Raw genomic sequence first — 135,097 nt, 5'->3', positions numbered from 1 at the left:
TGGCAATGGGTTTCACAATTTATCCGGTCTAATTTGAGTTAGTATATGACACGTGTACTATTTCCAAATGTATGCGTATCAAGCGTCGTAGGCTGCCAGAGTATCAAATGACTCCTTTAGAGGAAACATTAGATACTTTGGCAGAGTGTGATGGATGATACGCTACGTACTTACGAATTACATATAAATTGCGTAAATGCTATACAATTAAATAAAGATAAACCGTCCAAATTATGGTTTACATTTAGATGTAGAACGAACCAAAGGTTAAGACCATTTGATTATCTGACAATCAGATTGGTAAATGTTTTATTGAACGGTTAGAAATGTAAAAATCCAGTGGTCCTATTTCAGTAAAAAAGCGTCCAAGGATCAGAGGTTAGGATTGCTCAACCAACCTGATTTTGGGACCGTGACTTAAGGACGGTAGGTTCTACAATTTAGTCCGCTTAACTTGAGTTAATGTATGCCCAGTGTTCAATCTCTGAGTGCCGGTGTATCAAGCGTCATTCACTGCCCGAGTATCATATAACTGTAGCTTTTAGCGCGGTACCCTGGTTGAGTCGGTGCAGTCGGGCGCAATGGCTCTGGCTGTATAGTCGTTTGGAAAAGTGCGCCTGGGGTTTATACGGATGCACTGTTTGAGTGGGGTTTTAGGTGTCGTGACACGAGCATGGATGGTGATAATTGTCTAGATCGCTGAGCATAGACACGAAGCCATTGATTCCACTGTAACGAAGAATCGCTTGTAATAATTTTATAAAGTGTGCTTTATTGATAAACAGTCTAAATTGTCCTAAGAATGGGATAATATGCGCAAACATACCAATGGACTCCATTAAGTTGTGATTCATTTAAAATTGTGTTAAGGAGTAGTGTGTTACAAATGTATCACACGACACTATTCTATTCAAACTAGGATACTTAGATCACGTGGAGCCGATAAAGAGAGGAGTTTCAGTGGGTTCCAAAATCATCAACCTTCTGTACAATATAAATAAAGTTGGTATTTCGATGGGTTCCAAAATCATCAACCCTTGATACTACATAAATAAAGTTGGTCTTCAAGCCTATATATGATTGGAGCTTTCATTCTCATTCTATTACTTCTTTTGAAGGGTGTAAGGTGTAGATGGCTATGACATCAAGTTTATAAAAAATCGCATCCCAATCAAATATGAATTCTAGATTTTTGTAAAGGATGTAAGGTACGAAAGACTATGGCGTCAAGTTTACATAAATGTCGTCCCAATCAGGTACAAAACATAGATTTTTCGATCCCTATATCCAATGCACTGAACATCCTCTGTCCAATGAAAATTGATATTGATCCAATGAGGTGTTGTTTTAAGACTTCAACGAAGCTAATTTGATTCGTCCAAGTATACTTGAATTCAATACAAGCTCAATCCATTTTGATATTACAATTTACCATAGGGAACTTAGCGAGTTGGGCCGATTTAACCCCAATTCAGGCCAGACAAGTCCAAGCCAGCCAAAATTTCTTTTAATTGATGATATCGATCTCCCATTAAATTAATCTAATTGCACTTCATGCTTAGAATTATTAATGGTCCAATCAATCTTTCTTAGGCAAAAGAGAAGATATTTTAATTAGAGGAGAGAACGTATATATCTCATATGACCCAATATGTCTGATAAGTTACACTATGTGTCAACTCAAAAAACATCTTCCTCTCCAAGACTTCGAAAATGTACTTTTGGAACATCAATGGACATTTAATAAAAGAAAAAGCTTAATTACTATGCTTCACTAGTATTGAATCAAACTTCTATTGTTACGAAACAACCTTTAGGCCGAAGTAACCTTGCCAATAATGTAAATTATGGACAAAAAATCATGTATTATGACTGCCCAAGTGGTTGTCCATGGATACTGTTTGTGTCTGAACAACACCTCATGGACAGCTATATGTTGAAAAGCATGTTGCAAAAGAAAACACTGAATAAGTGCACTGGTCGCATGAAATAAGATGGTACACATGCATGAGACATGTGCTATTAAGTGACCAAATAGGATTAGGCCTAGTGGACCAGCGTATCTTTCTCTTAAGTGACTTGTTCATGCATACAATTAATGTGTTGAAACTAAAGTGGTGTCCCCTTGCATACGGAGCATGTGCAGACCGAATCATCATGGGCTACATATGAGGTGAGCTCTCCAAGCCTATTCAAAGAAAAAGGTGGAATATTAAAGTTAAGATAGATTTTATTGATCATGGTTGCATGATGGGATTGTGATTGCATGGATTCATGAGATTATATCATTTGATAGCAACAAAAGTTGTGTCATTGACATATCTAAACTCATCTATCTTAGACAAAATTTGTTTGGACAACATCTGACACATCTACACATTGGAACACTAGCATAGTTAGCACATGTAAGTGTTTATAAAATTTATGGATTTATAGCGGTATATGTGGCACATGTCAAGTACTTGAAGATTGATGGTAGCATGTGTGGTACATTTGAAGTTTGTAAAGATGAACTTAGGCATGTGTGAGGCTACTGAAGGTTGGTAATGGCACATATGATGTGCTTAAATATGGACATTTGCACATGGGACATGTGTGGTACATGTACAATAAAAAGACCATAGTCTAATGTGTAGGTATGATGCAGGTAGACAAACTTTTGAACTTTATCCCTAGAGTTTATATATCATGGGACAAAACCATCTTAAATTTCAATGGCATCCATGTTACAAAACGCTTGACAAAAAAATGACATTTCTCATTTCCTATAGAGTTAGCAAGACAACTTCATTTGCTACTAAACAAGGAACCTTCCTACAAGCACTTGTATGTCCAGGGAATACAACCATGTGCAAGGTCATACTTTCATCTAGTTGGGCCTACCATGATATAGGTCAATTTAAAAACAAGGCAGCTCAATTCAGAGTTAGCAAGACAACTTCATTTGCTACTCAACAAGGAACCTTCCTACAAGCATTTGTATGTCTGGGGAATACAGCTATGTGCAAGGTCATACTTTCATCTAGTTGGGCCTACCATGATATAGGTCAATTTAAGAACAAGGCAGCTCAATTCGTATGTGACTTGGAAAAGTCAGCTCATTAATTCAATACTTCAAACCCAAACTCCAACCCCTAAAAGTTGTTGCCAAATATAAATGGGGTCCAAAAACAGGGCCTATTAAATGGATAGTCAATGATAGAGAATCCTTGATTCAACTGCATAAGAAACGTGCCACATGAATGTACATGATAGTAAAATACATAGACCAACATCAAACTAGACTTCACCGCCACGGAAGGCTCGGAACACATTCATATACCCTTTAAATAATAGTGACAGTAGAAGTTAAATTATTTTTTTTTTTTTTAAATTATAAAAAATAAAAAATAAAAAAAAATAAAAAAAAGGAAAGAAAGAAAGAAAGAAAAGAAAGAGACAAAAACCTTTGGTTAGGAGAGGTTAAATCATCATAAAATTGTAAACCTTTGGCAGAAAACCATTAATATTTTACCACATAAGATGGCTTAGATTCAACCTGCTTCCTTTACTCATTTTAATATGAGAAACTTGTGCCAACTTCTTCACTTTAGTACATATAGCTTGGATAAAGAGGAGAATCCGCACCTTGTTGAACATGCAATATTCACTCCATTCATCAAGTGAGAACCATTATTTGAACGGTACAAAAGGTAAGCCTGATTGAAAAACTCATATGTGCCCCCATTAATGGGACAGCATAAAATTTCATACAAAACCAATTTAATTTTTGTATCTTATCTTCAACCTAGTGATTTAGGCATGATTAACTGGTGTGATGAAAGATACACCACATAGTGGCCCCCACAAAAACCTATGGTCGACATCCCATTCCCAATGTTCCACATGGTTTGCCATATTGGAGCTGTGAATCTACCTGATCCTATGATGGAGTAAAGAACTTGATGGAAGGGGGGGTTTTTACATTCAAAACATTGTGGGCCCACAAACTTGGGTGTTTTATGTTGTGCATAAAACAAGTGTTATAGAGGACTTCAATCCCTCCAAATCTCTCCACGTGCCCTTGCTCCATGTGTGCGGCAAGTGTCACATTCCTAGTTATTTCTAATGAAAATCAAGTCGAATTATACCAAATAACTAATAACACTCCTTGGAGACTAGAGAGTATAGACAATAGTATGTCCCCTGGAACCAAAGATTTTACATCAATGCAAAAATGAATAGATGGAAAAATATTTATCATGGTTTGGGTGTGGGTGTATCTGTACCACAATTTGAAAGACTCAAGAACGTCCAACCCTGGCAATGTACGGGGCCTTAGCCTAGATTTTGAACTAGTTGGGATAGGCCTTGAAGTTGGCCTGATTTAAAAAATAAAAAATAAATAAATTATGTTGTTGAGCCTGAGCCCAGCCCATTGCTAGCCTTAAGAAAGCCCCTTGGAATCAGAAAACCTCTTCAATCCCTCAATTATAAATGTGTGCATATGGGAGGAAAGCCAATGTGACATTTGACGTGTGGAACATAAGACATACTTGTAAGCATTCCTGCCCAATAAGTGTCCAATATTTTTAAGAGCAGAAGTGAAGGCAAAAACTCACAAGGCATGAAAAAAATATGTTATAAGATGAACGTGGCTGCAGGTAATTAGTTCTCATCATAAAAATAGTTTGTACATCCACATTTTCAAGTAATGTCTCTCCTTGTAAATAGAAAATGCAGTATATGGCTATGGTGGAAGGCTTGTGCAGTATATTGAAATGTTTAGCTTGTACATGGAAGCCGGATGTTTCAGTGATTCAAAACATTGATGTGATGGGACTATGTTGATGGACCATGAATTAAAAAAAATCTTCTTAAATTGGAAGATCTTGACAATACAATATTTGGCTTTTTATTGATTGAATGGTAATAGTTATCGTATTCCTTTTTTAAGAGAGACTAATATAGTGCTCCACCACCCTACACATTTTGGTAATGTCCTATTACATCTAAATTATATATTTATACCTAACCATATATCTAAATTGACTTCATCTCTCAACTGAACATTGTCATCCATCTTCAATCTAATTCTCGTGCAAAAAAAGGGATGGACTGAAGGATCTCAGCCATTAGAATTACCACCGAGTATGATAAAATATCTTATGTTAAAACAAAAAATTAAGAGTTAAAAACAAGTATAAAAACATTTAAAACTTTTGGGGTACCAATACTAGTGAAAAACTACTTCATTGACGACCCAATCCACCATATCTCAGCCATAAGGATGTTCTTATGAGACTAGTGGATCCCTTGTTGTATCATATGCATCTGAATTGTATTCTAATGCATGAACCTAGCAACACTTATATACAAGACACTATAATTGACTTCGTAAAGCAGGTCAAAGCACATTGCATTACAAACTTGAACTTCCAATATGTCATCAGGTCTAAGTACTAGTTAAAGTTAGTACATATACCAATCAATTTGAACCAAGCATGATAAATCTTTTGATTTAAAGACTTGAAGTAATCCTCCAATGTAAGTATCCAACAAATCCATAATCCTATTCCCATAAATACTAACGTTCTTATATACGATAGGACATGGGCACATTAACTTATCGTCAAATCCAAAAGTGGGTCCTTACTCGTGCCTCAAAAGTAGACTCATAAGAGTTTCAACAAGAGGTCTTGGGTTCAAGTACCCATTGTGGTGAAATCTCACTGTGGTGTGATTGTGTAGGTACAACTTCTTACTTGATCACAGGACAATAGTATGCTAATGATTTATAGAACACAACTCTCTCTTGACCAATGGTAGTTATGCTCAATTTTAAATTCTGGAAAACAACAATAGGAATCCCTCTCTCCTAGATCAGTTATAGCATCATTAACATGTTCACAGAGGACCCCTGGTCATCATAGTATATGGACAATATCATCAAATCAATAATTAAGATTAACACATTTAGTTTATGGGGCACACAACACTAACATCACTGTTAGAGGGTCTAGGATTTTTCCATCTGGAAAAAAAAATATTTTCCAAATGGACTGTAAGGCCAATAACATTAATCATATGGACAATTGAACAATGGTCCTACTTATGCATATTAAACCTAAAATGGTTGTACAACTACTAGGCCAAAGCATTTTTAAATACCTTAAGTAATTTCAGAGTTTAGAAGAAGTACAATACTACGATCATTCAAGCAAATCACCCCTGAGCGATCCATGCTCATACGATAACACACACGGGCTCGCTTTTTGAAAGAAAGCCAGGACTAGACTACTTCATCACTGGAGCACCATGCTGAAAATGGTAGCCACATCGTCCTTATGTGGCACCAGTTTATAGTTATCCAGACCATCTAAATTGTGGGTCCTATTTTGGATGGAGCACATCTTTAACAAAACATTGAATCGATCAATATCATTCTTAGAAAAATAATATAGTCTAATGCAGATTGACCTTTGACCAGATGGATGAAAATCATCCACATACCACTTTTGTGGGAGTTGATGTTTAGGTGATCGAAATGATTCATTCATGGTCTATCATGGGACACAAAATCTCTTCCACTATATATTCATCTCTCATGTATGACTATCCAGGCCATCCAAATTGTGGAGCGGAACGAGGATGTGCCATGCATAAAAAAATAGCACAGCCTACATCTAATGATTGTTATCAAATGGATGATTGAGAGCAAAACAGTGAATGGTTCAAACTCCATAGGTGAACGCTATTATTGTTATATATATATATATATATATATATATATATATATATATATATATACTGGCTCAACATTTTGGATGGTCTGGATTGCTTAAAAACTATTCCATCTTAAGCTGGAGGGTTTGAAATAGTGATGAACTATCCAAAGAGTAGAGAAAGGTGTTATGGGTAAATTGGACCAACCAAACAACTAAAATGGGGTAGAAACAACAAGGCAAAAGCTTGGATGGAAAGGTCGGGCGAGAGGTTGGCTTCGGATGCTGAACACGACCTCCGCAATCAACCCGACCACCAACCGTGAGCGGTGACCTTGGTCACTTGGCTGACATCCCACTATTCAGACCAATGAACGACCAGGAACACCAACCTGGCCTTGACCAAAGGCCCTAACCTCAAAACTCGACCCCAACCTCGGCTATCAACCTCAACCGTTGACCTTGGTCAGTAGGACCTCGACCATATGCCATAAAGGTCGGCCTCGAATTCTGACCACTAAGGAAGACCGTTAGTGTAACAACCCATTTTTTTTATAAACGGTGGGACTTAAATCCCAACACTTCCTATGGTGTGGCCCACTAGAGCACCGAATCTATCTCATTTTTTGGCACATGCCCCAACTTTGACGAGCAAAACTGATGAACAGTGTGGATTTGTCATGTCATTCTTGTGGAGCCCACTCCAAAAAAAACAAAAACAAAAACAAGAGTGACATGCTGATGCACGTCACACACAAACCAATCCACTTCCTCTCCACGACTCTCTCTCTCTCTCTCTCTCTCTCTCTCTCTCTCTGAGATGGGAATGCAGCTGCTGGCGCTAGCCAAACTCAAGCTATTGGGATCGATGGCCCATTGGTCAGGGCTCATACTCAATTCAATATTGAAGCTCTTCATCATCAAGATCCCTTTGGGTTCGACCATCTCCAGATCTTATGCCGACGTGGCATCATCCTCCACATTTTTTTTTTCCTTCCGACTGAGTTAGATCATCTTCCAAGGCCACGACCTCAGTAATGGCCGCAGGTGGGAGAGATTGATGAGGCTTGTCTGTGAGAGGGCCACCCACGAAATTTGATGGTCCTCCATCGATCGGTCAGATGAGGCTAGCCTGTATGAAGTCTCCATGATCGCTCTTTAGTCCATCGTAAATCTTATCCAATCAGACCAATTCTATCATACAAATTTATTTTTGTTCGTGATCATTAACTGTTATCTTGAGAATAATCCTACGAAAATTTATATCTATATCAGAGTGTTTTATCATCACACTAGGTAGGTGATCTTCCCTGTTGGAAATTTTAGGTTAATATATAAATTGATTTGATTATTTGTTATATGTTCAATTTATTTGATTATTATCATTAGTTGCAAATTATTTTATTTGATTCTTAATTGCATAGTATAAAGGTAATTTATTTGAGTTATTAATTGATTTCAATTAATTATCGTTATGTGCTCAAATTGTAATTAATTCCTTATTATTACATGATGAATAATGTATTTGAATTTATGGGTGCTCTGCCCTAAAAGGATCATTATATTTTTATGGGTGCTCTGCCCAGGGTCATTCCCGAAATGATCAGCATGGTATGGGTGCTCTGCCCAGGGTCATTCCCGAAAGGATCGGCACGGGTGCTCTGCCCTGGGCGATTCCCTAAAAGGATCAACACACACGGGTGCTTTGCCCTGGGTATTTACCCTAAAAGTTTATTCATCAGGTGCTCTACCGAGGGTCACTTCCCAAAAGGATCAACATTGGTGCTCTGCCGATGGTCATTCCCTAAAAGGATTAACACACACGAGTGCTCCGCCTTGGATTGAACCAAAAAGGATTCTAGATGACTGCATTGTCTTATTTTGTTGTTATTAAAAAAAAAAAAATTGTTATTTTTGTCATGTAAAATGCTGATTCAATACACGTAATTGTTCCTATTTATTTTATTGAGTTTTATTTGTGTTAACACAGAATTTTCAATTTTGGGAAAGATGTGACCCTACGAGCTGTTGAGCTCACACCCGTATAGACTGTTTTGCAGGGTTTGTATATGAAGAACCGGTTGGGCAAGATTGATGATTTTTCCTATTGTTCTATTTGAATATTTCTTAAAATTCAATACATTTTGTTATTATTATTACTATTATTTTTATGTAATTAAATGTTCAAGATTTGATTAGTGAACGTTATTTAATAACAATGATTATTATCCTTTTATTTGCTCTGATTGCTTTGAAAATGTATGAAATAATGTGGGTTGCGATATATATTTTATTTAAATACAACTCACAGTCCTGGAATTCGGGTTCGGGCCTGGCCAACTCGGGTACCAAATTTTGGGACGTGACAGATTGGTATTAAAGCCTAAGTTTTAGATTCTCACGAGGACCTTTAATATATGTTACACTAATGGTTAGATTAAGCCTAGGCTAGAATCAATTTGAGGACCTATGATAAAGATTGAATTAGAGATCCAAATATAAGATTTTTTACTTTTGTGATAAATATATATATATGAACTTAAAAATTAAAAAACTTATATATCTGTATGACATCAAATATGATATTAATTAGGTTTGAAATTGAACTAACAGCCCAAAACTGGACCCTAAGAAACTTTTAAGAATTTTTAACCTAGTATGGTGAGTTGGACAGCAATAGTAAGTATAAAACACCTGAATTATAAAAATCATAACTAATTAATTATAATTCCGTTTAAGGCGATTCAAAATCTCAATTGTAGATTAACAAGTGTAGTTTTATGTAAAAATAATATAAAAATATAAATCTAGATTTCTCCTATATCGATTTTAATTTATATGTATACTAGTTAGAAATCATTTACTTTTGGGCAGACCTAATTATCCGAATTTTAGGATTTTTTATAAACTTTGGATTCAGTTGAAATTTTACAGAAGTATAATAGACTAATAGATGCATCGTTTTAAAAAGTTTTAGACTAATTCGATACTTGTAAATACCATAAACATTAGCAAGAACAATATCCTCATAATCTGAATTTTTTACACTACAACCTTAGTACATATTACAGCTCTTATTCTCTTGATCTTCATGTGTAAGTCTTTTAGACCATCTAATCTTCCTTGCAATCCTAAAAATAAAATAAAAAATCGTTAACATACTTATAATTTTTTTTTAAAAAATAAATAAATAATCCTTGTCTAATCAATGGTAGATTATATCTGAGTGATACGAGTCACAACACTCTATCATGAATGCTTCACCCGATGCCTTTAGAGTGAATCACTTGTAAATAGAGCAGCTAGGACGTAAAGTATTTTTAGGTTGCTTTAGTTATACCGACCATGATCACACTTCTACATCACTACTATTAAAATCCTGCTACAACTGTGGATATGAAGACCATGTTGTATGTCTATGCACAACCCCTTCCTCTTTGCCAACTGTAAAATCAGGGACTACCTAAGCAAGTTTATATACCACCTCCACAGAATGAGCTGCCATCCATGTACCAACAATCTCCACTACAATCTTCATACGTAACCATCATCTCAAGATCACTTTCACCATATTTTCAAAAGTGTCATGGTCATAACCGAGGTCACAACAGTAAGGTCATCCACAAGACATTTTAGGGCCACCTCAACAACCATATTGACAAATTAGACCACTCAACATCAACATACAAGCCCAAGGAGCCATGCGCCATGACCTCATACTCATAGATACACCCAACCACGACACCACTCTTAGACAATATAATTCAACTTTACAGGGACACACCTCGACAATACGACGATCCATCTCAAGGTTATGATGATTCAGCACCACCATAGAACAACGTGATGCAAGAGTGTGATGCCACTATACTACAATGCAAGGACTCAATGCACCAATAATAAATAAAAACAAATATTAATAATTTTCACAACTAGGCACCGAGATTCAATCTAGAGCAAGATCACACTAACCGCCATACAACAGATCAAGTGAATAGGCAGTGGACATCAACGACCCCGCACTAAGAGCCACAACATTCAAAGTTAGACGCAACATTCATAATCACAACCATAACACTTGAAGACTCAACTGCAGGAATAGTTTCTCCACAGCCATACCGAGTATCTCAGCAACGACCTTCATTGTACATGTCACATTGAATCCATACCAAGGACCACGTCGACAATCTCAACAACTACTTGAATCATATCAATAATGACAACAATGACAACATCATAGGTCTTCATGACGCTCACATCAGCATAAGGATAAACTACCACACCACCAGAGACTAAGAAAATTTCAACACACGGGTATGTTAGCCGCCGTTTGAGGGAATGTCATTGCTAGAGGACACGCCAACACCAACCGCGCCATCTACAATGAGATTCGAGTGTTGTCGATAGTGTAGTAAATTTCGAGGACAAAATTTTGTTAAGGGGAGTAGAATGTAACAACCCATTTTTTTTTATAAATGGTGGGACTTAAATCCCAGCACTTCCTATGGTGTGGCCCACTAGAGCACCGGATCTATCTCATTTTTTGGCATATGCCTCAACTTTGATGGGTAAAACTGATGAACGGTGTGGATTTGTCACGTCATTCCTGTGGAGCCCACTCCAAAAAAAAAACAAAAACAAGAGTGACGTGCTAATGCACGTCAACCAATTCACTTCCTCTCGATAACTTTCTCTCTCTTTCTCTCTCTCTATGAGATGGGAATGCAGCTGCTGGCGCTAACCAAACTCAAGCTACTGGGATCGGTGGCCCATTAGCCAGGGCTCATACTCAGTTCAATATTAGGGCTCTTCATCATCAAGATCCCTTTGGGTTCGACCATCTCCAGATCTTATGCCGACGTGGCATTATCCTCCACGTTTTTTTTTTTTCCTTCCGACTGAGTTAGATCATCTTCCAAGGCCACGATCTCAGCAATGGCCGTAGGTGGGAGAGATTGATGAGGCTTGTCCGTGAGAGGGTCACCCACAAAATTTGACTGTCCTCCATCGATCGGTCAGCTGAGGCTAGCCTGCATGAAGTCTCCATGATCGCTCTTTAGTCCATCGTAAATCTTATCCGATTGGAGCAATTCTATCATACAAATTCTTTTTTGTTCGTGATCATTACATTGAATCAGAGTTGTAGCAGACTTTGTTATCTTAAGAATAATCCTATGAAAATTTATATCTATATCAGAGTGTTTTATCATCACACCAGGTAGGTGATCTTCCCTGTTAGAAATTTTAGGTTAATATATAGATTGATTTGATTATTTGTTATGTGTTCAATTTATTTGATTATTAATTACATAGTATAAAGGTAATTTATTTGAGTTATTAATTGATTTCAATTAATTATTGTTATGTGCTCAAATTGTAATTAATTCCTTATTATTACATGATGAATAATGTATTTGAATTTATGGGTACTCTGCCCTAAAAGGATCATTACATTTTTATGGGTGCTCTACCTAGGGTCATTCCCGAAATGATCAGCACGGTACGGGTGCTTTGTCTAGGGTTATTCCCGAAAGGATCGACATGAGTGCTTTGCCCTGGGCGATTCCCTAAAAGGATCAATACACACGGGTGCTCTGCCTTGAGTATTTACCTTAAAAGTTAATTCACTAGGTCTTTTGCCGAGGGTCATTCCCTAAAAGGATCAACACTGGTGCTCTGCCGAGAGTCATTCCCTAAAAGAATCAACACACACGAGTGCTCTGCCCTGTATTGAATCAAAAAGGATTTTAGATGACTGCATTATCTTATTTTGTTGTTATGAAAAAAATAAATTGTTATTGTTGTCATGTAAAATGCCGATTCAATACATGTAATTGTTCCTATTTATTTTATTGAGTTTTATTTGTGTTAACGTAGAATTTTTAATTTTGGGAAGGATGTGACTCTACGAGCCGTCGCGCTCACACCCGTATAGACTGTTTTGCAGGGTTTGTATATGAAGAACCGGTTGGGCAAGATTGATGATTTTTCCTATTATTCTATTTGAAGATTTCTTAAAATTCAATACATTTTGTTATTAATAATATTATTATTTTTTTAATGTAATTAAAGGTTCAAGATTTGATTAGTGAACGTTATTTAATAACAATGATTATTATCCTTTTATTTGCTCTGATTGCTTTGAAAATGGATGAAATACTGTAGGTTGCGATGTATATTTTATTTAAATACAACTCACATTCTTGGAATTCGGGTTCGGGGCCTGGCCAACTCGGGTACCGAATTTTGGGGCGTGACAGTTAGGGAACATCCCCTTCATACATAGAGAGGATTCTCTTCCCGAGATCTTTGTCAAGGATCACGCTGAGATAAGTGCCATATATCTGGAAGGAGATTTCTTCTATAACACATATCTATATGGTGGATTCATTACCATATGCGGAAGTGGGGTCAAAATATTATAAAATAAGGACCCTACTTACAGAAAGAGGTAATGACTAATACCCTCGACTAGCCCACTGTGTAATTGTGTTAACTTAGGCATCGGAGGGTTTCCGGTTACAACCGATGCCCCCATTATCATTTGGTTTTGCAGGTACATAACAAGCTAGATGAGAAGACTATATCACAACATCAACCAAAGGTATTCAAAATTGATTATGTAATGGTAACTGTCATAACCGTTGTGTTACGGGATCTAAACGGTCGTAATGACCGTTATAGAAAAAAGGTTGCAAAGGCCCTGAATGGCCCTATAACGATTTTTTCAAAAAGGGGTTTTAACTGCCGAAACGGCCCGCATCAGAACAGTAATGGTGATAGCAATTACGGCTACTGTTACCATTTTAGAACACCTTAGAGTAGAGATTGAATGCTCACCACTGTGGAACCCATGATGGGGGCATTAGGGTTGGGTCAGACTTAAGCTGACACAGTTCAACCGTTGATGATCCAATTTGGGGCTGTCAATGGACCAGAGGTGACCCAGCCAGGTGCGTCCAAGCCTGGCCAAGAAGTAAGCATCTGCCAGAGCTCCACCCCATCCATGCAAAAAAGACGGGTCCAACCCCATTCACCCAGTTTGGTGGCATCAGGTCTGTTCATTAAGTGTCCCCACCATGCATGTTGTAGCCCAAAACCAAACAACTCTGATAATCAAGCTTTGAGATATAGCCCGAGCCTCGCCCTTTTAATTTATGGGCTTACATCTGAGCATGGATCTCGCCCATGGCCCTGGTATGATAGCCCAAGACCATCTTAGAGCGGCCCAAACCTTAAAGCGAAATGGGCCAGTCTTCAGATTTGATCATCCCAGTGGTTCAGAATACAGGACCGTCTGTTTCTTGAATGCCAACCATTGCTGTATTTTCTATCTTAGCCACATATTTGTTGGTCCCCCTATTGAACGATGGAGATTTTCCCGCAATATCAACAGTCTAGATCTATGAAATATGGACCGTAGCTTTTACAAGATGAAGCCCTATAGCCCCAACAATACCGTGAAATCTCCTAATATTCGAGTGATTGCTTATGGACCGGAATCCTCTACCATGCCCGTTTCACCCAGAGCCCACAAGCAACAATAACGCTCTGCGCACCCACCACGTTGTTCTCTGTGTAATTATCCAATCCGTTCATCAGGTGAGATCCTTGATGTTAGGCCTTGGGGCAAAAAAGAGAGTCAGATCCACAGCTCAGATGGGCCACACCAAAGTGAACAATAGAGATGAGACGCCAACCATAGGTTTGCTTGTGGTGCCGTCATGGTGTTCATCTTTCATGAATCCCGTTCACTAGGTGTGACTTACAAGGACGGAGGCAAAATATAAAAGCAGCATCATCCAAAACTTAGGTGGGCCACATCACATGAAAGGTGTATATTTACATTGGTGTGGCCTGTATGAATTCTTTTATCAGGCTGATTGTTTATATCTATGGAGCAGCACAGAGCTTGGGTGTTTTACGCTCTGGCTAAACCGTATGCTGTAGAAGATCTTGGTCTATTTTGTATTTCTGAATCCTGATGATGGGGCTGTCGAAATGGTAGGCTACCATGCAGAAGGGCTTTCAACCGAAAATCGGGGTGATGGGACTACTCTGGCCAATGTGCACAAGTAATTCTGAGTTTTGCTAGTTGAATGCAGTCCTTGCTCCGAATCGGTATCATTACCAATTCCCCTTTAGAAAATGACCTTAGGAGTTGCAATGCGCCAGGTTAGGCCGTGCCAGAATAGGCCCGTCCCAGACCCACCCAAGACCAGACTCTAGCTCAAGTTTGGCATGGGCTAGCACACAGGCCCAACCCCCGAACATGAAGAAAATTAGTTGGGCCTGGGCTGAACGCAACCCAACCTGAAAACTGATGAAATCCCCAGTTCCTTTTTCAAAATTCCTCATCTAGCCGTTTATCAAGTGCCTCACCTTGTGTAGAGCGGGTCGTGGACACTTTCATGCCTAAGATGGATCAGAGAAGGCCCAATCAGAGGTATAAGTGATCAGGACCGTCAGAACCCTAAAACAAACATATTTCGTAAATTGGAATGAGTTATTCGACATATCATATATGATTTTGGGGCAAGAGAAGCTACTTTAGCGACTCAACCCTGCCGTGCCGGGTTGCCCATGCCAAATTTGTGAGATTCCATCACATCAACAATCTAAAATTCTTTTTAATTTTGTTTGTTTGATCATAACTCTTTATCCTTTGAGCTTTAAGAGTAGTGTCCAACATGAAAATGGTTTAGAAAATTTCGGAGAATAATATGGTTAGGTCAAATTGGACACTTATATTTTTTGGCCAAAAACCATGACTTCTAGTAGAAATCATGACCGTTATTTAAGTTTCATGATTCGGAGTATTTATCCCCTTGAGGAAGATGGTGATTGACCTTATCACGTCCGTCCCTACGTCACCACCCATGCATAAAAAATAGATATTTTAGAAGAATGAAACTAAGGGCCTGTTTGGCCAGGTAGATTGGAAGGGATTGGATGGTGTTGGAAGGGATTGGAAGTTAAATCCTGGGATTAGCTGGGCGTGCCAAACAGACTGGGTGATCTGATCCCAGGATACAGCAATCCCATGGATCTTAAGACCATCCACTGACAACACCATCATTACCTTTAAATCCCATCCAATCTACCCTAATCTTTTCAAATTTGCCTGGGACATGTTTGGTTCGAGGGATTGAAAGAGATAGGAAGGTTTAATCCCGCGATTGGCCGGGCGTGCCAAACAGACTCAATACAGCAATCCCGGGCAATCCCATGGATCTTAAGACAATCCACTGACAACACCATCATTACCTTGAAATCCATGCCATCCACCCTAATACCATTCAATCCCTTCCAATCCACCCGGCCAAACGTGCTAACAATTTACATGGATGGATTACTTGATAGAAGATTAGAATGACACAGACGTCAGGAGGAGCCTGGGGTTTATGTATAGTAAAATGGTGAAATAAGTTTATAGTAGTTGGGCCCATGTCACAGTGACCCAGACCTACCGATCAGTTAGGATCCATCATGGATGGGCCACGTCCCAACAAAATCTCGTCCGTCAGACTGCTATCCTTCGAATTTGTTGCCTGCAAAATGGACCGCGATTAAGGAGAGAAATGAAGCATCGGTCCAAATTCAACTGAAGGAAGAAAAGGACTAAAAGATTGGTTCATTATCAAGCCAACCTGCTATGGCTTATTGCTTAATTATCAATGAAAATCATGACAATAATTTCACATTTCTTTGAATAATAATTTCAAAACAAAACATGATTCTTTTTCTCCATCGTAGAAATAGTATGATCCTAACCATTTAATTCTCAATGAGCAAATATACAGTTTGGAAGTAAAATGGATGAAAGTGCCCCAGACACTCATCAATCGCAAGGTTTAGATAATCTAATTAGTGGAAATTTATTTGTAACGAAGAGTGGGTTGCAGATGCATTCTTGACCTGAACACTGGACTAAAAGAAGCTTGAATAGAAACAGTAGTAGTTTGTTGGATACGGCCTAATTCCATACAGGCAAGATGTATTTGGTCCCAGGCATGTCTAAATAGAAGAAATTCATTTAAGGTAAGGAAAAGTTGTCATTTAAAGTGTGTATTTTAAATTAGTTAAAACTTTTGATTCAAAAAGCGTCACGAAAAGCACTACCTATTAATGTTTGTGTAACGACACTCATGGGTCATCTGACCCACTATGTTAGCTGAATTCATCAGTTTCGCTAGAAAATGCATTCCTCCAATTCAACATTGGAAAAATTTATCTTTTTAAAAAGTTCCAATTTTATCGTATCTTATTTTTACAGTTATATAATTATCATTTTTAAAAGAAGTTGTTCGTAAGTAGGCCATGAATATTTCAAGTAATTTCTTTTTTATTTGAATCAGGACTTTTAACTGTTTGTTCATCTCGTGGGCCCCCATGTTTACGTGCTCTTACCCAAAAATCAGGCTCACCCGGTCATCACGTGCGCCACACTTGTACGAAAAGAAAATTAAAAAAATGGACGTTATAAAAAATGACCAGGACTCCACATTAACTCACAGTGATACTTAGTTCCTGCAACACAAAGCCCTGTGGGGCCACCATACGTGTGAAATCCACTCCGTCCATCAATTTTTCCAGAATAAAAACCAATAAATAAGCAGATACAGGACCAAATTGGGCCACTCACAGGAAAGACTGAGGATTGAAACGGCCACCGTTGAAATCTTCCAGAGGTTAGCGGTGATGTTTATATATCATCCGATCCGTTCATAAGATGATTCTCACTAGGATGAAAGGAAAACAAAAATATCAGCCTGATCTAAAACTTCCTTGAGCCCCAATAAGGTTCAATGGTGGGCGTTGAGTTGCTGCAGTTTCTTGTGGTGTGGCCCACTTGAGTCTTGTATCTAATTCATTTTTGGGTTCTCATTCTCAAATAACCTGCCACAATCACGCGTGGGTAAAGAGCACGAAAACATGAGGGCCCATGAGATGAACAAACAGTTCGTAATTAGTGTTGAAAAGGCTAAAATACACAACAATTCACATGAATTACATCATTTCAAACAGTCTTTTATCAAAACTTCAAAAGGCAATGGTCAAACAGCAAAATGTCTCTCATGACCATAGAAATGGTGATTTAGCACTTTTTTTTTTTTTAAAGGACATTGAATTCCATAAAATTAATAATGAAAATTGATTTTCGTAGTTACTTTTGTTTCAAGAAGAGTTAAAAAGTAAACTGATGTGAAAATGGATTTCATTTGATGTTTTAAACATTCCAAACAGTCCTAAAGTTACTCTACAAAAGTGTAAAAAGTTATTAACAATGTGGAGAAGCTATTCAACTGACCGTATTGGGTGAATCATATCGTTTTTATGCCAACCCCCATATGAGCCCCACCATGATGATGAAATGTCTCCAAAAATGCAACCTATCCCATCATCTAGTGGGCCACATCATGGAAAATAATAGACCACCACCCAAAACCTCAAAAAATTCAAGTGGCAGCCCACATGATAGTTAGCTTCACTGAACTTTGGGCACCCCACTGTCATGGTGTCATGACCTGTAGGACGGGTTGCATGGCCTACATACTGCACACACCACATGATGGTTGGAAAACCAAGATTCACTATCACGTGGCAGCCCACATGAGAGGGGCCTCCTTATGAGCGGCTCAGATCTCATGCACATTTGCAGAACACTATATGACGTGATCATTGTTTACATGACTCAAAATCATGGGCCAGAGCATTATCAAATATGTGCCATATCAAGTAGGTCCCACCTCATGCTTATTTATGCTTGGAAACTATGCCTTTATTAACTTTAACAAACCTAATTTATAAATCCATTAGGCATGAAAGATGATGATGGGACCACATCCAACCAGTCCCAATCTCACCATTATTTGGCTTCAAGGCGCTTTGGGCTAAAAAACTAGTCTAAGAACTAACTATACAGGCCCATATCTCAGGGCCAACCAAATGAAAATCATTTGCACCAGTGGAAAAAAAAAAAACAAACAAACAAAAAAAAAAAACTTATTATTAAAGCTGGGTTATTTGATCATCGCTATACAATTTTGATCGGTATCAATTGCTATTACCTGGATCTTTGTAATGGCAAATGGTATTGTGAAGATAATCAACAGTACAATGAGGTCGACGTCCTGGAGCTTCCCATGAGGGCAAGCTCTATGGGTCCCACTGCATCCATACCAAGCATTTGGTGGGTCCCCTCTAGATTATGGGATATCCTAAAAATCAACTGTATCTAGAATTCATGGTGGGCCATACTATCCGAAACTATCTTAAATTGTGTTAAAAATGTGTAAAACCACTTGGTGGGGCTCACCTGAGTTTTTGATCCAGTTAAAACTCGGTGTGACCCCTAATCACTGTAGGGCTCACAGAGCTTGCCCCTGTGAAGTCAACCTCACGTGAACAACTCCCATGAGGTTGAGCTTTGTGGGCCCCATTGTAACGTGTGTTGAACATCCCCACAATCAATTAGATTTTTTCCATGGTGGGCCATGGGCTTAAAGATGAAGTCAATCCATGACATAAGTGGGCCACATCATAAACAACAGTTGTCATTGTATGTGTCTCACTTGGATGAGGGGTTATACCAAATTTTAGGCCATTCTAAGACTTAAGTATTCCCACCAAGTGCTTTTAGATGTTTTAAGCATGATTTTACATGGTTTTAGATCATGTGGCCCACCTAAGTTTTATATGCGATTGATTTTTGGAACATCCCGTAACCTAAAGGGGACTTACAAAATGCACTGCATGATGTCCAACTCAATCTATGGGGACCTCACCCTGTCCTGTGACCAACATCCATCCCATCAGTCAAATGCACCCTTCTGTGGTGGGCCATGGGGCTAAATTAACCCAATCAATGACTTAGGTGGGCCACACCAAAGATAACAATGGAGAGTAGATACTCACCCATTGAAACCTTCATGATAACTCATCCATTGTGTGTGTCCCACTTGGATGAGTGGATGAGGGGTCACCCTAAGTTTCAACTATATAAAAAACTCAGGTGGGCACCACTAGCTGGTTTTAGATGTTTTAGTCACAATTTCACGTGGTTTCAAATGGTATAGCCCACTTGAGTCTTGAATATGGCTGATTTTTGGGATAATCGATAACCTAGAGGGACCCACCAAATGCACGGTGTGGATGTCCATCACACATCACAGTGGGCCCCATAGAGCTCGACCTCATGGAAAGGTCCCATAAGATTGGCCTCATAGTACCATTTAGCTTCCCGTGATGTTGCTCATGAAGAGAGTTGTCTGTATAGGGTACTAGTCAACAACACCATCTGTATAGGCTACTAGGCACTGAGTCGACAATCTGAACCGTCTAAATCCACTATCCTGACACAAGTGACACATGTGGCCCACCATAATGAAATTGCAAACCGCACCAATATGGAAAACTTGAGATATCCGGGCCAATTATTGCTGGGCCCACCAGGAATATGCCCTGGCCTAAAAATCAAGCCTCTCCACTCACAAGGTAGGCACTACGTGCATTAGGAAATTGGATATTCTAAAAGAAAATACCAAGGGTGTCCTTTTGATTCACCTGATGAGTGGACCAGCTAGATATTTAATGCCGCGGTGGGCCTCTCCAATGAATGGTCTCAATCCCGCACACGTGCAGCATCAACAGGTATGTCAGAATGGCCTCTCTAACCTCTCTCCTGGCACGAATAGCAAGCTTGATTTCTTTGCCATTCTTTAATAGTGCAGGACCAGAAGCTTCTTCTCACGATACCTACTGCGTAGGATAAGAAATCGGGAAAAACTTAGATACTCTGGCGGAGAGGAGTACTCCATGCTCATGCATACAGAAATTGCATTCAGGACACACTTACGCCACAAATTAACCGCCTAAAATCATGGGCCGCACTATAGCCGGGTCATAACAAAAAAATATTCCTTGAACATATGATCTTAGCTGGCTGATGGGTCCATTTTAAGAATGGTTAAAACGAAAAAATATCAACGGTTCAAATCTTACAAAAGAGTGTCCATCAATCAAAGGCCAAGATTGTCCTACGAATCTGAGTGTGGTCCCATTTATAATGGTTATCACTATTTGATTAGTTAAATCTGAGCAATACATGTGCCACATGTTAGTATTCAGTTAGTTTGTTTTCTATCACATCACATGTAGGTGTTTGTGACATGCTAAAATTGAAATAGTGATACCAATCAACTTTGACCCCAAGCGTTTATTCTTATAAGAACATATATGATGAGATTCAATAAAAATTGACCAACTACTCAACCACTTACAAAATTTTTATAATGATCAGGTAATAATAAAAAATTGGAGTTCTGCCTCCAAACATGGGTTGCGCTTTGCCTTTTACAAGAAATGGCTTTTTAAAGTATTTAGGCAATCAAATAAAAGAAAAATTCACAATCAATTACTACGAGCAACTGCAATAACGCATTTTTTGAAAGAACTATATGATATTGGATAAAGGATAAATCTATAACGTAGATTTAGATTACAGCTAAAAACTATAGTTATGAATTATAGTTATTGGATTATCCTAACTCTTAGGATAAACCGAGATAAAAGATAAATTTATTTTGATTTGATCATGTGTTGGATTGTATGGGAGATGTTTGCTCAGCTATTTATAGATTTCTACTATGTAGCTTATTTTTCTAAATATTTCTCTAATTGCTCCAACGATTACAATAGTTGAAGAGTCTCTCTCTAGATCATTCTCTCGTCACATTTCTTTTCTATGATTATTTCTTTTCTGTCGGCCAAGTTCTATATATCTTGATTACCTTTCATATTTTTGATTGCTCGACTACATTTCTTTCTCTGCTTGTTAAACTTTTGAACGACTCAATTGTGTTAATTCGTCAATTATCCAATGACATGTAGCATTGAATATATGCCAACTATAATTCTGCGAAAGGTGTTCCAAGTGTTTTGAAGATCTTTTCATTCATCTCCAACCTGTTATGCAATGCCACATATCGCTCTACTATTGTCTTTTTCCGTAATGTCCAAAAATAAGGTACAACACCACCCGTAAATTTTTGGTGCATGAGTATGGAGTCTTCTACTCTGCCAGAGTATGAAATGAGCCCCAAGGGTTTATAAAAATTCATAAAGTTTAAGGCTATCTAAACATAATTAAAAGCAGTCACGGGTGGTCTAAGTAGACCAAACTTAACGTGCACCTTTTTTGACAACATGCATCAATAGCGCATGCCACTACAATGGAGCAACCCCGCCATTGGTTTTTTAACTTTTGATGACATGCGCCAACAGGCACTCGCACTGAAGTGAGCCATGAGAGCGTCGATGGGGGACCGCTTTCATCGGAGAACATCCAACAGCATCTCTTGCTCATAGGTAAGTTGATGCTCCGAAGCAGTGTTCTGCCTTTCACACCCCATTACATTGGTGGGCCACTTGGTGGTAAATCCCTCCGGTTCGTTGATGAGCGGTGGCCACGGCGTTTGCTTTTTAGTGGGTGGATTGTATTACCGTAGATATAAAATATTAGTTTTATCTAAAATTGAAAAATTAGATTTTGGGGTTAAACTCTTAAAAACTAGGACATACTTTGGAAAGTTGTTTTATGCTTTTTCAAAAGATTTTTCTATTAAAAAAATGGAACATTTTCTACCTAAAGTTTGAAAGTGGCAGGTTGGTTAGGAGTGGAGGTCTTGCTCGTGTGGCAATAGTGCATGCATGCAACATGATGCGTGGTTGGTGGATTGTAGGGTTGTTTGGGTAACTTTGTGCATTTTGCACAGTTACTTGATTTGAAGGGGTGCAATGGGATTGTCCACAAGAGGCAGGCGACTTGCCATTGCTTGAATCTTTAAGGCCATGAGGCAATTTTCATTGTCTTTCATGTTGTTATGCCGTCCACATAAAAAAAATATATTAGTCTCTATATATTTTTCTAATTATAATATCATCAGTTGTTAAGATGTTTGGGTTTAATAGGCTAACTCTGTTTATTGAAAATCCAGGACAATTATGCAAGCTTCATTGTTTACTCCAAATGGATTGTCGTGGATCACGTTATGCATTAGGATTTTAAATAGATTGGCTCTTTTCTTGACTTTTCCGATCATTACGGCATTACATAGATATGCATGAGGGAGCTTCCCATGAGGTTGAGATATGTGGCCCCACCATGATGTGTGATAGACATCTACCTCATGCATTTGGTAGGTGTTTTTTAAGCCAGGATATGACAAAAATCAGTTGCGTCTAAAACATGGGAAGGCCATACCATTTGAAACCATAGAAAATCATGCTTAAAATATCTAAAAACATTTGGTGGGGATAACTTTAAGTTTGGAATGACATGAAATTTGGTGTGACTCATCATCCAAAGGGGACACATAATGGATGGGGTGGATGTCTAAACCAGAACCCTATATACAATCAAGAAAGTTTCAATGGGTGGGCATCTACTCTCAGCCATTGGGTCTGTAACGGGGCAATGGAACACAAGGTACTATGAGGGCAACCTCACCAGAAGCTTTCCATGAAGTTGAGGTCTGTGGGCTCTACCATGACGTGTGAGGGACATCCATCCCATTAAGCAGATGCACCTTTCTATGGTAAACCATGGGCTTAAAAATTAGGCATTCATGACTTTAGTGGGCTACACCACAGGCAATAATTCCGAGTGGATGGGCTCAATGAGATGTGGTTTATACATTTAGCCTGCCTATCGATTGTGCATGTTTCACTTGATGAAGAGTCGCACCAAATTTTAGGCCATTTCAGAACTTAGATGAGCCCCACGGCCCCCACCAAGTGCTTTCAAATGTTTTAGGCATGATTTTTCATGATTTTAGATGGTATGGCCCACCTAAGTTTGGGATACAACTGATTTTTGGCACATCACATAGCATTGAGGAACCTACCAAATGCACTAATGGATGCCCATCACACATCACAATGGGGCCCACAGATTTGACCTCATGGGAAGCTTCCCATGAGGTTGACATTATATTACTATTTCCCCCTCTCATTGTGTGTGCAATGTTATTTAACCCCATTAAGCACTTTCAAATAACAATACTTTGACAGTCAACAACACCAAAAACGATGAAAAGAAGAAAGAAGCCCTGTAGTTGCTTTATTTTTCCAATAAATCAACTCCATCTCACACAATTCAAATGACCATAGACCAACATCAAAATTTAACCATCTCTATCTGATAAGAACTTCAATGCATTTGTATTTTGGACAAAGCATATTGTGATCAATGCATACATGGTGCAGACCATTGGTTATATATATATATATATATATATATATATATATATAGTACGTACGAACTGGTTTGCAGGTGAGCGTTTTTGTGTGTGTGTGTATATGCGCTACCAACCTTATTAATGGACTGTCTGGATTTTTGAACTAATAACCATTGACCATGGGACCACCCCATGCATCACACAGGTGCAAGACCAGGGCTACTGACGAAAGTGGGGGCCACTGGCTCATGGTGAGCATACCCTCCCCCAAGAAAAAAGAGCTGGTGCATTTACCAAGTGAGTCGCACGTCATTAGACATTGATTATTCGATCATCTTTTCCTGACTCTCTGTTCTCATAAATGTGGGGCCCACATCATTAGTGGACAGTCTCCGAGTCGGGTCCACGGCATGTTGGCTGTGGGCCTCACCTGATGAATGGATTTCTGAGCAGTTTACCCTGATTTTTGTATCTTTTAATCTCCCCAGGCCCAGACCGCGTTTGGCGCTTTCTCTCGCATGAAGTGAACCGTCCTACCTTACGCTGTGCAATATCCTTATTCTTCCAAAAGGTTGCATGGTTACTAGTCACCGGGACCCATAGATGGTCTAGAAGCCTCTCTCTCTCTCTCTCTCTCCAAATAATTACATGACCGGCAACCCATATCTTTGCACCGAACGCGCGCGTTATTAATTATGACAAGTGGCGCCCACGTCTGAGGAATCCAGACCATTGGACTGTTGTGTCCTGATGCTTCTTAAATCATCCAGATAAGAAGATACCATTAACCGTCTTAGAACGTCAGTCAGATATGGACAGTTGTTGCATCTGTTTGTTATCCGTTTATCTTTGGGTGATACGAATATAAAGCACGATATTGTCCTCTTGGGCTTCTTGTATGAAATATCTATCTACAGTGGCAAGCAACAGGTCAATGGTCTGGATCATTGGATCACGGGCGCCACTTGCCAAAAAATTGAAATCCCACTTATGATTTTCAAACACGTATCCCGCGTACCTTGTAATTTCTTTTTGGTGGATGGTTGTCGGTGAGGTGGTAGTTCTGTCGGGCCCACCATCATAAGGTCGGGTCCTCCCTTCTGTCTTCGCACCCACTGAAGAATAAATGGGAACACGTTTCCTTCTATGATTTGTTTAAAAGATAAAAAAATTGTAGTTTCCATTGAGGCTGACTCTCATAGCGAGCGAAAACAGAGAATAAAAACAATCATGGAATCATAGAATAAGAATATGTCACGTAATAAGGACTGCGCTAGTAGGTGTTACCCGGGTAACACGTTAGTGAGTGTTAAACTGACTTTTTAGGGCTCACCTTGATCAATTTTTTGCATATCCACACCGTCCATCTGTTTTTTCAACTAATTTTAGTATTATATATAAAAAATTAAGAATATCTAAATCTCAGGTAGACCACACCAATGGAAATAGTGGTGATTGACCATTAAAAACCTCCTGTAGATCACAAAGTTTTGGATCAGGATTATCTTTGTATTTTATATTCATCTAGGTCCTTTTCACCTTATAAACAGGTTAGATAGCAAATAAACATTAAGGTGGGCAATAGAAATTTATTTATTTTAATTGTGGTTGTTCAATCACTAGTGTTTCCTACGTTGAGGTCCACCTAAATTTGCATCTACGTAAGTTTTTGAACCATGTACTGAAATTAACTGCAAATACCAGTGGACAGCGTGGATTTACAACACATCATCTAGTGGGCCTCACTATCAGGGTAGCATCCACTAACTTGATACCCAGATAACACCAAATCCGCCCCCTAGAGAGAGAGAGAGTGCGCTAATTGAGTCTGCATGGGAGGGACATGTATCAGATCCATCCGTACATCCGGTGCGCCGCTACCAAACTGCCAATACACACACCGCGCACTCACACCACAATGGGCACTCGAGCTTATGGGTTCGTGTTGAAACTCTTGCGACTGAGGCATGAGTAAAAGAACGCCAGTCGGTGCTCCGAGACGTACTGAGTAAAGTCGGTGGGGTCTACCATGATCTAGATATGCTATCTACTATGATCCAATCATTTTAAGAGATAATTTGAGGGCTCTGGCTTAAAAACGAAGTATTTCTATGTTGGTGGAGAAGAGATATTTATGGTAGATTTTTTTCTATCTATAGATTGATTTGATTCTCTAACTGTTATATTTTTGCTAAAATAGGTTGCTTCATTATTAGCATCCTATATCCATTGTCACTATATATTATGGCTGTAATCTCCATTGTCATTATGAATTAGAATATCTCCCATCCTCTTTTCCCGTGCACGTAGAATCGCTACACTGGCGGGCAAAGTACGTAAATCCGTGTGTATTTTTTTCTTGCTATATTATTTCTTCTTCGCTATATCGTATCAGAGCGAAAAATTTTGTGCAGTTGTGATCTAATTCATCATTAAGAAAGAAGGAAACGTGCTGCCTCCTTTTTTCATTTTCTGCAGAATTTTTTTGCAGTTGTGATCTAATTGATGATCGATATTGTGCTACATGGTTATACTTGCTAAAATCAAAAACTGAGGTGTTATCTGTTTTCAAAGATTTTCATAATATGGTGATTACTCAATTCAATGCCAAAGTTAAAGTTTTTAGGTCTGATAATGGTACGGAATATACCAAAGGACCTTTTTCTGAAAATATTCGCAATCAAGGTATTATTCACTAAACTAGTTGCATGAGAATACCACAATAAAATGGGGTGGCTGAGAGAAAAAACCGGTACATTTTAGAGACTGCAAGAGCTCTCATGTTTCAAAAAGATCTTGGTCCCATAGAGTTTTGACTGCAACATATTTGATTAATCGATTTCCTAGTCGAGTAATCAATTTTCAGTCACCAATGGAAGTCTTGAAGAATCGGAAGCCGGACATATCTCATTTGCGGGTATTTGGTTGTGTCTGTTATGTGCACCAACAAGCTATCTATCGTGATAAGTTGAATGCTCAATCAAATCAGTGTGCATTTTTTGGGTATTTTTCCATAAAGAAATGGTACATATGTTATGACTTGGCATCTACAAAGATTTTTATTTCTCGTGATGTACGCTTTGTTGAATCTGAATCTTATTTCCAAGCGCAAAGTGATTACATGAATGGGTCCCAGAGGAGAGTACTTGTATGATTTGGTACCGCTTCCAACAGTAACTGATGATGTCATTGCCCGAGCTATACGTCCAGAAAATGAAGCAACTCCTACAGTTGAAACAACAGTACCTCATAGCAGCACTTCCAACTCAACGGAGATCAAGTAGAGAGACTCATCTTCCAGAAAGAATGAAAGATTTTTTTACTTATCATGCTGTCTCTTATCCTATGCAGGTTTATTTGACATATGATAATGTTACTCAGTCTCATTCTGCTTTCTTGAGTGCAGTATCTAGTGATCAAGAACCAAAGACTTTTCGAGAAGTTAATTCCAATCCAGTTTGGAAAAATACTATGAAAGAAGAATTGCATGTACTTGATGAGAATAAAACATGGGACATTGTTAAATTGCCTCCAGGAAAGAAAACAGTGTTGTTGGATATATAAAATAAAATATAAGAGTGATGGAACTGTGGAACGACATAAGACGAAACTGGTTGCTAAAGGATTTACTCAAACTCATGGAGAAGATTATAAAGAGACAATTGCACCCACTACAAAGATGAACACATTTCGAGTTCTTATATCCCTGGCAGTTAATCAAGATTGGAAATTATTCCAAATGGATGTAAAATCCTGCATGGTGACATAGAAGAAAAAATTTATATGAGTGTACCACCTGGTCATCCACAAGAATTTAAACTTGGTTTAGTGTGCAAACTAAAAAAGGCTATATATGGGCTTAAACAGTCACCACGAGCTTGGTGTGCTAAGCTCATTTCTGTTCTCATGATTAATGGCCTACAAAGGAGTGCTGCAGATCCTTCTCTATTTGTTAAAAAAGGTATTTCAGGTACCATTATTGTTCTGATGTATGTTGATGATATAGTGATTACATGCGATAATCAAGATGAAATATCAAAGCTCAAGACTCTCTTACGCAAGCAATTTGCTATCAAATATTTGAGAGTTTTAAAGTATTTTCTTGGATTAGAAATTGCCTACTCAAAAAAGGGCATATTTCTTAATCAACGAAAATATGTGTTGGACCTGTTACAAGAAACTGAAAAATTGGGAGTAAGACTGTTAGACACTCCTATAAGACCGTCAGACACTTCTACTGACAGTGGCGGTAAGCTTGGTGATGATGGTGAATTATTTTCTGATATTGGTCCATTTCAAAGATTAGTTGGTAGACTAATTTATTTAACTATTACTCAGCTAGATATCTCATATGCAGTTAATTTGGTCAGTAGATTTATGCATGCACCGAGAGTTGATCACATGAATGCTGTTAATAGAATTTTGCAGTATTTGAAGGGTTCTCGAGGAAGAGGTATATGGATGCATAAAAATGGACACAGTTCTATTACTGCTTATACTGATGCTGATTGGGCTGGGTGTCCAGTTGATCGAAGATCTACAACAGGATATTGTACATTTGTTGGAGGTAACCTGGTAACATGGAAGAGTAAGAAACAGAATGTCGTTGCGCGATCAAGTGCAGAAGCAGAATATCGAGCAATGACTTCAACCACTAGTGAAGTTATTTGGCTCCGGGCCTTATTGCAGGATTTGGGTTTTGGTTCATCCTAACCAACAAAAATGTTCCGTGACAATCAGGCTGTAATCGCATGGCTTCAAATCCAGTTTATCACGAGCGAACTAAACATATTGAGGTGGATTGTCACTTTATTCGAGAAAATGTACAAGACAATGTTATTCGTCCTCTTTTTGTTCGTGGCAACCAACAGTTAGCGGATATTTTCACTAAGGGACTACCTGCTCCCAAGTTTCAAGAGATATTATCCAAGTTGGGCTCTATCAATATTTTCGCACCAATTTGAGGGGGAGTGTTGGTGGAGAAGAGAGATTTATGGTGGATTTTTTTCTATTTATATATTGATTTGATTCTCTGTAGTTATATTTTTGCTAAAATAGGTTGCTCCATTATTAGCATCCTATATCCATGGTCATTATATATTGTGGTTGTAATCTCCATTGTCACCATGAATTAGAATATCTCTCATCCTCTTCTCCCGTGCATGTAGGATTGCTACATTGGTGGGCGAAGCATGTAAATCCGTGTGTATTTTCTCCTTGCTATATTATTTCTTCTTTGCTATAATCCAGATCTCAAGTAGACCTCACCACGGGAATCAGTGTGAATTGAAATTCTACTGTTGAAAATTTCTTGGGGGCTACAGAAGTTTTGGTTCGATATGTAATTTGTGTTTTCCTTTCCTCCATGACCATGTGATCTTATGAACATGTTGGATGACAAATAAACATCACTGTGGCCCTAGCAAGGTTTCACCTGTGGAAGTCATTATTCCTACTGTTTCGTGTGGTGTGATCCAATTGAGCTTTGGGCATATTTCAATTTCCGGCTCGACCACTAAAATGAACTAGAAAAACGGATGGACGGCTTGGCTAACCCACACACATTCACTGTAGGCCCAACTGAGTTTACTCGGTATGATAAAAGTTCCATGCAATCCACTCTGTCCATTAGTGCCGCCAGCTCATGTTACCAAATAATGAATCGCATCCAGTACTTAAGTGGGGCTACACTGTAGGAAAGAGCAGGAAGATGTGCTCTTGGGTCAGGCTCATTTTTGTTTTTATCTTTCATCTGGGTGGGAATCACTTTTTGAACGGGTTGGATGGTATATAAGCAACATCTTTCATCTGGGTGGGAATCACTATTTCACCGGGTTGGATGGTATATAAGCAACATGGTTATCTCTACTAAGGTTTCAACGGTGGGTGTTTCCATCTGCACTGTTTTCTGTGGTTTGGCCCACCTGGATTTTACATCTGCACTATTTTTTGGATAAATGCCCAGAAATGATCCGGAAAAACGGATGGACAACGTAAATACAAAATACATATATCAAGGTGAGCCCCACGGTAAGGGCCGCACCTTCTTAAGTGAAGCCGGGTTCTCACCTAATCCGCTCTCCTCCCGTTTGCAGGTGGTTTATCAATGACGCGGTGGTTTAGATCTTGGGCCGGAAAAATCCGGGGAACGAGATCTCTATTATATCCTTGATTTAAGAGAAAAGAAAAAAATATAGAAAAAGAAGGAGAAGAAGAAGATTTTTTGTAGAGTTGCTTATCATACAAAATATAGTAATAAGAACTTTTGAACAAGGATTTCCCAATATTTCATACTTCAGGAATGTCATACTATATTAGAACAAATGCATTGCTAGCAAAAAATGTTTTAACCGTCAATTTACTTTGTACTTAGTGGGCCACCTGAACTGTGAAACTGTCTGAATTTTTTAAGGCAGAATGTCTAAGCAATATTCCTAACATTATTGAAAGATCAGATCTTACGTACGTCTTTCATACTTACACATTTGCCACGTGTGGATATTTACGGCTTTCCCCCGCAGGTGAAATTAGCCAACCTCTCCTGTAGCAAGGCTGCTTTTCTCTCTCTTTCCTCGTTTTAACGGCTCATCATACCTTTACACGGGGAACACGTGCCAAGTGGGCATATCCGTGGTACTGGTACATCTAAGCTTTGCATACGGTGGGACGCACGTAGACAGGCTGGAGGGTGGTCCATTCATTAGGCGAGCCACCTATATGTGGAAGCTACTCTTCGCAAATGCTTTTAAAAACCGTCGGCCTACACGTGTGGTCTGCCTGATTGTTTTGCATTGCATCTTGGCGGTGAGGGCCACGTCACATACGACTTAGATATCCCATAGGAAATCGGATTGCGCACTGAGTTACTCAGTAGGCTTTTAACGTGGGCCTACCGTGAATGTATGTGGGTTATCCACACCGTCCATACGTTTTTCCAGCTCCTTTTAGTGGTTGAGACGAAAATTGAAGCATTCCCAAAGCTTAAGTAGGCCACACCACATGAAACAGAACCTTGGTATGGCCCACAGTGATGTTTACTTGTCATCCAACCTGTTAATAAATCACACAGACATGGATGAAGGTAAAGAAAAAAAATAACAGATTGATCCAAAACTTCTGTTGCCCCAAGAAATTTTCGACAGTAGAATTTCAATTCACACTTTCCCATGGTGAGGTACACTTGAGATTTAGATATACTTAGTTTTTTGGCTAGAGCCTAAAATTATCATTTAAAATGGATGGACGGAGTGGATAAAATAGATAAATCATGGTGGACCCCACGGAGTTTACTCAGTACGCAATCCGCGTCCATCCCATAGACGTGCTAGGTTGTATCGGGCGATTTCAAAGGTACGTGTCATGGTTAAAAGACTCGGTGACAAGTACCAACTAGTCAAGCTGGTCAACTCATCTGAGACCACATTGCTGGTTTTGCATGCATGTAATTTTAACAGTAAGGACTGGCCAGTCAGATCTTACACAGCCATAACTCGTTCTCCCTCTAAGTTCTGTACTCTTTCAAAGTTTGCTGGATGGACGGCAATTGTCTTTTGTCATGTGTTAGATTTCCATGTGCGTCTTTCAACATTTTTTAAATGATGGTGAACCAACACCCTGTACAGTGTACATGAAGTGGAATTGTGGGCTTCACCTGGGGAAGCCTGCCATAAAATCACACGTTAGGGATGACCTTAACCATCCGATTGCTGGTTACTGGAATGGATGGTTAAAATTTAAATCATCCGCGGACCAACTGCATCAGCATACATCACCCTTGGGATGTGGTCCATCTACATAATCGAACGCTTTGGATCGACTTTCTCTATGCCACGTGGACAAAAACTGAGGAAGCGGTGAGAAAGGTTAATGACTTGGCACGTGAACTTAATAATAGCTGAGGCATAGCTGAGACTCTGATACAGGCTACATGGGTAGATCCTGAAAAGAGCCTGTCTCAGGTGAGACCCCAGATCCACGCAGGTGAGTGGGACCCCTGACGGTGGGGCTCACAGTGATGCATGTGCATTAAATCCACACCGTCCAACCGTTTTGAAAAGCTCATTTCAGGGCATAAGCCAGAAACAGTGATAATCGACTATTAAAAATTTCTCCTGGGCCTCACAAGTTTTGGATCAAGCTTATATTCATGTGGTCTCTTCATCCAGATCTTTCGGACCTTATCAACAGGTTGGATGGAAAATAAACATTCCGCTGGCTACATGAATTTTTTAATGGTGGGGATTCAATCACCACTGTTTCCTGTGGTATGGCCCAAATAAGATTTTGATCTGCTTCATTTTTGGGATCATCCCTTAAAATGAGCTTTCAAAACGGTTGGACGGTGTAGATTTAATCCCCTCCCCTCACGCCTCTTGAAATGTGAAAATGCTTGTCACCTTCATTTAATCTTTCTAAAAAAATAAAAAACAGATGAGTGCGGATCCTCTGTTTGGTGGTAACAGTGAGCGGCTGAATCCAGCTTTATTATTGGCGCACGTCGCTGTAATTGCCACGGCATCATTTTTATTAAGTGCATTAAAAAATTTACATTCGACAGAAAGTCTAACGGAAACGGTAGACGGTTTCATCGGGAAATCGGATTGCCTACTGTGTACACATTACGCTCTTATTGTCCCGAGTAAACTCAGTTGTGCCCACCTTGTATGTACTTAGTCTATCCACGCCGTCTATCCGTTTTTCCATCGAATTCAAGGGGTTGAGCCCAAAATTAAAGTATATCCAAATATCAAGTGGATCATACTACAGTAAACAGCGGGGAAAATGATTTCCACCATTGAAAGCCTGCTAGGCTCCACAGTGATGTTTATTTGTCATCCAACCCGTTCATGAGTTCATACAGACATGGATGAAAAGGAAACACAAATATAAGATTGATCCAAAACTTTTGTAGCCCCCAAAAATTTTTCAATGGTAAATGTTCAATTCAACTGTTTCCTATAGTGTGGCCCATTTGAACATTGTATACGCTTCATTTTTTGTCTCAAGCCCTAAAATTATCTGGTAAAATTGATTAATAGAGCGGATAAAATACATAGATTATGGTGGACCCCACAAAGTTTACTTGGTACTCAGCTTCCAATGGGCCGAGTAGCGAGACTCGCAACTAAAGTGATGTCACCTAGTTCTGTAGGTCCCACCATGGTGTATGTTTTGTATACACACCATCCATCCATATGGAGAGATCATTTTTGGGCATGAGCCAAAGAATGAATCAGATCCAAACTCGAGTGGACCCCACCATAGAAAACAGTGGAGAGAGTCACGCCCACCATTAAAAACTTCTCAGGGTCACAAAAGTTTTCGATAAAGTTGATATTTGTGTTTTCCCTTCTTTAATGTTTATGTTAACTTAAGGTCCACCATGATTTTTTTTTAAGTTTCAATTTGGGGATTCAATGCCCAAGTTGAGGAGTCGAGATTTGCTACTAAAGTGATGTCACCTAGTTATGTCGGTCCCACCATGACGTTTGTTTTGTATCCACATCCTTCCATTTGTAGAGATTATTTTAGGGCATGAGCCAAAGAATGAATCAAATCCAAAACTCGAGTGGACCCTACCATAGAAAACAGTTAAGAGAGTACGCTCACCATTAAAAACTTCTAAGGGCCACAAAAGTTTTCAATCAAGCTGATATTGTGTTTCCACTTCTTTAATGTCATGAATAGGTTGGATCTTAAATAAAAATCATGATGGACCTTAGGAAGGCTTCAACGGTGCACGTTACTCTACTCACTGTTTTCTACGGTCCACTCCAGCTTTTGACCTGCCTCATTCTTTGGATCATACCCTAAAATGATCTCTCTAAATGGATGGACAATGTGGATACAACACATACATCATGGTGGGCCCCATAGAACTTGGTGGCGTCACTTCAGTGGCGAGTCTAGCTACTTAACTTGTCGGTAGCTAATCCGCCACCAATTTCTTTCTTTTAAAATTTAATTAGGCCATGTCATCTCACGGCAATTTTATAAGATAAAAATAAAAATAAAAAATTTACAAAATCCGCTTGATTAGCAAGGAATATTGTCGCAACCCAAGATAAGTGATGTCTGTAGGATCCTCACCGTGGGCTCACCTTGATCTATGCGTTGTATATCTACTTCATCCATCCATTTTCTCATATTATTTTAAGACTCGACTCAAATCGGTACTTGTGATCGGGTCAGACTCAGTCTGAATTAGTCCAGGCCAGACCCGGACTCAGATCGGGTTAGGCATGCTGGACTCGGTATCGAGTCAAGTTGAGTTTGGGTCAAGCCTATTTCAAAACTGAATCGAGTCAGGTAAGCTCTAACTCGGTTTGAATTGACTCAATGCCCATCTAACCGTGATGATTATTTTTTTATCCACACTATTTATCCATTTTGCTCACTTACGTTAGGGCACGAGTCTAAAAATAGATAGATCGATATCTCAATATCTCAAGTGGACCATACCATAGGAAAAGTGGTGATTAAACACATACCATTATAAACTTCATAGAGCCCAATGTAATGTTTATTTTCCATCCAGCCAACTAATAACGTCACAAAGACATAGATGAAGAGAAAACACAAATATCAGCTTGATCCAAAACTTTTGTAGCCTCCAATAAGTTTTTAATCTTCTAATCATCCATGTTTCTTGTGGTGTGGTCTGCTTGAGATTTAGATCTTCCTCAATTTTGTGCTTATAAACTAGAATGATCTGTAAAAATGAATGGACAGCGTGGATAAAATACATACATCATGGTGGAGCCAATAGAACTTTTCCAGGATCGTTACTCTTACTCCAGTGGTAAACTCTCTAGAGTTTTAACACCTAGTCAAGGGTTCAAGTATCCATAGGTGGTGAAATCCCACTACGGCGTGAGTGTGTGGGGTGTGTACGTGTGTAAAAAAATAATAATAGAGCTTTTCCAATAACACATAGTATTGTAGTCGGTGGTATATGTTACTAGTGTCCCCTTTGTCAAAGCCACTTATATGAACAAATAGTCGGTGGATCAAGTGGGTCATACTATGATGTTTTCTGGAAAATCAACTTGGACCACAAGATGCCTCACCCCATTTTAGGCCACAGGCCGAAAAAAATCAGTTTTATCTATAATTCAGGTTGACCGTATGATTGTAGATAGTGTATAAACAATCCCCGCCTTCCAAATTGTTTCCATGATCTGGCCCAAGTGATTCACGCATCAGTATGATTTTTGGCAAAATGCTTTAAAAAAAAATAAAAATAAAATAATCTAATTGTTGAAGTGGATTTTGATGTAAGTATAATGTTTGACCCTTTAAAATAAATGGTGGACATCTCTCTCCTAACTATTTCCTTTAGTGCGTATCTCTAGGCTTAATATGGGACTTAATAGCCAATGGTTATAGTGGATATTACATAAACATCGCAGTGGGCCCAAGAAAAATCAAGAGTCACTCCCCATACACACACACACACACACACACACACACACAAAAATTCTCTTTACAATTGGAGAAGTACGGGGGATTAAATTTTTTGCGGGGGCCCACCATGTTATGTATGCAAAATCCATTCTGATAATTACATATGTAATCATTTAGGCTCGAATCCAAAAAAATTAGGTTAACACGGGATTCATGTGAGCCATACCAGAGAAAATATTTGGAAGAGAGACATTCACCCTTGAAATTTATAGGACCCACCATGATGATTATATAAAATAGAAACATTAGTTTCCTAATGGAACCTCATCATTTTGTCAAATGGAACCTTATTAATTTGTTAAATGAATCTGTTACTTTGTCTATTGAAACTCTCTCATTTTATTTGACAAGTCACTACTTTATCTAGTGAAATCCTGTAACAACCCTGAATTTTGACGCATTGAAAAAAACTAAAATAAATATTTAAATATTTTATTTTTAAATAAAAATAAAAATAACTTAATAGTTGAGTTGGTAGAGACATTCTTAGTTAGGAGAGATGTCTAGAAATTGATTTTTGAAGTAGTAATAATAAATTTTTTTATCAAATGTTATAAAAAATTTAAATTCAGGATAAGGGAGAATGTGCTCATCCTATGAGAAGTTTCTTTAAAAATGGATACGAAAAGATTTCTGCATAAGAAAAAAAGAGATAGGAAGCCCTAAAGAAAAAGAAAGGAAATCTACGAAGGCTTGATCAGGTAAGTTCCAACCCTTAAATCTTTTTAATTTTTTTATTATGTTAGTAATTTCTTCTTAATCTATACAATGGATGGTGTGGATCATCCACATGATCATTGTATAGGTGTGTAGAGACAATTTTAACAAAGTGATACTTTATAATTTTAGATCTATTTAGTAATATTTTAAGAATAAATTTAATACGTGCAATCTAATTGTGTTAAGATATATCTAAACGAGTCATTTGATCCTAAGCACCAAAAGATAATTGTGCCTTGAATTTCAGATCGATATGACCATCAGATGGGCTACATTAGTCAAATCTATAAATGTTTAATAAGGAAAGTTTAGATTTCTGTGCAACTGATTGATATCACTTAGCGTAGAAACTCGAGATGGGTCATTGGTGTACATATTGTTAGATTTATACTATTCATCCAATGTGTAGAGGCAAAATATGCCAAGACCTCAAAAATTCGTATGATCCAATCATCTAGTGGGCTACCCCGATTAACCATTTGATATTCAATTTCAGGACCTTAAAAAGAAAATCTAAATTTTGATAATTAAATTTAATAAACATATAATTTTAATTATTTGATTATTTAGGGTTTGGCCACCTAGGATGTAACAAAGGTGCGCCTCATTTTATAATATAACCAGATGAATAATAATATTGTTCATATAACTGATAGGAGCTCTAAATTCAAACCAACCCAATTACCTTGTGGATTCTACACTATCAGACTCAGGTGAGTAACCCAACTTGTCTCATGATTCATTAAAATTAAAATAAATCATTTGTGAATGTTTAATTGATTGATCTTGATTTGAGTTTTTTGTTATGATAATTGTATGCTAAATTCATATGTAAATATTCCGATCAAGACAACTATGCTAAATATGAAAAATATGCATTTACATATCATCCATCATTCATTACATTTGCATAATGCATGTTCGATCTTAGGGGCCCTCCCTGGAAGAAATGTCGATCTTGGTAGAGCATTATCAGATGCGAGCTATGGCCAAGCCTTTCGAAATGTGGAAGTCTACCTAACGGGTGGATGCGGGTTGCGACCTCCAACCAAGCAGAAGGACGATCATCCCATCTGATGCATTCATATACCATTTGCATCTATATTATTATATATATATTTTTTGTATTATTTTAATTACCATGATTATGAACCATGCTAAGTTATTTCACTAAGTCTGGCCAACTTACCCTTTTATTGATGAAAAAACCATACAGAGGAGCCATTAACAGATGACGTGGCGCAAGAATCGCATGGATCTACCGTATTTAAATACGACTTATGTGAAACGTGGTCATACTTATCTAAATTGAAGTCACGGTATTAGATCATTTCTGATTATGTGATTTATTTGCTAAAAAAGTTTGATTAACGTATAATGCATATTGGTATTGATTTTGAGATTTTAAGAAATTATCTTATTGAAATAATATTAGTCTGGAATAAACATATTTATAGTATGATAATATAATAAATAAATGATTTTTAAGATTTATATTATTTTAAGGGTCGTCAAGATTTATATAGGTCTGGTTGATTGGTGCTAAGTGTTATGTATGTGTGATTGGAGTTGGGGTAGAACTTAGACTGAATGTAATTATCACCTCTGATTAAACTGATTAAGGAATTGAGTTAGTACATTTTATGTACGAGTTACGACTCGAAACTCGGATTTGAGGGTGCACATTCTGTACTCGAATTTCAGAGCGTGACAAATCCTGTCACTTTGTACAGTAACATCATCACTTTGTCTAGTGGAACCAAGTCACTTTATTCGAAAACTCGTCATTTTATTAAACAAAACTTTATCAATTTGTGTGACAAACCCATCACTTTATCTAGTGGAACATCGTCACTTTATCTAATGGAATCCCGTTACTTTATCCAATAATCCCATCACGTTGTCGAGTAGAACCTTGTCACTCTGTCTAGCACCCATTTCACTTTATCTAGTGAAATTCCGTCACTTTGTCCAGCAACCTCGTCACTCTCTGTCTAGTAGAACCTCGTCATTTGATATAGTAGAACTTTGTCACTCTATCCTACTATATAGTCTCTTTATCTAGTAGAACCTCATCACTTTGTCCAGCAACCCAATCACTTTGTCTAGTAAACCTTGTCACTTCATCCAATAGGCTTGTCACTTTGTCCAGCAACCTCATCACTTTGTCTAGTGGAACCAGTCACCGTCTTCCAGCTTCGTTTAGTAGAAGCGGGTCACTTTGTTCGGCAACTCATCACTTTTTCCGATAATCTGTAACTTCGTCCAATGGAACCCTATTTGCTTTGTCTCGTTTAATCTTATTACTTTGTTTAGTGGAATCATGTTACTTTGTCGGGCAACCTTGTCACTTTGTTTAGTATAATTCTATCACTTCGTCTACTAACCCCGTCGCTTTGTCTAATGACTAAGAAAAAAATTATCCGTAATGGATGGTCCATATTGTCGGTGGCTCCAAGCCCACGTTGAATTGTGCCTTATATAATGTAGGGTCCACATCAAAGGTTGCCCTCACATAAATAGAGGATAAGGCTCCAAATCATGGACATTGTATTGCTAACTAGTATAATGTGTTGATTAAACTTTACGGGGAAGTAGATTACATCTCGCTTCCACATATACCATATTCTCTCTAGGCATGGGCTATGTTAGGCCCACCGTAATGTATGGGTTTTATCCATGCCGCCCACCAATTTTTTCAAATCATTTTAGGTTTTTAGCCTAAAAATAGGTAAATCTAAAGCTCAAATGGGCCACACTAAAAGAAATAATGGTAATAATGATTTAAAACCCTAAGATGGGTGTCATTATCACCACAATTTCTTCTAGTGTGGCCTAAGGAGTTTGGAAGAAGAATAAAGAAAAAAAAAGAGAGAGAAAAGAGGAGAGGAGAGAAGATGAAAGGGATTTTCAATCTACCAAGTCGAGTCAATCATCCATTTTGGTGCCGAATTTCCAGCATTGTTGTTGGATTATTTAGGCTAAAGCGTTTTAATCTGGAAGAGGAAGGAAAAAAATGAAGAAGGAGAGATGTCGATCTTAAAGTGAGAATATCCAACTCTAACAACATTGAGAGATAATTCAACTCTAAGGTGAGGATTACCCTTCAAGCTTTTCTACATCTTGATAGCTATCTTTCTTTATTCATCTTCGTTCATTACCTCATTGATTGCTTAATATGGTTGATTTCTCTTATTGATTTTGATTCTTTATAAATGATTGATGGATTGGATTTAAATTCAAATATTTAAACATACGATGAAATTAATACTTATTTTCTGGTTTTAAATAAACGCTTTAGATATGCACGTGCTATCGATATTATACGTAATCTAATTTGTCAAAGTAACGGGGTACCATTAGACAAAGTGACGATATTCCACTAGATAAAGTGATGGGGTTGCCAGACAGATTGATAGAGTTTTGTTTGATGAAATGATTTGTTTTCGAATAAAGTGACTTAGTTCCACTAGACAAAGTGACGATGTTATTCCACAATGTGACAAGATTTCACTGGATAAAGTAGTGGCTTATCAAATAAAATGACGGGGTTTCAATAGACAAAGTGACGGGTTCATTTGACAAAGTGATATGATTCCATTAGACAAAATGATAAGGTTTCATTAGATAAACTAATGTGTCCATTTTATATAATCATCATGGTGGGTCCTATATGTTTCAAGTATTAATGTCTCTCTTCTAAATATTTTCTTTGGTGTGGCTTACATAAATCTCGTGTTAACCTATTTTTTTGAATTCGAGCCTAAATGATTATGCATCTAATTGCTAGAGTGGATTTTGCATATACATCATGGTGGGCCCCGGCAAAAAATTCAATCCCCCGTACTTCTCCAATTGTAAAGATAATTTATATATAAATGGGAAAAGGTTCTATGCGGTCGAGCTCATGGGAACTTCCCATGAGATCGAGCTGTGTGGGCCACATTGTGATGCATGTTGAACATCTACCCCATCAATCAGATGCACCATTCCATGGTGGGCCTCAGGATTAAAATTCAAGTCAATCCGTGACTTGTGTGGGCCACACCACATATGAAAGTTGAGAGGGGTTACCCTTCCATTAAAACATTCATAATCATTTGTTGGGCCCATTGAGATGTGGTTCACAAATCCAGCCCATCCATTATGTGTGTCCCACTTGTATGATGGGTCAGACCAAGTTTCAGACGCATCCAAATTTCAGGTGGGCCCCGCCAAGTGCTTTTATATGTTTTAGGCATGTCTTCACATGATTTTAGATGGTATGGCCCACCTGAGTTCTGTATACGACTAATTTTTGGGAAACCCTGTAATTTAAAGGGGACCCATCAAATGTACTGTGTTGATGTTCGACATGCATCACGGTGGGGCCCACACAGCTCGACCACATAGAACCTTTTCCCTATATATATATATGTATGTATGGGGCATGACTCATGATTTTTTCGGGGCCCATTATGATGTTTATGTAATATTCATTATAATCATTAGCTATTAAGTCCCATATTGGGCTTAGAGATACCCACTAAAGGAAATAGTTAGGAGAAAGATGTCCACCCTTTATTTTAAATGGTTAAATATTATACTCTCTTTTATTCAGATTTTAGATTTCGATCTTGTTCTAGTTCTACTTCTAGTTTTTTTCATAATACGTATAAGTTTAATCCTTGTGGATTTGACCTCAGTCTCACCGTGTTATTACTACATCGCAACCCTACACTTGGGGTTGTGAACATTGAGTCGACTTACTAGGTTACTCAAACTCAACTCGTTTTGATTTTGGATTGGTTGAAGTCAACTTGATTAGGATTGACTCACCCACTCCGTTCGTATTGAGTCAGACGAGTCAAGTTTACTGAGTCGTCGCTTGCTTAGCTATAATCATTGTAAAGCCTAAAAAGGTTTTTTTTTTTTTTTTTTTTAATTTTTTTTTAAATTTTTAGTAGCACATAATAGCAACATTGGTGTTGTGTACTATGCCATGTGATCCGAGTGTAAAAGAAAGAACTCGACAACTCCGAATCCCCCAATGTGAGTGAGACCCATCTAATTGTATACATTGAATATTTATGCCATCTATCCATTTTACGAGCTCATTTTACAGAGTAGGCCAAAAAGTGAAGCCTATCCAAATCTCAAGTTGACCACACTACCAGAAACCATAATAATTGTATTAAAACCTTTTTGTGGGCCACAAATGGTTTTGGATCAAGCTGATATTTGTATTTTTCCTTCGTCCGGGCAATGTGACCTTATCAACAATAGATTGGACAGCAAATAAACATTGAAGTGGACAATGAAGTTTTCAATGGTTGGCATTCAATGACCAATGTTTCTTGTGGTGTGGTCCACTTAAGAGTTGTATCTGCTTCATTTTTTGTATAATTCTCTAAAATAATATGAGAAAATGGATGAATGGGGTAGATATACAACGTATAGATCAAGGCGGGCTCATCGTGAGGATTCTACGGACATCACTCATCATAGGTCGCAACTAATATTCTTTGCTAATCAGGTAAATTTTGTAATTTTTTTTATCTTATAAAATTGACGTGAGATGACGTAACCTAATTAAATTTTAGAAGAAAGAAATTGGATGCGAATTAGCTATCGAAAGGAGGTTGAGTAGCTAGACTCACTACTAAAGTGACGTCACCAGGTTACGTGGGGCCCACCATGATGTATGTGTTGTATCCACACTGTCCATCTATTTGGAGAGATCATTTTAGGTCATGATCAAAATAATGAGGTGGATCCAAAGCTGGAGTGGACCCCATCATAGAAAATAGTGAGGAGAGTGACGTCCACCGTTGAAGCCTTCCTAAGGTCCACTGTGATTTTTATTTGAGATACAGCTTGTTCATAAGTTAACACAGGCATTAAAGAAGGGAAAACACAAATATAGCCTTGGTCGAAGACATTTGTAACCCTTGGAAGTTTTTAATGGTGGGCATGACTCTCTCCACTGTTTTATGTGGTAGGGTCCACTTGTGTTTTGGATCTGATTGGACTCACGTAACTAGGTGACGTCACTTTAGTAGCAAGTCTCGCTGCTCAACCTGTTGCGCTGAGCCATTGAAAGGAAGCGGATTGCGTGGCGAGTAACTTAGTGTATTGAGTACCCTCTGTGGGGTTCATATGATTTATATATTTTATCCGCTCTGTTCATCAATTTTACTTGATAATTTTAGAGCTCGAGGCCAAAATGAAGCATATACAATATTCAAATGGACCACACCATAGGAAATAGTTGAATTGATCGTTTACCATTGAAATTTTTTTAGGGGCTACAAAAGTTTTGGATGAATCTTATATTTGTGTTTTCCCTTCATCCATGTCTGTATGAACTCATGAACCGGTTGGATGACAAATAAACATCACTGAAGGGCCTAGCAAGGTTTCAATGGTGGAAATCATTATCCCCACTGTTTACTGTGTTATGATCCCCTTGATATTTGGATATACTTCAATTTGGGGCTCAACCCCTTAAATTAGATGGAAAAACGGATGGACGGTGTGGATAGGCCACATACATAAAAGGTGGGCCCAACTGAGTTTACTCAGTACGATAAGAGCGTAATTTACACGTCACGCAATCCGATTTCCAAATGGAAACCGTATAACGTTTCTGTATAGACTTTCCGTGAAATATAGTTTTATTTTTAATATATGTAATAAAACGGGTGACATGGCAGGGATGAATGATAAAGCTAGATTCAGCCGCTCACCGTTTCCACGAAACGAACAGAGAATCCGCACTCAAAAAAAAGATTGCTTTTCCAAAAATAGCCTGAAAATCATAATAGCAGAAGCAGGGGACATTTAATTATCGTACGCAAGGGTCGTAATTAAGCTCTGAACCAACCACGAGGCTTGCTATAATATATCCAGGCGTAGCGTACGGCAACATGAGAAGTCAGGATTGTAGCCGTTAAATCTGGGTCCGTGTCAATAATCCAAACTGTTTATTTGATGGACCCAACCGTGCAATGAGAAAATTATTAGATTGAAATATTTAACCTTTTAATTATTCAAAGGTTAAGAAGACCATCGATGTTCAAATGATCAAAGGTTTTAAATTACCATATTTAAAGTATTTATTTTCTAAATATACCCCATCGAAGGTGAGGCCCATCATATAAACGGTTTTGATCATTAAAAGACGACCTGGGGTCGAAAGGGCATAGTCATGAGTCATACGTCAGGATGTACAAGGAGCAAACCTCATCAGCCAGCTCCGAAGTTCGTGAATCGTGACCTCCAACGTCGATTCGGACACGCGACCTGCTCTCATTCTTTATCCGTGAGACGAAAATGCCCTCTAAAAATGACAAAATTATCCTCGCTAACTTGGACAACTATCATGATAACCGTACAGTGGTGGTCAAACAAAACGGCAAAAGATAGGGATGTTCGGTCACGCACCAGGCGCATGGTAGAGCGTTCCCCAGCTTGAGAGCGGCGTAGGCTTGCTGCCTTGCCTGACGTTCAAAGTGAGTGATAAAGACTTCACATGAATGGGAGAAAGGCATAGTACTTTCGTAAATTCTCAACAAAGAAAAGGGTATATTGGTAATTGCGGTTTGACAGAACGGGGAGTTTATGAAAAGCACTCATTAGCGGAGGAGAAAAAAGAACGAATCCCTGTGCGCTGGAGAACTCCCCTGAAAGTCGTAAGGAACAGTCTAATACTCTGGGTGAGCCTGATAGATGATACTCGGGCACTGCGAAATTGTACAGGTAACATGTAACTCATTCAATTAAACACGAAAAATCCGTTTAGATGTATCATACACTTGTTTTGATAATCTAACGGTCAGATTTGTGGACATTTATTGCACGGTCCAAATGGAGAATATCCAACGGTCTCATTTCAGCAAACAAGCGTCCACTAATCAGAAATTATACTTATTCAACGAATCTACTTTTAGGATAGTCAGTTTGTTAATCTGTGTTCCACAATTTAGACGGTTTACATTAAGTTAATATATCCCAACACGTATACAATATTCAAATGCCGCCTATCAACCAGCATCCGCAGCAAGAGTATTAAATAGCTCCCCCAAGGTGTACAAGCCATCTCTCTCACTCTCTCTCTCTCTCCATACTGATGCTTTTATAAGCAGCTTGTACTAGCTCCCCCAAGGTGTGCAAACCCTCTCTCTCTCTCTCTTTCTCTCTCCAGACTGATGCTTTTATCAGCAGCTTTTACTGCAATTATTTGGTAGGCATTTATTTCGAAGCAGCGGGACTTCGTAGAAGAACAGCAGGACCTGCTTTTTTTTATTTTCGCAGTCGTGCAGTCTTCAAATTGCATGCCAGAGAGAGAGAGAGAGAGAGAGAGAGAGAGGAGAGAGAGATTGAAGACTGTTGGAAGATGCGTCCGAAGATCGTTCTGTTTGGAGACTCCATCACAGAAGGGTCATTTGCTGATGGGGGTTGGGGCGCCTCTCTCGCTAACCATTTCTCTCGCACGGTATATTCATTGTATTATTATTATTATTATTATTTTGGGAGATTGGTTTCTGGTTTTGCTGGTTCTGCATGTCTTCTTCTTCTTCTTTTTTTTTCCCCTGAAACTTTGGCGAGGGTTTTGGTGATGGTGGGAGTATGTAGGCGGACGTGGTTCTGCGGGGTTACAGCGGGTATAACACTCGATGGGCGCTGGAAGTGGTGGAGAGGGTTTTCCAATTTGGTAGTCCCGCGGAAGAAGCAGCGCCTCTGGCGGTGACCGTGTTCTTTGGCGCGAACGACGCTTCCCTTCCCGATAGGAGTAGCGCCTTCCAGCACGTGCCCCTCCATGAATACAAGCAGAATCTCCACGCCATCATCTCCTTTATCAAGGTCTCTCTCTCCCTCTCTCTCTCTCTCTCTCTATGCATGTGCGTTACGCGCACCCATGTGTATTGTAGAGTTACCCCCCTTGAAAACGTCATCTAATGACGAATCGTAAAACAAGGGAAACCGTTGATGCTCCTGTTCAATCCAGTAACCGTACCGTGGGGCTCACCTTTAAACAATCGAAGCCGTTCACTGGTGGACCCCACCATGGGATGCGCGATTCCTCCTTAGCCCCCTATCGGGTGATCCTATCCGTCCCGCTTCAAAATATATAATTTCAGCCAATGGTACGTATTTAACAGGGACGCCCAACTGGTCATCTGATGCTGGGTACTTTTGGGATATCTCCCATCCATAGGTCCCACCATATCAACTGATTGGATCACCACAATAAGGTGGGCCGAACATTTCTGGTTTATTTCTCGATCAAACAGTGTTTTTTCCATCAAATACACAGGTGCGTTGTGCGCATGCTTTTTCCGTTCTTTACACGTTGGCACGTGACTCTCTCTCTCGGAGCAGAAGAATTATATGATATTTGGCCCGCACATTTACACCCTATACACGTGTTTTCAATCTCGACAAGTAAGACCAATGGTTCAGTAATCAAGACCATTGATATGCTCAGTTCTATCGTGGATAGAGGATTCCCAAAAATTCTCGCTGATTAGGGGATCACAGCGATCCCTATCAAGGCCTTTACACAGACCGTTGCTGCATTTCTTTTCTTCGCCGTCGAATGATGACATCCTTTTACGATATTTTGTGAGGGTTTGTTTATCCAGCTGGTGCACAACAGACCAATGGTCTGGATTACTGATTGATAGGCCCCACTTATCACCGTAAGCCATGGATGCTGTTCAAAGATGTGGGGCACGTGTATGATGTAAATTCCCTTTTTGCATGAGATAGGCGTCACTATGCGTATCGGCGTCACTATGCGTATCGTCCCTACGAAAGGGCCATTTAACAACTACATGGGTGCGTAGTGCGCCAACCCCTTTTCCTGCGTGTACGTTAGCACACGTGCGAAATGGAGATGCTTTTCCGCGGAAATAGAAAACAAGAAAATGCTATGGGGTCGCGTCTTTTTCTGCTTTCTAATTCTACTACTTTATTATTCGTAATAATATGATTTGTTGGTTTCCGTTGGATTTTTCTTGATATTTGATTTGATAATTGGATATGGTGAAATGAATTTGGTGTTGAGAAATGATCAGATACAGCGGATATACCAAGACTTATGACATATGGACAATATTGTATCCGTACAAAATGTGGCCACACTGGTGAGAAAATAGGTTGATCCAATCTTGGTGGGCCACACCAGTACGTTAACTCAGGGCTTGGATTAGGTGTTACCTGGGTAACAGCTCAGTGGGTGTTACCCTTAGCATAGGGCCCACTTTGATGATATGTTGTATATCCACTCTGTCCATCCGTTTTTCCAGGCTATTTTAGGACACCTTCCCAAACATTAAAGATATCCAAATCTCAGGTGGACCACATGACGAGAAATAGTGATGATTGAACGCGCACCATTAAAAACTCTCCAAGGCCCACTGCAAGCATATCCGTAATGTTTATTTTCCATCCAACCCCTTAATAAGGTCAAATAGAACCGGATGAAGGGAAAATATAAAGATTATCTTGATCCAAAACTTTTGTGGCCTACAAAAAGCTTTTAATAGTTATTCACCACTTTTTCTAGTGGTGTGGTTCTAAAGAGATTTGGATTTGCTTAAGTTTTGGGATAACGTCCTTAAATGAACTGAAGAAATGTATGGACGGCATGGATATGAAACAAATTCATCAAGGTGGGCCCCACACAATAAGGATAACGCCCACTAAGTTGTTACTTGGGTAACAACTAATCCACTCCCATTAAGTCATACCATCTGCTATCCATTGATATTGACACTGTGTCCGGCTCCTATATGCATGGATCTCCTAGATTGTCATATCTTGTCATCATTTTGGTATGGCCACCTTTGTTGGTAGGAGAAAAATGGTTGCATCATAACTTACCATACAAGCACTTTATATAAGCATTTTTGTTTATGGTTTTTGTATGATGTTTTTCTAATTAATTTATTAATTTCTTAATACTTAATTTATATAGGAATATTCCTCATCAATCTTAAATTTACCAAAGGATTTCTTTACTTATCAAATTACCAAATGTAGTGCTTTTTGAGAAGGAAAATTACGAAAGTACCCTTGTATAGTGGCCCACGTGGGATCTGTATGACATGAAGACTATCAAACATATGCACCCAACCATAATAATCACATGGACCATTATTTTTTTTCTTTCCTTATTGAATCACCTAATGGGCTACACATTCATTTTTGTGTTTTTAAGTGGTGTATATTATTTTATATGGTTTAGCTCACCTTATATTTAGATTGACCAATTTTTTTTTTTTTTCCTTCTAAACATTGATTACATCTATTGAATGGTTGAATATTATAAAAATACCACATGGGCCTCACAATTCTCTACTTCACCACTTTCTAAAGAAAAAAGTGCACAATGGGTATTATAGCAATTTCATTATTCCAAAGCACTTCCCCAAGCTTTCCATTTGTAGATGCATTATTTGGTAAAATCCTAATTTATGGGGATTTTTTTTTTGGCTAAAAATCCCATTTATATAATATATAATTATACGACTCTGCTTGGTTTGGTTGTTGAGTTTGTCTATGTAGTCCAACCTACTCTTTAGGGGTTGAGGAGAAAGAAAAAAGGTCATTGTGTGGGAAAAACATCTTACACAATAACAAAAAATATAAAGGAAAAAATAAACAACAATTTTTTTTAGATCATACCTCTTTAGGGATCTTGCAATCTAGTGCAGTTGTTGGAGAATAATTCACCAAGTGTAGCCTAACTCAGCATGCTCCTGGCAGGATCCATAAGTGTATAGTTCATACATAACTCTGTTTTGTTATGGAGTACTAGGGATTGTGCAATGCATCTCAATGTCATTCTCATTGCAAAAGCCTTGAATTCTTTTCATGGTGTAATCTCCTCCATTATTGGTTCTTAGATGCTTAATCTTCATTTCCTTTCAGTTTTCAACTAATGTTTAAACTTGATGAAACACTTCTTTTTTGAGCATGTAAACCAATATATTTTTGGAAAAATCATCAATAAAAAATCCTTTGAACCTTTTAAGAATTCGATTGGCGTCTCCCAAGTGTTAGAATGAATTAGATAAAAAATATCTTTCTACAAGTGGACGAGGTAAATGAGCTCTACGGGATTTAAGAAATCCTAAAAAAACATCTAAATTAATAGATTTCTAATTAGAAAGTAGATTTTGATCAAGTACCTTTAGGTCTCATTTGGCACTGTAGATTCAGAATACCCTGGATTGGAAATCCCTTGGATTTGGAATACCTTGGATTTGGAAATCTCCAATTGTGTTTGGCACCTAGATTCAGAATCCCCTATAATTGAAAAATAGCTATGCACTTAAATTATGTAGTATATTTACAAGAATTTGAATTTAATTACCAAATCAACTTTAATATCCCTAATTAGTGTACATATCGATGTTTGACAGAATGATTGTAATAAGCCCATTGAAATATATACTTTGACAAAAAATGATGAAATTCCAAGCCTCGGATGGTCCCCAAGCATAGGATCACAACCAAGGTATCCCAAATCGGTTACGTATCGGCCGTAACGGCCGATACGTAACGGTAACGGTGGGGCCAGTTACGTGATACGGGGGCGTAACGGGTGATGGACTGATTTTGTAACCGTAACGGCTGTTACGGACCCGTAACAGCTGTTACGGGCCTTGAAAAAAAGAAAAGAAAAGAACTTACCTTTCTTCTTCTCTTTCTTCTTCTTCTTCTTCTTCTTCTCGGACAGCTGCGGCCCTATTGCGGCTGCGGCTGCAGTTTTCTTCTTCTTCTTCTCTCTCTCTCTCTCTCTCTCTCTCTCTGTTCTTTCCCTCGTTCCCTCTTTTTTCTTCTATCTTTTTTCCCTCTTTTTTCTTTTCGGTTTCCCTCTCTCCTCTTTTTTTTTTTTTTTTTTTTTTTTTGTTGCAGGTGTACCACACACCAGCTTAGCTGCTGTGTACGTGTCACGCTAAGACGAGCGCTGACACTCCTCGAGCTCCGAGTTGTACGAACGGTTCAAAGGAGATCAAAGTTATATGGGCTCGACAGTGATGTATTTATTATATCTACACCGTTCATCTATTTTTAAATGTCATTTTAGAGCATTACCCAAAAAATGAATCGTGTCCAAAGATCGTCTGTACCACACCAAAAATAGCAGCGGAGATGATGATTTTCACCGTTAAACAATTCGTAGGCCTACCATAACATTTATTTTCCATCCAATCTGTTCATAAGGTCAAAAAGACCTGAATGAAGAGGAAAAACAAATTTCATATTGATCCAAAAGTTCTGTGATCCCAAAAAAGGTTTCAATGGTAGACGTTCAATCCCCCATTGCTTTTTACAGTGTGGTCCACTTGATAATTAGATCTGTATTATTTTTTGTGTCAAGCCTTAAGACGATCTCGTCAAATGAATGGATGGTTTAGATATAACACATTCATCACGGGTGGGGCCTAGAAAACTTTGACACGTGTGTTACACTTCACAATCTGAGTCCTGCCTAATTCGGGCCCCTAAAAAATTGTACACGAGACATATATTAACTTAAAATTTACCAATTAAATTATGAATTGCAATTGCTAACTCACAATGCCAAAATCAAATTATTTGAATAGTTTTAATTGTTATTTTGTGGACTTTTATTTTTTAAAATAGGGCCTTTTGATTTTTTTCATGATTCCCGATCCAATAAATGTCCACCAATACATAAGTGAGATAATGACAATAAATTGCATGAATTTGAGGCTAATTTGGGGCATAGATTGGTCCTCCAAGTCTGCCCGAAATTGGCAACGCTATCTACCTGAATTTAATTTCATTTTTTTTAAAGAACTATTGGGAGAAAGATATTAAATTGTTAAGTATATAAATTAAATATTTAGAAAATTAAATATATGAATTTTGTAGTCAAATTCAGGTTACCTGGTTCAAAAATCTGACAGTCTAATATAGCTTCTCACCAAAGAGTGGACCGTTACACCACCATAAACATGTTCCAATTTATAAATGAATGCATATTTGGAATGTTTAGAATATTCCGGATTTAATCCATATTTTTTCATTTTTTTTGGCAAAAAAAAAAATAAAATTGCGCCGTTATGGGCCGTTACACCCCCGTATCGCCGTTACGCCCTCGTATCCGTATCGGTTTTGGAGGGCACCGTTACGCTAACCAATATCGATACGGGATACCTTGATCACAACCGAGCGACTAAACAATGTTTTGTAATCGTTGATTTACGTGGCTAATGTTTGGATTGCTCAGATCATTCTATTGATGTAATTTTAGTGATGTAGTTAATATTTGGATTGTTTTGGAATATCATCAATGAGTCGTGTGTACATAGATTAGTAGCTTAGTCGGCTATATGTTACACATGTGACTCTCTTGCCTTTAAAAATGAGAAAAAAAGGGAGAGGATTGGTAATCCAAGCAAAAAGGGAGGGATTGCAAAACTTACTAAAAGTGAGGATTTGAAATCCCTGGGATTTGGAATACCCTTGAATCCACCTTGCCAAACGACCGATGGATTTGAAATACCCTCAAATCCTCCCCCCCACCCAAAAGAAAAATAAAAAAATAAAATCCGCAATGCCAAACGACCCCTTAGTCATTGCGTGCTCATATGGCTAACTGCTCGTTTTACAATCTAAATTATAGCAGAGTTTGTCATGCCAACCACAGTAATTCCAATAAACCAATATAAACCACCCATCAACTCTCCCTTAGCAACTATCATCGTCCCTTTTATAATTCCCAATTGACTCTTTTCCTTAGAAAATTTGAAGCCGTCTTTATCAAACTTTCCAATAACATGAGACTCTTTCACAGGTTTGGTATGTGCGGTACATCCAAAATTATACGTGTGATACAATTAGACATTCTAATCTTGATATCTCTAATACCCACAATTTTACGTGTTATTATCTCCCTTGTAAGCTGTGCCACTGTCACCATCACATAATCGATGTGTAGAAATAATCTTATATGGTGTCATATAGAACGGATCGCCCGAATCTAAAATATATTATTATCATTATTTTTTTATGAAACCACATACGACAATTCTTCCTCGTTCTCGGAAAAATTGTCTTTATTAACTACGTTTCCCTTGAAACCCTTTGAATATAATGCTTGATTATGCTATAATCAGCTTTGTAATTTTTTCTATTGGCTTTCAGGAGTCATAGTTTATGTGCACGTGGTCCATTCGGCAGTTCCAACACTTTCTCGTTTGGTGCTCTTTCTTATTTTATAGAGCTGCCATTAGAGAAAGATTTCTTTGATATTGATTTTCCTTTGTACAAGTTCTGCAACTTGTCCTACAAACTTTTGGTAGTGGTTTAATTGGACATGTTGAAAAAAAAACCCCAAATCATCTAGTGCAAAAAGAAGATTCGCCATGGTTGATTGATTTTTTTTTTTCCTCTAAAAAACTTCATCTTTCGTGTCCACGGGCTTCTTTGTTTCCCTTCATTCACAATTGCTTAACTTTCTTTCACTAGCACCACGTTCAACTTCAACTTCCATGATGCGTAATTGGATCTATCGAACTTGTGTTGTGTGTGTTAGTCTATTGGCTAACTCACAGACACACATACATATTAACTTGAAAGAGATATACAATGCTCCACTAGAGTACAAAACACACACACACACAAACACAGTTACATGTATTTCCACACTCCCCCTCAAGTTGGAGCATGGATATCGATCGTGCCCAGGTTGAAATACATACAAAGAAGATGATGATGATCAACATGGATGGTTGCTCCCCCTCAAACATAACATAGCAGGATGAACTTTGATTGTTGGTTGTTTATAGTGTAGCTTGAATTTTCTTCGTTCGCTAAATCTTCTTTTCAAATAGGAGGCCATAACTAAACCTGGCAACCATCGAGTTATAGACTCATCATCCACATGCAAAATCTTCTCACAAACACGTGCAACGTTGCACAATAAATGATTGAAATACACTCACAACACTTGAGAGAATAGACACACAATAGCTTGTGAAGACATGTGCAACACGTGTAATACTATGTAAACAACTAACAACAATGGCCTAATAAAGGAAGAGATGATGAATGGAAAAGGAAAGCTCCATTACTTATAACAATCCTTCATGTCAAGTTGATTCAAGCATTACGTCGAATGGTTTGTGTCGCAACACCTCTAAAGCACATAACGAGAATGTTAACTTCACAATCACCATCAACATGATTCTACATCGCATTTTACAACCCCATAACATCAGAACATGAAGGAATAAAAAAATTTCAGCAAAAAAAAAAAGGGCTAATGACTCCCATTTCTAAAAAAAAACGTCATAACACATCTAAATCTCGATGAAACTACACGATTCTTGTTTTTGGTGATTGCGAATAATCAACTGTATGTGGTAAATGTGGAAAATTTGCCTAAAAATCGCTAAGAAAAACAGCACAGCGAAAAAATCGAAATCTGGATGTTTTTCGATTTTCTCTATTTTCGCTAAAACACCCCAAAAAACTTATCCAATAATTCCAAAAAAAAAAACACCATCATTTTTCTTCTAAAAATATTATCTTTCAGATCCCATATTTTTCTACTTCAAAAGGACTACCTGGTTGTACCCTATTGACGTCATCTGACGCACGAATGACGTCAGCTGTAGGCCCCACTATCCTATGCTACTATCAGGTCCAAAAACCGCTCTAATACCAAGTGGGAGTGGATTAAAGAAGAAATACCTAAAAGAAAATAGGAGAGAGAGAGAGAGAGAGAGAGAGAGAGAGAGAGAGAGAGAGAGAGGACGAGGACTTGTGTTGTATGTTTTAGTCTCTAACTTGAAAGAGACGACTAACTCTCTCTCTTCTTTCACACACACACTTATATTAACTTGAAATAGACATGTAATGCTCTACAGGAGTATAAAACACACACACACACATACACACACACACACAGACAAAAAACACAGTTACATGTATTTCCATACCTTCAATTTGTAGAACTCAATCTAATTGTCTGGATCAATTGTAACATGGATGCCAACACTGATCTTATGCTTAACGGCTCAACCCGTGGCTTTAATACCAATTGTTGTTGAAAAATACTTGCACACAGTTGATATAAGTGGAGTAAAACCACAAAAGAAAAGGCCCAAGCCAAAACCCAAAAGCCAAAGAGAAACCAGAGGCACAAATATTTGCATGGTTTGGCATTATGCCTACGTCAACGAGACAACAATTGGAGCTTTCTTCTTTACTTAAACAAGAGCAATGAAGAGTATAAGGCTTACCTCTCTCTTCTATTCTTCCACAATACGAAGAATCTCTCACCAAAAAATCCACAGAAGATAACCCTCTCTGCTTTTGTTCACCTTTCATAAACAACACACCAATGTAGGGAGGGAGAGAGGGAGAATTGTTTAAAGCCTAAGAAATGAGGCTTCACAACATTAACAAGAATGGACAATTCCTATTTAGGAAATGTCCAATGTTCTCTGTGCATAGGAATGCATTTCACACATAACCAACATCCACCACCTCAACACATTTGGGCAGTTCTAACCAATTGATCATTGATAATAGGTTATACCATCAAGATATGTTATCGAAAAATAGGCCTGTTCAACAATTCGAGCCTTTTGTCCATTTTGGACTGCTTATGGTCTGAGGAATCACTTTTATCATATGGTCCTCAGTGGGCCATTCATCACATTAAGATGGATGATTAAGAATAAGATGGACATCTTTACGATGTATGGGATCATCCAATCAGTTTAATTTCACAAGATGACACATGACATGTGGGCCGGACCTTAAGAAGTCTTGATCAATTGAATAGATTTCCTGTGTTCATATACAACTTGGGAGTAGCACCTGTTGCCGTGCCTCAGTGGTAGACTCTCTGGAGTCTCAACACAAAGTCACGGTTTCGAGCACCCGTTGTGGTGCGAGTTCACGAGAGTGTGTGGGGGAGGGGTGAGTGTGTGTGTAAAAATTTATAGTGTTCTAGTGCAAGGATCCTATCTCTGGAATGTTACCATTAGACACAGGATGTGGAACACACATGGATCCAGACACAAGTGATTAGCGAGAATAGGGAAAGAGAAGGAGTAGCAGTTGCAAAGGGGAGTTATTTAATATGGTTTAGAAATGTATGATGGTTGATATTGAGTCACACCTGAAACTCCACACTTTAACATTCAATTAAATCAATTAAACCATTTCAGGACATGCTCACTTCAGATTGATAAGATATTCCTTACCTTTGATTAGTGAGCTTGAATTCAGACCGTGGACTTATCTTCATTTTGACCATTGATTGAATCTTCACCGATCAGCCATGTGGAAATTTAAATCAATACATTCTCTTTTTAAGATTCATCTAATTTAGATCAAAGGTTTGGATGTTTTACAAAAGTTAATTACATGTTTTGTTGTTTTTCTGTTGCTGTTTCTATTTTGTTTATTCTTCAATAAAATTTTTGTTTTCTCAGAAAAAGTGTTTATATATATATATATATATATAGACACACACACGCACACAACTAGTTGGATGTCCAACTAGCTTGGATTAATTAATGCTAATTAATGTTTGGAGAGATGGTTGTTTTCTAAAATGGTCTTGGTAAAGGATCGGCTGCTCAGGTGGGCCCCACCATGGTGTTAACGCCAAAATTTATGCCGACCATCATGTGCATCACCCCATGTTAGACTCAGAGACTGAAAATATGCCCCATCCATTGTCCAAGTGGACTGCACAATTGGAAACAGTGTATAGAAAAAGCTCTCCCTCCAAACCGATTTCCTTGATGGGGCCCACTTGAATCACGTATGGGCCTGATTTATTGGGTCCCACGCCTTGCTTTGGGTTTGGCATCTAATGATTGGAGTGGATTTCACATGCTCATAACTGTGGGCCTTGCAAAAATCAAGGGTGGATGTCTCTCTCTCAACGGTTCCATTGGTGTGTCCCACCTGAATCACATGTCATTGTGATTTTTTGGCTTTGGACTTAGAATGAGATTAAACATTTGATGATCGAAGTGGATCTTACAAACACATCATGGTGGGCCTTATAAAAAATCAAGGTTCGACCTCCCTCTGCACCTGTTACGCTTCTTCCTGTCCTGAGAAGAGTTCCTAAAATAGACGGAGTGAATAGGTGGGCCCGGGCCTCATGCAACATGGTGTGGCCCTGACCATGGGACCCACCTTGATGTATGTATTGTATATCCATGCCGTCCATCCGTTTTTCTAGATCATTTCAGGGCATGAGCCCAAAAACGAAGCAGATCCAAATCTCAGGCAGATCACACAATAGGAAATAGTGGATATTGAATGCTTACCATTAAAAACCGCCTAATGCCCACCGAAATGTTTATTTGCCACCCAACTTGTTGATAATGTCACATAGACCTGGATGAAGGGAAGAAAAAACAAATTTCAGATTGATCCAAAGCTTTTGTGGCCCACAAAACTTTTCAATGGGCAATCACCAAGGTTTCCTCCTGTGGTGTGGTCCACCTGAGATTTGTATCTACTTCAGTTTTGGAATCATGCTCTAAAAGAGCTGAAAAAAATGGATGTTCGGAGTGGATATACAACACATACATAAAGGTGAGCCCCATGGTCAGGGCCACACCGTGTTGCATGAGGCCACGGCGCACCTAATCCACTCCCTTTTTCTTGTGAACATAGGGCGCACACATACAATACCTATGCAATAGTGTGAACCCTTAGTTTTACCGTCTCTTCAGGTCAAAACTATATTAAACCCGAACTTTTCATCGTTTATTTGTACCTGTTCTTTTGTTTTGTTTTTTGTTTTTTGTTTTTTTTTTTTTTATAAATTTTTTTTCTTATGTATTTGTTTGGACTGAAAGTTTGAACACTGCTTAAAAGATTAAAACTGGATTAAATCCTAACTAATCCAGTACTGTTTTTTGCTAGGTCAAAACTTAGTAGGGTTGTGACAAGTATGGTGCCATTTTATTTGGATGTTTTGATGGAAGAACTATAAAGGGAATTTAATTGTGTTGTTGCATATGTTTATTTGATTCAGAAGCAGTGGGCTACTACTTTCATACTACTCATCACTCCACCTCCCATTGATGAAGAAGGGCGACTCCAGTAATTCATCTTTCTTTTATCTCTCATATCTTTTTCATAGTGTTTTCTAATATGTTTGATTGTTTAAAAAAATTCTCAGGAAGTGCTTCAAAGGTTTGGATGGGTTTTGATTGTTTTCATGGTGTTTAGCATGATGTGTAAGTCATCAAAATACCCCTCCTTTTAAAAGGGAGATGGGTTGGTAAATTGGACATCCACCATTGTTGGGGCTCCCTTTTTTTTTTAAATTTAAATTTTTATTAGAATTGTTCTGCCTCACTTTGGATGGCCCATGTAATGAAAATCTGACTGACAATCCTTCACACCCAGTATTATTGGATGGTTAGGATTGTCCAATTAGCATGATTTTGCACCACAAGCCATTATGAGTGGATTCCCGAAAGAGAAACCATATAAACCCCCATTGGTTTCTCATAGTTTTATTATGAAGGTCTCGTTCTCCATGCATTGCTATGACATTTCCCTGCTTAAATCTATGTATGTGGGCTGCCTGTTGTCATGGTTGGATGAACTGGAACAACCAATCTATATTGGGTTCTGCCGCTAGCAGTCTAAGGTCGAAAGAGCATCCTCACCAGATATTCTGGACCACCAACTGGTGGCATATAATCAACTGATGAAAATAAACACTGAAAAGCTCGTCATTGAATGGGAAAAGGTAGGGGTCCACCCCGCCACTCCATTCATAGGCTTATCTGGTTAGTGTGATTTTGGACCCTAACCCATTCACTATTGTGCCTAGCTGATGAACGGGTCCAATCATCCAACCATGGCTGCATGTGGTGTCCATCCAGCGATTAATGCTGGAGGACCCCCGGCAGCACTAAGAATGTACAGTGAATTCATTCCTAAGATGACAAAAGGATCCTATTATGTAGTTGGTGACATGATCGGCTGTAGAAATGCACTATTCATCAACATTCAATCTCAGCCAGTGAAGATGGGAGAACGTCTTAGCAGGTGCCCAATCTGCTGCAGTCTTCAACCATGTTGGAACTGTGAGAAGATGCACCCATTTGAAATTTCCACCAAAAGGTGTCACCTTGGATCATTCCCTTATGTTTGTTTGGGGATTGAAACTGACATGCCAGACTTAAATGGGCTATTCAGCCTCTTCAATTTTATGTTCTCAGTGAAGTTTTCAAACCTCTTACAATTTCATTTCAATGCAGGCATCCTTATGGAGAGAGCCCTGACGGTCTTCCCGAAAGGACGAATGAGGCTGCTGGCGCTTATGCAAAGGCCTGCATCTCTGTTGCTAATGAATCCAGTTTACCAGTGGTGGATATTTGGTCCAAGATGCAACAATTTCCTGGCTGGGAGAAAGCTTGCCTCAGGTATTACTCTTAACTGGATCAACTGCTATTTGTGCCATTTCTTAAATGGTGACGACTGTGGGCTGTTATAACCTCTGGGAAAAAAGGTGGTCTGGAATGTGTTTGTGCCACATGTTTGCTCTTGATTGGGACCCACAATTTGGTCTGTGTAGATTGATGCTTGTGAATGTCAGTTAGTGTATCATCCACCATCAATTGCAGAATGGTGGGAAAGCACATAGTATGCAGTCTAGCCCCTTAGCAGAAGTATTTGTGAAAGACACCCTTGAAGTGGGTGATAGCTGACATTCTTCCGAGTGGCTGAAAGAAACCCGTCACTTGCTGCCATTTCTTTAGCAGCTGAAAAATCCAGTTAATCACTGCCCTTTTTACTAGCGGCAATATGGGTAAAATGTCACAACAGGAAATAAGTGAGAGGAAGGTTTTTATCATATGTGGGCACTTAGAAATACTTGTAAATTTGTAATTGCATACATCGCATACAAGTAATTCAAATTAAACTGTCCAAATTGTGGTTCCCTGTTTAGATGTATAATAATCCAAAAATTATGCTCAGCGATAGTAGGTTCCACAATTCAGTTGTTTTTTTGTGGAGTTAATGCATGCGATGTGTACAAGTTCTGGTGCCTGCGGATCAAGCGTCACATGCTGCCAGAGAGTATCCTCTGTTTCCTTTTAACTTTCAGTGTTGGAATAGTAGCTAAAATGGGCTTCTAGCACTAAAAGTAGAAAAGAAAGATGCGTGCATCAATGAGACCTAGTATTTTGCACAAATAAAATTGTTGGGGGAACTTTTGGGTTCAAGATATATATATATTTTTTTGAAAATTTTTATCGCTTCCTTTGAGTATTTGCAGTTCTATTCACTTTTTCATCCAAATGTGTACCTAGTTAATGTTGTTTCTAATGGAATTGCAGCGACGGTTTGCACCTTACTGCAAGTGGGAACAGAATTGTATTTGAGGAGGTGGTGGAAGCGCTTAAAAAGGATGGCCTGAGGCTTGAAACCTTGCCTGCCGATCTCCCGCTACTGAGTGAGATCGATCCTCAGGACCCACTCAAATCTTTCAGGAACTGAGACAGTTAGTTGGACTTCAATCCTGTTGGGGATTCATGGGTTTCATCTGTAATTCAGGGAGAAGAAAAAAAACGTCAAGTAGTGCCATTGATGGGCTCCCTTTAACATGGTTTTTCTTTTCATTTATTTTCTGTTTTCTTCTTTTTTTGGACTCATAACAGGGGAATGATGGTAACTGGGGCCTCTCCCGTGGCGAAGTGGCATGTACCTTAAATCAGAACCGTCCAAATAGTAGGGAATTATAGATTGGCCATTATCCAAACTAAGTGCAGTCGGCTACGTTAATCCTGCTCTACCATTCCATGAACTCTGGTTGCCAACTTGATTCAATCTTCCTTTATCTGGGCTTTTGACAGGCAATGAGAATGCAAAATTCATGATAGATTGCTCCTATCCCTATAACCGGATTGATTAGACAACGCTAACCCTATTTTAAACTTATCTATGATGGGTCCCACTATTTCGGTGGTCCGGAATTGAGGAACATGCCATGTGGACAGTAGGAGAGAACGTGGTTGGGTTTTGATGCGCAACTACGTATCATTCCCCTGAAAATTATCATGGTAGATGATGTTGCTGTAAGTTAGCTGTCTGTGTACGTTTTAACTACTTATGTTGTAGACGGAGACACTGAAAGTCACATTGTTGAAGGATCCTAACCATCCAATTGGTGGATATCAATGGATTGTAAAAAATGTTATGGCCAACCGTCCAGATTCAACGGTGGGCGATGTCCAAAATCGCCCCATGATTTGGACAGAGTCAGGGTGAATGTTTCAGTGACCATTGACTGATAATTCGACCGAAGGTAGGCTGGGCTGAGTTAAAATGAAGGAAAGCCCATGATCGGTCCATGGGCCAAAGGTCGTTGGGTTTGGCGGGCTAACCGGCCCGTTCTCTCCCTTCAATGTATATGAAAGCTCACGTACCATGATTCTATCCAATGAATTTGTTGGGGCCCACGGTAGGCTACCCATGCTTTTAAATAATCAACTACATCAGATCACCCTAAACATCTTAGGAAACGGATTGAGTACTGAGTAAACTCTGTCAGGTTCACCTCTATTTTATCCCCTCCGACCATCCATATTACCATATAATTTTAGTACTTGAGCCCAAAAATGAAGCATATCCAAAGCTTAAATGGACCACACCACAGGAAACGGTGTGAATTGAATATCTACTGTTGAAAAATTATTGGGGGCCACATAAGTTTTGTATCAAGCTTATATTTTGTGTTTTCCCTTCATTCATATCTGTATGATCTTATGAACAGGTTGGATGACAAGTAAACATCACTGCGGGGCCAGAGAGGTTTCAACGGTGGAAATCACTATTCCTACTGTTTCCTGTGGTATGATCCACTTGAGCTCTGGATATGATTAAATTTTGGGTTCAACCACTTAAATGAGCTTAAAAAACGGATGGACGGCGTGGATAAATTACATAAATTCACGGTGGGCCCAACTGAGTTTACTCACTACGATCCTTATCCAGAGCTCGGAAAATGGATGGCCATAAAGAAAGGCCAACTTTCAGATGGGTAAGATCAACTTGTAATTATAATATTTTAATGGTAGCCTAGAAAATGCCTTCTTGACCTAATAGGTAGTCCACGCTGATTGATTGGACCGTCCAAAATATACGGATCCTATAAGGAGCACCATAACTTGCTTTGCTATTGGAGCACTGGATCATTTCTCAAAGTCAAACAGTTATCCTGATGATCTGTACGGAAAGTTACAAGAGTAAACTAGGGCCAACCGTTCATTTTAGTATACATGGAGGCCTTGCCTGATGAGCGTCCCACCTGATTTTTCCCAGGTTATCTTCAGGTGGAGCCCATCTTAAGTACAGCTCATGTTTCTCACACAATTGACAAGTTGGCACGTGTACCACACGCAACGTCTCATATTTTTAATTCTAACTTACATACTGAGTTATATCCATGAAAACGTAAAACTAGCTAGGATACGTTAAAGATGCCTCGTTCAACACAGGGATCTTGGTTTCGATTCCTAGTGGGGGAGGCTAACAATGAAGTGTGAACTGACGGTGGGCGTGTACTACCAAGCTAACATAACAAAAAAAAAGAAAAAAAGAACAAAAAAGGATACGTTAAAAAAAAAAAAAAAGGTTGATACACGTAAATTCAGTGCAATGCAGGTGTGTTTTCGTGATGTTGAGGATCGGGTCCACCGGGAACGGCCTTCTTACTGTCCTTATACATCATCATGGCCCTAACACGTCTTCTACGATCAAACACGACGCCATTATCAAAGCTATCCGCCGCTGACTGCATGGTTGAAAGCTCACGACTCCCACGTGCTTCCGACATTGCCATGCAGCGTAAGAAAATGATCACTAATAACATTGCTGCGACTCTCTCTCTCTCTCTCTCTCTCTCTCTCTCTTCCTTAAAAGGTGGAAGAGGGAGTTTGGAATGTTTTAACAAGCTAGGATATATAGACAGGAAGATGTTAGTGGGAGATCAGAAACGTTGAAGTTGTTTTGGACAATTACATTTTAAATATGGTAGTGGAATTCGTTTTCTGTCTTCATGTGATTGACGGAATCCGATGTGTAATCTGTTGTCCGATCTCCCTCGAATGGCCCTTCACACCAATGCTTTTTCTTATGCGGTTTCCATTACCTTAGTACACAACCATATTGGGGTCGAAGCCATGTCAGTATTCAATATCTCAATCGACATAAATCGTCCTTTAATTAGCTACATCTTTGTTTATGGGGGACTTTACTTAGGCTTGGTGTTAATGTGCCAATGTGGCATGTGTATGATCTGGTGGTGGGCCCCAAAATCACATGAGTCACTCGACTCATGAATCACGAGTAAGGGTTTTTATTTAAAATAATCAAGTTGGGGATTTTTTATTTTATTTTTGGATCATCCAATATCAACTAAGTGAAGAATGTGGTTTTGTGTAACATTTTATATTTACTTCTATTAGATCTAACTAATTTAAATATCTAGTACTCACACTAATATTGTCAATTTATAATAATTAACTATCGAGTCAAGTCGGGTCTAGCTTTCAGGTCAACCTAACTTGGTTGAACATAATTGCGTAGTTGTTTTTTTTTTTTTTTTTTTTTTTTTAAGTTTTAAACTTTGTCCCATATGTGAAAATGTGGATGATTAAAAAGAAAATTGACAGTGGTCTGCATTTAGGTGTGTTTGGGAAGGATGAATCCTAAATTTGGACATGAGAAAGCTTTGGAAACTAATCAATGTGGAAAATAATGAAAATGTTAGAAAGTAAATGGCAAGAAATTTGCGACTGTGGACCCCACCTTTTAGCCAACGGTTTTTATGAAACAATACAAACTTACTTTGCGAACTTAGACTTGCACGTGCGGAGACCGAATTTCAGGATGAAAATACCCCTCCTTTTCACTGCTATGGCTTTTCCTCTCCCTTTTCATTGCTACTTTCACTGCCGTTGCTTTCCCCCCCTTTCCTCACTCCGTTTCCAGGAAAAAGACCAAAAAAACCCATTTTGTGGGCCCCCCTTATTAGCATTTTGTCTTTTTCTGAAAATGGTCGGTCCAGTGAAGAAAGCATGCACCACAGGTATATTTTAAACTCGGTTGGGCCCACATTGAATGCATGTAGTATAGGAAACGGATTGGCTACTCCCCCTGACACCATCCCCGTGGCTGGTGGTCGGTGCTTTGTGGGCCCCACCATGATGTATGTGTTTCATCCATTTCATTCATCCATTTTTAAAGATCATTTTAGGGCTTTATCCAAAAAATAAGAGGGATATAAATCTTAGATGTACTACACTGCAGGAAAACAATAGTGATTGGATATCCATCATTTAAATCCTCTTGAGGCCCAATGTACTGTTTATCTGAAATCTAATCTGTTTATTAGGTCATAAAGACCCAGATGAAGGCTAAAAACAAAGATCATCTTAATCCAATGCTTTTATGGCCCCCAAAAAGTTTTTAATGGTCGATGTTCATTAAACACTGTTTCCTGTAATGTGGTCCAATTGAGATCAGGATATACCTCATTTTTTGTATAATATCATAAAATGATCTATAAAAATAGATCGACGGCATGGATGAAACACATACATCATGATGGGGCCCAGAGAGCACCGAACACCAGCCATTGGCTGGTAGCAGGGGGAGTAGCCAATTCATTTCCTGTAGCATATCCACGCTGTCCATCCATTTTTCCATCTAATTTAAGGGGTTGAGCCCCAAATTGAAGCATATCAAAATATCAAGTGGATCATACCATGGGAAACAGTGGGCGTAATGATTTTCTAGTTTGCCTGACTGATTTTCTAGTTTTCCCCGCTAATTTTCTAGTTTGCCTCACTGATTTCATGTTTCCCCCGCTCAATTTCATGTTTGCCCCACTGATTTTCTAGTTTGCCTCGCTGAATTCATAGTTTGCCCTGCTAAATTCATGTTTGCCCCACTGAATTTCATGTTTGCCCCGCTCATTTTTCAGTTTTTTCCGCTGAATTTTCTGTTTTCCTCACTGAATTTGTAGTTTTTTTCTGCTGAATTTCATGTTTCCCCTGTTGAATTTCATGATTTGCCCTGTTGAATTTCATGTTTCCCTCGCTGAAAATCAAGTTTGCCCAGATCAATTTCATGTTTTCCTCGCTGAATTTAATGTTTCCCCCGTTGAATTTCATGTTTGCCCCATTCAATTTCATGTTTGCCCCATTCAATGTCTAGGTTCCCTCCCACATATGGGGTTTTGGTGTATACATAATCCGATGAAAACGGAGGGATATTACATAATCCGATGAACATGATGTATTACAAATAAAACATCATTGTGGGGTGTAGCAAGCATAATCGGATTGCGTACTGAGTTAGTCAGTACACTTCCATTGTACTAAGTAAACTCAGATGGGCCCACATTAAATGTATGTAGTATATCCATGCCGTCCATCCGTTCTTCCAACTAATTTTAGCGGATTAGCCCCAAATTGGAGCATATCAAAAGATCAAGTGGATCATACCACGGGAAATAGTGGGCATAATGATTTCCATCGTTGAAACCATAGTGGGCCCAACAGTGATGTTTGTTTGTTATCAAACCTATTCATAAGATCAAATAGACATGGATTAATAGAAAACACAATTATAAGCTTGATCCAAAACTTCTGTGGCCCCTAAGAAATGATCAACATGAGAAGTTCAATTCAAAATTTTCATGTGGTGTGGTCCATTTGAACATTGCATATGTTTAGATTTTTGGGCTCAAGCCATAAAATTATCTGTTAAGTTTGCCCCGCTGAATTTCATGTTTCCCCCACTCAATTTCATGTCTGCCTCACTGATTTCCTAGTTTGCCTCGCTGATTTTCTAGTTTGCCCCACTCAATTTAATGTTTGCCCCAGTCAATTTCATGTTTGCCTCGCTGATTTTTAAGTTTGCCCTGTTGAATTTCTAGTTTGCCCCGCTGAATTTCTAGCTCGTCCCGCTCAATTTCATGCTTCCCCCGCTAAAATTCAAGTTTGCCCTGCTCAATTTCATGTTTTCCCGCTGAATTTCATGTTTTTCCCACTGAATTGCATGTTTCCCCTGTTAAATTTCATGTTTCCCTCGATCAATTTTCTTGTTTGCCTTGCTCAATGTTTTCTTAAAGTGATTGTTTTTTATATATCGCAATGGACAATTCCATTGTTTATAGTTGAAAAGAAGAGTCAGAAGAGGTTTTTCAATCCAGAAGAGGTCTCTATCCTCTTTAAGTATTTCCAACTTCTAATTTTCTTGAAACCCTTAATTCCCATATAGTTTATCTGGATCTATATTTTCTTCCGAACAAAGGGAAGGGTCTTCTTTTGTGGATGCCTCTTGTTCCTGTTTAGTCCCCATCGTTTCGGAAGTTGTTTCTATTTTTACGTCTGTTTCTTTTGCACTTTACCCCCTTTCTTCCGTTTTTGAGGTTTGTTTCAGATTCTTAGTGACAATAGGTGACGATATTCTGCCTAAATAGTAGACACAGGTGATAAATAAAAGAATACTAAAGATTCGAGGGATAGACTTTCTCAATTCTGACACAAGGTACTTATTAGTTCGAATAAGTACATTACATCTAATAGAATTATTTTGCTGTATCCAAAATAATACGAATCCAACCCATTTCATGAAGAAAATGTGATTTATTAACCAACCAACAATAACATCTTCTTATTGCATCGAAACATATAAATGTTCACTAATCTGGCTAATGTTGAACTTGGTAAAATGCTATGGTTGAATAATTGAAAAATGAGATTAATCAGGAATACACGTTAAATGCTGAGATTACACATTGAATTTTTGGTAGTTTGCCCCATTGAATATCTAGATTGCCTTGCTCAATGTCCAGTTTGACCAGCTCAATTTCATGTTTTTCCCGATCAAATTATAGTTTGTCTCGCTTATGTTGATAGCTTGTCTTGCACAATTTTCGGTATTTCCCCGCTCAATTTCTATCTCTATTTCATATGAAGCTTGTTCAAATTAATGAAATGCTACATTGTTTTCAATTATGTCTGATTTTGTCCACTACATTTATCTTGTGAATTTTATGTTTGATATATTTTTTAATTAATCTCTGCAGGCGCCGAATATTTTGCCATAATCTCCAACCCAACATTTAGGTGTACATTGATATGGTGGTTTGACAAGGTGAAGGGTGGAGTGGAGAAGCATGATACTCAGCTAAATTTGTTTAGGCGATCTCCTTTCTCGTTTCTATTGTATGTTGCATCCTTTAGATTTATAGGGGCTCTATTTCACCTTCTTTTTGTAAGATACAAAGGTGATCTATTATTTGAGATCAAGGAGAGGCGATTGCAGTTTATCGAGATGGACTTCGCCCTCATTACCGGTCTGAAGACTGGAGATCCTACTGTACCAAAGAATTATTGCACTACGAGTACATTAAGAGACAAATACTTCAAAGAATATCCAGTATTAAAGAAGTACCTAATGGACATGTTTGAGAGATTAGTTGACACCAATAAGCACGAGGACTTCGTGAAGGTTGCCATACTTCTAGTTGTGGAGTACTTTTTGAGGAAAACCGAACCGAAAACCATGTACAACATAGATTATATTCACCTGGTAGACTCGCTAGATGATTTCTATAGGTATCCCTAGGGTAGTTTAGGATACTACACAATGTCGCAAGAAATCGAATCTGCCGTTGCCGCATCAAGTTCCCCTCGGTACACTGTATGTGGTTGCGTCCTTCCTTTACAAGTAAGAACAGCTTTTATTTTCTATATGTTTTCCCTCTATAATTAATTTTAGATTTTTAACATGGTGCAATTTCATTCTAACAGGTATGGGCAGTAGAGATATTATCGGCCCTATAAGAGTGTGTTGTTTCTTATGTTCCTCATCAAATTCCACGCTTCATTCAATATCGAGGCTGGAAGAGTTGTAAGTACAACAGAATACATGCTATTTTCGAGAGTAAAGTTATAAGTTTATATATATCTCCAGCATTTACTTTGCTTAACTTGACGTATACGCTTTTTTATTTAATATTACTCTTTGTTCTTTTGCGGGCATCAATAGTAATGAAATTAGAACCAACACTACAAGAATGGGAAACGGATACCATTCGCTCGGTGTGTGACAGTTTCCAAGTGAGATGTCATGAAAAATGAACTATAATTTTTTTTACCATTGTAAAGTTATCCTTACTCTTACATATCCATCTATACATTTTGTAGCTCACTGTGACCCAAGAAGATGATGAGGAGGGTAATGAGATTGATCATGAGGAGGATGATGAGTCAGATGATAACAACGAGAAAGGCGTGGAGGGAGATGAACCGAGGGAGGGTATTATGAAGAATGTTGTTTTTACGGAGGAATTTCGGATTGAGAGGGAAGAGTTGAGGAAGGAGAGAGAGGAATTGAAGAAGGAGAGGGACGAATTGAGAAAAGAGAGGGAAGAGATGAGAAAGAAAGAAGCAATGTTTGATGAGAGGGAGACGTTACTAAAAGAGAAAGACCAATTGAAGAGGGAGAAGGATTTATTTTTTGAGGACAAGGAAAGATTAGCGATTGAGAGGGAGGAGTTTAATAAGGAGAAGGAAGGTAGTCATACATAGACGAGACGTTTTGTGATGGAGGAGGAGGGTGAGGAGTTGAGGAAGAGAGGGGATGTAAATGATATTGAAGATAAAGAACTTGGACATGGGGGTCTGGATGTGCAATCGTATAGTAATGTACATCCACTTCTCATCCTGTTTATGAAAGGAGAACTAAAAGGATATCGAAGCCGTCATATTACAAGATTTCTCCGTACTTGTCCCTCTCTGCATTCGATACAACCCCTGGGGCGGTTTCCGAACCCGAGCAAGTAACAGCTTTTGCTACTTCTCCAATACCATTTCCTCTACAGATGGATCCTTTCAGGATACTATTCGCGCATGAGGTGAAAGAGGCAGAGGATTGGTATGAAGTAAATAAGGACATGGCAATGGGGAAATGGTTTAGTGCGATATGAATGAAGGATATATAGGTTGATAGCGAGGTAAGCATAACTAATTTATTCTCTATATGCATTGATTGACATATAATTAATTGTTATATTAATCTATGACTAAATCGTACTATCCTATTGATTAGGCTATCGACACATACATCGAGTTCCTTGAGAAAAGGCATAACGACCTTTCAATAGCATATCCTCAGGATTACAAGTTTTGTCCTACGTATTTTATGGTAACTGTTTATTTCGGCAATCCTTAAACTGTTTAAAAATTTATTTTTCTTACATGTATTGAACTTTGATCATGTTTGTAATAGCAAAGCCTTGAGGGGTGTTTGCCGATTTTAATCGCATACCGGGCCTCCAAATCGGCATCAGAACGGGCCTCGCTAATAGGCCAGCTGAACATGGCCTACGCAATTGCCAAGCAAGGATATAAACCATATGCCAAAATGATTAATTTGGTGTTATGAACGGGTAATGCACTCGTCACAGAACATCATCTCTTACTTTTATGTGTTCCATCATATTTTGACTAATATATTATTTTGTAAATCATGGATAGGTCTATGTGCCCATAAATCATGAAAATTCACATTGGTTTTTACTGGTCATCTATCCTAGAGTAAAAGAAATCATTATTGTGGATAACTTATGCACAAATCTAATGCTGAAGTACAAGCAGAAGATGAAGAAGATGACTGATGCAATCCCCATTCTCTTCCATGCCACTGGAGATAGCACTACGCTTGAAGGGAAGAAGTGGACCATCAAAGTCGATGAATCTGCGCCAAAGTAGGATAATGATTATGACTATGGCATATTCGTAATGGAATTCATTGACATTTTGTGTAGCGGTCTCACCTTGGAGGAAATAGACATGTAAAAATTCACTGTCGATTGGAGGAAGTCAATAACATATGATTGCTTGTCTCTAGTCTGTAGGTGATATTTGTCCAGCGCATGTGAGGAATTTTGGAAAAATGTATTATATGGAGTATTAAATTCATAGTTGAATATACATTGTACATTGTTGTCCCACTCATGTACCATTTCATGTTATATACATTGTACGCGGTTTACAGTAATCTTGGAGTGCAGAAAATTTTCAAGTATGTGCATTTTAGTCCGAGTTCCTTCTCTAATCATGATAGCCTTGGGGGGGTTGATTCGAGGGATGAGTTAACTGCAAAAGGGCTGATTAAAACTATATTGAGTTATCTTGCTGGTTCTGAAATCATTATGCTAGCCAGCAAGATAACCTAATATAGTTTATCTTGCTGGTCCTGAAATCATTATACCGCTCATTTTCATGTTTGCCCCGCTCAATTCCTAGTTTGACCCGCTCAATTGCATGCTTGCCTCACTCATTTTCATGCTTGCCCCACTCATTTTCTAGTTTGTCCTGCTCATTTTCATGCTTGCCCTGCTCAATATCTAGTTTGCCCCGCTCATTTTCATGTTTGCTTCGCTAAATTCCTAGTTTGCCGTGCTCATTTTCATGCGTGCCCCACTTAATTTCTAGTTTACCCTGCTCATTTTCATGCTTGCCTCGCTCAATTCCTAGTTTGCCCCGCTCATTTTCATGCTTGCCCCGCTTAATTTCTAGTTTGCCCCGCTCATTTTCATGTTTGTCCCGCTCAATTCCTAGTTTGCCTTGCTCATTTTCATGCTTGCCCCACTCAATTTCTAGTTTGCCCCGCTCATTTTCATGTTTGCCCCACTCAATTCCTAGTTTGCCCCGCTCATTTTCATGCTTGCCCCGCTCAATTCCTAGTTTGCCCCGCTTAATTTCATGCTTGCCCCGCTCAATTTCTAGTTTGCCCCGCTCATTTTCATGCTTGCCCTGCTCAATTTCTAGTTTGCCCCGCTCCATTTTATGCTTGTCCCCTTAATATCTAATTTGCCCCGCTTATTTTCATGTTTGCCCCGCTTAATTTCTAGTTTGCCTCCGCTCATTTTCATGTTTGCCCCGCTCAATTTCACACTTGGAATAACTAAATAAATAAGATCAGCTGAAGCTCAATAAAATCAGAGCATGAAGTAAAATACTGTAACTGAGATATGAAAAACATTAATGTGTGGAACTCATGCAAAGGAGGCAAGAAGGGTATTTTAGTGACCCTCTAGGTTTAATACTTTCCGAAATTCCTCCATGCTTCCTTTTCGAGTTTAAAATGTTTCCAAAAGTATAAAATGGTAGGAATCTCCCTTTTGGAAGTCCAAATCAACACCAGTTGAGTGCAATGAAAGGGGTATTCTCAAGTATGGCTATAACCACAGTGTTTGAGTACAAAGATAACCTCAGAGGGAACTTTACATTCCCATTTGCACTGTATTTAAAAGGGTCCTATGAACAACATAAATTGCACCAGAAGGAGCACTTATGGCTCACTGGTACATTATGATAAACTGAAACATAATGCTCGGCAACTGCTACAAGTTCTCAAGATGCAAACAACTGAAAAATGATAAAAACATGTCATTTGACATAAATCACTATGCATACTTTAAGACATTAGTGTCAACAATTAATTTGACATAAATCACTATGCAATCGAGTAACATGAGTACCTCTTGAATGTCCCCTGAACCATTAAACCTTGCCACAAGCTGGGATGCAAGATTGAGATCCTCCTCTTGAAATGAATCCCAGATGGTTTTGGGATTTTTCTTGACCTTTGCATCACCAATTGTAGAATTTCATGAGTGTGAGGCCAACAAAAACAATCTACATTAATTGTGGGGCCCACCAAAATTGTATTTTAGAGTATGGGGCCCCACTAAATTAAAAAAAAAAAGAAAAGGTCGGGCGGCACTACCGCCCGGACCACCAGATGGCGGCGGCATCGCCGCCCCGAACTCGAAAGAGTCTGGGCAGTAGTGTCGCCGGATCGACGGTACTACCTCCACCGTCTGGTGGTCCGGTTGGTAGTGCCGCTCGACCCCCTTTTTTTTTTTTAAAAAATTGGTGGGTCTCATTGTGGGCCCCACATGAAGAGCTTATATAATCTCCCCCACACGCCCAAACCCTCATTTTCCAGACCCTTCTTCATCTCCCTTCCCCTTTCTTCATATTCCTTCACAAAAACCCTCTCTTTTTCTAATCTCTCAACTTCCAAACCCTCTATCTACATCTTTTACAACCATCATTTCCATCTTTTAAACCCTCATTTTCCTAACCATTTCTTCATCTCCCTTCCCCTTTCTTCATCTTCCTTCATAAAATACTCTCTATTTCTAATCCTTCTACCATCTCCTCAAGTTCCAAATCCTCTCTCTTTATCTTCCACAACCATCTTTTCATCTTTCAAATACATTTCTCTTCATATTCTAAACCTTGCTCACATAACCATATTCCCATCTTCCAAACCCATCATCCTCATGGGTATTATTACGTTCTTTTCCTTGATATTTTCCATCCCCATGACTATCTCGGTAATGGGGAAGAAGAGGGTGGTTCAAGCGGGTCCATCATCTCCCCGGATCTTAAGAAGCACGAGGCGGCCTGTTGCGGATGATGCGAGTCCATCATCACCACCTATTCAAAGAAATGTGAGGATGGATAATGTTGGTGCAACGAGTTCTTCACAACCACCTCGTGAGAGGAGGTCGAAGAGGGCCCACGATCAAAATGCACGGACATTCGATGTGGGTTGATATCGCGATCGAGAAGTAGTTTTTGAAGTCACGGTGGGGGACCGACTGTTTGTCGAAAATGACGTGCTAGATCAACTCTTGCATCACAGTTGAGGACCTATTTTTGAAGATAATTTTCAAGCCAATGAGCATGATGTACGGTTTTTCTACTCTCGAATTGTTAATGCAAGACTCAACCCACTCGGATTTGATATTTCATATGGAGACGCGGTGCGTCCCATCGGCGTAGAACACATCGTGAACATACTTGGGCTGCCATTAGGAACAGTCTATATCCCCGTAGACACAAAGAACTTGAACACATCGCAGCACAGGAGTGAGCTGAGCAGGAGTTTGTGTGGCCACCTCGTGAAGTGGAGGAGAGAGTAGTTTCAAAAACAAAGAAATGATTTCAATTTACAGACTGTTGCATTACATCTTCACACATAATTTATATCCGAGATGGGGAAACAACACAGAGGTTTTTGTCTACCATACAGAGATAATGTACCAGATAGGGCATGGGGAGAATGTGTGCCTACCCTCCATTATCCTTTACCATATAGTGAAGGCCGTAAGGACAAGAAGAGAATCTCTCCCTCCTATTTGGCCGCTTAATTTACAATCCAGCTTGAGATAATGGGTTTAGGGCATCCATCGACCCCTCGATCACATCCAGAAAGAGTGATAACCGAAGACACCTTAAATTGCATGCAATGTGGCCTTAGACAAGAAGTAAGGTGGTTGGAAGAAGTTGGAGATGAGGTAGCTGAAGATGAAGAAGAAGAGGAAGAAGGCAGCGAAGAGGATGAGGCTGAAGAAGAAGAAGAGGGTGATGATATAGGTGAGGTACTCGATGCACGTTTGGGTTTAGATGAGCGTTTAGGGGCGATCGAATCTAGTGGATCTGAGCTTAAGAAGGACCAAGAATATCTGAAGCGTAAGATGAAAAGTATGCATCGAACAATAAAGGCAGTTTTGTTTTGTGTATAGAAGGAGGGAGTGCCCCCTCTCTCGCCGGACTCGGTATCATAGTAGGGAGTTGTGATGCATATATATGGACTCCTTCACTTATGTTCAGCCATGTTAGTATTTATGTGCTTTGTGTTTACTGTGTAGTAAGAAGTGGATCATTTCCACTTAATAGTGTAATAGTTATTAGTTGGGTTATTTATGTTTTTCACTTGGTTAGGTATGTATGGGAACAATGTACTAACTCAGATTATAAATGAAATTATTTTCACTTTGGTTTTATCACCATATGCAGTAGTGTATGGATGTTCTCATTTTATCACTCTTAATCCCCTTCATCATGTATCTTAGATTGATCATGGGGCCTTCACAATTAGAGATGATTTTGTCATGCCTCATCCCAAGCATGAAAATGAGTGAGGCAAACATGAAAATGAGCGGGCCAAACATGAAATTCAGCGGGTCAAACATGAAATTGAGCGGGGCAAACATTAAATTGAGCGGGGCAAAATAGGAATTCAGCGGGGCGAACATGAAATTAAGCCGGGGAAACATGAAATTAAGTGGGTCAAACTAGGAATTCAGTGGGGGAAACATGAAAATGAGCGGGGAAAACTGGGAATTCAGTAGGGGAAACATGAAAATGAGCGAGCCAAACTAGAAATGTAGCAGGGCAAACTAGGAATTGAGCAGATGGGGATTTGTCATTGTACATGTTGGTTGGTTCCAAGCATGTCAAGTAGGTATCATCTCAAACATCCCTGAATCCAAGGGGTTTCTCTTCTATGTATGTGAAGTTCATGTCTATCAGGCATGTTTTTGCTTTTGCTCATTCTAGTATCTACGCAATTGCCAAGCATTGAATTCCATGTGTATTTTTCTTTTCAATGAGTATAATGGGACAAACTGAAAATACAGTGGGACAAAGTAGAAAGTTCATTTCATCATCCACCAAGATTACAAAGTGGGGCAAGCATGAAATTCATCGGGGGAAACTAGAAATTCAGTGGGGCAAACATGAAATTCAGCGGGGCAAGCATGATATTCAGCGGGGGAAACTAGGAATTCAGCGAAGCAAACATGGAAATGAGCGGGACAAACTAGAAATTCAATGGGGCAAATATGAAATTCAGCGGGGCAAACATGAAATTCAATGGGGGAAACTAGGAATTCAGCGGGGCAAACATGGAAATGAGCGGGACAAACATGAAATTCAGCGGGGCAAACATGAAATTCACCTTGAAAAATCTTTGAATTTTGAATAAGAAACAAAAAATCAGAACATGATGGGACCCACAACAACAACACATCATTTTGGGCTATTGTGCTAAGCTCATATTATTTTTATAATACATCAAAGATAGTGCTTTTGTTGAATTTGTTAAACGAGAGCTGTTTATAATAGTTCATTCTTTTATATGCTTTTTCACCTCATTCCTCTCTTTTGGTAGATACCTGCTTTATTTGCTACTCGTTGGACAACTTCTATTGCTTTATCGAGTGGGCTGCCATTTCTACAAGTACTTTGGTACGCAGGTCGTTAGAAATTACTTATAAATTGAACATGTGACATAACTACAAACTATGTATCATACAAAGAACATAAATTACAAAAATTACACGATATGCTATACATCGGGTATGGGAAACTTGCACGACCGGTGATTATGCCTTGTTCGTTTGCATCGCCCACACTTTACTGTTTTTGATTCCTCTCCATGAGATGAAATTCTAAGCTTTTTGGGTCTTCCAGCTGACCTCCTCTGTCTTGGGGGTTTAATCTGCGCACAATACTCCTTCATCCCCACTGAAATTTTTTACTCGCAATTGTCGTGTACTGGATACACTGATTCGCTATACGTGGCCAGGTAATTATGCACCGTGTAGAATGGGGCGCAATATGAGTAGTGAGGAAGATTGTAGTTTATACATGTTGACAGAACATGCATACAAGGGTACCCCTTCATGCCAAACTCACGACATGTACATGAAAACTCACTGAGCTTCACTGTATCATTATAATCTCCAACAACATACTACTCATCTCGAGAAATAGCGTGACAGCGAACATCTCGCGCCTTCTGCACGAGATCCTTTAACTGTTTCTCTGCCCATGGTGTCAATGGACCCACAAATGATGCCGCAGAGACTCTTCTCTTATAAAACAATTCCTGTATCTTGAATATTACAGCCTTTATCAATTTTGTAATGGTGTATTCGCGTGCTTCTTTGAAAAGGGCATTAATGCACTTAGATATGTTTGTCGTGACCAAGTTGAATCTTCTTCCTTAAAAGTGCGAAGATGCTCATCTCTCATACCCGATTTCTGTCAGCCATGCATGTACTAGGGGATTGGCCATTTCGATATCATGCATTAATTTTTCCAATTCGGCCCTCCTGCAAGTCTTCATAACCCTCCAGTAATACATCTCCAACAACTTGTCCTTAAAAGTGTCCACCAATTTCTGTAGATGTGGTACGGGCAATACCCATGGATTGCACGCGGGAAGACTTGGGGAACCTTTTTCATTAGACCTTTATGTCGGTCGGATATAATTACAAGACCCTCCACAGATCCTAACACATCGTTAAGGTAGGTAAGGAACCAATTCTAACTATTGCTGTTCTCTGATTCTCCGATGGCAAACACAACTGGAAATATATGATTGTCTCCATCTAAGGCCGTTGCGATGAATAGAACACCCTTTTATTTGCCCTTTAAGTGTGTCCCGTCAATGGCCAATACCCTCCACAATGATTTTTGAAAACTTCAAATGCATTGTCCGAGAGCTATAAAACGTCTCTTGAACCTGTAAGTCTGTTGGTTAACAAGTACGACAATAATTGTCCCTGGGTTGGCCGTCCTCAACTCATGCAAATACATAGGGAGTTGATTATAGGATTCTTTGTAAGACCCCATCATGTGATTAATTGCAAGCTCCCTAGCTCTCCATGCCTTGGTATAACTGATACGAATATTATATTTCTCTTGCATGGTGAAGATAATATCACGTGGCCTCAACCCTAGGCGTTGTTCAATACAACTAATAACCAGATCACACGCTAACTTATTGCTGGCTTGCCGGTGATCGCTCTTCATCCATGCCATGCCATACGTGTGTTTTGACGTATAAGTCAGTATTTTGAATATCCCCGTATCATTCACCCGAGATGCATGAACCCTCCATTTGCATGCATCTTCGAAGCACCCCATGGTAAATCTCCTAGAATTTGAGTATACTACTCTATACTGGAAATTATTGCGAATTGCAAATTGGCTCCAAACATACTGGCACCAACTCTTGTCCTTAAACGTTTGCCCAACGGCTATATTGATCGGTTCACATAATGAATCAGTATATGTCAGCATTTTTACATTGGTAAATGCAGCATCATTAAACGGCGTGAGAACTTGACGAGTGTTGAGGTTGGATGTTCCGGGAAGGTATCGAAGCAGAATGTCGCTTACACGCCCAGATGGGATGGTGGATGATGATGGCAGATCTGCTGTTGATGCTAAAGCCGGTGCCATGTACTCATAATTACCATTAATGTCAAGTGCACCACTGACTTGGCTAGTCACGACGTTTGATGTTTGCGGCGGGTCAGGCAATTGATCATTGCTTACTACCACTTATAATGGAGAAGGATTGTATTTGCATTCCACGCCATACTCCTCAACTACACTGTCCACATATGTTGTAGTATTAATGTGTTGTATTGTCTCGATGACTAACAGGATGAATTTATCCGAATGCTCAAACTGGTAACACAGGAACTCTCTGACGTTATCGTCGTCTTCGATTTCAATTGGAGGCATTGATTTGTTAGTGCAAGAATTCAATACTTTCATCCTAATATTACAATCTTCTGGTTTGCTCTTAATAATTTTGTAAATTCTAGATCGAAACTCCTTGTACGTAGTCTCGAGACGTAGCGTAATTTGTTTTGAATTTCCACCCATGTACGAGTATCGCTTGTTTTCAAATTCTAACTCCCCGCCAAAAGAGCACATGATTCTTGCAGCCATTATTTGAAAACCAATACAATGACACATTATTAGTGAATTGTAAATCAATGGAACCTTTCCATAAGACAAAACTTGATTAAATAATGAAGGACCGACAACTGAGTTTCTATTATAGATGAGCATGATAAAGAGCTTAAGGAAATAAACCGTAAGCTACGCGTTTATATTTTAAATAAACAACCAGATCTTATACGAATTATGCCTTCGTCGTTAACGAATGCTTTCAAGTGGTGCTAGTTTAATCTTGTGACGCTATCTATCATGCCATTGAGCGAGGGAAGCATTATCAGTTTGAGCGGGGCACACATGAAATTCTGCAGGGCAAACTAAAAATTGAGCGGGGCAAACTAGAAATTGAGCGGGAGAAACCTGAAATTGAATGGGGAAACATGAAATTGAGCGGGGCAAACATGAAATTCAGCGGGGTAAACATGAAAATTGAGTGGGGCAAACATGAAATTGAGCGGGGCAAACTAGAAAATTCAGCCGGAAAATCTGAAACATCAGTGGGGCAAGCATGAAATTAAATGGTGCAAACTGAAAATTGAGCGGGGCAAACTATAAATTCAGCTATGCAAACAAACATTAAATCGAGAGAGCATAGCATGATATTGAGCTGGGCAAATGATAAATTGAGCTAGCATATCATGAAATTGATGTGCGCAAACGATATTTCGAGCGAGCATAACGTGATATTGAGCTGGGCAAATATTTCTTCCAGCGAGCATAACATGATATTGAGCGGGGCAAACATCAAATAGAGTGAGCATTGCATGGATATTGAATGGGTGAACTGTAAATTAAGCGAGCATAGGATAATATTGAGCTAGGCAAACATTAAATTGAGCGATTCTAACATGAAATTTATCGAGGCAAACATTAAATTGACCTTATCTACCATAAAATTGAGCTGGGCAAACATTAAATTGAGCGATCCTAGCATGAAATTGAGCAGGGTAAACATGAAATTCAGCGAGCCTAACATGAGATCAAGTGAGCCCTAACATAGAATTGAATGAGCTTCAAATTGAATTGAGCGAGTTTGACATGGATTTGATCGATCAACGCATAAAATTAACTAAGCCTAACGTATGAAAGTGACTAAGCCTAACACATAGAATTGATCGAACTTCGCATGCAATGCAATTGTACGAGTGTAGCGTTTTTTTTTTCAAGATCTGTACCTCCAACTGCTGCAATACCGGTCAAATGCAGGTTGAAGAGAGGTGCTTTGGAGTGAGGGAATATTTTGAACCTTTTCAAGGAGATGCAACCAGTTCATGGGATTTCACGTAACCTTAGCCAATATGAAAAATGACAAATGTACAATGATGATATCTAGATGGATATCTATATGATTCACAGAGATTTTGGTCAAAAAAATGAGAAGAAAACCCTTCGTACTTTAGTTCTTTGTTCCAAGAGAGTGTAGGGCTGGAAGCACATGTCTTTTCGTTAAGGGGAGTGAAAGCAATGCAGTGAAAAAAGTATGGAAAAAGGAGGGGTATTTTCATCCTGAAATTTGGTCTCCGTGCGTGCAGGTCTACGTTCGCAAAGTTTGTATTGTTTCATAAAAACCGCTGGATAAAAGGTGGGGTCCACAGTTGCAAATTTCTCGTAAATGGCTATTATATGGGTTGTTTATTTTTTAGTTAATTTTTATAAAAATGTTAAAAGGTCAATGGTCAAGAGTGTAGGCATCTCACATCATCTTAAAAATGCTTAGAGAAAAATATCCATTTACTCTTTTTTCAAGAAAATGATTAATCTCAATGTCCATATTTCATTTTTTACAATACAAATAATGAAAAATTCAATATTTGTTGAAATGAAATTGATTTGAATGTGTGGAGGAATCTACACAAAAATGTTCACCTTGCGTGCAAGTGTCAATGTGTGTCAACTTCATCTAACATCTCAACTGTCCAAAGTGGACGATCCTCCCTTAAGAAACCTATGCATTCACCTTGAGTGCAAGTTTCAATTCGTCACCTTTATCTAACATCCCAACCGTACAAATTGGACGATCTCTCTTAAGAAAACTATGCACAAAAATAATACGATGCACTGGTCGGTATTTATGGATGGGCAATACCTTATGAAAACGATAAAGGTTAATGGGCGAGAACAACCCAATTATAATTAAATGCGTTAGGTCAGGTTAGGCTTGGGCTCTATGAATTTCAAATGGTCATGTTGGGTCATAAGGTAATTGGTTACATGTCAATTTCAATCACAATTCTTGATCCATTTAGTACATAGGTAGAGCTGGCATTGTGGTAATTAACCCTAATCAGACCCTCATAAGGTAATTGGTTACATGTCAATTTCAGTCACATTTCTCTATAAATTTCAAATGGGTCATGTTGGGTCATAAAGAGTAGAAACATGTGTTTTGCTTGGACAACTCTCACACGCATTTTTGTGAGGAGTCCATAATATTTATAGAGCTTCGTGTACAAGTTTTCTAAAATTAATAAGTATGCAATGCTTAGTGTGTAAGTTTTCTAAATACTACAGGTAACATGAATGACAAGGAGCTAATCTACTAAAAATAAAAGGTTTCCAGTGAAAGTAAACTTCCATATAAGTTTTAGTGTTGGACATGCAAGTTTTCTTAATATATAGACCTGAACCCAATGACACATTGCCACCCCCATTGTAATGTATGCTTGGTGGTAACTAGTTAGATTTCTTTCAATGTGCAGAACTAGTAATTCAATGCCATATCTAGTGTAATTGGCATCAATCAAATAACCGGTGTTTGGAAGCTTAGAAAATAAAAGAAGAGGGTAACATTTTCTTTGAAAATTAGAAAAAATAAAAACAGGCCCGAAGGTTATTAAAATTTTTAGGACTTTCTATAAAACCACATTCTTAGAAAAATGTTTCTCACTAGAAAAGTAAAGTCCCAGTCACGGGAAAAAAAAATCATTTCCGTGACAAGCCTTTTTTCTGGTAACCGTTCATTTCAAGGCCAGAAATACAAAGGCTAATAATCAAGTCAACCATTTTTTTATAGTTACAGCTCTTCTTGTAGTAGTCACCCTGGATCAAAGGTTCTGGCAGCTGTCCTGGAAATTGCCACGCGTGCGGTTGAGATGATGAAAATGGTTGAACCTCCTTCCTCACGTTCTTATCAAATCAAAAAACAGCTTTCCTTTTATATGTTTCTAGCTGCTGAATGCGGATTGGGTACTACCCCGTCTGTCCCTAGCTAGGAACGGACAAGGGTTCTGAGGGGCCACCATGATGTATGGGTTTTATCTACACTGTCCGTTCATTTTTCCATATCGTTTTAGAGTACAGGCTCAAAAATGAGGCAGATCCAAGGCTCGAGTGGACCACACCACAGGAACCAACGGTGATAATAACACCCACTGTTGAAACCTTCGTAGGGCCCTGATGGTTATTGCCATTCAACCTGTCAATAAGGTCATATAGACCTGAGTGAAGGGAAAACACAAATACCAGTTTGATCCAAAACTTCTGTGGGCCCCAAAAAAGTCTTCAATGGTAGGTGTTTATTCCCCACTGTGTGGTCCACTTGAACTATGGACAAAAACATCCATGAATTGTGTTTGGACATGCGGTTGTCCATGGAAGTGAATTGTGTTTGAAAAACACCTCCTGTGGTGTTTGTGGGTGTGAGTGTGTAAAAAAAGAAAACAGAAAAAAGGGTTCTTGGCGCATGTATTAATATGCACGGTACACATGCACGCCACATTTACCCTATAATATATAAGTGAGTTCTGAATTGTGAACAAAGCCTCTCATGAAATTGGTTCCTAGCAATGTTGGGTTGAATGCAGTGGAGTAAGGGATCTAGAGTGGAGAATGGTTACAATACCTACTCTCCAATCATGTGGGTTCTGAATCATCAAGGGCTAAAAATGAGGTGAGGTAAATAAAATGGTGAAAGAAAGGTAAAATAGATTTTATAGATCATATTTGAATGATGGGATTGTGATTGCATGGATTCATGAGATTATGTTGTTTAGTAGCAACAAAAGTTCTGTCATTGATACGCATATCTGAACTCGTTTATCCTCGGCAAAACTTGGTTGGACAACATCAAATTTGGGTACACTATATTATTCTCAATGTTGTTTGTGAAACATCCTAAAAGAAGGATCATTTGGCATGTGGCACATCTGTACATTGGAATTGGTGTAGTGATGTACAGTGGGTCGTGGACACTTTTATGTCCAAGATGGACTAGAGAAGGCTAAATTTGAGGTGGAGGTGATCCAGACCATCGGAACCTTACAATAGGTGTATCTCGCAAATTGGAATGAGTTACTTGACATACCATATATGATTTTTAAATAGGAGAAGATACTTTAGCCAACAAACCTGGCTATGCTGGGTTGCCCATGCCGAATTTGTGAGATTCCATTAGATTGAGGGTCGAAAATTCATTTTATTTTCGTTTTTACTATTTATAGTAAGTTTTAGTTTGATTATTACTCTTCATCCTTTGAGCTTCAAGAGTTGTGTCCACCATGAAAGTGTTTAGAAAAATTAGGAGAATAAAATGGTTAAGCCACATAGGACACTTACTATATAAATAATAAATTTGCTATGTAAGTTACGAATTTTAGACAGTTTTAGTTGTAGTTTAATTTTGAAACTTATTCCAAGGCTTGGTATCTCTATTTAAAGTATTGTAGACTCGCTTATTTCAATTATCAATTATTTTATAAATTTCTAAAAATTATTTCTATTCTTTCTTCTTTTCTTCATAGATTTGAGGTATCTCTGTGAAGAGTCTAGAGAAGCTTCGTGGATTAAGAGTAGTTATTCCCTCAAGGAAGACGGTGATCGACCTCGTCACGCCCATCCCTACACCACATGTAAGCGCTTAAAGCTTGTTTAGATTGATGGCAATACATGTGGCATATGTCGAGCACTTAAAGACAGATGATAGCATATGTGGCACATTGATGTAGAGCGGGTCGCAGACAGTTTCATGGCCAAGATGGATTAGAAAAGGCCTGGTTGACGACAGAAGTGATCTGGACCGTCAGACCTTAGATCGGGCGTATCTCGCAATCTGGAATGAGTTACCTAACGTAAAATATATGTTTTTGGGGTAGAACGAGCTACTTTAGCCAACCAACCCCGCTACGCTGGGTTACGCAGCCCGGAATTGCAAAAAACCCCTGTATCGATGGTTGTTTCCTTGCTTTAATTTCGTTTTTACTATAAATAACAAGTTTGAGTTTGATTATAACTCTTCATCCGTCGGGCTTTTGGAGATGTGTCCAATGTAAAAAGAGCTTAGAATAATTAGGGGAACAGTTTGGTGAAGCCAAATAGGACACTTACTATTTTTGGTCGAAAACCTTGCGCACTAGTAGACATCACGACCGTCTATAAATAGTAAGTTTACTATTTATAGTAAGTCGCGGATTCTAGGAGTTTTAGTTGTAGTTTGATTCTGATTTCTTTCCCATTGCTTAGTACCCCTATTTAAAGGGTTGTGAACTCGTTTTTAATCATCAATTAATCAATTTCGAATTTCTTAGAATTTATTTCTATTTTTCTGCTTTCTTTCCTCGTGGATTTGAGAAGTCTCTATGAGGAGTACTCCAGAGAAGCTCTGTGGATTCGGAGTAGTTATCCTCATCACGTTCATCCCTGCGTCACACATGTGAGATATGTTAAGATGGACTTTAGCACATGTGAAGCTATTAAAGATTGGTGGTGGCACATGTGATGTGCTTGAATATATATAGAAGTTGGTGCATGGACACATGTGGTGCATGTATAATAAAAGACGACCATGGTCTAACAAGTAGGTACTGTGTCAATAGACAAACTTTTAAACTTCTACGCTTATAGTTTATGTCATGGGACATAATCATCTCAAAATTTCATGGCATCCATGTCACAAATTAAATGCTTGAAAGGAAATGACATTTTTTATTTTTATTTTACAAAGTTGTAACAAGACAACTTCATTTGCTACTAAACCAGGAACCCTCCTACAAGCATTAGAATGTATGAGAAATATACCTGTGTGCCAGATCATACTTTCATCAAGCTAGGCGTTCGATGATATAGGTCATCTTAAAGAACAAGGCAATCCAATCAGCATGTGACTTTAAAAAGTCAGCGTACTCATTCAATACTTCAAATCCTGAAAATTGTTACCAAACAAGTGATATACATGGGGTCCAAAAATAGGGCCCATTTAATGGCTAATCAATGGGGGGAGAGACCAGCATACTTGGTCCTGAATTCATATGAAATGTGCCACATGTATGTACATGATAAGTAAATACATAGACCATCATAAGAGTAGACTTCACGCACAGAAGGCTCAGAACATCTTCACATACCCACGAAACAAAAGTGCCAATAAAAGTAAGAAAATAAAAAAGAAGACCGGCTGCAAAAGGGGAAAATAAGGAGTGTTTAGTTCTCATATGTGTTGTGCATGGTGAAATTGAACTGGTCTATCATATGGGAAGTATGACCAACCACAAGAGAAGCATCTCAAAGTTGAAGGAACTGGAGGGCTAGGATAGGCCTCTGTCTTATGCTGATAGATCACAGAGCTCGAAAGGCGGGGCAAGTGATTCTCCCGATGAAGAGATGAGTTTCGAGCCGACCCAAACTGAGTTGCCTAAGGACAAAGCTCAGTGGGAGGAGAGTCCTCTTGTCAAGTACGTCTACAAATGCGCATAGAACCCTTAAGGCAAGGAGCTTGGACCACGAGCTCCCCAACCTCCTAAGCTAATCAGATCAGCCACGGCCAGAGGCGGAATGAAAAATTCTGAGAGAACTTCGCCTCAGACCTAGAAAGTAAAGATTTAGAATGATCATATTTGAAGATTGGGCCGATTGATGCGGGCACAGTGATATTTTCGGGAGAAGAGATTCCTATGCAAATAAGGACACTCTAGCATATCCTGCGAAGATACGCAGGTCTCAAAACTACCCAAGATCCCTATAAGCAAAGCCACTGCAATTGAAGGAAGATAACCAAGTAAACCCAAGTTCAAGCCTTTAATTCGAGTCTACCAATCTAACTTAGGCATCAGAGGGTCCATGGCTATCATTGGCTCCTCCTATTGTCTACACCTTCGTATTTTTGCAGGTCCATCGTGGGTGCACCTCCACAATCGATCACATCTATTCGATCGGATTCCAACGATAATAATTTGTATATAATGTTAATGGCCTTGGACATTTTTGTCATCATAGAGTCTTTATAGCATTCCTTAAGAGAGGTTAAATTCATTATAAAATTGTAGACCTATGGCAGGGAACTGTTAACATTTTACTGCACAAGGGATGACTTAGATTCAAACCACTTTCTTTACTTCTTTTAATAAGAGAAGCACTCATCGTCTTTTCCACTTTGGCGCATGCAGCTAGGCCATAGAGGAGACCAAAGTTTTGTATCGGGCCAAAAGCTGGTCCTAAGAGATTTCACGGGGTGCTACATCACATGGACCATTCAGATTTTTGTGCCCATGACATGTGTGCTGCTCACGTAAGAAGTTGCGTACGAGTGCTGACCTAAGAAAGTGCGCAAGAGTAGATAAATAAGATTGAAAAGAACAAAAAAGGCCCGGTAGAAACCTTATTTTTCCAATAAATCAATTCCATCTCACAAGTATCACTTGAGCCTAGACTAACATGAAATTTTAACAATTTATTTGATAAAATAAAGCTGTGTATATCATGTAGGCCTATGGTTTTTATAATTTTATTGGTTGCATATATATATATATATATATATATATATATATATATCATATATATATATATATATATATATATATATATATATATATATATATATATATATGGGGTCATGCTCACCTGCACACCTCCCATGAGGTTGAGCTGTGTGGGCCCCACCATGATGTATGTCGAACATCTACCCCATCAGTCAAATGCACCATTCCATGATGGGCCTATGGCTTAAAAATCAAGTCAATCCGTACTTGTGTGGGCCACACCACATACAAAAGTTGAGAGGGGTTACCCTCCATTAAAACATTCATAATCATTTGTTGGGCCGACCGAGATGTGGTTCATAAATCCAGACCATCCATTATGTGTGTCCCACTTGGATGAGGGGTTAGACCAAGTTTTAGATGCATCCAAATTTTAGGTGGGCCCCACCATGTGCTTTTATATGTTTTAGGCATGTCTTCACATTATTTTAGATGGTATGGCCCACCTGAGTTCCATAGACGGCTGATTTTTGGGATATCCCATAATTTAAAGGAGACCCATGAAATAATGCACGGTGTTGATGTTTGACATACATCATGGTGGGGCCCACACATCTCGACCTCATGGGAAGTTCCCATGAGCTCGACCGCATAGAACCTTAATTTTCACACACGCGCGCGCACACACACATATATAAATTCTTTACAGGCATATGTGATACCTTCCATATATTTTAGGACCTGTTTGTATATCACCAAATAAGTTACTTTTTATACTTATGACTGCAGAGAGATAACGTATGTAAAATAAGTCAGTGTAGTTTATGATCAATTATAAGTAACCTTTTTATTTATAGTACATTACATCAACTTTATATGTATAAGCCAAGATAAGCTACTAAGCATGTGCAACTTATTTTAAGTAACTTATGATCTAAAGGCTCCCTTAGTGGCGGATATAGATAAATTCTTTCCGTATATAGGTGATATATCTATTTATATAATTCAGTTATATTATTTTTTATGTGTGCCTGTTCCTTTATTCAAATTTCTTCTTGTATTCGTAATGTTGTAATTAGAGGTGTATGTGAACCGAGCTAGCTCAGTTAGCTCACTTGACTCGACTCGACTCGAAAAAGTTCGATTCGACTCGGTTTGAAGCTGAGTTCAAGCTGATTTTTTGAGCTCGAAAATGAGCTTGAGCTGGCCCAGCTCGACTCGACTTGGATCGAACCTAGCTCGAATCGAACTCGGATCGTACTAGTTCGGTGACTCGGTTACTTTGATACTGATGTTTCTCACCAAGTGTTTCATGCAATGACTCAAAGAAGTGTGGCGGGTGGCAAGACAGGTATGTATATGAAACCAACACCCTTTTTTTTTTTCTTGAATTTTATGTTGCTTAAAATGTGTTTGATAAAATACCTGTAAAACCATTGTTGCTGTCTCAAATATAGTGAGATTTTGAAGGTGCAGTCCAGGTGTTTGTGAAAATGCCGTAATGAGGAACTCGGCTCGAACTCGCCTAAGCTGCTGACCGAACCCAGCCGAGCTAGTCGGTCAGGCTCAAGGACTGAGCTGAGCCTAGTTCGAGCTGAGGTCAGCTAGTGGCAGTGCCGAGTTAAGCTGAGGCCAGCTCGACTCGGTTCGACTTGATGTACACCCCTAGTTGTAACGTATCTCCATTTGTCATCGTCAGTTGTTGTGGTCCTTGTAATTACCAATACCTATTGCTCAATCGTCACCATCGACAAAACTCACCAATCCCAAACCTACTCTGGTTGGCATTGTCCACAGACCTAAGCCCATTGTTTCCATCACCGTCCACACCCTATCATTGTCAAGGACCACATATGTGGCACAAAGCCAAGGTGCGAGACGAAGGGGGGAGTAAGTGAGCCACAAGTTGTTGGACATTAGTTATAGGGGTGGGGACTGAGTGAGCCATGGGTCGTTGGACATCGATTATTTCATCATCTTTTTTCTCCTCATACATGATGACCCTAACCATCCAACTGCGAGCTATTGGGAATCTGGATATGCATTAAATTAAATGTTATCTATGATTATGTGACTCGATTGTTCACACCCCAAGTGCAGGGTTGTGATGTAGTAATAAACTCGATAAGACCGAGGTCGAATCCACAGGGACTGATACCTGTACGTTATCTGAAACCAAGTAGAACTAGAACTAGACTAAGATGTGATCTAAACCAAATAGGATTTAAGAAATAATTGTGGAATAATTATCTAAAAGTTTAAGGAATTCAGAGGAAGGAAACTAGGGATTCAGAGGATCCACTTGTAGAGATCAGGGAGATCTTATGCTTGCGGCAAGGATTATAGAATTCAAACTGAACTTACTTGATCTGATTTTTTAAGAGAAGAAAAGTATATGAATTAGAATGGATTCCATCATCTAACCATGCCCAGGAGACAAAGCAAATAACGGAATTAAACTAATTACCAACTAATCAACAATGTATGAAGATCAGGAAGGGTACCGTCATCCTACCATGCCCAGGAGACGATGGTGAACAACAGGGCTTCCTGACTTCATAAACCTAAAAAGGGGAGGAAATACTCAAAGCCATTGCAGGTTTATTGTAATTTCAGTCACAACACACCATTATAGACTAATAAAAATATTCCTTGCAATAATCAACTAAACCACAGTAAGTTCAGAAATTTAATTCACTTCCATAGAATAAACTCTCCCATCTCGCTACAGGCTTCACCTCTTAGCCCTGGCTAAGAGGTTTAGCCACACATGGATGGCTAGCGCTCTTAACAATAAAAACAAAATAAAACAAAAAAAAAAATAAAATCAGAAGAGAAAATGAACTCTCTATTGCCTTCTTCTCTCTCCCTTGCAATTGTCCAAGCAAAAACCGAGCATCCACGCTGCCAGCTCTCACGTCCTCCGTTTCCCTTTCTTCCTCACAAGCCAAAAACGGGAGCGAGCAGCAGCAGCAGCCCCGTTTTCTCTTCACCTTCTTCTTCCCGTCCTTTTGTTTTTTCCTCCTCTTTCTCTCCTCCGTTTCCTTCCTTTAATAGCGGCAAGGCCGGTAGAAGGGAGTCCCGGCTGGAGTCGGTGAGTGCAGGAGAATCCTTTCACAGCAAGGAATCGGCAAGAGAAGCGCGGGTCAGCTTACGCAGCCAGTAATCAGAGACTTCGTGCGGCCCGCTGTTCACTTTCTGATCAATTCTGCCAGCGTGGAAGTGGATGCATCTTCCCTCTCTATCATTTAGACGGTTCAGATCATCGAGAAGATTGATGACCGTGGCCCACAACTCCCCCGAATCTCCGGATTTCCCGGACGCACGTAAAGCGTACGCAGAGGCGCTGACGTGTTCGGTGGGCCCCACAGAGGTGTTTTTGAAGAAATTCACCCCGTCCATTGGGTTCAGGACGAAATTTCGGTCAAGAATGGGTAGTTTTGAACGTCCATTGACGCGGAATTAGAGAAGAAATCATCCAAACATCAATTTGAACGTTGCAGGGCAGTCCACTTATGGCCTCTGTATCGTGCACGTGTGCTTGCATGAGTCCAAAAGTTTAGCATGGGTTTGAAGAAATCATGGCCCTCTACAAGATGGCTGGCTTGGATCATCCGAAAAATTACGCTGTGGGGCCCACTACCATCCGCAAAACGGACGTCGTCCGTCCGTTACGCAGTGCGAAACGGCATCTGCCGTGTTTGGGAAGGACCGCGACCCGCGTCTGTTGGCTCGGTGCGGCTCGGGTCTACGTGTGCTGTGCACACACACATCACATACGGGCCCCACCTTGATGTATCAGCAAAATCTAATCCATCCATTCGTTTTGCCATCTCATTTAGACCGTCTAGACCAACTTTGAAGCATATCCAGATATCAGGCGGGTCCCACATAACGATTAAAGGGGCTGATCTATGCATTGGACCACTTCCAGAGGGATCCAATGGATGAAATTTCACGTGTACGGTTCATTTATGGTCCTCAGGCCACGTATGGAGTTTCGAACTGATCGGGTGGTGAGAACCCTGTGATCTTGCATTATGGACACTTTTCAGACCACTTGAGCTTCAATTCCTTGATTTTCTTGGGTCCCTGATGCGTAATTCCTTCTTTCTTGGTCTTCTAGAGTCCGTGCCTTGCCTTGGTGCTTCTGGAGCGTCGAATCCATGCATTTTACCACCCTTTTTCAGTCCAGGCTCTTAAACACACCCTGCATTACAAACACGATTAAATTAGTCCGATAAACAGTATCATGTGTGTAAATCTATGCAACAACTGTTCGATATGCAATATTTGACCCTCAACACAACTGTAACACTTGCTAGTCCCGAGCAAGGTATGCGAAAAATAAGTTGAGAAATACAGGACACTTTTTATGAACTCAAGGGATTTATGAAGAACAATTCAGATACTCGAATTCTAAGATTCATGAATGTTGGCATTACTTTCTCTTCTAGACTTAATCACACGGTAACTTCGTAATTAAGTTCAAAATATTAGTCCATCAATTAGAACAATTCTAAACATTAAATTCCATAGATGCATAGTCTAATCTTGAAACATTAAAATTCACTTCTCTATTTAAGGATATCATTGGTAACCAATAGGAGAATTCACGATAACCAGAACTTGTCTCACACATTATCTTTTTATTCTTCTAGTTTTTTGACTTTTCCATTGAAAGTAATGTCAAGAAGGGGAATCAAATCCTTACCTATAGGGAGCAAACCTAAGGTAAAGACTGTACACCCAACTTGTTCACATATCATTCATGGGGAATTAAATCTACACCTATAGGGAGCAAACCTATGGTGTAGACCATTCGCCTAATCCTTTCAATTTTCCAAGTTGGTTCCTTTCATGTTTAGTGATTACTAAGTTAATCCTTTAATATCGAACTGAAACCTTAATATGCAAGCGAGATGTGTCCTGCGGATTTATGACTCAATCAATGTTTACAAATTCTAATAATGGATTAACAATTCAAACTTAGCTCTGAAATTTGATAGATGACTGAATCCAAGAGTCATAAAGTACCAACATCACGCATCTTGTAGTTCTAAATCCAAGATGGCCGTTAAAATCGCTTCGAATTCATATGAAATTCTAGAAAAATTTTTTTTTATAAAAATTTTCACAATCTCTGCTCATGACTAGGAACATACTGATTAGGAAGCCTAATCTCCCACCCCCAACCTAAAATCTACATTGTCCTCAATGTAAAAGAAATAAGCATGCAATGCACATGGGACAAAATGAGTAAATGAGAAGTAATGGGAAGATAGTACCTGGATGATGCATAGAGAGACACTTTTCAAGAGATCACAGCTTGGGCACCGATCAACACGAGAGAAAAGGCAACAAAATTGACACAAAATAAAATCCTACCTATACCACTTTCGTAGGTGCTTTCGATTGCATTTAGCGTATGCAACAAGCCTTTAAACCCCTAGGTTACCCCTAGTGGACGAGTTGTAGTCTCGTGAGGGTTTGCAGTAATGTTACCCACAAACATTGAACTAACTAATGATAAAAGTGAAATGGAATGAAAATTTGGGTTGCGTCCTAGGAGCGCTAAGTTTAACGTCTTCAACTAGACAAGAATGGACCATGAATTAATCAATCTTGATAACCTGGGTCCACCTCCATCGGACTAGGAGATCAATCCTGGTACACAAGATCAATCGGAGGCATGGACATGTCCTCTGAATCAAATTTCTCGACAAATGGTTTCAATCGATGGCCATTGACTTTAAACTCCTTGCCATTGTCGGGATCTCTTATCTTAACGGCCCCATGAGGAAAAACAGTAACAACAATGTAAGGGCCGGTCCAACGAGATCGAAGCTTACCCGGAAAGAGATGTAATCGAGAATTGTACAAAAGGACCTTCTGACCAGGCGTGAATGATTTTCGCAAAATGTGTTGGTCATGGAATGCTTTCATCTTGTCCTTGTAAATTCTCGCATTATCGTACGCATCGTTCCGGATTTCTTCAAGTTCATTTAATTGAAGTTTGCGTAGCGAGCCAGCGTTGTCCAGATTGAAATTAAGATTTTTGATTGCCCAGTACGCTTTACGTTCCAGCTCCACTGGCAAGTGACAAGCTTTCCCATAGACAAGTCTAAAGGGGGACATTCCAATAGGGGTTTTAAAGGTAGTGCGGTATGCCCATAAGGCATCGGTCAATCGGATTGACCAATCCTTACGATCAGGGTTAACCGTTTTCTCCAAAATGTGTTTGATCTCCTTATTGGAAATCTCAGCTTGTCCACTTGTCTGTGGATGGTATGGGGTGCTCACCTTATGAGAGATACCGTATTTCTTCATTAAGCTCTCGAATGGTCTATTACAAAAGTGTGAGCCTCCATCACTAATGATGGCTCGAGGTGTTCCGAATCGAGAAAGGATGTTCTCTTTCAGGAATTTAATGACCGTGCGATGGTCATTCTTTCGACACGGAATCGCTTCAACCCATTTAGTGACATAATCCACGGCGAACAAAATATACAGATTTCCAAACGATTGGGGGAATGGTCCCATGAAATCGATGCCCCAGCAATCAAATGCTTCAATGATAAGGATGGGATTCAAAGGCATCATATTTCAACGGGACAATGCTCCCAATTTCTGACAACGCTCACAAGCTTTGCAAAACTCATGAGTGTCCCTGAACATAGTGGGCCAGTAAAAGCCACATTGCAGAATCTTGGCCGTGGTCTTTTTAGCAGAAAAGTGACCACCACAAGCCTGAGAATGACAGAAGATAACATTCAGATGCTCATCGTCTGTACACATCTCCTTAGAATTTGGTCCGGGCAATATTTAAATAAGTAAGGATCATCCCGGAAAAGTTGCGCACCTCGGTGAAGAATTTCTTCTTATCTTGCGCCGTCCACTTATGTCGGTATGGCACTGTAGCAAGATAATTAGCAATATCGGCGAACCAAGGTGAATGGGAGACTACAAACAGTTGTTCATCAGGGAACATATCATTGATATGGGTCGCCTCAAGGGAATCAGAGGTATTAAGGCGAGAAAGGTGATCGGCCACTACATTCTCTACTCCTTTTTTATCTTTAATTTTCAAATCAAATTCTTGGAGTAGAAGGATCCATCGTATCAAGCGGGGCTTAGAATCATTCTTAGAGAGAAGATACTTCAGTGCCGCATGATCTGTATAGATAATGATCTTGGATCCGATCAAGTAGGACCTAAATTTGTCCAAGGCGAACACTACAGCTAAGAGTTCCTTTTCCGTAGTCGAGTAGTTCACTTGGGCAGGATTTAGAGTCCTACTCGCGTAATGAATGACGTAGGGCTTCTTATCTTTTCTCTGGCCTAGGACCGCCCCAAGAGCATAATCAGAAGCGTCGCACATAAGCTCAAAAGGAAGGCTCCAGTCGGGTGGCTGCATGATAGGTGCAGTGGTTAACGTGCCTTTAAGCTTGGTGAAAGCTTCCTGGCACTGCTCAGTCCACTCGTACGGAACATCCTTTTGAAGAAGATTACATAAAGGACGAGAAAGAAGACTAAAGTCCTTTATGAATCGCCTGTAAAATCCCGCGTGTCCTAAGAAGGATCGCACGTCTCTGATGTTCTTGGGTGGAGGTAGGTTAGAGATAAGATCGATTTTTGCCTTATCTACCTCGATTCCCTTGGACGAGATGATATGCCCAAGGACAATTCCCTTCTGAACCATGAAATGGCACTTCTCCCAATTAAGTACCAAGTTCTTTTCTTCACATCTTTTCAGCACACATTTAAGACTTTCCAAGCACTTGCTGAAAGATGGACCGTAAACAGAGAAATCGTCCATGAAGACCTCTAGATATTGCCCTACCATATCAGAAAATATACTAAGCATACATCGCTGAAAGGTGGCAGGGGCATTACATAGTCCGAATGGCATCCTTCGATAGGCAAAGGTGCCGTAGGGACATGTAAATGTGGTCTTTTCCTGGTCTTCAGGGGCTATCTCTATCTGGTTGTAGCCCGAATACCCGTCAAGGAAACTGTAATAGGAATGACCAGCTAACCTTTCCAGGATCTGATCAATGAATGGTAAAGGAAAGTGGTCTTTCCTCGTGACGGTATTCAACTTCCTGTAGTCAATGCACATTCTCCAACCAGTAGTGATTCTAGTTGGCACGAGTTCATTATTAGCATTGGCTACGATGGTGATTCCAGACTTCTTAGGGACCACTTGAGTTAGACTCACCCATTGACTATCAGATATAGGGTATATAATACCCACATCTAATAGCTTAAGAACCTCGGCCTTAACCACTTCCTTCATATTTGGATTTAGTCTACGTTGTGGTTGCCGAGCGGTTTTTGCATTATCCTCAAGATATATGTGGTGAGTACAAATCGAGGGATCGATTCCTTTGAGGTCCGCTATCGTCCATCCCAGGGCTCCTTTATGCTCAATGAGAGTAGATATAAGCATACTCTCCTGTTCTTTCTCCAGGTGGGCAGAGATCACCACCGGGTATGTCTCATCTTGACCCAAATATGCATATTTCAAATCAGAGGGCAAAGGTTTTAGGTCAAGCTTCGGTGGCTTGAGGTTAGACGGTAGAGGCACTACATCAGTTTGTGGTAATTCTTCAAATTGTGGCCTCCATCGGTTAACTTCAAGTACCGGTGTAGTATCAAGCAAGGCGCATGTCTCCCTAATCATGTCATCATCAAAATCATGGGAGTGGGCCAGGCACGTCTCTAGATGGTCGGAGGATAAGGTCAGAGGTGTCGTATCTTCCACGAAAGAGTCAATCATGTTAATGTCGTGGAAATCGTCATCATCCTCTGAGTTGCTGCCGTTATTGAAAAAATGTTTGACTCCAATGTCAAATTTCCAAAAGACATAGTCATGATACCATTCCTACAATTGATAATTGCATTTGACGTGGCAAGGAATGGGCGACCAAGAATGACGGGAATCTGAGTGCTCATGTTATTGATGGGTTCGGTGTCCAGGATGATAAAGTCTACAGGGTAGTAAAATCTATCAACTTGGACCAACACATCCTCAATTATCCCTCTTGGTACACGAACAGAGTGATCAGCAAGTTGTAGTGTGGTTAGGGTGGGTTTTAATTCACCCAAACCTAACTGTTTGTATACCGAGTAGGGAATCAGATTGACGCTCGCTCCTAAGTCAAGAAGTGCGTGATCAATTCGATGGTTCCCGATTACACATGATATGGTTGGGCTACCGGGATCTTTGAATTTCTGTGGCACGTCTTGTTCAGGATGGCACTCACTTTCTCAGTCAAGAAGATTTTCTTTTGAATAATTTTCCGTCGCTTGGTCGTGCATAAGTCTTTTAGGAATTTGGCATATGAAGGTATCTGTTTAACGACATCAAGTAGAGGAATGTTGACTTTCACCTGTTTCAACACCTCTAGGATATCCTGAGAGTTAGAGAGAGGTTTTGGTGAAACCAACCGTTGGGCGGAATGGAGCAACTGGCTTCTCTAGAAGTTCCGGTTCTACTTTTTGTGGGGCATCACCGGATCCATCATTGTTGTCCTCTTTTGGTTCTTGAGGCTTTTCGGGCCTAACCAGGAAGAGTTTTATCAATGATCTTCCCACTCCTAAGAGTGGTGATGGATTTAGCATGTCCCATCTGATTTGAAGAGCTGGGATCATTATTCTCGTACTGCGGTTTAGGATTGGGGAGAGGTTGTGCAGGAAGCATCCCCTTTTCTATAACCGTCATACGAGAATCTATTTTTTGCATGAAATCTGTGATTCCCCGCATTGCCTGAGCCAGCTCTTGTATGGGATTTTGAACCGGTTCCTCTTGAGGTTTCACTTGATTTAGATTTTGATTGAAGAAACCTGGAGGAGTCGCCGTTTGTCCATTCCTCCAACTAAAGTTTGGATGATTTTTCCAGCCAGGATTTTATGTGTTGGAGTTAGGTCCAGTAAAAGGTCTTTGATAGTTATTTACGGCATTGGCTTGTTCATTCAACACTCCTCGAAAGGCAGGTATTGTAGGACAGTTTTCAGTTGTGTGAATGTTGCAATCACAGATGCCGCAAACAATTTCATTGACCTTATCCTTCTTTCCTTCCATGGCCTCAACTTTCCTTATGAGCGTAGTCACTTTACACTTGAGATCATCCTCTTCTTTCAAGAGATATAATCCACCCTTCTCCTTTAATTGAGTTGGCCTAGACGTGGTGTTCGACTTTGGGTAATAGTCCCAAGATTGTGTCTTTTCAGCCAAACTATCGAGGTAGTCCCATACCTCGTCGATATCTTTATTAATGAACTCTCCATTACACATTGTCTCGACCATTTGGCGCATGGAAGATGTCAGTCCATCATAGAAAAAATTTGTAATGCGCCACATTTCAAATCCGTGTTGTGGGCATGAACTGACCAAATCTTTGAACCTTTCCCAACATTGAAAGAATGTTTCATCTTCCTTTTGGGCAAAGTTCATGATCGCTTTTCTGAGGGTAATCGTTTTATGATGTGGGAAAATTTTTTTTATGAATTCCCTCTGCATATCGTTCCATGTGCCAATGGATCTAGGACGCAGTGAATGTAACCACGTCTTAGCTTTCTCTTTTAAGGAAAAAGGAAAGAGTTTCAGCCTAATTGTATCCTCAGATACATTAGGAAAACATAATGTAGCTATTATCTCATCGAACTCTTTCAAATGTAAATATGGACTTTCAGATTCAAGTCCATGGAATTTGGGAAGGAGTTGGATAACTCCTGGCTTGATGTCCATTTGTCCTGTGTTTTCAGGAAAAATCATGCATGAGGGCGTACTCACTCCCGCCGGTTCGTTTTCTCTTCTGATTTATTTATTTATTTATTTATTTTTTTAGACTAATAAAAATATTCCTTGCAATAATCAACTAAACCACAGTAAGTTCAGAAATTTAATTCACTTCCATAGAATAAACTCTCCCATCTCGCTACAGGCTTCACCTCTTAGCCCTGGCTAAGAGGTTTAGCCACACATGGATGGCTAGCGCTCTTAATAATAAAAACAAAATAAAACAAAAAAAAATAAAATAAATCAGAAGAGAAAAAGAACTATCTATTGCCTTCTTCTCTCTCCCTTGCAATTGTCCAAGCAAAAACCGAGCATCCACGCTGCCAGCTCTCACGTCCTCCGTTTCCCTTTCTTCCTCACAAGCCAAAAACGGGAGCGAGCAGCAGCAGCAGCAGCAGCCCCGTTTTCTCTTCACCTTCTTCTTCCCGTCCTTTTGTTTTTTCCTCCTCTTTCTCTCCTCCGTTTCCTTCCTTTAATAGCGGCAAGGCCGGTGGAAGGGAGTCCCGGCTGGAGTCGGTGCGTGCAGGAGAATCCTTTCACAGCAAGGAATTGGCAAGAGAAGCGCGGGTCAGCTTATGCAGCCAGTAATCAGAGACTTCGTGCGGCCCGCTGTTCACTTTCTGATCAATTCTGCCAGCGTGGAAGTGGATGCATCTTCCCTCTCTATCATTTAGACGGTTCAGATCATCGAGAAGATTGATGACCGTGGCCCACAACTCCCCCGAATCTCCGGATTTCCCGGACGCACGTAAAGCGTACGCAGAGGCGCTGACGTGTTCGGTGGGCCCCACAGAGGTGTTTTTGAAGAAATCCACCCCGTCCATTGGGTTCAGGACGAAATTTCGGTCAAGAATGGGTAGTTTTGAACGTCCATTGACGCGGAATTAGAGAAGAAATCATCCAAACATTAATTTGAACGTTGCAGGGCAGTCCACTTATGGCCTCTGTATCGTGCACGTGTGCTTGCATGGGTCCAAAAGTTTAGCATGGGTTTGAAGAAATCATGGCCCTCTACAAGATGGCTGGCTTGGATCATCCGAAAAATTACGTTGTGGGGCCCACTACCATCCGCAAAACGGACGTCGTCCGTCCGTTACGCAGTGCGAAACGGCATCTGCCGTGTTTGGGAAGGAGTCTGTTGGCTCGGTGCGGCTCGGGTCTACGTGTGCTGTGCACACACACATCACATACGGGCCCCACCTTGATGTATCAGCAAAATCTAATCCATCCATTCGTTTTGCCATCTCATTTAGACCGTCTAGACCAACTTTGAAGCATATCCAGATATCAGGCGGGTCCCACATAACGATTAAAGGGGCTGATCTATGCATTGGACCACTTCCAAAGGGATCCAATGGATGAAATTTCACGTGTACGGTTCATTTATGGTCCTCAGGCCACGTATGGAGTTTCGAACTGATCGGGTGGTGAGAACCCTGTGATCTTGCATTATGGACACTTTTCAGACCACTTGAGCTTCAATTCCTTGATTTTCTTGGGTCCCTGATGCGTAATTCCTTCGTTCTTGGTCTTCTAGAGTCCGTGCCTTGCCTTGGTGCTTCTGGAGCGTCGAATCCATGCATTTTACCACCCTTTTTCAGTCCAGGCTCTTAAACACACCCTGCATTACAAACACGATTAAATTAGTCCGATAAACAGTATCATGTGTGTAAATCTATGCAACAACTGGGTCTGATATGCAATATTTGACCCTCAACATCGATCACGTTGTAACAAACATGAGATCTATGTTTATGGCAAGCAAATGATCATATGGACTCTTGAAATGGATGGTTAGAATTTAAACCGTTCACAGACCAGCTACGTCAGCCAACATCACTATTGGGATGTGATCCATCTACATAATTGTTGCTGCTTTAGTTTGGTTTTCGATAGTTGGAATGTAGGCATGTCAGAATTAAATTTGTTACTTAATTCAAACCGAATAACTATGACTCTAAGCATCAAGATAGGCAGACACGTAGTGTATTGACTGAGATATGATTAGATCGGCCACCTATTCAACTACTTGTTCAATGTATAAATATGATCAAGCGATATTTATAGGGTAGGGTTCATCTTTTGATGATGTGTTATACATTTATATTCTGTATAAAAGGACTTTTCAGTACAAATAAAGTAAGATGGGAATGAGATTCTTATCATTGATCATGAGGAACAACTGCAAAACACCTTTCTAAGTAAGGAACTGAATCGAGCATGCATGCGTAGGCTCAAATTATAACTAAGATTATCAGCTTTTTGATTAATGCTATGAATTACATTACGGAATGTAAATATTAAGCAAAAAGTAAAGGATTATACTATAAAATGTAACTTACTTGGCATGAAAAGTAGTGAGATTATACTAAGAAATATAATTGACTGGTAATTGAAAGATTAGGTTTGGTTTGATTTGATTTGTATGAAATGAATTTTCTTACTAAATTCATTTGATATTTATATACTTGATTTGGCCATCTGTATCATTCTCACGTTCTAACGGTTGCTATAACCGTTTCAGCAGTACTTGCTTTTCTTCCTTTTCATGTATTTCTTCCATTGCTTTTCATGTTTAGACAGTTGCTACAATCGTTCAAGTACTACTTGAATTTCCTCTGTTTCTTCTATTGCCATATGTCCTATAATCGTTTCTTTGTGACTACTCTTCCATCCGTTGCTTAAAGAATGACATAGCATTGTTTGATGTATTTCAGATGTATTATCAAGAAATCTTTTTGGTACATCTATGCAAATCTTCAAATACACTACATGAATTTATATATATATATATATATATATCATAAGTGATATCTGATTAGTACCCACGGGTAACAGGGATGAACATTAATAAGATGCTTCAGATAGACTTTCTCCGTACCAGGTGCACAGAAAATGAACTACCAGCTCTTAAAGAAGAGTAGAAAATGCAGATGACCTGATAGATCCAGTAAAGCGCCTGTCGCACGCTTCTAGAAATACGAAACGTTCAAATGCTTGTCGCGGTCATTTAATCTTTCCAAAAAATACTCTGGGAGAGCGTGATTGATGAAACTCAGGCAATGAGAAATTGTGCACGTTACATGTAGCTCATTCAAATTGAATATGAAAAATCTGTTTAGATATATCATACACTTGTTCTGATCATCTAACGGTCGGAATTGTGGACATTTATCGCAATGTCCAAATGGAAAACATTTAACGGTCTTATTTCAGCAAACAAGCGTTCACTAATTAGAACTTAAACTTATTCAACCAATCTACTTTTGAGATTGTCACTTTGTTAATTTGGATTCCACAATTTAGACGGTTTACTTTAATTTAGTATATCTCACCAGGTATACAATGTCCAAGCGCCGCCTATCCAGCAACAGGCAGCAATAATATTAAATAACACCCCCAAGGTGTGAAAGGGAGCGGATTCGGTGAGGCGAGACGGTGCAACCCTTACCATGGATCCACCTTGATGTACGTAACTTACATCTAAGCCGTACATCCATTTCTACGGATTATTTTAGGACATGAGACTAAAAATGAGTTATATCTAAAATTTCTGGACCATACCATAGGGAATCGTGGTGATTGTCGGTTAAAAAACTTCTCATGGACTACAAAAGTTGTGGATCAAGATGATATTTGTTTGTTTGTTTTTTTTTAATTTTTAATTATTATTATTATTTTTTAAATTTGTTTTAATTTTTTAAAACTTCTTAACCTTCATCCGGGTCTGAGTGACCTTGGATGGAAACTAAACATCATGGAAACATTAAGGCAGGTTTTTAACGTGGGGCGTTCATCACCACTGTTTTCTACAGTCCATCTGAGATTTGGATTCGATTAATTTTTGTGCACCGTTCCCTAAAATGGAATTACAAAACGGATGTACGGCGTGGATGGACGGTAAGCGCCGCACCTAATCCGCTCCCGGTGTGAAAATCGTCCGTATCTAGGAAACGGATTGGCTAAACCCCTGCCACCGGCCAATGGCTGATGGTCGGTGCTTCGTGAGCCCCACCAAGATGTACCTCCATCTATTTTTCTAGATCATTTCATGGTATATCCCTAAAAGTTAGGTTGGTTACAGGAAACAATGTTGAATGATAGTCAACTGTAAAAAACTTGTTAGGTCATAAAAGTATTGGATCAAGTTCATCTTTGTTTTTTTCCCTTTATATTTGTCTGTATGATATAATCAACAGATTGGATGTCAAATAAACAGCACAGAGGGTCTTAGGAGGATTTTAATGGTGGATATCTAATCACTATTGTTTCCCTGTGGTGTGATCCAACTGAGATTTATATTCTTCTCATTTTTGGGATTAAATCCTTAAATTATCTGCAAAAATGGATACACGGGATGGATGAAGCACATACATGATGGTGGGTCCCACAGAGCACCGACCATCAGCCACCGGACCAGTGGCAGGGGGAGTAGCCAATCCGATTCCACCAATCTATCGCTACAGACCGATGCTTACATCTCGGAAGCGGGAGAAATTTACGACTGTCGACCCCACCTTTTATCCGGTGGTTTTTACGAAGCAATACAAACTTAACATACGCATTTAAACCTCTTCGTACGGACACCGAATTTGAGGACGAAAATACCCCTGCCTTCCTCTGGCTGGCGTGCAGAGACGAGCGCTGACGGAAGGTCCTGCGATGGGAACTCAGGTGAGGCCCCGTGTGATGTTTGTGAGAAATTCTCCCCATCTAAGTTCGTTCATAGGGTCACGAGGACCTAGATGATGAGGAAAACAAATTTCATAATGATTCAAAACTTCTGTAACCCCTAAAAGGGTTTCAATGGTAGACATTCAATTCCCCACTGCATTTTACAGTGTGGTCCACTTGATAGTTAGATTTGTCTTATTTTTTGTCTCAAGCCTTAATATGCTCTCACCAAACAGATGGACGGTTTGAATATAACACAGACCTCATGATGGGACCCACAAAAGCAACATAGTAAAATAAAAATAAAAATTTACAGACCGTCGGCAGATTGGCAGGGTTTTTTTTTTTTACACAGGGAACTATTTCTCCCTTACATTTTTCTCTAATACATAATTATGTAAATATGTATATATAAGTATATAAAAATAATTTTCTATCTTTTAATTCATTTCTTTGTTTATTTATTTAACAAGCATATCTCCTAAACTAAAATGATTTACTTAATGTATCACATATGATTTTGGGGGTAGGAGAAGCTAATTTAGCCAACCAACCTAATTATTTTCCAAGATTCCATCGGGTCGATGGTTGAAAATCCATTTCATTCACTTCACGGTCAATTTCAATCAGTTCGCGGTTAAACTGGAAATTGAGCGGGGCAAACTAGAAATTAAGCTGGGCAAACCGAAAATTAATCGGGGCAAATTAGAAATTGAGCAGGACAAACTGAAAATTGAGCAGGGTAAACTAGAAATTGAGCGGGACAAACTGAAAATTGAGCGGGGCAAACTAAAAATGAGCGGGGCAAACCGGAAAGAGGGTCACAGGGTCTGCATATACTTGGTTAAAGAATTGGGGACCTAAATTTTTTTTTTTTTTTGAAAGATTGAAGTTTGGTGATGCTGGTCAAATAAAAAGATTGCTTCATTCAGTTGATAAGTTTTGCACCAATTGAGCATTTAATCAATCTATCAAACTACTCTTCACAACAAAAAAGAAGGAAAAAAAAATCGAAGGCAAGAATAGAGAAGTTTTGGCTGTGTATTTTGGTGAGAAAAAAATATTAATGATGAAAATAGATAATAGAGTTTGGGAAAAGATTCGGCAAAGAGCTGGGTCATATCTGTCACGCTCCAAAATTCGGTACTCGAGTTGACTAGGCCCGAACCCGAATTTCAGAATTGTAAGTTGTACTTAAACAAAATATACATCGCAACCCACATTATTTTCATGCATTTTCAAGGCAATCAAAGCAATTAAAAAGGGTCAAAATAATTATCAGTAAATAACATCCCCAAATCAATCATTGAATATTTAGTTACATGAATATTAAAAAATAATTAATAATAACATACATTAAAATTTAAGAAATTTTTAAATAAATAAAAAGAAAAGTTTCAATTTTGTCCAATTGGCTCTTCATACACAGACCTATAAAACAATCTATAAGGGTGTGAGTGCGATGGCTCGTAGGATCACATCATTCCCAAAATTAAAAATTCTACTTTAACACCAATATAACTCAATAAAATAAATAGGATAAATTACGAGTATTGAATTGACATTTTACATGACAATAATAACAAGTCATCTAAAATCCTTTTTGGTTCAATCCAGGGCAGAGCACCCGTGTGTGTTGATCCTTTTAGGGAATGACCCTCGGTAGAGCACTGGTGTTGATCCTTTTAGGGAATGACCCTCGCCAGAGCACCTGGTGAATAAACTTTTAGGGTAAATACCCAGGGTTCGGGTTTGCAGTTGTATTATGGAGAAGAAGGAGAGGAGAGAGAAAATTGGGAGGTGGGATTGATTTTAGGTGTGCACGTCACTTTGTTTGTTTTTTTTAAAATATTTTAAAAAAACACGGTGGGCACCACTCATGATGTTTATGAAAAATTCACTCCATCCATTTATTTTTCTAGATCAAGTTAGGGCATTAGCCCAAAAATGAGGCTGATCCAAGGTTCAAGTGGGCTACACCAAAGGATATGGTGGAACCCACCGTTAAAAAAAGAAGAAGGGGTGTTATAATATCTTATTCGAGTAAAAGTATAGTTTGTTAGACTGCTTTCAGTCAATTCTCTTTACTCTATACCAAGCAAAGGGGCAATCTAGAAAATGATTGATTGTTGATTATATGGTTGAAATGACTATTTTAGAGTTGAAGATAGTCACTTCTCCTATGCCATCTATCACTTGCAACTGCAACCGCAGCTATGACATCATTTCGGGACTTGATTAAGTTAAAATCAAACAAATGTTAGGTCTCGGAAGGGTGGATAAAAAGTAGGATTGATCTAAGGTTAGAAGGACTCAATCAGTTGCATCTTAAATTCCAAACATGAAATTCAGCGTGACAAACATGAAATTGAGCGGGGCAAACTGGAAATTGAGCGGGGTAAACAGGAAATTGAGCGGGGCAAACTGAAAATTCAACGGGGCAAACATGAAATTAAGCGAGGCAAACTTAAATTTCAGTGGGGCAAACATGAAATTCAGCGGGGCAAACATGAAGTTGAGCGGAGTAAACACAAAATTGAGCGGGGCAAACATGAAATTGAGTGGGGCAAACTGGAAATTGGGCGGGGTAAACATGAAATTCAGTGGGGCAAATATGAAATTTAGCAAGGTAAACTGAAAATTCAGCGGGGCAAACATGAAATTAAGCAGGGCAAACTTGAATTTCAGTGGGGGAAACATGAAGTTGAGCGGGGTAAACATGAAATTGAGCGGGGCAAGCTTGAATTTCAGTGGGGCAAACATGAAATTGAGCAGGGCAAATTGGAAATTGAGCGGGGTAAACATGAAATTAAGCGGGGCAAACTGGAAATTGAGCAGGGCAAACTAGAAATTGAGTGGGGCAAACTGGAAATTCCTCGATTCCCTCGCTCAATTTGTAGTTTGCCTCGCTCAATTCCTAGCTTCCCTCGCTGAATTTTGAGCTTGCCTCACTGATAATGTAAGAGCTACAATTCTAAGAGATCGAAAGTAGAGATGAAAGCAACTTTACTATTATAAAATGCAAAGTAGAGATGAAAAGAGACACTTCTTATCAATTGCCCCACCAGAATAATGGAGTACCCTTGTTGTGCAAGCCATTGGAAATCCCATTGATTCAAGTTCGCCAATCTAACTTCCGGAATAACCATCTCTGAAATTAAAAAGTAGAGATGCTAAAGCACTATAGCCCTATCTCTAATTCATTTAAATTCAGAAACTTCGAACAAAGCACTAAGGCTGCATTTGGAGACGTGCAATGAGGTGGAATCACAATGTGTTTTATTTTTCTTTTTCTTTTTTTTTTCTTTTTTCTTTTTGGAATTGCTTCTACACGAATTACATAGAATAACTGAATAAAAGAATACTTATTTCATACACAAACTATGGAATTACTTCCACCCAAACAATATTTCTCTTGGGCATTCATCAAATATCTAACAAGCATCATCCAAACAACCAAACTTGACAAGCCCATTTCATCAATACACTACATGCCCGATTTATTATTATTTTTTTCGGTGCTTTCTTCTATAAAAAAAAAATCTAAGTAGACAATAGTACTGGTAAGCAAACTGGTAAGTGATTATATGTAAGGCTAACCTACACGGGACTATATATATAACCTTCAAATGTGACAAGCTTGATGTGTGGTGTGTGTGGTGTGTACATGAGCTTTATTGCACAAGTATGTGGACTTAGCAAAGCTCATCATCATTACCTGTTTCAAGCCAATTGATGCCCATTCATCCATTATTGTTCTTTTAACTTATAATTTTTGATACTGATAACTTAGGTATTAGTGAATCGAAGATAGACTAGCCTCGTACACTGAAAGTAGCACTTGGAGCAGTGAGCGGCCTTGCATAACTACACTCAAATTTAGCACTCGGCATGTAACAAAGATACGTCTAGGGTGATTTTGCTGACATCGATTCAGGAAATTTTTCATGATTTGTATGCCATTGTAGCCTTCTTAAATGAGAGTCAGAAATTATGTGAATGATATAAACAAAACTTTAATTTACGAGTGGAAACAAAAATACGCCTTGTCAGTATTATCTGCCTATTGATTGTCAGCTGTCATGGGCTAGGTTCTGGGAAGTTTAGTTTGTTAGGTTATGGGTCTTGGGTCAGAAGATGTTGCCATAAATGAATGGGTTAGGCTTGACTTGAGCTTGTCCCAATCCTACCCACCCATATAGCTTGCACACATGCACATATAAGTGCATATACATACATATATGCATAGATATACATATACCTATGTGCACACACATACATGGGTTTTGCTAATGCCCCTAACATTCTACGATGTTTTAAATGGAACATGGGGCGACCTATCGTCAATGTAAACCATTCAGTGCAAATGATCATACACTAAGGTTCTTTTAAAGAAAGATGATTTGTAATCGTCAAATATTGTTTGCAAACCCTATCTGATAACATGTTCAGTGCGAGTACAAATATTAAGTTGGCATACGCATTTCAGTAAATTAAGATTGAACCGCTGATTCAAGTTTTGATTTTTGTTTATTAAGATATACTCATTATGCATGCATAAGGTGAAATGAGCATTTATGAATGGCTATGATTGAAGGTAAGGCATCTCTTGATAGAGATGATTGGACCACTTAGAAGTGCGCATGCCAGTTACACCTAGCATGAGATTTTCATGTTTTGTACTAATGTTTTTAGTATTTATGTCGTTGGAAATGCTGACATTGTGATCACGCCTAGTCCCACTTATAAAAATGAGGTGATGATTGCTGTGGTCTGTTTATAGTTCCAATCAACCAAATAATTCAGGATACTTTATAGGATCCATTAAAATATCTAGTACAATCTCGATCGTTAATGAATTACCATATAATACATTGCATATTGAAGAATATCACGATTATCCCAAGTTAGAGAATGTTGGAATCATTGGCCATGAATGGCATGTTTTCATCTGGTAATGCAATGATTGGTTTAAATTAATCACATTGGGTATATACGGTTTTATGGGCATGAAGTACTATAGACAACTTAAGATAGAATTGTATTGAAGCTTCAATGACTTCTCTCCTTGTACGTGAGAGATTGAGAAGACGTATGTAAGTAAAAGAGTTTTACAATGGGTGGACTCTCTCCCATAGCCACTCCCCTATATAAAATGCATTTGGTCCCTAACATAGACCTCATGTTTGCTCCACTAAATTTCTAGTTTACCCCGTTCAATTTCATGTTTGTCCCGCTGAATTTCTAGTTTGCCCCACTCAAGTTTATGCTTGCCCTGTTGAATTTCATGTTTGCCCCGCTGAAATTCATGTTCGCCCCACTGAATTTCTAGTTTGCCCCTCTCAATTTCATGTTTGCCCCGTTGAATTTCATGTTTGCCCCGCTGAAATTCATATTTGCTCCGTTAAATTTCTAGTTTGCCCCGCTCAAATTCATGTTTGCCCCACTCAAATTCATATTTGCCCTGCTAAATTTCTAGTTTGCCCTGCTCAATTTAATGTTTGCCTTGCTCAATTTCATATTTGCCCCGCTGAATTTCTAGTTTGCCCCCACAATTTCATGTTTGCCCAACTGAATTTCTAGTTTGCCCTGCTCAATTTCATATTTGCCTCGCTAAATTTCTAGTTTGCTCCACTGAATATCTAGTTTTCCCCGCTCAATTTCATGTTTGCCCTGCTGAATTTCTAGTTTGCCCCGCTCAATTTCATGTTTGCCCTGTTGAATTTCTAGTTTGCCCCACTCAATTTCATGTTTGCCCCGCTCAATTTCCAGTTTGATCGCGAAGTGATTGAAATTGACCACGAAGTGAATGAAATAGATGTTTGACCATTGACTCGATGGAATCTTGGAAAATAACTAGGTTGTTTGGATAAATTAGCTTCTCCTAAACCAAAATCATATGTGGTACGTTAAGTAAATCATTCTAGTTTAGGAGATATGCTTGTTAAATAAATAGACAAAGAAATGAATTAAAAGATAGAAAAATATTTTTATATACTTGTATATACATATTTATATAATTATTTATTAGAGAAAAATGTAAGGGGGAAATAGTTCTCCTTGTAAAAAAAAAAAAAAAAATTTGTAAATTTTTTTTTGTTTTGACTATGTTGCTTTTGTGGGTCCCATCATGAGGTGGTGTTATATCCAAACCGTCCATCTATTTGGTGAGCTCATATTAAGGCTTGAGATGAAAAATAAGATAGATCTAACTATCAAATGGACCACACTATAAAATGCAGTAGGGAATTGAACGTCTACTATTGAAACCCTTTTAGGGGTTATAGAAGTTTTGGATTATTATGAAATTTGTTTTTCCTCTTCATCCAGGTCTTTGTGACCTTATGAATAAACTTAGATGGGGAGGATTTCCCACAAACATCACAGTGGGCCCCACCTGAGTTTCTACTGGTTGACGCTTATTCAACACTGTTTCGTGTAATGTGGTACACTTGAGATTTGGATATACTTCATTTTTGGTCTCATACCATAAAATGATCTGGAAAAATATATGGATGGCATGGATGAAAAGAATACATCATGGCGGGGCCCATAGACCACTGACCATCCACCATTGGCGGGTGGCAGGGGAAGTAGCCAATCCGTTTCTATGTAAAGGAGGGTGTTTTCATCCTGGAATTTGTCGTCCGTACGAGGAGGTCTAAGTTCGGAAGTTAAGTTTGTATTGCTTCAAGAATATCCAATGGATAAAAGGTGGCGTCCACAGTCCTAAATTTCTCCGGAAGCGGATTGGTTGGTCTACCATACACCACCGATATTGCTGGTGTCTTGACGTCACTAAGTCCTGTGGGTCCCATGAGGATATCCAAGCCGTCCTTCCATTTTTAAAGCTCGTATTAAGCCTTGAGCCAAAAAATAAGATAGATCCACAGATTAGCTGGACCACATTGCAAAAAGAAGTGAGGGATTGAACATATATCGTTGGTGGTCGGTGCTCTGTGGGCCCCACCATGATGTATGTATTTCATCCATGTTGTCCATCTATTTTTCCATATCATTTTATGGCATGAGACCAAAAACAAGGTATATAAAAATCTCTAGACCACATTATAGGAAACAGTGTTGAATGAGTGCCAACCATTAAAAACCTTTTGGGGCTATAAAAGTTTTGGATCAAGTTGATATTTGTTTTTTCCCTTCATTTGGGCTTGTATGACATAATCAATAGATTGGATGTCAAATAAATAATACAGTGAGCTTTAGGAGGATTTTAATGGTGAATATCCAATCACTATTGTTTTCCTGTGGTGTGGAACATTTGAGATTTACATCCCTCTAATTTTTTGTACGAAGCCCTAAAATGATCTATAAAAATCGATGAATGGAATGGATGAAAAACATACATTACGTTGGGGCCCACAGAGCACCGATCATCAGCCACGGGGCTGGTGGCAGGGGGCGTAGCCAATCCGTTTCCCATTTTCAGCAAGCCAATTATTTTGTGGGCATTTATCTCGTAAGCTAATTGGTTGGCGTACCTTAGGCCAACTATATAGCTGCTGTATTGACATTAGCTGGGTCTGATCAAGAGGTATGTGTTATATCCAAACCGTCCATCCATTTGGCGAGCTCGTCTTAATGCTTGAGACAAAAAATAAGATAGATCTAACTATTAAGTGGACCACACTGCAAAAACCAGTGGGGGTTGAACGTCTACCATTGAAACCCTTTTTGGGGTCACCGAAGTTTGGGATCAATATGAAATTTGTTTTTCCTCTTCAGTCAGATATTTGTGACCTCATGAACAAATTAGATGTAAAATAAACATTATGGTGGTCTTACAAATTTTTTAACAGTGAAAATCATTATCTCCTCTTCTATTTATGGTGTGGTCCACATGATCTTTGGATATGATTCATTTTTTGGATAATGCTCTAAAATGATCTCTAAATATAAATGAATAGTGTAGATATAATAAATACATCATTGTAAGGTCCATGTAACTTTAATCTCCTTTGAACCATTCGTACAACTCAGAGCTCGAGAAGCGTTAGTGCTGGTCTTTGCACGACACGTACCTACAGTAGCTATATAGCTGGTGTGAGGTAGACCAGCCGATCCGCTTCCATTTATCTGGAAGCAGCGGGATTTCGTATATCATACAAGAAGAGCAGGCCCCGACCTCTTTTTTTTTTTCACCGAGGAGGGGGAGAGAGAGAGAGAGACATTGAAGACTGTTTGAAGATGGGTCCAAAGATCGTTATCTTTGGAGACTCTGTCACAGAAATGTGAAGGGGTTGGGGCGCTTCTCTTGACCACCATTTCAGTCGCACAGTATGTACTTGAGAAAATGATGAAGCCCTATCCGAGACCATCTCTCGCAAAATCTGGGCTCTCTCTGCCATTCGAAACCATCTCCCCAAAATCTCCTCTCTCTCTCTCTCTCTCTCTCAACCGCCTGAAACCACCTCCCTTGAGATCCGAGAGGATTGGCTAGTGATCTTGCCACTCGCCAATGCCTACTTGTTGGTGCTCTGTGGCCCCACCATGATGTATATGTTTCTTCCATACCATCCATCTATTGATGTATGTGTTTCTTCCATACCATCCATCTATTGTTTTAAAGATCATTTTATGGTATGATTCTGACGTAGAACGTGTCACAGATACGTTCCACGTTCCCTTTGGGACAAAAGAAGGTGGACCATAAATTGACCATAACTTCTGATGTGGGTCACATTCATCCATTTGATGAGAAAATGTGCAATTTAAACTTAAAAAGTGTTAATTAAAAGTCCACCATTAAAAACTTACTTGGGCCATAAAAATTTTGGATCAAGCTGATCTTTGTTTTTTCCCTTCATCTAGGGCCTGTATGACCTAATCAACAGATTTGATGTCAAATAAAAAGTACAATAGGCTTAGGAGGATTTTAATGTTGGACATCCAAACATTATTGTTTTCCTGTGATATAATCACCTGAGATTTATATCCTGTTGGGGATTTGTGCTGTGGAATCACACAGATCTAGATCTATGATAACAATCTAAGAGCATCAAGTAATCACAAGAGAACACAAAGATTTAACGTGAAAAACCCTTTCGGGAAAAAAACCACGGCATAAAGCGACAGAAATCCACTATGAAATAGAAATTACAAGAGAGAGGACTTACCCAATTCGAACAACCTCGAGTCTCACCCTTGCTACACCCTTTGATAACCCTAGAATCCTTTAGAATACCTTTAGGAGGCCTTATAATACCTTAGAATAGTCCTAGAGACCCCTATTTGTAGTTTAGGAAACTCCACTTACGCACCTTCTTTGGAAAAGTCCGGGAACTGCCTCAAATTTACGCAGTCTGTTCACTCCCCAAGTATAGGGTTGTGATGTAGTAATAAACTCGGTGAGATCGAGGTCGAATCCCAAGGGACTGAAACCTGTACGTAATCTGAAAATAACTAGAACTAGGACTAGAATAAGATGAAATTTAAATCGAGGGAAATTAAGGGAATAATGGTGAAAGTATTAATCTAAAATTTAGAAAATTCAGAGGAAAGAAACTAGGGTGCCAAGGATCCACTTGTAGCAATTAGGAAGCTACCTTGCAATGATTCAAGGACACAATTGGAATCAGAGTTCTATCCCATCCAATTGGCAAGAAGAGATTTGTTAGATTTCTGAACTTCTCATGGATCGAATCATCAATAGATAAGAGTGGTGAAGATTGGGAAGTGATCTCATCACCTAACCATGCCCAGGTGACTATGGCAAACAACAACAATTTACCAATCTCACAGCCAATCATAAGAGAATTGTGAAAGTTAGGAAGAATTCCGTCACCTAACCATGCCCAGGAGACAATGGTGAACAATAGGTCTGACTAATTTCACAATCTCAATAATGGAAAGAACATACTTAAAGCTATCGCAGATCCATTGTAATTTAAGTCACAACAAACCATTAAAAACTAAAAGCATACCTTAATAATCAAATTAGAATTCATAAGGTTCAACAAGACATGAATCAAAACAAAGCAACCATCTTAATCACGCTACAAGCTTCACCTCTTAGCCCTAGCTAAGAGGTTTAGCCCATCAGAGACATGATCAAGCTAAAATTTCTTAGGAAACATAAAAATAAATAGAAATTAAGAAAGGAAGGAGGAACTCTTGAAGATGCTGTCCTCTCTCTCTCTCTCTCTCTCCTCCTCTGCTCCTTTCCACGTCCAGGGGATTGCCTCCATGGTTGCCCGATCTCCCTTTCACATGTTCACGGCTTTGCTTGGATCTCACTTCCAAGATTGGATACCAGCTTCTCTCTTCTCTCCTCTCTTTTATACATGTTAGGGGCGGTGGAGAATGCGGAATAGCTTACGCAGCAGGAGTCGGTGCGAATCCCCTTTTTTATTTTACACAGCACAGCCGCGTGTGTAGGAACTTCTTGCGTTTGGCCTGAGATTTGGGATGGTGGACAGCCTGTCCACGGATTCCAACTTCATGGTTGGGGTTATGGCCCACTAATGGATCTTCTGAACGGTCTGGATTGTTCATCCAGTGAAATATGTGCTCACGCAATGGCCCCTGGAGGTCGATTTTCACGGATGCAGAGCCTGCGCATGCCTCTTGCGCGGTGGCGATTGGTGGGGTCCATTCCATCTGTCCTTTACAAAATCTATGCCATCCACCGGATTCTTCTCGAAAACCCAGTAAAGTATGGTCTGTTTGGCTTAGATTCGGTGTGGCCCACGGGACTTGTGCTTCTACCGTTTGTCCTACATTTAAATGGTTAAGATCCCATCCTTGCTGTCTTTTGAGATTCCGCCACCTAGACCTAAGTGAGAGTGACCGTAAAATTATGGTGGTGGCCCACAAGAAAGTGCTGCAAGCGCTGTTTGAGCGTTCACAGAGGCGGGAGAGAAATTCAAAATCCTTTTAGAAAGGATCGGTCAAAGCTCAGTTGACCGATCCCCCTGATTCGGTGGTCATCCAATGCACGTGTACTGTGCACACGTACCATGTAAGGTGGGTCCCATCTTGATGTATATGAGACATCTGCTCTGACCATTGGTTTTTCCACCTTATTTAAGAGGTTAAAACTAAAATTGAAGTGCATCCAGATATTAGGTGGGCCCCAGATTGATGATCTGTGGGCTGATTTGTCTATTAAGCCACTTTCATAGGGATCAGGGGGTTGAAATTAGATGTGAACAGTTAATTTATGGTCCTCAGGTCATATATGAAGTTTCGAGCCGAATGGATGGTGTAAACCCTATGATCTTGCATTCTGGCTGACTTTCAGGCCACTTGAGTTTCAGTTTCTCGATTTTTTCGGATCTCTGGTATGTAAATCTATCGATCTCAGTCCTCTGGGGTCCGTCCTTTTCCTTGGTGACTCATGAGTGTTAAATCCATGCTTTTAGCCTCCTATTTCAATTCAAGCTCTTAAATACACCCTACATTACAAACATGATTAAATCGGGCCATTAAATAGCACTATGTTCATAAATCCAGGCATTAATTGGGGTCTGATATGCAATATTTGAACCTCAACACAGTCTGCACACCGGCTGCATAACCCTCGACTAGTCGATCCGAGGCCTCGATTGGTCGAAGGACCCCCTCGATCGGTCGAGCCATCCCCTCGACTGGTCGAGTGGCCTGGACACCATAAAACATAGGTCGCTGGACTTTGAGTCGAGCATGCCTCAATTAGTCAAGTGGCCCACTCGACCGGTCAAGCCAGGCCCTCGACCAGTCGAGCGGCCCAAAATCCCATCAGATTTAAGGCATCAGACAACAATCTCCACCATGTCTTCTATCTTCAACCGTGTAGCTCATTAACTCCTTCTCTTATCTTTGCATCACATCATAGTTTCTCGTGCACACTTCGTCTTTCTTTTCTACCATCGTCAAGCCTAGAGAAGTTGCACAGAACTTTAACTTCTCTACAGGAATGATCAAGGAGAGCATGTTCGTTGGATCAGAATCCACGTGCCCAACCATCTTTGCTCCTGTCTTCTCAAAAGGAAAGACGTAGTCTTCTTACCATCTCACCGTTACCCAATATTGCTTGTCAGGGTACTTTCTCACAACGTCTATAGCCTATGAAATAATCGATCTAATCCAGACCATGGCATACACTGCCAATCGCATTAGAATAAGGCTCATGAGATATCCTGATTTTCCTCATCTGTTTTGGGACATGTCCTGAGGAAAACTTTAGGAAAGACGCATAGGGAACGCTTTCCGGATTTACATGGTCCATTACATCCTTAATCAATACCTACCCAATGTATTCTGTTTGCGATAACCAAAGCCTACTCCTCCTTCAGTCTTAATGCCAAGAACCCTCTTTGCAGCCCCCCGATCCTTCATCTCGAATGACCCACTTAACTGAGTCTTCAGTACATTAATTTCAGACATGTCACAATTGACGATCTACATGTCATTAATTCATGACTCACCATGAAGTAATCAAACTACTGCCTAGGTGATAGGTCGAATCACGACCTCCTGCAAACTTTTTTCTCAGCCCCTTTAACTTTGAACTACTCTGGTTGCTTCTTGTAAATTTGCTCTTCACTTTCCCTTGTAGAAGTGCAGATTCCACATCCATCCTTCCAGCTCAAGATCACATTGGCCAACCAGTGCCAATCACGGATCTAATAGTCACTTTCTATACCGTTGGCGTGAATATCTCTGAGAAGCCGATCCATTCTCTCTGAGCATAACCCTTCGCTACCAATCTCGCTCTGTATTTATGCTATATTCTCCTGAAGATCCACCTACATCCAACCGCTTTCCAGCCCACTGAAAGCTTCACTAGCTCTCATATGTCGGTCTGGTATAACGAGTCCATCACGCGCCCATAGTCACATTCCACTTCTCAGCACTTGCCTCACCTAGAGCCGTCTGAATAAAAGATGAATCCCCCGTGATATTAGAGTCGTCCATGTACCTCGATGATATCGTGCGATTATGTTATGTGATTCTTCTCATAGGTGGCTACTCCACCTGCTCTGTATCACTGTCTGCGCGTCTCAGTCTTCCTATCTTGCCCGCTCATGTGGCTATGTTCAACATTCTACATACATGCAGAGGTGAAATACGCTACATCCACTGCAGCTCTACCTTTTGAAGTGCTTCGGATCAACCTGTACATGTTACCGAGTAATTGTGCTTTCATGATTACCCGTGCCCCCTTAGATACCGTAAGAGCACTATCAATACTTGTGAATTTGCAGCCCATTGCCTCAAGTACGCTAAGAGAAATCAGATTCTTCTTCAAATCAGGAATGTGCCTGACATCAGTCAAGGTACGCTCCACCCCATCAACTATCTTGATGCGGACCGAACCAACAACCATAACATTACAGGTAATGTCATTGCCCATAAATACCTGTTTGCCATCGCACTCCCTGTAGCTAGTGAACCAACTCCGATGAGGAGTCATGTGAAAAAATGCTCCTGTGTCTAGCATCTTCTCGTCCTTACGATCATCGTATGGTATCCTGATCGTAGACATAGGCAAAACATTACCATCACATTCACTCGATCCATCTGACGTGGTAGCATTAGCCTCCCTGTACGAAGCCTTAGAATCTTCTCTCTAAGATTTAGGATTTGTACAATCCTTCTTCACACGTCCTTTCATCCCATAGTTTCAGCACTTTACCTTTCTCTTACCCTTGTCCTTGGATTTGGATCTAGAACCTGAAGAACCTGTACCTTGTTCATAATTCCTACCCCTTGTAATTAGTGCATCAGAAAATATCCCCATGTCAACGTTAAGCTTTCTCATAACCTTCCCTTGAAGGGCTGAGATAACGGTCTTGACACTCAGTGTTTTATTCGTGGAACACATTGTGTCTTTGAATGACTCATAAGACGCCGGAAGAGAATTCCGTAACATACATGTTTGTTCTTCATCTTTCATCACTTTCTCCATATCAAGAAATTTGTAAACTAATTTATTAAAGTTGTTGATGTGAGCCTCCAGATCTCCACCCTCTGCTATCTTGAAGTTATACTACTGCCGCTTCAAGTGTAGGCGATTTTCTTAGGATTTTTTCGCATAGACATTCTCTAACTTTGCCTATAACTTAACCGTAGTTTTCTCCCTCATAACGTTGTAGAGACCTCATCCGTGAGATATAAACGGATTGATAATAAGATCTTCTTATCAAGAGTATTGCATTCATTATCAGTCATAGTAGACTTTCGCTCCTCAAGAGCACTATCTTTGTCTTGTTTGATTGAGGAACTTATTATCTTGATCTTCCATAACTCAAAATTATGTTTCCTTGAGTACTTCTCAATATCATACCTAGTGCTCGCCATTATTACTAATCCCTCAGATTCAGATCTGTGCCCCAACGATTGCTCTGATACCACTTGTTGGGGATTTGTGCTGCGGAATCACACAGATCTAGATCTAGGATAGCAATCCAAGAATAACAAGCAATCATAAGAGAACACAAAGATTTAACGTGAAAAACCCTTGCGAGAAAAAACCACGGCACAAAGCGACAGAAATCCACTATGAAATAGAAATTACAAGAGAGGACTTATCCAATTCGAACAACCTCGAATCTCACAATTGCTACACCCTTTGATAACCTTTGAACCCTTTAGAATACCTTTAGGAAGCCTTAAAATACCTTATAATAGCCCTAAGGACCCCTATTTATAGTTTAGGAAACTCCACTTACGCACCTCCTTTGGAAAAGTCCAGAGACTGCCTCAAATTTACGCAGTCCGCGCACCGGCTGCGTAACCCTCGACTGGTTGAGCCGAGACCTTGACTGGTCGAAGGACCCCCTCGATCGGTTGAGCCATCCCCTCGACTGGTCGAGCGGCCCGGACACCAAAAAACATAGGTCGATGGACTTTGAGTCGAGCAGTCCACTCGACCGGTCGAGCGGCCCGAAATTTTGTCAGATTTAAGGCATCTAACAATATATTCTTCTCAGTTTTGGGATCAATCCCTAAAATACATGTAAAATTGGACAGACAGGACCATTGGCCACTGGGCAAGCAGCAGCTACAATAGCCAAACCACCTCCTCGGAGATCCTCTCTTTTGAAAATAACTATTTTTGTGGCTTTGGCAGGAACTTATTGCGCTGGGAAGTCAGGTGGGGCCTATCGTGATGTTTTTGAGAAATCCACATGGTCCATCTATTTTGCGAGATTATTTTAGGACAATCGGCCAAAAATGAGACGATCCAAAAACTTAAGCTGGCCACAGGAGAGGAAATAGTGGGAAAAGAAATGTGTACCTTTGAAACCTTTCTGAGCCCCACCCTGATGTTTATGTGTCATCCAAGCTGTTTATAAGGTCATTCCCACTCAAATGAAACTGAAAACACAAAAAAAAAAAGTTATAAAAAACTTAGCTTTATACAAGACTTTCATGGCCATGAAAATGTTTCAACCCTGGTCATTCAATATCTACTGTTTCCTCTTGCGTTGCGTACTTAAGTTTTGGATCTGTCTCATTTTTGGTGGAATGCCGTAAAATGAGCTTGCAAAACAGATAGACCGTGTGTATTTTCCACAAACATCACGATGGGCCCACGTAGCTTCCCATCACAGGAACTTCCTGGGAATGCCATACTCAGGAAATCTGAGTCCCATTTTTGTGAGCGCGACCCCTGGCCAGTGATGTGAGTGGGACCCTGATGTGTCGCCACCCACTGATCCAGATGAGTGGGCTCGTGCAACACCTTCCGCACGTGAGAGCGGTAGAAGCTGACGACCATTAGGGCTGTGTTCGGGTTCTCAATCCCCAACCCTCCAACCCTCATTCGCCTCTCCTTCTCCTTCTCTCCTCTCGCACTGGCTCCCTCTCCTCTCTCTCTCTCTCTCTCTCTCTCTCTCTCTCCACACCCACATCGCTGGTTCTGGGGTCTCATTGAAGTCGCGCCTGAGCGATTCTCCATATTCTTAAAAATTGCACGATCATCCAAACTTTCACCTTTCTTCTTGAATCGTTTGTACTATTTTCTTAATCGTCTGTTCAGTGGCATCTCCATCACAGTGGGGCCCACGGGATCCGACCAATGGGCCCCACTTTTTACGGAAGGGCACATCAGGACTCTGATTTGTGGTCCTGGTGCATTAGGATCCTATAATTCCCCTGATCCATAGCTCAAGTGGTAGACTGAGTGAAAGATACCTCGTTTCAACACTGAGGTCTTGGTATTGATCCGTAGTGGGGGTGTACTAACAAAAAAAAAGAGAAGAAGCTACCATTGAATATATAAGAGAGAAAGAGATGACAAGAGAAGAGATGGAGAGGGTGAGAGAGGAGCGAGCCAACTAGAGAGAGAGAGATCTGAATCTCTCGTGAAAGAGGAAGGGAGAGCCAGAGAGACGAATGAGGGTTGGGGGTTCAGACCTCGAGTACGGCCCTAATGACCGTTATCCCCTATCGTTGGTCCATGCAAGAGGTGTCGCAGGATCACACTTAGATATGCCAATGGAGTGGCAACACGTCAGGATCTCGGTACTCCGGGGTCTCACTAAAATCGCGCCCCATTTTTGTAAATAAGGGAGAGGATGGACATGGGTAGTGTAGCACACACTATTAACGTGGCAAAGTTGTGGGCCCCACGTAATGCATGTGTTATTATCCATACCATTCATCCATTTTTCCAGATTATTTCAGGCCATGAGCATATAAATGATGCAGATCCAAAGCTTAGGTGGACTAAGATAAAAAAATAGTGGGGGATTAAATGCCTATCATTGAAAACTTTCCACCAAAAGTTTCGGATCAAGCTGATATCTGTGCTTTAACTTCATCAAAGTCTGTGTAACCTTATGACCAGGTTGGATGGCAAGTGAACATCATGGTGGGCCCTACCAAGATTTCAATGGTGGGTGCCATTGTCTATGGTGTGGTCTATTTGAGCTTTGGATCTACCTCATTTTTGGGCTCATGCCCCTGAAATGATCTAAAAAATGGATTGACGGTGTGGGTATAACACATACATAATGTATAACGGTTGGGCTTTTAGAACTTTGCCATGTCAACACACCACGAAGGCCTAGTACCGATTGATGCAATCCGAGTTTAGAGAGGAAGTAGGTTGTGCGGCTCCAGCTACCCACAAGACGGCCCTTACTGTGGGGCCCACCTTGATTCATGTATCCAATATCTACGCCATCCATCTATTTCTTCAGATTATTTTAGTGCATGGGTGAAAAAATGGAGCAGATTCAAATCTTAAGTAGGCTATACCATGGGAAACATTGGTTGTTGATCATTAAAAACTTATCATGGGTCACAACAAGCTGATGTTTATTGGATGGCAAATAAACATTAGAAAACATTACAGTGGGCCCTAAAAAAGTTTTAATGGTGGGCCGTTCAATCACCCCTGTTTCCTAGAATATGGTCCACCTTAGATTGGATCTTCTTCATTTTTGGGCTCATGCCCTAAAATGATACCACCGATGGGTGGCATGATATAGAATACATGTACCAAGGTGGGCCTCACGGTAAGGGCCACACTGTCTTGGGTGAGTACGGGCCGCACCTAATCCGTTACCATCCAGGACGACTGCCAACTAACCCTACCAGTAGCGAGTGGCTACTGGTCAGCGCTCTGTGAGCCCCACCATGATATATGTGTTTTATCCTTGCCGTCCATCTATTTTTTAGGATTATTTTAGGTCATGTGTTAAAAATGAGGTAGATTCAAATCTCAGGTGGACCTCATCACAAGAAAACATTGGTCATTGAAGGACCATCATTAAAAACCTCCTAGAGCCTACTGTAATGTTTATTTGCCATCCAACCCGATTGATTAGTTCATACAGACTTGGAAGAAAGGGAAAACAAAAATGTCAGCTTGATCTTTCCACCCCCAAGAAGATTTGGGTTGGTAATTTCGACATCAAAATACCCCTCCTTTTAAAAGGGAGGTGGGTTGGTAATTTCGACATCCACCAATTTCGGGGCTCCAATTTTTTATGATCAGAATTGTTCTGCCTCACTTTGGATGGCCATGTTATGAAAATCTGACTGACAATCCTTGGATTGTCCAATTAGCAGGATTTTGCACCACAGGCCGTTATGAGTGGATTCCAGAGGTTTCTCATCGTTTTCCCTTATCCCTTTAATCATTTATGAAGTTCGATCTCCATCTCCATGCATTACTGTGACATTTTCCTGCTTAAATCGATGTAAGGGGGGCTGTATGTTGTCATGGTTGGATGATCTGGAACAGCCAACCTATTGGATTCTGCTGCCAGCGGGGTAAGGTCCAAAGATCATGCTGCCAGATATTCCTGACCACCAACTGGTGCAGAAGAATCAACTGCTGAAAATAAACACTGAAGTGGGGTCCATCCAGCAATTCATACTGAAAGACCCCGGCAGCGCTGAGAATGTATGGTGAATTCATTCCTAAGATGACAAAAAGGATCCAATTATAGAGTAGGTGATATGATCGACTGTGGAAATGCACTATGGTCTAGGTGGTGGGACCGAATGGATGCCACTTCCCACCAACATTCAATCTCAGCCAGTGAAGACCGGAGAATGTCTTAACAAGTGCCACCAACTGCTGCAGTCTCCAACCTAGTCGGCACTGTGAGAAGATGCACCGCACCCATTAGAAATTTCCACTAAAAGGCATCCAATTGGATCATTCCCTTATGTTTGCAATTTCATTTCAATGCAGGCATCCTTATGGAGAGAACCCTGACGGTCTTCCCGAAAGGACGAACCAGGTTACTGGCACTTACGCAAAGGCCTGCATCTCTGTTGCTGTTGAATCCTGTCTTCCAGTGGTGGATATTTGGACCGAGATACAGCAATTTCCTGGCAGGCAGAAGCCTTGCCTCAGGTATTCCTCTTAACTGGACTAACCCTGAGTTGCATCATTTCTTAAATGGTGATGACTGTGGAGTACTGCATTAACCTCTGGGAAAAAAAGGTCGTCCGGAATATGTTTGTGCCACATGTTTTCTCATGATTGGGGCCTGCAATTTTGTCTGTCTAGATTGATGCTTGTAATGTCAGTCAGTGTATCATCCACCATCAATTACAAAACGGTGGGAAAGCACATAGCAGTCAAGTGCCTTGTTAGCAGAAGTATTTGCGAAATACATCCTTGAAGTGGGTAATAGCTGACATTCTTCCGCGTAGCCGAAAGAAACCCGTCACTTGCTGCCATTTCTCTAGCAGCTGAAAAATCCAGTTAATTGCTGCCCATTTTACTAGCAGCAATATGTGTATAATGTCACAACAGAAAACAAGTGAAAGAGGAAGGTTTTTATCCTAAGTTTTAATTGCAATTACTTAAGGGAAATGGTATCTAAGCCAAGAATTTCTAAGTGCCTCTCTAGCAGAGTGTGGTGGATGATATGTGGGCACTTAGAAATGCTTGTAAATTTGTAATTGCATACATTGCATGCAAATAGTTCAAATTAAACTGTCCAAATTTTGTTTCCCTATTTAGATGATGTAAAATTTTTTATTGTATACATCACATACTAGCTTTTTTGAATTTTATCTTTTAATCATATTCACTTTTTCATCCAAAAACGTGTTGGGGGCCTTGCACAAAACCTTAGGATCTAGCCTCTTAAAACAAACCAGAAGTATATGATAATAAAGCAATGAAATAAATCAAAGCATAAATCACACCACACAAGAGATTTTTATGTAGAAAACCCTCAAAGAGGTAAAAAACCACGAGACCTCGTCCAGATCAACAATCCACTATGAAGTAGAACGTTACAACCTTCTTCACTTACGTAGGAGTAGATAAACAATATGAGAAATAAAGAAAACGGAGAGATCTCACCAATCACGAGGACGTAGAAGCGCTGAGATGTCGAGTGCACAGTAGATCACCTCTACTAGCATAACCTCCCTTCTACAAGCTCTTCCTCTCTCTCTCTCTCTCTCTCTCTCTCTCTCTCTCTCTTTCTCTCTCACCTTTGATAACCCTAAACTCTTTAGCAAACCCTTGCAAAGCTTTAGGAAACCTTCTTGCATTGCCTCTTACATACCCTAGAAAAGCCCTAAGGACCCCTATTTATAGTTTAGGAAACTCCCTTTCGCACCTCTTGCGAAACCGCCTCAGATTTCCACATCTCGCACAAAGATGGAATCAAATCTGCGTAACCTCGACTGGTCGTACAGAGTCCTTGACTAGTAGAGCGGCACCCTCGACCGGTCAAGCACATCCCACGATTGGTCGAGTACATGGGAAATTCAAAACAACAACTTGCTGGAAAACGAGTCGAGCCAGTCCACGACGAGTCGAGTGAAGCTCACGACCGGTCGAGCCTACGGAAAAACCCTATCAAATCTCTCCCTTTTTAACATAGGAGAAATCCGTCATCTTCAAGCCAGTCCGATTTTTACAAACCTTAAACTTGCCCTTGAGCAATGCCTTAGTCATCATATCTGACCCATTATCGTCCGTGTGGACCTTTTCAAGTTGTAATACCATCTGTTCCAAAGTATCCCTGATCCAGTGATACCGAATCTCTGTGCTTCGACTTGGAGTGCTGACTTAGATTTTTGATCGAGTGTATAACACTTTGACTATCATAATAGACCACGTGCTGTTCCTGCTTCAGGCTAAGTTCCTGTAGGAACCTCTTCATCCAAAGCATCTCTTTACATGCCTCTGTGACTGCAATGTATTCGGCCTCTGTCGTCGATAATGCTATGACCTTCTGTAGCTTGCTCTACTAAGAAACTGCTCCCCCTGCAAACATGAACATGAACCCTAATGTAGACTTCCTAGAGTTTATGTCACTTGCCATATCTGCATCTGTGTAGCCCTCTAACATAGATTTTCCATCGCCATAGCATAGGCTCAACCTGGATGAGCCTATTAGATATTGTAGTATCCATTTCACTGCTGCCCAATGTTCTTTACCAGGATTGACAAGATACCGCTGACAACACCAACCGCATATGTTATGTCTGGACGTGTACACACCATAGCATACATCAAACTTTGTACAGCTGATGCGTAGGGTATCTTCTGCATCTCTTCCACTTCTGCCTTCATCTTGGGACACTGCCTGTCGCTGAATCTAAAGTGACCATCCAGTGGAGTACTGACCGGCTTCGCTATATTCATATTAAACCGCTCTAGGACTTTCTCAATATACCGCTCTTGTAACAGCCAAAGCTTCCTGTTGCTTCTGTCACGGGTTATCTCCATTCCTATAATCTGTTTAACCGGGCCTAAGTCTTTCATCGCAAACGATTTGTCCAACTCCTGTTTCAGCTTGTCGATCTTCTTAATATCTTTTCCCATGATGAGCATACCATCAACGTATAAGAGCAGAACTAAGAAATCATCATCTGAGAACTTGCACGTGAACACACAGTGGTCCGACTCCGTTTTGTCATACCCATGCTGTAACATGAACGAGTTAAACTTCTTGTACCATTGCCTTGGAGCTTGTTTTAGCTCATACAAGCTCTTCCTCAGCCTATACACTATATGCTCTTTGTCCTTGACTTTGAATCCCTTTGGTTGGTGCATGTAGATCTCTTCTTTCAGGTAATCATGGAGAAATGTAGTTTTAACATCTAATTACTCTATCTCCAGATTTATGCTAGCCGCCAACCCAAGCAACACTCGTATGGATGTCATCTTTACCACTGGTAAGAATATATCCTCGAAGTCTATGCTTTTCCTTTGACCAAACCCTTTCACCACAAGTCTGGCCTAGAACCTTGTTTGCAAATTCTTCTGCTCAATCTTCTTTCTAAACACTCACTTGTTGCTCAGAGCTTTCTTACTCTTAGGTAGTTTTACTATATCATAGGTGTGGTTCTTATGTAAGGATTCCATCTCCTCTTGCATAGCTTTCAACCACTCCCCCTTATGCTCGTCGGCTAGGGCCTCAAAATAATCCTCTAGCTCTCCCCCATCAGTCAGCATAATGTACTCATATGGCGAGTACCTCTTGGACGACTGTTTATCTTTAGATGACCTCCTCACTTATGGTTCAACAGGTGGATCAAATGAGAGCTGATCCCCTAGTCCATCTTCTGAAGAAACTCTCTCGTCCTCTACACGTTGCTGTACTTCTCCATCATCAAACACCACGGGAGGAATAATCAGATATATGTCCTCTATCTCACTTGAACTAGGCTGGTTCTTCTCTGACTTACTAATGTCTTTTATACATTGATCTTCAAAGAAAACTACATCTCTGCTCCTGACGAACTTCTTCTCCCACAATCTGTAACCGAACTTTTCATCACGTACCCCAAGAACACATTGTCTGATCTTCATATCGAGCTTGGACCTCTCTTCCTTTTGGTACGTGAACGGATGCCCTGCATCCAAATACCCTAAGATGACTATACAATGGATCCTGTCTAGTCCACACCTTCTCAGGCACTTCTCCATTTAATGAGGCTGATAAAGACCTATTTATTAAATACACTGCTGTGTGCATTGCTTCTCCCTAGAACGTCTTGGGCAATTTTGCATGGGATAACATGCATTTGATTCTCTCAACAATAGTGCGATTCATTCGCTCAGCTACACCGTTATGCTGAGGGGTCTTGGGAACCGTCTGTTCATGCCGTATACTTAGGGACTTACAATACTCATGAAAGTCGCCAATGTATTAACCACCATTGTCAGTGCGGATGCACTTCAATGATCTACCTATCTCTCTCTTGACCATAGCATGAAACAATTTAAACACACCAAAGACCTCGTCCTTGGATTTCAAATCATAAACCCAAACCCTCCTAGATGCATCATCTATAAAAGTGACAAAATACAATGCCCCACTAAAGGTTTTTGTCCTTATAGGACCACAAGTATCAAAATAAACCAAATCTAATACATGCACTTTATTAACATGAGAAGCAGATTTAACAAATGAAACTCTATATTATTTCCCTAATAAACAATCAATATAAGTTTTGAGAGGTATACCTGTCACGTCTGGAAGGAGCCACTTCTTTGCTAGTAGGTGAAGCCCTTTTTCACTCATGTGGCCTAGACGACTGTGTCACATGTCAATAGCTGAATCTTCCGTTGCGTTCAACCCACCCTTGCACACACTGACACTTGCCTTGTAAAGGGTGCAACACTTATTTCCTCTAGCTGTGATCAACGAACCCTTGATGAGCTTCTAGTGCCCACCAGCAAACCGGCTCTCATAGCCATCATCATCCAACCTTCCCATCGACATCAAGTTAAGGCGAAGGTTTGAGATATGCCACACATCCCTGAGAACCAATGTGTAGCCTACATCAGTCTTCACACAAATATCACCGACCCCTACGATCTTCGCTACGTCAGAATTTTCCATCTTCACGGTTCCATGTTACTTGACTTGTAGCTTGTGAAGAAGTTTCTGCATAAAGTCGCATGAAAAGATACTCCCGATTCAATCACCTAGTCAGTGTCCTGACTCGTAGCCGTGAGACAAACATCATGATCTGCTGAAAGAATAACTACAACATCGCCATCTGAAGCGACCACAGTGGAATCTGATTCATCTTCCTTCTCATTTCCTTTTCTTTTCTTGTCGTTCTTCTTATTACGACATTCATCCTTATAGTGGCGCATCTTGTCACAATTTCAGCATTCAACATCCTTCCTAGTACTTGACTTGCCTCTTGATTTATTTCGGGCCTTCCCGCCCTTCTTATTATTTCCTCTTCCCCGTTCCTATGTCACAAGGGCCTCTTGTTGAGTAGACCCCTAAGACTTCCTCATCGTCTCCTCATTAAAGAGACAGCTAGTTACCTGTTCCATGGATACCTTTCCGTCTGGCACAGAGTTACTTAGAGACACCACTAATGTCTTTCAACTATCAGGCAATGAGCTAAGCAATAGCAAAGCGTGCAATTCATCATCCAGGACCATCTTCATAATGGAGAGCTCATTTAATATATTGCTAACCTCATTCATGTGCTCGGTCACAGAACCACCATCTTTGAACTTGAGATTCACAAGTCGTAGTATCAAGAAAATCTTATTACCGGCTGTCTTCTTCTCATATGACCCTTGTAATTTCAGTCATAAGCTAGCGGTTGAGGTCTCTATAGCCACATGGTGGAATACGGAATCGTCTAACTATTGTTTAATAAACCTCACCGCCTTCCGGTCCAATTTCTTCCAATCATCATCTGTCATATCCTTCAACTTTGCTGATATGCTTTAAATTGGAGAATACATGTCCTTGCAATAAAGCAAGTCCTTCATCTTAGCGTTCCATATGGTCTAGTTAGAACCACTGAGGCTGATCATTCTTGATGAACTATCTTCCATAATTCAGAACCGATCCCACTTTATTCAATGAACTTAGCTTTAATACCACTTTATTGGGGGCCTTGTACAAAACCTTAGGATCTAGGTTCCCAAAACAAACCAGAATTATGGGATAATAAAGCAATGAAATAAATCAAAGCATAAACCATACCACACGAGATTTTTATGTGAAAAACCCTCAAAGAGGTAAAAAACTACGGGACCTCGTCCAGATCAATAATCCACTATAAAGTAAAACGTTACAACCTTCTTCACTTACTCAGGAGTGGATAAACAATAAGAGAAACAAAGAAAATGAAGAGATCTCACCAATCATGAAGACGTAGAAGCTTTGAAATGTCGAGTGCACAGTAGACCACCTCTGCTAGTATAACCTCCCTTTCACAAGCTTCTTCTCTCTTTCTTTCTTTCTTTCTCTCTCTCTCTCTCTCTCACACACACACACACACATACACACACACCTTTGATAGCCTTAAACCCTTTAGCAAATCCTTGTAAAGCTTTAGGAAACCCTCTTGCATTGCCTCTTGTATACCTTACAAAAGCCCTAGGGACCCCTATTTATATTTTAGGAAACTCGCTTTCGCACCTCTTGTGAAACCACTTCAGATTTTCGCATCCCGCACAAAGATGGAATCAACTCTGCATAACCTCGACTGGTCGTGCAAAGTCCTCGACTAATCGAGCGGCACCCTCGATTGGTCGAGCATATCTCACGACTGGTCAAGCACATGGGAAATTCAAAACCACAACTTACTGGAAAACGAGTCGTGCTAGTCTATAACTAGTCGTGCACCAGCCTTCGACCGGTCGAGTGAAGCTCACAACCGGTCGAGCCTAGGGAAAAAACCCCATCAATACGTTCCTAGTTAATGTTGTTTCTAATGGAATTGCAGTGACGGTTTGCACCCCACTACAATTGGAAGCAGAATTATATTTGAGATGGTGGTGGAAGCCCTTAAAAAGGATGGTGTGAGTCCTGGGAGCTTGTTGCCCTTTGATATCCCACCATTTACTGATTTTGAAAATCAAACCCCTACAAAACCTGCCAAGAACTGAGACGGTCAGTTGGATTTCATCCTGTTGGTGATTCATGGTTTTCATCTGTTATTCAGGGAAAGAAAAAATGGGAAAAAAATAATCTCGTTAGCGGATGGTAGGAGAGACCATCATTGGTTATCATTACCCTGATAATTACAATGGTAGATTATATTGCTGCAAGTTAGTTGCATGCGTATGTGCGGTCCATTTTGGATAAGATTATGGAATAAAAATCACATTGATTGAATCATCCTACCTATCCAATTGGTGGATATCAATGGATTGTCAAAAATGTTATGGCCAACCGTCCAGATTCAACAGGGGGTTTATCTGATCATTGATACCAGGACGATTTCCACAACAGCCCCTTGATTTGGACAGTCAATGTTCTCAAATATAGGGGTGCACACGGTTCGATTTGGTCTAGTTCTGGGGTGAAATTGGAACCGTACCGTTTCCAGCGGTTCCAGGAAAACTAGAACCGGAACCGGACTGTTTGCACCCTAGAATTGAATTGGAACCAGACCATAAAAACCGGTTCGGTTCCAGTTTAGTTCTATGGTTCGGTTCCTGTTCAGTTATGGGCTTTTTATAATTCAACTTAATTGCATGGTTTGTTTTTATAATCCAGCCCAATTGCATAATTTTTTAAAAATTATTATTTATTTATTTTTTAATCTGGCCTAAGTCCTCCAGTAAAAATTTTCACAAGTAATCTTGTCATTGTTTGTTTTTATGACCCTTCCGTGTTCTTAAAATGATTTTTCTACTAATGTCTATTAGTGTTGTGATCCATTTGATGAATGGTCTGGTTTTTTATGTTAAAAAAATATATATATAATTTAAATATTTATTAACCAAGGGTCCGGTTTTCTTTGATTTTCGGCGCTTCAAAACCGGATCAATCTGTGCGGCTCTGGTCCAGTTTACCAGTTCTACCGGTTCTGTGTGCACCCCTACTCAAATATATGCCAAATATAGGGTAGATATGTCAATGCGATTTTGAGGCAAGGTGAGTGTTTCGGTGGCGATTGACTAATAGCTCCACCGGAGATGAAGGCCGATGCTTGGCCCACGGGCCAAGCTAGTAGGTCCAAGCCCGGCCAATGCCAGGTTGAGTTGGGTGGGCTGGCCAGCCCATGTTGCCACCCTTAGTTGTACGTGAAAGCTCACGTACGACGACTTTGTATGTGAACATAAAAATAACAAACACTTTGATTTCAACCAGCAAATCAGTGCCTATTAAAGGGACGGTTGAGATCAATGATGGAAAATTGTTGGGGCCCACAGCAGGCTGATGTCAACTTTCAGATGGATAAGATCATCTGATAATTATGATAATTTCATAGTATTCCAAGCTGACAACCGTCCAAGTGTACGGATCCAATTAGAAGGACTATAACTTATGATGCTGTTGGAGCACTGGATCATTTTTCAAAGTCAATAGAGTTATCCTTATCTGCTGCACGTAAACTTATAAGAGTAAAGCATCCCAACGTCTACCTGTAAAAGTATCGTTAAGCTGTAGAGAAGTTGAGTCTACACCATGAAGACGACATCAGGGCCAGCTCACTCATCAAGTGGGTTATAGTTGTATGAAGAATGAAGATGGCCAATTTTATTTTATTTTTTTAAAACCGTCCATTTTAGTATATAGGCGGCCCTGGCTGATGAGCGTCCCAGCCTTTTTTTTTTTCTTTTTTTTCACAGGTTATCTTCTAGTGGAGCCCATCTTATGTACGGCTCATCTTTCTCATGTACTTCACAAGTTGGCACGTGTTCCACATGCAAAGGTTCATAAACTCGAGCTTTATTCATGAAAACACAAAAACTTAAAAAAAGAAAAAAAAAAGAAGAAAAAGAGACAAGAGTAAAAAGCTCTCGGATACACGGAAATTTAGTGTAATGCAGGTGATTTTCAATGATGTTGAGGATCGGGTCCACCAGGAACTTCCTTCTTGCTGTCCATATACATCATCATGGCCCTAACTCGTCCTCTACGATCAAACGCTACGCCATTATCAAGGCCATCCGCCGCTGACTGCATGGTTGAAAACTCACGACTCGCCCGTGCTTCCGACTTTACCATGCAGCCTAACAAAATGATCACTAATGACATCTTTGCCACTCTTGAACTCGCCATATCTCTCTCTCTCTCTCAAGGTGGAAGAGGGAGTTTGGAATGCTGAAATATATAGACGGAAATGTGTTAGTGGGAGATAAAAACGTTGAAGGTTTTTTGGAGCATTAGATTTTAAATATGGTTGTCCACATGTAATCGACAAAATCTGACTCTGTTTTTGTCCACATGTTGGACGTGGAGTATTGTGTTGTCCTCAACTTCTCTTGGCCTTTCATGATGTGCCAATGTTGCACGGGTATGATCTGGCGGTGGGTCCCATAATCACATGAGTCACTCGACTCATGAGTTAGATATTCTACACTAAAAATAATTACGTTGGAGAGTCGGTTCGAGCATAAGATATCAAAGTGAAGAACAACCTTAACAAGTTAATTAGGTATGCCTACTGGTACGGTTTTGTATATAACATTCTCTCTCTCTCTCTCTCTCTCTATATATATATATATATATATAAAACTTATATCAAATGTAATTAACTTAAATATCTATTATTGCAGTGATTTATATATAACTTATATTAAATGTAATTAACTTAAATATCTATTATTGCAGTGATTTGAAATTGCATATTGTCTGACGCATGCATTTCCAGCCCCAGCGCAGCGAGTGCTTGGTGCTAAGGGCTGTTTGGAACATGGGATTAGGTGTGATAAGGGAGCTAGTATGAAATTGCATATTGTCCAGTGTACATTCAGTTGCACATTTGGAATCAATGGGAATGATTTAATTCAGGTATTTGATCTTCTAATTCCAACAAGAGATATATGGTGGGATTTTTGGTAAATTTTAAAATTCACTATATTTGTGGGCTCCACGTTGAGTTGATGCATGTGTTTTATCCATGCCTTCTATTTACTTTCATTTTGGCATCCTGACATGGTCTAATACGAAACTAGCACGTGGTGACGCTATGTATTTGGTACACATGGAAGGCATACTCGCACCTAGAGAGATTTTCGATTGATTTTCCTTTGGACGTTATTAATACAATGGCACATACCCTTATGTGTACTTTCAGGGGATTAATCATCGCATGCCATATGGCCGCGACCAATGTGCCCATTTATGAGGTAATGTACCTGGCATGTCTATTAAAAAACTACTAAGAGAACGAATCTAATTACGAATCTGGCGATAATATTTTCGATGAGGTCGTCTCTTGTAGTCCTTTCAAAATGGGAGATCCTTTCAAGGACATTCGGAAAGTCAACAACGCTCAAGAAGGTTCTGCACATTAGGAGATCAGACTTATGTCCAAGCTAATCCATTTGCGGTTTAAATCAAGTAGGGAGAAATAGACACATCGATTTCGTTAGGTTCTCATTCCGTACATTAATCAGAATTAGGAGAATAAGAGAACTTAATCTAAACTGGCCTAATAATAATTCGGGTGTCAAATCCCACCTTACTTGGAATCATCACCCATTGGATGATTAAATGTGTAGGGGGATGATTTGATGGACTGTTCAACATCTCAAAGTTGACAAAGTAGGTCATCAATAGAAATGTTGACTGACTATAATCAATCTAAGTCTAGCTCTTAAGATTTGCGGATCTTAAAATGGTTGTCTTCATTAGAGGAACTTTGGTGGTTCCAGATTTGATTTTTAGCGGGCTATGAACATCTCCGCGAAAGATTAACTATAAGAAGAAGTTCGAGAAGCCAACAAGTTTGAATATGAGTAGAGCAATTTCTTTCCAATGAAAGTTGCAAGTTCTGGAGCAATAAAAGAGTGCTCATATCCAAAACTACAACGTGAGCGCGAAAGACCCAGAAGCAACAAGGAAGACTAGCGAGGAGTTTCACTGCTTCAATAAGCTATAAAAAGAGTATACAAAGAAGAGTTTGAGGTCCTACGCCAAACATATTTATCTACACTTTCTCAAGAACAAGAGTAAATATCATCAACCTTAAGTTGTAAGATCATGTTCAATTGAGTTCCGATTGAATTGATCGTACCAACCTGGTTGTCACGCCCCAAACTCGGAAATCGGGCTCACAAAATTTTCGATCGCCGAATCTGGTGCCGACAGCCTCCGTAGTACCCCATTCTCGGCTCCCAACGTGCATATGCCAGATTCCAATCCTGGGATCCTACAAGGAGGATTTTTCAATGTACATTTATCCCATAAGAAGCATAACACAAGTATACCCAAATCACAAAGATACCATCATCATCACATATCCACTAATATGATTAGTTGAGTACACTGCTGAAAGGGAAAAATACATATATCAAAAATAAAATTAAAGCTCCGGAAGATAGCTGCACGCTCCAAGCTTAACGCCGTTGCGACCAACGTCACCTACAAGCATCTATCGTGCATAAGCTTATAGAAAGCTTAGAGGGTGGTGAAAGTGTGCGCGTAAGATAAGTGCCAAGCACACAAATATAATGCCATAATCATACAATATCGGAAACATTGGCAAGATTATGAATCATACGATATCAGAGTAAGCGAAAATACTGTCAAGTACATGACTCATACAATATCGGGGTACGCAATATAGGTCAGTTATGCAAGTGAGGAGTCATAAAGAGTCAAGTATCAGATACTGAGGATACAATGCAATATGCGGTGTGAATGACCATGCAGGAGTATGAAGTCGGGATGATGGTACGTAGTATCGCAAGTTATAGGGTCCACCACAAGGGACTTCTATCCAAACCAGTCTCATACCTAAATTTGGATAGTCAAACACAATGTGGTAAACTCCTGATCTCAGGTTAGTCGTGCGCTCCAACCGAAATTCTGGTTATTGCGAAGGTATACGTAACAAATAGTTGCGCACCACCAGCCTGAGTGGATAGTGAATGAATGAATGAATTAGTATGTAACTCCTGCTTAATAAGTCCACATATCAGTACTGTTCATCTCTGGGATCATCACCGGGGTCTATTATACTCTACGCCATCTTACCGCCTCTATCCGAGTGCACAACCAGGTAAGTAGAAGAGACCCACTATTCGCCTGCCAATATCGGGCTCGACTCGTCGATAGTGGACCCATTCCTTAAGCTGGTCAAACTCAACTTAGACATTGCCCCCTCACTCAGGCGGGTAAGGTCACACTCCCTCCCAACCGACCATGACACAGTGGGAGACGCAACCTACTGGTATACGACCCTCATGCGCTCTTATATATATACACGGTCTCGACGTTGGAGGGTCCTCTGGTACCAAGAGGGTTTATGGATTTTCACCAGGGCCATCTATGACACCCGATGCTAGTAACGGATTTTTGATGTCCTATCTGGCCATCTACGATATGCCTGTGGAGGCTATGACCCTGATGTCGCTAGGGCGTACAGTAATCATAACACACAATGCAAGATGCATGAGTAATACAATCCAGTCATGCATCAATCCTGCGCATATCGTGCGCTCATGTGAGACAATCTCTGCCTATCAGGGAGTCTCATAACAACCGGCACTATAGCATATACAATGGTCAATCATATCTCATAACAAAAATGCAGATGATGCGTATGGGCATGTATCATGATGCTATGCTGTCACATACTCATAATCGGTATCAATAATCGTCATTAACAATCGGCCTCGACAATGTTGACATTTAACTAACATTGCCCCCAAGGAATGGCCCACACAGAGCCTAACATATAGTGGACCCATGGCCTCGTACAAGGGCCTAATATACAATATCATGGACCTTACTCAAGAGCTTAATACACATCACAATGGGCCTCTCACATGGGCCTAATATACATCACAATGGGCTTTATCGCCTGGCCCTCAAATGCATCACAATGGGCCTCATCACATAGACCTCATATTCATCACATTAGGCCTTAAACATGGGCTGAATATACTTCCCAACGGACCTCAAATATGGGCCACATATACATCACATTGGGCCTCAAACACAAGACAAATACACATCACAATGGGTCTCAACTATGGGCCACATATACATCATATGGGTCTTAACAATTACCCTCAGCAATCGAATTCGGCCTTTACAATTGGCCTCGATAATCGGAATCAGCCTCGACAATCGGAATCGGCCTCGACAATCAGAATCAGTCTCGACAATCGGAATTGGCCTTGATAATCGGAATCAGCCTCGACAAACGGAATCGGTCTCGATAAATGGAATTGGCCTCAACAATTGGAATTGGCCTCGATAATCAGAATTGGTCTTGACAATCGGAATCGGCCTCGACAATCGGAATTGGTCTCGACAATCGGAATCAGAATCGACATTAACAATCGGAATCGGCCTCGATAATCGGAATTGGCCTTGACAATCGACCTCGTGGAATCGGCCTCAACAATTGACCTCGACAATCGAAATCGGAATTAGCCTCAACAATCGGCCTCGACAATTGGAATCGGTCTTGACAATTGGAATCGGCCTCGATAATCAGAATCGGCCTCGACAATCGGAATCGGTGAGAATAGACTTAACAAGGCTTAAGGGAAGGTCACAATGTGGACATTTAACCATTATTGCCCATCAATGTGGACATTAAACCATCATTACTGCTAATGAGTGGCCACCATAAACATCATTATGGTGGAATCTCACATCACAATGGGCCTCATATATATCACATTTGGCCCACACAAATGCATCACATACGTCTCATTAAGCCCACTCATGGTCCTTATGTACATTACATTGGGCCTCAACCCATGGGCCTCATATACATTAAGTGGACGACATCATGTGGGCCATTCCAATGGGCCAACATGCATCAAATGGGCCACATCATATGGGCCGCACTAATGGGCCTATATACATTAAATGGGCCGCATCAATAGGCCGTACCAATGGGCCTCATATACATCAAATGGGCCGCATCATGTGGGCCGCAATTGCAATCAAGGTGGGCCTTAACGGATGGGCCACCAATACATCAAGGTGGGCCTCATGGATAGGCCACAAATACATTCGGGTAGGCCCCACGGATGGGCCATAAATACATCAAGGTAGGGCCCACCATGTACTCTCCATCCAATCTGATTATAAGGTCACAAAGACCTGAATAAGTGGTAAAACAAATTTCATACAAATCTCAAGCTTTTGTGACCTAAAAAGGGTTTCAAGGGTAGCTGTTCAATTCACCGCTGTTTTCTACTGTGTTGTCCACCTGATAGCTTGACGGTGTGGATCACAAATGCATCACGGTGTGCCCCACATAGCCTGTCAGATGGATGACTGATACAAAATACATTCAATCAAGTCGTTGTCCACATGTCCAGAGATTGGACGGTGTGGATTAAAATAAATACATCAAGTGATCCACATGTGTGGCCCATATAAAACACATACGCTAAGGTAGACCCCACCATCCTGCCCATCTGGACAGAGGATATAGAATATATATATTTGGGTGGGGTCCACGTCCAGTGGACTGGACGATGTGGACTGCCGCACATGCAGCAGGCCCCACCATCCAGCATCACATGGACGGTGAAGATGTAACACATATATCATGATGGGCCACAAAACTGCTGAGTACAACAGCTACATGCTGGCCACACGTCCAACTAAAATGGACAGACGGTGTGGATAATGAAACATACATCATTAGGTGCCCACAGCACCGTCTAACCACTATCCAACATCATCCAAATGTTATGGACAGCGTGGATGAAATATGTACATCACGTGGGCCCCAGCTGCCATCTCAAAATGGCTGGACGGTGTGAGTGAAGCACGTATCCTAGTGGGCCCCTCCTGGCAAATGGATGGACGTTTGAATATAACACGTACCTCAGATTAGATACATTGACTAATGTCAGTACAACAGCTATGCTGTTGGGACCCACCGTCCCTCCAACGGGCAGCGTGGATACAAAATGCGTACATCAATGTGGGCCCCACCTCCACAGTGTAGCACGTGTGGAGTGGGTCCCAGGGCTGCCAAAAACGGATGGATGGTATAGATATAACATATGCATCATGGTGGGGTCCACACACGTGGGCCACCAAGTAAATGAACGGTGTGGAGTGCAACACATGCCAACAAGGTGGGCCCCACCCCTCACACGTACAGCACGTGTGGGGTGGGCCCATCGCTGCAAAACAGATGGACAACGTGATAAAATACATAAATCATGGTGGGTCCACGCAGCAACTGGCCCCACGCTGCTGCTTCTTCAACGCAACAGGTGGGTCCCACGTAGGGCCCACCACCATAAATATTATAATATATTATATTATAATAATATTTTATTTTATTATAATTTTTTTGGTTTGTTAGCTAGTTAGTACACTCCACTGTCAGTTCACCTTCTCTGTTAGCACGTCCAGCATCCTTGGATGCTGGACGGACAGTGGATATGTATGTGCATGGGTCCCACGTGTGGGGCCACGGCTGGTGGGTCCTACTGTCCTACTGTGGACGGTGTGGATGTGCGGCCCACCCATTTGGGATCAAGCTTATATTTATGTTTTTCCCATACGGACAGCAAAACAGACGACTTACAACATGTGGGCCCCACGTCCAGCAAGATCAGCACCGTCCAGATATGGTGCAGTAAAATCGGCATCGTCCATCAAGGTGGACCATCACATAAGGAGAGAGAGAGAGAGAGAGAGAGAGAGAGAGAGAGAGAGAGAGAGACCCCGCCACTATGGGCCCTCCCTATATGATGCATACGTCAAGATGGGTCCTACCATAAGTGGGCCCTCAAATCATCAAATCAAATAATAAAATCACCCACCTTAGATCTTGTACTATCCTTCCACTTATGCGATCTAAAGCTCCAAGGGAACGATTTCAATGATCGAGATGATCTTTGGATAGTGGAGATGAGAGATAGAAAGTGGGCCACACTAACTCTATCCATGGAGCTTGGACGATTGCTCTCATGGGGTTGATTGGGAAAAATGGAGTGAAGAGAGAGAGAGAGAGAAAGAGGAGTGATGGATGATGGGTAATGGGTGGTATGGGTTGTGTAAGAGAGAGTTGACTTGGGAAATGGCTTGTGTACTTGGGGATGGGATGGAGTGATGGGTTGTACTTTGATTGATTGATGAGATTGATTTGACATTTGATAGAGATTCTCTTGCGCGGCATTTTTCCTCAAACTGGACGTGGGCCCACGTCTCCTGGCCTGGGTATCGCCTCGGAACCGCGGCGACGGCGAGCGAGACGCGGTGTCGGAACCGCGACGACGGTGCAGTCGTTAAGGTACAAGTTTCGAGTCGAGCCGACTCTGACATATGGGACATGACTCAGGATTGCGCGGAAACGTTGATAACAGATCGCGGGTCGCCGGAATTCGATTGGGAGGACTGAGGAATCTTATGGAACAGTACGGGCTATGATACGGGACACTGGTCACATCTTACTGAAGAACTGCCTTGATCGTCTGTTCCAATAGACGAATCAGGTATTTATCTTAATTTAGTTTTTCTTTCATTTATTTATTTGGTTGATTATTATTTTATCGATTGTAATAAACCATTCACTATAAATATGAATAAAATCGGCGTTGTTTAGTCTTATTCTATTTATTTGTACATTCTTATTCACTTAAGAGGCATATATACAAACTCAAAGACGAGTAAAAGAAAAAATTCTTAAGACCGTTGATTCACATCTATTGTCACAAGGCAAAAATAACTCATTTGGAAGGGCTACACCCTGCCATTTCACAAATCACTTAACCAGGGCGCAAACCGATGGTTGAGATTACTAAATTCTAGTCTAGTTTCCAATCTATCCATCTTGGCAGCAAGGGACACCAACGATTCAATCAAAATTTCTGAGTCGAGCAAATTCTGGTGCGCCCATGCATCTTACTCACACATGAACAACCAAATCAAGCATTTGCTTACACACATGGCCCAGTTTGATTGAATTGACAGCAACACCTTCCATCCATATGTGCCTTTTACATGTGATACTTGGGTAATTTATGAATATAGGTAACCTACATTAGTTGTGAAATCTGATTTGTTGATTATAATTCTAACGTCCATCAAACATTGTTTTCACATCAAATACCGTTTTTTCTCATAGAAAAAAAATTTGATCCCAAACGGCTAATTGAATGGTCAAAATACAATTATATTTCAGAGACATTATCATTACGTAATATTAAAGGTGTTCCATCTAATGTACTCCAGTACCACCAAATTCTGTGTTCCAAAGCTTGCCCTAAGTAGTTAGATTCTTTTAACGTGCAAAACTAGTAATCCAATGTCGTATCTAATGTAACAGGCATCAATCGAATAACAAGTGTTTGGAAGCTTTGAAATTAAATGGGAGAAAGTAGACAATTTCTTTTTAAATTATTTTGATAATTGTTTTGCAAAAAGCATTTATAGAGAGATAAAAGGAAAAAACACCCACAGAGAGCTAAAATTTTTATAAGACTTGACAAAAAAAAAAAAATAACCATTATGATCATCTACGTTGTACACATTGCATGGATCTAGTGTAACCAGAACCATCAAGCTGGTGGGTCACAACATGGAATTGCCGTAGCCAACAAAAATGGCAATTTCACATTCATATCAGTCCCATTCTGCTAACCTTCTGGTAAGTCTTAAAAAAAATAAAACATAAAAATTAGTCGTTCATTTCAAGGCCAGCAATACAAAATACAAAGGCTGATAAAATCAACCATTATTTTCTAGCTATAACTCTTTTATAGTCGCCCACTGGATCAAAGGTTCTAGCTGTCTTAGAAATTCCCACGTGTGCGGTTGAGATTGTA

At 39.8% G+C, this 135,097-nt stretch overlaps 2 protein-coding genes and 1 non-coding gene across 3 annotated transcripts; all 3 read left to right on the top strand.

Moving 5' to 3' along the window:
• The first annotated feature begins 44,246 nt into the window (after positions 1–44,246).
• On the top strand, positions 44,247–58,780 carry LOC131245338 (GDSL esterase/lipase At5g45920). The gene is made up of 5 exons (XM_058244727.1): positions 44,247–44,606; positions 44,747–44,974; positions 56,172–56,239; positions 57,412–57,576; positions 58,495–58,780. Exons 1-5 carry the CDS (start codon positions 44,508–44,510, stop codon positions 58,652–58,654), a joined length of 720 nt encoding a protein of 239 aa, XP_058100710.1. The 5' UTR covers positions 44,247–44,507; the 3' UTR covers positions 58,655–58,780.
• An 11,806-nt stretch (positions 58,781–70,586) lies between these two features.
• Positions 70,587–71,777, top strand: LOC131246912 (uncharacterized). Its single transcript, XM_058247378.1, has 2 exons — positions 70,587–70,756; positions 71,513–71,777. The coding sequence occupies exons 1-2, from the start codon at positions 70,587–70,589 to the stop codon at positions 71,775–71,777; spliced, it is 435 nt and encodes a 144-aa protein (XP_058103361.1).
• A 22,076-nt stretch (positions 71,778–93,853) lies between these two features.
• On the top strand, positions 93,854–93,960 carry LOC131247618 (small nucleolar RNA R71). Its single transcript, XR_009171895.1, has one exon. It is a non-coding gene; the product is annotated as a small nucleolar RNA R71 (small nucleolar RNA).
• The last annotated feature ends 41,137 nt before the right edge of the window (positions 93,961–135,097 follow it).

This window comes from Magnolia sinica, chromosome 5 (assembly GCF_029962835.1).
Source record: "Magnolia sinica isolate HGM2019 chromosome 5, MsV1, whole genome shotgun sequence".
In the NCBI taxonomy this organism is placed as follows: domain Eukaryota; kingdom Viridiplantae; phylum Streptophyta; class Magnoliopsida; order Magnoliales; family Magnoliaceae; genus Magnolia; species Magnolia sinica.
Note: the sequence above shows the minus strand (reverse complement) of the source record. Positions and strands in the feature narration are given on the sequence as shown.

What these genes read in the sequence shown, in the direction of transcription:
- LOC131246912 (XM_058247378.1), top strand. Translation starts at nt 70,587, where the DNA reads ATGGGGAAGAAGAGGGTGGTTCAAGCGGGTCCATCATCTCCCCGGATC. An exon ending in CAACCACCTCGTGAGAGGAG is followed by an intron (nt 70,757 to 71,512) that starts GTCGAAGAGGGC and finishes ATGTGGCCTTAG; the next exon opens with ACAAGAAGTAAGGTGGTTGG.
- LOC131245338 (XM_058244727.1), top strand. Translation starts at nt 44,508, where the DNA reads ATGCGTCCGAAGATCGTTCTGTTTGGAGACTCCATCACAGAAGGGTCA. An exon ending in CCATCATCTCCTTTATCAAG is followed by an intron (nt 44,975 to 56,171) that starts GTCTCTCTCTCC and finishes TATTTGATTCAG; the next exon opens with AAGCAGTGGGCTACTACTTT. An exon ending in TGGGAGAAAGCTTGCCTCAG is followed by an intron (nt 57,577 to 58,494) that starts GTATTACTCTTA and finishes ATGGAATTGCAG; the next exon opens with CGACGGTTTGCACCTTACTG.